Source organism: Chenopodium album, chromosome 7 (assembly GCF_948465745.1).
Source record: "Chenopodium album chromosome 7, dcCheAlbu1.1, whole genome shotgun sequence".
NCBI lineage: Eukaryota > Viridiplantae > Streptophyta > Magnoliopsida > Caryophyllales > Amaranthaceae > Chenopodium > Chenopodium album.
Genome location: NC_137840.1, coordinates 70,473,520 through 70,594,591, shown reverse-complemented (window position 1 = coordinate 70,594,591; position 121,072 = coordinate 70,473,520). Strand labels below are relative to the sequence as shown.

The 121,072-nt window shown below is 35.0% G+C and overlaps 13 protein-coding genes, 2 long non-coding RNA genes, 1 other non-coding gene and 1 pseudogene across 17 annotated transcripts; 8 read left to right on the top strand and 9 right to left on the bottom strand.

The window, feature by feature from the left end:
- Nucleotides 1-473: 473 nt before the first annotated feature.
- Nucleotides 474-7,085, bottom strand: LOC145640611 (transmembrane and coiled-coil domain-containing protein STS1-like). Its single transcript, XM_081691863.1, has 13 exons — nt 6,582-7,085; nt 6,289-6,445; nt 6,002-6,154; nt 5,761-5,858; nt 5,502-5,593; nt 4,432-4,502; nt 4,199-4,334; nt 3,387-3,446; nt 3,180-3,265; nt 2,921-2,997; nt 2,249-2,319; nt 1,185-1,242; nt 474-1,098 (listed from the first exon to the last, which is right to left on the bottom strand). Exons 1-13 carry the CDS (start codon nt 7,083-7,085, stop codon nt 946-948), a joined length of 1,716 nt encoding a protein of 571 aa, XP_081547989.1. The 3' UTR covers nt 474-945.
- A 4,377-nt stretch (nt 7,086-11,462) lies between these two features.
- On the bottom strand, nt 11,463-15,586 carry LOC145639368 (uncharacterized). Its single transcript, XM_081690597.1, has 4 exons — nt 15,466-15,586; nt 13,859-14,076; nt 12,563-12,655; nt 11,463-12,431 (listed from the first exon to the last, which is right to left on the bottom strand). The coding sequence occupies exons 2-4, from the start codon at nt 13,993-13,995 to the stop codon at nt 11,783-11,785; spliced, it is 879 nt and encodes a 292-aa protein (XP_081546723.1). The 5' UTR covers nt 13,996-14,076; nt 15,466-15,586; the 3' UTR covers nt 11,463-11,782.
- Nucleotides 15,587-16,357: 771 nt separating this feature from the next.
- LOC145639367 (uncharacterized) lies at nt 16,358-20,813 on the top strand. The gene is made up of 6 exons (XM_081690596.1): nt 16,358-16,496; nt 16,833-17,252; nt 18,098-18,469; nt 18,687-19,235; nt 19,502-19,633; nt 20,526-20,813. Exons 2-5 carry the CDS (start codon nt 16,842-16,844, stop codon nt 19,631-19,633), a joined length of 1,464 nt encoding a protein of 487 aa, XP_081546722.1. The 5' UTR covers nt 16,358-16,496; nt 16,833-16,841; the 3' UTR covers nt 20,526-20,813.
- A 1,400-nt stretch (nt 20,814-22,213) lies between these two features.
- Nucleotides 22,214-22,286, bottom strand: TRNAE-CUC (transfer RNA glutamic acid (anticodon CUC)). Its single transcript has one exon. It is a non-coding gene; the product is annotated as a tRNA-Glu (tRNA).
- Nucleotides 22,287-24,072: 1,786 nt separating this feature from the next.
- Nucleotides 24,073-27,009, bottom strand: LOC145639366 (putative TPR repeat-containing protein At1g05150). Its single transcript, XM_081690594.1, has one exon. The coding sequence runs from the start codon at nt 26,632-26,634 to the stop codon at nt 24,253-24,255; it is 2,382 nt and encodes a 793-aa protein (XP_081546720.1). The 5' UTR covers nt 26,635-27,009; the 3' UTR covers nt 24,073-24,252.
- Nucleotides 27,010-29,284: 2,275 nt separating this feature from the next.
- Nucleotides 29,285-32,676, top strand: LOC145638305 (pentatricopeptide repeat-containing protein At1g25360-like). Its single transcript, XM_081689271.1, has one exon. It carries the CDS (start codon nt 29,406-29,408, stop codon nt 31,845-31,847), a length of 2,442 nt encoding a protein of 813 aa, XP_081545397.1. The 5' UTR covers nt 29,285-29,405; the 3' UTR covers nt 31,848-32,676.
- Nucleotides 32,677-33,139: 463 nt separating this feature from the next.
- LOC145638304 (uncharacterized) lies at nt 33,140-37,970 on the top strand. The gene is made up of 3 exons (XR_014114645.1): nt 33,140-33,719; nt 35,580-35,685; nt 36,620-37,970. It is a non-coding gene; the product is annotated as an uncharacterized LOC145638304 (long non-coding RNA).
- A 2,350-nt stretch (nt 37,971-40,320) lies between these two features.
- On the top strand, nt 40,321-44,689 carry LOC145638303 (kinesin-like protein KIN-7F). Its single transcript, XM_081689270.1, has 11 exons — nt 40,321-40,389; nt 40,649-40,762; nt 40,842-40,923; nt 41,013-41,080; nt 41,166-41,228; nt 41,318-41,442; nt 41,541-41,877; nt 41,973-42,606; nt 42,706-43,238; nt 43,572-43,918; nt 44,158-44,689. The coding sequence occupies exons 1-11, from the start codon at nt 40,336-40,338 to the stop codon at nt 44,480-44,482; spliced, it is 2,682 nt and encodes an 893-aa protein (XP_081545396.1). The 5' UTR covers nt 40,321-40,335; the 3' UTR covers nt 44,483-44,689.
- A 3,573-nt stretch (nt 44,690-48,262) lies between these two features.
- On the bottom strand, nt 48,263-53,378 carry LOC145639365 (protein ACCUMULATION AND REPLICATION OF CHLOROPLASTS 6, chloroplastic-like). The gene is made up of 7 exons (XM_081690593.1): nt 52,980-53,378; nt 52,146-52,376; nt 51,487-51,711; nt 50,899-51,159; nt 49,167-50,136; nt 48,772-48,908; nt 48,263-48,677 (listed from the first exon to the last, which is right to left on the bottom strand). Exons 1-7 carry the CDS (start codon nt 53,298-53,300, stop codon nt 48,387-48,389), a joined length of 2,436 nt encoding a protein of 811 aa, XP_081546719.1. The 5' UTR covers nt 53,301-53,378; the 3' UTR covers nt 48,263-48,386.
- A 1,278-nt stretch (nt 53,379-54,656) lies between these two features.
- On the bottom strand, nt 54,657-57,900 carry LOC145640610 (agamous-like MADS-box protein AGL30). Its single transcript, XM_081691862.1, has 6 exons — nt 57,716-57,900; nt 56,490-56,549; nt 56,368-56,386; nt 55,193-55,254; nt 54,963-55,059; nt 54,657-54,728 (listed from the first exon to the last, which is right to left on the bottom strand). The coding sequence occupies exons 1-6, from the start codon at nt 57,898-57,900 to the stop codon at nt 54,657-54,659; spliced, it is 495 nt and encodes a 164-aa protein (XP_081547988.1).
- A 3,584-nt stretch (nt 57,901-61,484) lies between these two features.
- Nucleotides 61,485-65,481, top strand: LOC145638302 (tyrosine--tRNA ligase 1, cytoplasmic-like). Its single transcript, XM_081689269.1, has 10 exons — nt 61,485-61,680; nt 61,764-61,911; nt 62,959-63,248; nt 63,337-63,433; nt 64,213-64,318; nt 64,433-64,515; nt 64,621-64,766; nt 64,858-64,963; nt 65,051-65,110; nt 65,198-65,481. Exons 1-10 carry the CDS (start codon nt 61,580-61,582, stop codon nt 65,216-65,218), a joined length of 1,158 nt encoding a protein of 385 aa, XP_081545395.1. The 5' UTR covers nt 61,485-61,579; the 3' UTR covers nt 65,219-65,481.
- Nucleotides 65,482-66,767: 1,286 nt separating this feature from the next.
- LOC145638301 (uncharacterized) lies at nt 66,768-70,718 on the top strand. The gene has a single exon (XM_081689268.1). It carries the CDS (start codon nt 66,991-66,993, stop codon nt 70,366-70,368), a length of 3,378 nt encoding a protein of 1,125 aa, XP_081545394.1. The 5' UTR covers nt 66,768-66,990; the 3' UTR covers nt 70,369-70,718.
- Nucleotides 70,719-79,547: 8,829 nt separating this feature from the next.
- Nucleotides 79,548-83,374, top strand: LOC145638300 (uncharacterized). The gene has a single exon (XM_081689267.1). It carries the CDS (start codon nt 79,792-79,794, stop codon nt 83,188-83,190), a length of 3,399 nt encoding a protein of 1,132 aa, XP_081545393.1. The 5' UTR covers nt 79,548-79,791; the 3' UTR covers nt 83,191-83,374.
- Nucleotides 83,375-85,206: 1,832 nt separating this feature from the next.
- Nucleotides 85,207-89,671, bottom strand: LOC145638299 (putative 1-acylglycerol-3-phosphate O-acyltransferase). The gene is made up of 9 exons (XM_081689266.1): nt 89,279-89,671; nt 88,458-88,697; nt 87,751-87,797; nt 87,454-87,572; nt 87,196-87,353; nt 86,828-86,937; nt 86,619-86,718; nt 85,752-85,875; nt 85,207-85,593 (listed from the first exon to the last, which is right to left on the bottom strand). The coding sequence occupies exons 1-9, from the start codon at nt 89,506-89,508 to the stop codon at nt 85,468-85,470; spliced, it is 1,254 nt and encodes a 417-aa protein (XP_081545392.1). The 5' UTR covers nt 89,509-89,671; the 3' UTR covers nt 85,207-85,467.
- A 2,597-nt stretch (nt 89,672-92,268) lies between these two features.
- Nucleotides 92,269-95,149, bottom strand: LOC145638298 (uncharacterized). Of its 2 annotated transcripts, none has more exons than XR_014114643.1 (3): nt 94,983-95,149; nt 92,975-93,553; nt 92,269-92,840 (listed from the first exon to the last, which is right to left on the bottom strand). It is a non-coding gene; the product is annotated as an uncharacterized LOC145638298 (long non-coding RNA). The 2 variants fall into 2 exon arrangements; XR_014114644.1 differs by having other exon boundaries at nt 92,271-92,840; nt 92,975-93,515.
- Nucleotides 95,150-103,516: 8,367 nt separating this feature from the next.
- Nucleotides 103,517-105,116, bottom strand: LOC145640609 (F-box/LRR-repeat protein At4g14103-like). Its single transcript, XM_081691861.1, has 3 exons — nt 104,178-105,116; nt 103,946-104,077; nt 103,517-103,831 (listed from the first exon to the last, which is right to left on the bottom strand). Exons 1-3 carry the CDS (start codon nt 105,114-105,116, stop codon nt 103,517-103,519), a joined length of 1,386 nt encoding a protein of 461 aa, XP_081547987.1.
- Nucleotides 105,117-110,870: 5,754 nt separating this feature from the next.
- LOC145640608 (uncharacterized) lies at nt 110,871-120,074 on the top strand (annotated as a pseudogene).
- The last annotated feature ends 998 nt before the right edge of the window (nt 120,075-121,072 follow it).

The following is a 121,072-nucleotide window of genomic DNA, read 5'->3' as shown; positions in this document are numbered from 1 at the left end:
TTTTTTTTTTTCAAATATCTGATTAGAGTTGAGACAATCACAATATTCACGAGGTTCTACATCAACAATTTCTGGCTTTCAAAAAAAGAGCAATAATTTCTGATGTCTTAATCCGACAAGACGTTGACATTAATCTAGATATTTTTTGTTTATAAAGAAAATCCAGATTTTTCGAAATAATACTAATGACTCAATAGTATTATATATACTCCTAAAGTATAAAAAAGTATTGAAATTATGCATTGATAAACGTAAAAGTTAAAATATTACAACTAAAAGAAAATAAATGACGTATAAAACACCGACAATAGTGTCATTAAAAAAAAAAAAAAACACCAAACCTCCAACAATAGTCAAAGAACTGTATGTGAAATTGTAAATCATGCAAAGTCAAAGCAGTGTATTGCAAATACTCCGTATTAGGAGTAACAATAGCATTTTGAAACTCTACACAAGCAAATACCTGAGTAATTTAATTTGGGGATTTGATTTCGGACACTTGCAATTCAGTAATGCATGTATTGGAAAAGAGATCACATGGAGCAAATTTTGATTGACCGTCTGGTGCACATCCCACGTTTGTCCAGCAACAGAGCACGTCAGAAATGTGGGACGTGCACCAAAAAACGGGATTTTTATACGTACTATTATGCCTTCCGAAGATTCAACACTAAACAAGACCATGTTCATTATACAAAGACCATGCTCGTATCAATGATCAGTCGAGGTGTAATGGACATGCAAGTATGAACTATGAACTCTTCAGGGTTTATTACCGCAAATGGTTCAATAACTGAGCACAGCAACGAATATCCAAAACTTAATTACCACAGCGAGCTAGTACTTGTGAGTGTGATGAAAGCCTGAAAGGCGACCACTGTCCAACAATCAAGAACCGATTTCCTAGCAGGACGCCAAGAGGTTAGACAAGCAAATAAGCAAGAACTAAGGTTTAGTGGGTGCTCTCCTTGGGGATGATGGTTCTACTTTTCCATCTTTCCAAACAGGATAGTAAGTGTCTAGCTCAAGCTGTTTCAAAATGTGCTCAGTCATATTTACATATGATGCATGGCCTTCAATGATATGTGTCACATCGACCTGGCAGATGTCAGTTGTAGAATACATCAGTTACTTAGTGATAACTAGCGGCTGAAAATAAAGAGAAATGGATACCAAACACCAACATTTTCGATCCCAGGTTCATCCACGGGTTGAATTCCAGCTAACCCTTGAGATATTAGACTGCACATAAAAATTGGTTAGACCATTGTGAGAAACACAAGAAATTACACTACCATATGCAGTCAGCATATATAGATTGCATGCACCAGATGCTCCAACATAGAGAATCAAACACCTTATAAACCTTGCATGATACTATATAGAGCATAAAGCAAGGCTGTTGCTTTGTCTGGCCCTTATTTCTTTTTATTTTTTAAGAAAATTACATATTTCTCTATGATCTTCCAACAAAAAGCCACTTGTATCTATGAGATATTATGAAAGACTTGAGAGCTTCACAACTACTTGTTGGTCGCACCTGCATTCATGACTTGGGAAGCCTAGAGAAACCAAAACTGTACAGTAATGGAGTAAAATGACTGAAAGAAGTGCTACTCAAAGAAATCATGAATATTGGATGACTAAAATAAAAATAGAAAAAATTAGTAGAATCCCTCAACTTATAGTAGCCAGTTGTCAAATAGTCATCCCGCCTTTTGGTGATAGCCAAAAAAAGGGATCATGTCATACTGAAACTTTTTATACTAAAACATGACAGTCAATTCTAGCAAAGTAGCAATATCAAATGAAAAATCAATCATAACAACTAACAAAAGGTCAATAGCAAAACAAAGAAATATCCTAGTGGAAACCTGAACTGCAAAGCGTACTAAGTACTAACTGAACTGATATGGAAGTCCAAATTGGGTAATTATTAAATTGTAAAGAATCAATGTTGCATTTGTGGACTTTCAGATTTAAAAGAGCTTATGTTGAACCTATATTTGATCTATATTTCATGATATCAAAAAAAATTCAGTCCACAATTTCAGGTTTCAGCTGCTCTCATGTTGAGATCAGATGAGAATTTTTCCATGTCCAAACAAGTTGCCATGACCAGGGAATTTGAACAATTCAAACAACATAAAATCAGCAAATATGTTTGTTGAGCTCATTACAGTTAATTTCAGAAATTAAAATAATGAAGCAATCATGACAGTAAATAAGACTTCACATGTGTACATACTTGGAACGGAAAGCTACTCCAAGAGTCCAATCGTTTGTCGAATACACATTAATAAATCTCCCAGATACCATCTGCAAGTTGAAAGTGAAGTACATGCATAACTTCAATAGTAAATGACACATTAAGAAGCATTACTTATTTAGCAGGAAAAGATTATAAAACCTCACAAAACAATATCCACAAAATTTCCAGAGAGAGAGATTCTCTTAAAAAATGAATGCAACAACTACTACCCTGATTCCTCACTGCCCGCCCATCCCCTTCTTTCCCCAGGAATATAGGGATAACTCAAAATAAATAAGGTGTTGAACATCTTGTTTATACAACCAAAAAGCCAAGAATCTGAAGCTTGCTCACAAAGTAGAAATATGGAGGATAATCCTAACATTTTTTTGTAGCCAACCAATAAGTCAAAGAATCTGACATTTCTTCCTCTTACATTACCTCTTTTATTACTCCTATTATTTCGTGTAAAGCGTGAACTTTCCCCCGTTTTATATTTAATGTAAATAACACGGTAACATTATCCGAAGTTGAAGACCAAAATGCCAAATAGAAACATGGAAGGATAATCCTAACATTTCTCTCGACATGTTTTGACTGAACAATTATTATTTCCCTTCAGCTAAGAACAAACAAATGAACATTGCTTAGAGATGTTTCAGAAAGTACCTTTCTTGCAAGTATCCAATTCTCATCTTTCAATGAAATTGGTGCACCAAGAAGAACAATCCTCTCCACGAGCCCATCTAGCATGATCAAACATGTTATTGTTACTGCTAAATTGTAAATTTAAACAAATCTTGAGTTATACCAACCCCCACTACAGTCCTGCCTAGGAAAAGGTAATGGAAAGAAAAGCTAAATAAAGCATGCAGTACAATGCCAAGAACTAGAATCTAAGTTAACATTAAACTAACGCCTGACTTACCATGACCTCCTTCTGTTTCACCTAGATACTGGAGGCACTTGAAAATCACACGAGCCCCAACTGAGAAACCTATTAGTGTAATTGGTCTGCAGACATACATAATTAACGTTTAAGGAAGTTCAACCCCAATGGTCAAAGAATGTGATGAAGAAGGGGAAATAAGAGTAGATATCAAAAGTTGATTTAACAGATAGAAATAAGTCCTACCTATTTCCATGGTGTCCTTCCAGCAGCACCTCTGCAAGCAGCTTACCAGCTTTGTCTGATCTGTGGAAATATTCAAAAATGAATCTCAATAGAACTTTCTAGCTATTCTGCTCACTTTGATATTCCTTTTTCAAGTTAAACAAACTACTATCACTATCATCCCAATCCTTCTCAAAAAGTTGCTACCTAGAGCAACATAGGAGGGTTTAAGTCAATGCAATAAACCAGTAATCGCAAAAGGGCAGTTCCAAAAATCTATAATTGGGAAAGCATTGAATAATCTACAACTGACGGAGAATTTATAAAATCATATTAAGACAGAAAAGTTAATAGATAACAAGGCTGCCCAACAGAAAAAGTATCTTCTGTGCAATCATCTCCATCAGCATGAAAAGGTCTTTGCAAAAAATTAAAACCTGAAAACTCTCACATGCAGGACCGGATCAAAAAAAAGATTTATTTTTTAAGAAGGGTGTCCAAAACTTGGCTATTTAAGTCAAGAGAGGCTTAATTGATTAACAACAGGCTACAGACTCATGCCGCTTAACCATGCCTCCATTTGCAACAGGAATAGGGAGCAAATTATAGGTTTCATAGTTTCAGACATGTAAAAAGCTCAACGCATGAGACTCAATAACTCTCCGGAACCTCATAACAAACTGGATTAGGTAATGCAAGCTAAATACCAATACAAAAGAAGCTTACAAGGGTTGCTAGAAACAATAATCAAGGTCTTGTGAAAAAGTTAACAGCATGATAATGAACAGAAGCACACTGTACACTTCAACCAAACATAATGCTGATGAGACAACCTGTCTAATGCAACTGCCCACTTGCTGTCAATAACATCACTTGCAGCAATAAGTGATGCTGGAATAGTAAGGGCTGACATAACTGTGCCTATAACAGTCATCATGGCACCCAAACTCATCAAATGTGAAGTAAGTTCTGCGAGACAGCAATGGAAGAAATCAGTCAGAGCAAGCAGGCCACTGGTTGAAGTTTTAAAAACACTGCTTATGGAAGAAAGTCTAAGAAAATTCACCTGAAGCAATTAAGTCCTGCACCGCAGTAGCAAGTGCAGCCAAATTGCTGAATTCCCAGTGTAATGCATAACTGTAAAAGTCACGCAAGGAATTTAACATAACCAATACAAAAAGTAGAAGTTTTGCGGCGACACATAGTTTAGTCACCACCAAGACAAATAAGAAGCAATATCTTATAAGATAGCAAGTTTAAGGGAAAAAACAAATGAGCAATGAAACATCTAATGTGAATATGTATATGCTTGAAAACTCCTGAGACTGACTACCTTGAGATTAGGTACATCAGTGACAATGATTTGAAATAAACAAAGCTCTAATAATACAGAAGGAAGACTTTCATGGAATATAAGCTGTGCTGACAGCCTGGATTGGCTGGATAAGAGCAGCACTACAAATCTCTCCACCAGCCTAGCACTTTGTAAGATACCTCAAACAGTCTGCAACTTATTAACACTACCCTTAAAGCATCAAAAAAAAAAAAAAAAGAAGCAAAGAGAGCCATGTTGCTAATTAACAATCAATACATAAGAGGAGTACTGCCCAAAAAAGGGGGCATCCAAAGGGGTGAAATTCTCCCAAACTATGCCAAAAGAATTAACTTAGTGAGGTTGTTATCCATGGTGCTTTGTCAATGTACGGATATTATGTCAGCCGTGCAGTTATTATCTTTTAGAGAATTTAGCACTAGGTCAGATCCTTCAGCAAAAAAGTGCTTGCCAATTGCCATGCAGTCACCACTCAAAGAAGCCATAAAAGCCACACTCTTTATAAATAAAACTACAAAGAAATAAATAGTCAATACATTGAAAAAATCTGGATCCTGCTTGTAGTAAAGTAAGGTTAAGAACTTAGAAAGCCTACATACATCATGTACACTTTTTTTTTTAAAACCTGATGAGGTAAGCTATTGATGTGAATGCAGTATACAATCAAATGCAGAGGTTAAGGCGATTCTAATGCCAAAAAAGGGTACATATTGTGTTGCATGGCTTGGATCACAATTGCATCAAGCCATAAAGCTTAACACTATTCAAACCTTTCAAAGTAAACACTTAAAGAACATTTTTACCTCTCCAAGTTAATGTTTTGACTTTCCCAAGGTCTCACAAAGTCTACTTCTTCAAAAACAAGTCCAGATACCATTATTCCAACTGCAAGATGCTGCAGATTAATACTAATATAAATACTTTAAATTCAGTAGAAAAAATTGCAAAACTTATGATAATACTAATATTTTTCCTCAGTAGTTGCTATGTGATACCAGTTATCCTTTACATGCCAGAGGGAGATTCTGAGTGATACATAAGCAGTAATTCAGAGGAACCTACCCCCTTCTTGTGATTTTCACCAATTGCTATGAAGTCAAAGTCTTCAATATTTCCAATTCTATTAGCCATCTTGCTACCACAAAGTCCAGCTCCCGCCGCTGGAGTTTGAAATATAATGTAGCAAAAATGCAACCAAACAAATTTTCACACTGAGATTTACTCTGCAATGACTATGGAAAAAAAAAAAAGAGACTAAGGAATAATGTCAAGGAAGATATGAAAGAAGAAACCGAATAATTACCTCCAAAAGATGCAGCTATAGCAATCGAACCACCAACAGATCCAACAGCTGTAGCAGCTGCAGCAAATCCACTTGCACCAATGGCAGGCAAAAGGCTTCCCAATGTTGGAGCCACAGTGCTGAGCCCCTGAGCGATTGCAGGTGCAACTACTCCTGCAATATCAGAAGAGAAGTTGAGTAGTGAGAACTGGTTCCAACTTCCAAGTCCTTTCAACTTATTTGAGATTTATGATAGTTTTAACCACTATAGTCTACAACTCTACACTCTACAGACACAAGGCATATACCTCCAGATACAGCTAACACTGCTCCCCCAGCCAAAGCAGCTCCACCAATCATGCCACCTTGCTTCCATTTGACCCAAGGATCACTATCATCTCTCTTTTCGACTTCTCCTTTGATTATATCCATCAATGAACAAGCTAATATTATCTCCAATGCTTCCTATGAAAAAGAAAAAAATGAATTTAGCAAAAGTAATAGATAGCCCCTATATTGCAATATATGTTAAATATTAAGGATTCACATGAGAGTTCCTTAAAAGACGTATTAAATACATTACAATAACAGGTAAACTAACCACTTTAATCCATTTGACATCCAGCCAAGTTGCTAAAAGTCGTAGAGCAACACGATGCCGAGAATCATATCCCTTTACAGATTGAGAAGCCTTTTTGTTTTCTTCGTTGGTGCCAAGTAGGCATGCAGAAAGAAGCTCATACAAGACAGTCACTTTGCGAGGGCAACTAAGTGAGTCTGCACTTTCGACATGTTTTTCATAAGTATGGCTTTTACACGTATCTTTCATCTGTTCTTTCACAGATTTGTGAAGATTCACTCTCTCTGTGGCTTCTTCAGACAGAGATTCTGCAGAGTCAGAGTACCTTTCACTGCATAAAAGTTCATCTTCCAACTTTTCACCATAATTAACAATAGTTGCATCACGTGCCTCCATGCTAGATACCATGGTATCAACAAGCTTTGACAGAGCAAGTTCTTTAGCAGCAACCTCTGAAGTTAAGGCTCTTCCATCACAAAGTAACTTTAAAAACTGTTTATACCATGAAGACCGAGTGACTACCATAGTATATCATGCTATCTTAAATTAAAAAATGGTCAATGAGAAGCTCACAAAAGTAAAGGGGTATTTTCAGCTTCGATAATAATTTTCCACGTATCATATAACATCTTAAATTCTTAATCTGAATAACAGTGATTTAAAATGAACATAAATAAAAGAACTTAATGTGGTTGCCATTGTCCGTATATGATTCATTCTACTGTTTATGAGGAATAAAGAGGATGAAATGTCATGATAGAAGTTCTTACAAAGCAGCTATATAGATACTTATCATTTATAAAATGTTACTTCCTCCGTTTTCTTTTACTTGCAACACTTCCCTAAAAAGGAAATGTCACAATACTTGCAACACACTATAAAAGGAAAGTTACTTTAGGGAAAAACTACACTATTTCCCTTATTTAAAGCACATGGCCCACTAAATTACACTCCTAACAACCACTCATCTAATTTTAAAGTGTATTATATCATGTGAACCCCACATTTCTTAAATACCGTGAGAAAGTGTGTGTTGCATCTAAAAGAAAATGGAGGAAGTATATGGAATTTTTCCTCGTGACTACAGCTAAAGAGCTCAAAGCAGGAAATTAATCAGCAACAGAAAAGAACTCTACTTTTTTCCAGCAAACAAAAGAGAATAATTTTAGGTGATTTTTTATGCTACCAATGAGAATATGCTATTGTATATGACTACCAATGAGAAAAACCCAAAAACATATTAGCTCCACAAAGCAAATGTGTGACCAACAAAATATTTTTTTATTTTATGTCTACCTTAAGGACGGTGTACGGATGGAGCTGAAAGATGAGAAGCACTATGTACTTAATGCCATTCCCCCTCCCCCAAATCAATGTGGAAATCTGTAGTGGCAACAATGAGAACAAAACTCACTCCAGTCAGCATTCTTTTATGTAGGGTCCTACACAGACATTGTTGATTTCCTGTTCCTAAAAATTTCAACAATATTCTTTCACTTTTTTTGTTAATTAGCAACCACTTGGTCAATATCTCTTCACTCAAACATTCACTGACTTAATGGTTGGAAATTCTCTCTCAATCTAGTTTCACAATATCCTGATCAGAACCCTTTTTCACACCAAATTTACACTTCAAATAATTCAATTTACTTCGACCCAGCCTCACACCTCCAATGTGTAACTCTTGTCTACATAATTCTGTCTCATCATTAACTACTACTCTAAATTCATCAACTGAAACAATATCACCTGCAAATAAAATATACCATGGAAAATCATCTTGCACAAAATTTGCTAAATAACCGTGAATCTGCAACTAGTGCAGTTGTTTGTTACAATACAATCTTAAATGAAATATTCTCAAACACACTATTGCATCACCCCTAACATTAGTCCTCGTCACCACCACTCATCCTTGGTGGTGTCGGTATATATAGTGATACAACTCTCTTTATCAATGCCCAGCAAAGTACCACCCTGGGTACATTGCCATAACTATTCTCAATAGCAAAGTGTAAATTCTTGATCCTTACACATTATAACTCCATAAGTTTATCGCTTGATTGCTTTTATACCAAATGGCTCATGTATAAACCCAAAATGTTTCTCCAAAATGGACACCATCATGACTTCTCAAACCATTTAACACATTACACTCATCAATTCATCATCATTGTCCATCACTTCTGCTAACATTATAGACGAGCTTAGCATTTTGATGTCAGTATTATTAATGTACAATTGTAATTCACAAATGCAGAAAAATTCACAATAAAAGAGCAAATAAGCAGCCAAAAAAATTGTCATGATAGTAAGCATCATCAAATTTCGAGTTCAAATTTCAACTGCTATTCCACTCATAACTACTAATCATAGCAAAGAAATTACATTAATTTGTTTTAAAAGAAAATAAAAGAGTGATACATACAGAATCAACATGATGACTAATTTGTGAGGAAGTTCCAGCAGTCTCCTTCAAACCATCCCATGCTTTATCATCAACCTTCATAAACCTTCCAAAAATAGAAAGAAATCAACAACAATCACAAAACACAATCAAAACCCTAAAAAAAAATCAAATTATCAAAATTATAGGAGAGAGAATTACTTGAAAACAGGGAGAAGCAAGCCGGAATCCTCATGAATCCAAAGATAAGGACGATCGGAGACGGAGGAAGTAGCGGCGGCGCTCATTCCAGCGCCGATAGGCTCGTCGTCGGGAGAAGGAAGAGTAGAGGTAAGACGACATTGATGAAGCTGAGATTGATTTAGGGCAAGTGCGAACAATCCTGAAGCTGCGTATTTTTGAGTTGAATCCAGAATTGAGACCTCCATTGTTGGAAATTTGAGCAAAGTTCGAGGTTCTGAGTGAAGGAAGTTGATGAAACCGCCATTGAAGAAGCTTGAGAAGTGAGTTGAGGTCGGTTATGGAAGGTTTGAGGAAGTTGGAAATGCGCCATTTGTCGTTGTAAAGGGTTGGTTTTTGACACGGGTTGAGTTTAAACGCGGGAGATTGTGCCAAAGCATTACAATGCTGCATAAGTACGTATAGTATTAATGTATATTGTATAGTATTTGTATTGATGGCGAAATCGGCAATGTGTAAAAAAAATAGTCTTGGAACAAGGCGATAATGATTTTGGTCGGTGTAATTGGATCCAACATTACTAAACGATTTGCCTTTTCTGTATGTCGTATTTGAAAGGTTCCTCGTTTCTGGGTTGTCCCCGTTCATGGGTTGGCTGTAAGTGTTCATCGTTGTCAGTTTTTTTACTTTCAGTTTTAAGTTAGGCTATTATTGACGTTTTGTCCTTCATTCTACTTATATAAAAAAAAAAAAATTAAACAGTATATGTATATGTATTTCAATTAAGATATACATAAGACTTATTGATATACATACTATGGTCATGTGGATAAAAAAAAACTAAGTGATTCTATAATAGTTTCCAATTGACTTGCTTAAAGTTAGCATCATCTAGTTCAATTGCATGAAATTACATAATTAAAGCACAATAGCAATGAAAAATCAGTCCTCCAAGTTGTTGTAAAATAAGTACAAGCACTAGAAGAAAGTTAGCAAGCAAGGGCAAACTTGCAGGAATATGATTGCATAGTTTTGTACATCATAGAATATGTCATAGCTACTTCGTTCACTAAGGAAGACAAGTTGCTGAAACACTTTGGTATAGTACCTAAGAAATTATTCCAAGAAAGATAAAAGGAAACGAAGGTATTCAAGATAGTTCAACAGGGGTTTTCCCTAAGAATGAGTTGTTTTCATGCACTGAAGTAAGTAGAATTGACAGTGTTTCTTCCGATCCTTGCCGGTAGGCTTCCTGAAAACTTGTTTGCCCCAATACCTAACAGCATTGATGCTCGACAAAGTACGATACAGAATGTGGAATTTCCACATGCCCGAATCAAAATTTATTGTTTGCGAAATTTATAATCTGCAGTTTATTTGTTCTTACCCGACAATCTAATATCTCTCCGCAACTTTATGGTGGGATAATGCTACCAAAAAGAATCAAAGGAAGACCCATTTACCCCAAGCTAGGCATCAGTTCAAAAATGTCTTCAGCTAAAGGACCGGAAAATAGATTTTCTTGAAGATATATTTGTCCTGCGTTGGTAGACCAATTTGGTAACTGAATTTTAAAATCATTCCAGCTCAATTTGATGTATGAGAGGTTTGGAAAAACTAGTCCACGCGGCAACCTTCCCTAATTCGTTATTGGATGGTTCACATAAGTCAGCTGAGAAGCAACATCAGAGAACCGATAGCAGGGATTGGATATATTGAAGAACAAAGGCAAGAGAATATTGGCTCTGAAGCCATACAGGAAGCCAGGAACAGAACATACAAAAAAAAATGGCATAGGGTTTTGTTTTGTTTTTTTGATCAAATGAACTTCTGCTGGAATTCCCTACCACTTCAAGATGCAACTTGAATAACTCTGAGAGTTGGCCAGGCTATCTGGAATGGAGTTATTCAGCTTCTTTCAGAAAGGTATAATATTTCTAAGGACGACAAGTTTCCTACCAAATAAGGTATTGAACCCCACAGAGTTCTCGAACAATTGAGTTTTCTGTGACAAATTTCCTATGGAAAATGGGATAGAACCTCTCACAGAATGCTTTCAAGGACATGTCTATAGATGTAATGTTAATTTCAAAGGTAGGATGGAATTCTCAAGGCCATACAGGTTCGCTGGGCGCAGTCCAATCTCTAAGAATCTAATTGATGAGGTAGAGCATATTGGCATTGAGACCTTGTAAGCATCAATTTAGCTGGAAAAGATTGAATTTCTGAGGTCTGGTAGAATCTCATCAAAAGAGCCTAAAGCTTGTTAACAGAAAAAAAACGAACATCAATCACAATCAAGAGGGCAATAAAAATATTAAAATACAATCAGCCTTCTCTATAGTTTGCAGCACACACTTCTGTAGCACACAATAACTAAACGAGTAAATTCAAACTAGCCAATAACATAATAGCTATATCCAAAAAAAAAAAAAAAAAAAAACACAAAACTTAATAGCTCTATAAATTCTCAACAGGAAATTCAAAACCAAAACGGCAGCAACAAAGTCACCAAAAATTCTGTAATGACTGACTAAACAAAAAAAGCACGACAACATACAAGTTTTTATTCGGTCAACGAACTTCATGGAAATCAATTCCATCATCCAAAGTGTAATCAATAAGATATGCCATCTCAGTACCTCCTCGGTGGCATGCGATCCATCATTCTTCCTGAAGGGCATTCATAAGACATATGTCCTCGACCACCACAGGTGTGACAGATAACCATAGCTGGACCGCCCATGCAATCTCTGCTCATATGTCCCATCTGGCCACAACTCCTGCAGATGATATCACGATAACCCCCTCCTCCTCCCATGGGATATCCTCCACCGCCTCCTCCAAAACCACCATAACGACCTCCACCATGTCCACCACCACCTCCTCCAAAACCACCATAACGACCTCCACCACCACCACCACCACTGCCCCGGTCATTAAGAACATCAGCTTTCGGACATTGCCTGGCCACGTGGCCAGAGACATTGCACAAGTTACAAACGGGCTCATCAGAGCAGTCACGAGCAAGGTGTCCTGTCTTCCTGCAATTCTTGCATGCCTTATCATTTGTGCATTCCGCAGCAACATGGCCTTGCTTGAAGCAATTGTTACACAGTCTCAAGTCACCGGGTGGGAGTTCAGGATTCGGGCATTCTCTGGCACGGTGCCCAGCTTTGCCACATGCATGGCAGATGCCCTCATTTGAGCAGTTACTGGCCATATGCCCAGGCTCACGACAGTTCCAGCAAAGAGATTTTGTGGTACACTCAGCAGCAATATGCCTGCATTTATATAGGTATTCACATTATTAGTCTTTTCAGATCATCTATTCTGCTAATCAGTTTCACAAGTTAGGCATGCAGAAGGAAGCATAAAAAAGGCATAGATTCTAACTGAATAAAATAATTCATACCCAGGGAGGCCGCAGTTGTTGCAAACAGCAACGTTTGTACATTCTCTAGCAAAGTGACCAGGCTGTTTGCAGTTGTTACAGACATTGCTTTGGCTGCAATATATCCAATAGAAGTTAGCATCAAATGAAAAGATCCGACTAATTATAAACAGAAACTGCCAAACATATGCCACACATAGACTGCTAGTGTTAGGGGAGAGGCTATTCTATTGACGTGTAAGATATCTGAAAATTTAAAACAATAATTAACCTAACCCAAATGTATTGAAAACGAAGTTATCTGAAAGAAAATGAAAACTGCAGTTTGAATAATACAGATAATAAGATAAATCTAGCAGCTAAAAACCCCCAAATATAGGTCCCATCTTAACCGTAAGACATAAAACATTATCAGCTTATCACAACATAATTTCTCATGATACTTTAAATCATACACGACAGTTCCTTTTATAGTAACTAGCTTCATTATTCCCAGGTCCCAACTTAGCAAAACAACTGTGATCATTTCCAAAATTGACATATATTCTCAACCTTTATCTGTACAAATCAGAGAGTTGTGCAAGCTAGAAAGGAAAAGAAGACAATATATTGTACACCAACCGTAAATAATTTTCTCTCTCTCTTATTAATGATGGTTCTGAAGGTATATACAACATTGCCCGATAGGGCTTTAGGGCCTAATTAATATAGCTGAAGAATGAACTGATGGAGACTATAAAGAACAAAAAGAACTTACGAAAGTGACTCTCAACCACTAAAGCTAGCACGAAACCAGCACTAGTAAAATATTGAATAGAAAAGAAATTAGAAATGGGATAATATATTGTAGAGAAGCCAAAGTATGAAGCCATTGTGAACCATTAAAGGCAAGACACAACTTGCTCAGGTTCCCAGAACTCCAGTATACAAACTGTAAATTATCAGCAGTATGTCTCAAGAATTCATTATGCTGCTGAACAAATACCAAGTTTTGCCTACAAGTTCAGAGGAGCTTAATCGGACATTTCAAACCCTCAAGCACTGGCACTGGGTAATATAACCAGGAAAAGGATAGTACAAATTTTAAAACCACACACACATCATCTACCATACATGATAATTTCAGGAATACATGGTTCCTTTTGGCAATACAGCTTAGTGTAATTGCTCTTGAAACTCTGATCAGTTCATTAATCATCTCATTTAGCAACTACTTTCCTTTCTTTTCTCCCCCTCCCCCAAATTTATGCAACTTTTATTCTTTTCCAACTACACTACCCAACAAACAGTTGAAGAGCATTGTTAAAATCAAACCACCTGAAACCCCGACGTGCATCTCTCCTATATGGAGCATCACGAAAAGAAGGGCGTTGAGATCGCATTCTACGATCTCGAGGACTCCTGCTTCTGCTACGGCTACGGCTACGGCTTTGACTCCTGCTGCGCGAACTCATCTTCAATTCCTCTCTTCCCCTTTCTAAACAAACTGATCTTCAAACGCCAACACTCAACTCCAACCAGCACCTGAAGCTCCCCTGCCAAAAACCATCCCCATCAATCCACTAATTGTCCATAACCAAATTCCAATGCTACATATAAGTCCCTATCCAACAAAAACCAACTACAGCACACATAGAGTTCAACAATCCACACCACACCTTGTTAGTTATAACAAAAACCTCAACAACAACAACAACAACACACCCCAAAAAATTCAAGCGCCACAAGAAAAACTACAGAGTTTAGGAGAACTCCCCCACAAATCAGTGCTTTTTACCATCTTCCTTCCAAACTCAGATACAGAATAGACCCATTCAACTCACTGCATCTACAGAAGGCTGAGAGTTATCACTACGAAAAGGTGAAATAGAAGGATCATAGACTACACCGAAGATTAACAATATTGTTACAAGCAACTTAATTTGGACACTCCTCCCTCAGACATCTGGGTTCTCCACAGATAAAATTATACACCCATCCGCAAATACACCAGAGCCTCACTGAAGCTTAGTGTGACATACGTCCACAAGAAATACTCGAGAACACCAGATGGCAGATTGGCAGATATGTCTTCTATTTCAATTATCATTAAACTTTAAAAACATACCATTGATTTGCAAAACAGTAGAACAACATATGGCGTGACCGCATTAAAACACCAATACACGAGATTTTCAACAGAAAATAAGGAAATGAGACTACCAAGCAGCATTTTAAATACCATTACCATCAAGAACATAATTTTCAAATCCCACCACTGCTCTACATCATACAGTATCATTTAAAACTCATCAATACAAGCTCCGGAGGCAGCGGAATGTAACTAATTAGCCATGACGACAGAGATAATTAAAGATAAATAATGCAGAGCAGCACAAGATAATGCATTGCCCTTTTTTTTTTTTTTTTTTTTTTGTGTGTGTGTGAAACCAGATAATGCATTGCTTCATTGACATATATATTAGCTGAAAGAATGAGATTTTGTAGACTACACGCAAAAATTTAACATCACACATAAATTAGAAGATGAAAAATTTACCAATAACATTCATTTAAATAGCGAGAAACAAACCAACGAAAAACAGAATTTCTACCACAAATTTTGAGATAAATCCATAAAATTAGTTAAGTTCATAAAATTTTGAAGAAATTAGGAACAAAATTGGCAATACTATTCATAATCAATTGATCCAAAACCCTAAATCTAACCGCCAACCTATTACTAATAATCAAACACAGAAAAAAGGATGATAGCAATATAAATAAGTAAGGAAAATACTTGAATCTACAACAAATATAAACCCTAAATCCAGAAAATTAATGGATCTATGAATTATGAAAAACAAAAACATGAATATAATCAGAGCTTCGAATACTAATTCATCGAATCAAAATAGAGAGATAAAGAACGAGCGAGAGAATACCAATCGGAAAAAGTTCAGTACAATCGCGAGCTTCGAAGCTATGGCGGAAACAAATTTTCGATTGAGGATTTACGAAATCCGAAAAATGGAGAGAAAGTATGTGTTGGAGTCTTTTATGAGTTTTATCCGAACTCTTAACTAAAAATTAACGAATTTCCAATTTTATCCTTGAGTCGTGTCAAAAATAAAATAAAACAAAATTGTCTTTTTTTTATGTGCTCGATTCATTTTATCTGAACTTAACTTATTACACTTAATTTGGACCAACTAATCTTGTTTAACTGGGTTAAAAAAGTTATCAAACCATACTCAAAAATAAACTTTTGTAATTATTTACTTCATGTATCTAAGAATAATTGATTCTAATGCTATTAACGATGAGTATTCTACTAATAAAGGGCTAAACGAATAACTTGTTTAAAAATATATATATATATATATATATATATATATATATATATATATATATATATATATATATATATATATATATATATATATATATATAACTAAGCTTAACTTTGGTTTGTTTTTACTTTTACAGTATTAACCAAAAATTGAATGGAGTTTCTTTGTAGATCAAATTCTTCATTTTTCTCTTTTTTTTTTTTTTTTTTTTTTTTGTTCACACAATCGATTTGCCAAAAGATTTAATTTACTTTGTAAATCTCTATCTAGCTAATGATTAATGAACCACCAACACAATTAAAAAAAAAAAAAAAATCAATTTGTTCACAACGACATAGCGTTATTTTTTTTCTTCTTTTGTTCACTTAATAAAGCTGATAACTCGAGATATCATCCGAACCTAAAAGGTAAAGTAGTTTGGACTAATTCTCTATTAGGCTCAAATTGTTGGGCTAAATATTAAGCTTAAATTGTTGGGCTTCAAACTTCCCATATGATACATGCCCTACCCATCACTCTTTCTTCCTCTTTCTCCACTTCCCAAGCTCCTTTTACCCTAACAAAACCTTCTCCCTCTTTATCTCCATTTTCGCAAGCAGCAACAACAGAAGCAGCTTGAAAAGGTACAAACTCAAATTTCTAGTTCACTTTAATTTCACCTCTTTATATATTTACTTAATTTTTTGATTTAATTTAGCTAATTTCACCTTACTTAGGAAGAAACATAAGCTTAAAATCAAACATAGAGGATGAAATTTTTTAATTTTATTAATTTTTCAGCAAATTAAGCTCGATTAATCAATGGAAATATTAATTGGGTTATTCAAAGAAATTTAATTTCTGCAAAAATTTAGTCTTGCGATTTATATAATCGAAACTGAAGGACTATATAATTGATAAATATTACGAGTTCGTAATTTTTGAATAATATACTTATTTATTGAATTGTTTGTGGGTAGGGTATAAAGATGGGGAAGAAGAAGTTTTTTGATAAGAAAAAATCAGCAACCTTTCAGCTTCTTTCACGGGATTCTTCTGATCCTATATATGTTGAGGAGCCGGAAAATGACCGGGTTTTTGTTCGTGTCGATAATAATCGGGTTAAGATTAATGGGTTAGATGAGGAGAATGATGATGAGGATTACTCGGACGATCCGGAGTCGATTTATGCTGATGCCCCTGAGGATGGGGGTTATGAAGGGTTTAGGGGTTCAGGTACATTACCTGATCATGTAAGGAGGGAGATATTGGAGCTTGGATTCCCTGATGATGGTTATAATTATCTTAATCATTTGAGGGAGATTCGGAATACCGGTGGTGGCTCATCGTATTATGAAAATCCGAAGGCTGAACTTCATCAATTGCCTAATGATGTTAAGGTGATTCTTGCTATGTCTTTGTTAGATGATATTGTAGTCGTTTACTTTTGCAATATGGTTTGAAGTGTTACTTAAGGCCTGTTCTCATACGTTGAAATTCAGCTCCTAATTTTCTTCTCTTATAAAATATTCATTTTAGTTCAGGTGAGTTCAGTCAATGAGAACAGGCCCTTAGTTCATAATTAGTAAGTAAGTTTATTGTTTAACATGTGTTAAGAATTGTCATTTTTCTTAGAATAATAATGACCTATGTTTCTATTATGAAATTTGAGTACAATGTGATAATTACTTATGGAACTATGGAAGGATTGTACGAAGTATGTTTTAAGCAAGTTTATTATTTAACATGTTTTGAAAAATGGTCACATTTCTCAGAATAAAAATGACCTATGTTTGTTTTATGAAAGCTTAGAACTTTGTCATTTTAGAATTCCAACATGTTAACCTAGAAATTCTTAATTGTAAACAACTACTGCCTTGGTTCCTTTTTTATTGTGTTATTTGAAATCTTTATAGATTGCAAGATTTGCAACATACATGGAACTTAATACTCTCTTGATATATGTGTGGTCTTGCTTGTTTTATCTTAATGTATAGTTTCACAATATCAATATTTATAATTCTTTGTAATACACTAATACGTATTTGAAGATACTTATGTTTGAATGTGTACATTGGTTATTGTGCTAAAAGTGAAATAGGAGTCGGAGTATTGTTTTGGATATGAAGTAGTCATTTTTCTTGTTTTGTCATGGTCTTTTTAACTTATGTTTATTTTTTGGGACTTGCTGGTCAACACTTTGGGGATAAGTACTAATCTTAGCTAGTGATTACTATGATCTCAGGCATATGATGCTTCAAGAGTACGGATAAAGGAGGCAAGTGAAATTACAAGTCCTAAAACATTGTATAATGTCGCAGAGAAAACTGTTACTGTGAAAGTACAAAAAGCAGTAGATCCAGAAATTGCTAATTTACTTGAAGACAATGAATCAGAATTTGGTTCTGATATTGATGAATTGGAGGAGGATTTTGTTGTTCTTGCAAATCATTCAGAGGAAACAGGAGATGTGTATGAAGAGGAGAGTTTGTCTTCGATTAGTAATCTTCGCGCTGAAGTTCAAACTGGAGTAGCCAATAACTCCATGGTGGAGTTGGTTCGAAGTGTTAATGAAGATACTAGACCTCAGCGTTTGCTTGACCAACAGTTTGATATTGTAAGATCTTCTCTCTGAAGCTAGTGCTCTTTTGGTATCTACCTATTATTTCTGAGACACAATTCTGACTAATAGGGTGTTTAGTTCTCAAAATAATACTATGCTTCTGACAACAATACTTAATGGTTCTTTTAAAATTTATAGTGTACAAGGCTTGTTTATCTTGTACATCCTCTATAGCTTGCTAATAGTATTTTCCTTTGTGGTCTTTTGGCAGCTTGAACAACAAGAATATGGGTCAGATAGTGATGATGATTATAAAAATTATGTAGAAGACGAAGATATATCGCTTGCAGAAAAGCTCAATAGTGTTCTCAAAGATCGTGTGGATGATGATTTAGAATTTGATGGAAATTACACAGCTCCAGTTGAAATACTTCGCCGTTGTGCCGAATATGCCGAGAAATATGAGAATGAGGATGGAAATGATAAAGAAGTGGTAATTGTTGAAGAAAGTAGTGATGAGTCAGAAATTTGGGATTGTGAGACCATTGTCTCTACATACTCGAATCTTGACAATCACCCAGGGCGAATTGGAGCTCCTGGAAGAAATCGGAAGAAAATACTGGCTGAGACATTTTCCGGGGCGCTGAAAAGTGGTTCTGACAAGATTATTACTCTTGGAGGAAAGGCGAAACTTCCTGTTGATTACTTGCCTCATGGAAAGAAGGAACCTAAAGAGACAGCAAAAGTAGTTGCCAAACCAGAGGTGCCAAAAAGAAAACCACATGGTCAGGAGACCAAGGAGGAGAAAAAAGAAAGAAAGGTACTCATTTTGTAGAAAAATATATTCACTGTTAGACAGTTGTTAATTGTTTTGTACACACCCTTGTCGCGAGGTTTCCACATAGATGAAAATCCAATTTAGAATTTAGTGCATATGCTTATTAAGAATCCTGTCCTAATTAATTAAAGGTATTATGCCTTGTAGTCTGGTAAAGTTCAATCATGTTTTACTTTTATTCCCCTACCCTGAAAAAAAAGTACTAGATTTGTACTTAACAGGGCTAAACTGCAAATGTTTATGTGTAGGCTGCTGTTAAGGAGGAAAAGCGAGAGGCTAGACGTTTGAAGAAAGATTTGAAGGAACTGTACCGTGATGAAGCCAAACTTGCTCAGAAAGTTGCTGCTGTTACTGGCCCATCATCCATACATCTTATGTAGGTATGTTATTGGTTATCCTCTCACTTACTCCCAAGCACCTTTTTTTTAGCCACTTTTAAATGCTTTCTTTTCATAATCATCGTCCACCCCCTCCCCCTCCTTCACTCTCTCTCTCTCTCTCTCTCTCTCTCTCTCTCTCTCTTCCTAGAAGCATAAAACATGATTTTGCCTTTATGATGTAGAGAATTAGCATTTTGAAATTCCCCTTATAAGCTCCTCACATTAAAAATAAATAAGAAATGTTAAGGCAAGACAGAACTCTGGACAAAGGTTGTATTAGTTAGAAGAAACTTTAATTAGCGACTTTAATGCACTTGTCTTCCAAGAATGATTGGAAAATCAAGAGGGGTTTCCTTGGGATTTGATAGTGTAATGGAATAAATTTTAATTCACACCTACAGCCTACAGATTTATTGAGTAATAACTGCATATGGGTTTTAGCTGGGATAATACAAGCAATATATGGATCCACAATCTTGCTGTCAAGAATTTTGGACTTAATTTTTTTAGACTTGGCACAGAAATCTCTGGCTTGTTTTAAACAATCATGTTTCACATCACTAATTATGGCTATTAGAAAGGGTGTTTGCTTTTAAGGTCAATCATACTTGTGATAATTCCTTTTGATGACTAATTTTTGGCTTTATATTACACATCAATCCATCATGTCATTAGAATAAAATCCTATGACCGACTTATATGCTGAACTAATACTTGCTTAGTTGCTTATGCTTTTTCATACCACATGCTGCTTTCTCATTCAGTCATGCTATTTTATGAATTTATTTGTCTTTTTCAAATTTAATAGCATAGTTACAATATATCCCACTAATTGCCAAATGCTGGAAGCTTAAAACAATGTGGTTATCTAAAGCTGTAATATGTTCATCAGGTAACACGACATCCTTGTTCAAATATGTTTGAGGTATGCAGTTCCTTTGTTTCCTTGCCTCAAATGAACGTTTGGAAGAGTAATTCATACATTTTGGTGATACATGTTGGAGTGGAGAAGCTAAATTGTATCTGATTTGCTTCAGAGATTTTGTTAATCTAGGTCAAATACTTCAGACTTTAAGATATTGTTGTATGTGAATAGTTTATTGACACACTTAAATGACTTGATATATGTTTCATTATGGCTGACAAAAGGAATGAAATTTCTTGGAATTGGTTTGTTATAGTTTAAGCCTCCATTGAGATTTTAAGCTGAATCAGCCTGATTATATGATTATTTGCTTGCCGAAGACTGGTTGTCGCTGTAAGAAAAAGCTGATTTCTAGAATTTAGCACTCTGCTCTTTGATTATGCAGAACTAACAAAAATGACTGACCAATGCAACCCTGATCACTTGACCTAAATTGCATGATTCAGATCTAAACAAAGGGAATATTAGACCATATCCAAAATTGGCCAATCTTATCATCAATACTATCAAACATTCAAACTTCCTTGAATTTTTATTTCTATAAGGCTATAAGCTAACTGTCAATAATCTGAATCAACTTGACACTAAACCAACTACTTATACCACTTACGACGTACAGAGTATGTACTGACTAATAGCTACATTAATACAAAATCTGTAGAATCTGAAGAACAGTACATTAGAATTTGTAGGACTTGGTTACAACTTAGTCTAGGTTGCAAAGATTCATACGTGTACAGTTTTAGGATAGGTAAGGTTTAGATTATAGTGACCGACCAAGAAAATTGTTCATGGAGGCTTAATGGGGTAACTTAGAATGTGGAACAGGACCTGCATCTCCTCTGTCATAGTAAGGAACAGGATTCCAGTACCCGTAATCATCTTCATCTACGATACTCTCCTGCTGTGGTTGATGTCGATGTTGGATGCTCTCCTTAGTCTGTACTTCTCCTGAAGATGAAGCTGACGATATAATAGCTCCCTCATCAGAGTGCGAGTAGTCCATAGATGGTGGAGAGGCTAGCCTGAATAACATGTTTGGTGATTTTGGGGGAGGTGGGCGTGACTCAGCTGGCAGTGTAATGGTTATATGCAGGAAGATAAACAACACAATAACGCATGAAATCTGCATTGCTGACCTAAAAATGATGAAGTTTTTCTTTCGTTGTTAAGGTTGGGTGGTAGGTGATTTTCTTTCGCGTAGTTCTTAGGCGCCATTTGCATGGTAAGTGTTTAAGCTTTAAATATGAGGGGAGGTTGAAGGAGTTAGAGACAAAGAGGGAAGATTAAAAGAGGTGTTTGAATTAAATTGATCTTCTTATTGTCATACTTAGCGGATGAAATGTTCATGGTTCTTGCATGTAAGAGGAGATAAGGAAGAAAGAGAGTGAGTGATGGGAGTATTTTGTTTAGTTTGGTTGAAGGAAAAGCTGGCAACATTGTGTCCACGCGTAAAGATGTTGCTCCCTTCGTTTCATTATATACTACCCGTACGAATTTTCAAGCTTATATTGTTCGCTAATCTTTCTTATGGAATAATTCATATTGCTAGACATCTATTAAAAAATAAAAATAAGGAAGATGGACCAAAAAAAATTCAAAAAAGTTTCAACACAAAAATATGTATGGCTCAATAATAAAATGGACAAAAAAGTTTCCGTTGCCGGGACTTGAACCCGGGTCTCTCGGGTGAGAGCCGAGTATCCTGACCAACTAGACTACAACGGAATTATTAATATTAGTGTCCTACGAAACCATTATATTCTATTTTTATTTCATTGAGAAAAACAAAATCATGTTGCATATTTGATCATTATAACTTCCTCCAATTTTATTTTTTTAATTACAACGTTAAATTTATTATCATCGTATATCAAAAGGCACATACGTAGTAGAAAATTCATAAATACTCGTATATACATCGTACTTCGTATAAGTATTATTCTATAAAACTTAGCTAACTGCTTACCTTACCCTTGCTTGAAGATATAACTTGGTCACTTTATGTTCAATCACAATCAAAAACAACAATGGTCCAAAACAATGCAACAAATTAAAGAGTTATGCAACAATTACAGCCTATCCACATATACATCGTTGATAAAATATGCTTCATCATAATTAGTGACAGATGAAGAAACGGTCCACAAAGTGTCAATTATTTCGCTGGCATTGATTAATCAACGATTAGGACCATTCTAACTACCATAAATTGACTACTTTAATCATGTAATCAACTCGGATTTCATTCATACTAGTACTAGACTACTAGATAATTGGAAACATGCTAAAAATGATACAGCATGCCCCTCATCCCACGAGTAGTGCTTTTGTTTGGATTTAGTAACGTGATAACTAAATCCGAACAGAAACTGTAGAAAAATAGACAAAGGGCAACACGTAAATAGCACTCGAGTGCTTCATCAACTACTAATTATGATATTAAGTTGATAACGTCAATACGACTCAAAAGTAAACTAAATGTGATGAATTATTAGTAAGCCACCAACAGATATGATAAATTGATATCCTGTTAATGACGGTTTAAGTAATCATTGTCATCACATAATCTTCCAAATGGACATGATTTCCTACCTGCTAATGATATAATGAAAAGGGTGAATAAAAACAAGTTCAATTATTTAAGTATTAATAACAGATCTTCTAATCACCTCAATTAACTACAGGAAAAAGCAAGGAAAGCTTTAGTCCTTTGAAAAGGAATAAAGTGTAAAGTTTAGCACTTTTTTGAGAAAAAGATGTAAAATAAAAAAAGACCCAAACTCTGTTTACTTTAATTTAACAATTTATATGAGTTAATGACTAATGACTCAAGCTCTCTTCCTTATATTCCTATCTATTGGTAGACAAAGGAATCTTGCATTCTTACTAAGATATTTAGAATGTCTCCGTTCATTAAAGTCCGACTCGCTTTTTCATCCCGTAATGTTTCATAAATGATTCGAATTTTTGGGAATGATGAGAGTATATACACAAGGAAATAATGACTAATGGAGATGATAAATCCATCAATTAGTTTGGAATAAGAAAGAAAAATCAATTTCAAGGCAAATTTGGATATTCAGAACGTAAAATGAGTTTGCAAGTGTTGCGGCCGATTTTGCCTCAAAGATAAGGTCATCATATAGTCGATTTATACGCAGTTGCTGCAACAGAAAGCCTTGCTGCATTTAGTGATCTGAAAACCAGCAGCAGAGATTCTTGGAACAACAATGTTTTACATGTGCACATTTAAGTACTGGAGAGCAAGATGAGAAGACTGAGAACAGCTTGAGAAACACGAAAACAACGATTTAAACAACATAAGCTTTTACCAAGGGACTGTTTTGCATCATGAAATCAAGTGATGAGCAAATGACAGTCATGCTACCATCTCAACCACGTTTGCAGTTTGCACGAAGGCACACAAAGCGAAAATGAAAATTTTCCATCAACAATCAACGGAGCATGAACCAAGGCAGTAAACAGATTAAACAAGGATGCACATCCAAACTTGAACAGAAAGAATTAACATTTGAAGCAAGGGGGAAAATCACTGTACAAGGGCAACATTAATTTCTGCACACATCATCTAACCTAGATAATTCACACCAAACAGCTAGCCTTACAAGAAAAAAAATTAATACTAATACACAATTAACAAAATGCAACTAACTACAGAATTATTTCAGGGCTAGTTCTTCTTCGAACCAAAACATTTGAACTTATCTTTCGCTGCTTCTGCCTCCCTTTGGTACTCCTTGAATGAAAACTCCTCCTGCTTAACTGAAGAAGGCACTTTACATTCACTATAGCATTGATTACACAAGCTAAAGTGAGCTTTCACCTCCTTAAACCGGGAACCAATAATAGGGTAGCGACAAACTGCACAGATATAATGGCCATGTCGTACCCGATCACCACTCTCCAGTTTCATCAGAGTGGATAAGATACCAAAACCAAATTCAGGGTCATCAAACATTGCAATAAACTCTGTCATAGACACCATAGAAGCATCTGAATCGCCATGAATTTCTAAAATCTCACTAGACCCTTGTACAGGAAAGTAGATGGCTCTCAACGTCTTCATATATCTGGTAGCATCAGATTTTCTGAGCTGCCCATTACCCTCATTGACAGGCCGATACAGAAGAGCTTCGAATGCAACACGTTTCCGTTTTTCCAATGAACCACCACAAATGGGAGCGATTATTGCATAAAACATACCAATATCCACTCTAGACAGTCCAGAATCATCTAACACAGAAAGAATTCTCTCATTAATGGCTTTGATTGCTTCTTGAAATGTCTCAGGTTTCAAGAAACCAAGCAGCCTGCGGAGAATTCCCTCCAGGGCATTCTTGCGAATGGATTTCTCTGGAATACCGGTACCAGAGAATGACAAGGGCACATCACTATCACTAATTTCCCTCATCAAAAGATCTACATCACACCTATTCAATCTCGACAATCTCTGAAAAGCCCTGATCTCAAGGGCAATTGCCAACTCCTGTCTAGAGGTAGTCTTGCTACCGAGAGTCTTAAATTTCAAGGGTTCAACAATGGTGAAAGAATTCTCTCCATTGGAACCTCCATTAGCCTTCACCTTCTTCTTATGCAATTGCTTCATATGAGCAATTGCATCATGCACCTCAACCCTGTTTGTCATCTTCAAGGCTTCCTTCATTGCTTTCTTAGCCTCATCGGATTCACCAGCACCCAACAAGGAAACCGCCTTATTGAGCTGTGCCCGCCAATGGTTTGGCCACAATGTCAAAACCCTAGTATACATCTCAGAAGCTCTCTGATACCTCCCCATATCCATATAAAGCCCTCCCAAGTTATACAAGGCATCTACATGACCCGGGGTCAAGTCAATCGCCTTCTGAAACTCTACAATAGCTCTCTCATCATCCCCTAACGCGTGCAAGGCCGAAGCCAAATCACAATGTGCATCAGCATAATCAGGTTTCATAAATATAGCCTCTTCCAATGCTTTCACAGCTGCCCTATACTCCCCTACCCCAAATAAAGCACTACCCAAAAGCTTTAAAGCCCTATAATGAGTAGGATACAATATAGCAGCTTCTCTATAATGTTCACAAGCACTTAAAACCATACCTTCCGCCTCAAGGGTGATTCCCAAATTGACATGAATTTGAGGGAGCAAATAAGCCCATTGATTCCCACCAGTTTCAGCTGCCTCCAATGCCAATTGAAACTCTTCCTTCGCCTCCCCAAACTTCCCCAATGCATACGAACAATTCCCGGCTCGAAAATGTGGCCTAACATCAACTGGTTGCAGCTCACAAGCTCTCTTAAAACTCACTAAACCATCCTTAAACAACTGATGTTCATACAATACCCTGCCAATTGCCATGTGCCCATCAAATGCCTCCTCCCTCGACCTCGCCCCGTCTGCCTTAGCCCTTAACCCACCTAATTCCTTCACAAATGCTGCATAATCATGCCCTGATTCCACCCAATTCACCCTCTCCGAAACCTCGGAAGACGACGGCCCAAACTCCCTAGACCACCCAGCATCCGAATACATATCCGAATTATCATTCTTCATTTTCCCATCTTTCGCTTGTTTAGTTTTCAACCGCTTTACAAGTATCTCCAAGTCATCCACCAATTTCCACGTCTCATCAAAAACAATCCCATGATTCGGCGACGCCGCCCAAGCTGCAGTCCTCTGCTTCTTTTGAGGCTCCATTGCTCGATCATCCGCCACCGACGATGTCGAAGCTTCCGCAATCGAATCCTCGCCTTCTCCAGCAACCAAATCAAGATTCAATGCTTCAAAATCACGATCAACATCTCCAGCACCATCATCATAAGTTCTTAACAACCCATCAAAAGTTAAACCCTTATCTTCATCAATAAATTCTTTATAAGTCCGAAAAACTTCGTCGAGAATTGCATTAATTTGTTCGTCGGAAAACTTAACCCTAGGGTTTACAGCAACAACTAAAGCCGCCATTTCAGCTCTATTAAGCCCACCATCTTTATTCAAATCAAATTGCTGGAAAATCCGCTTAACTTTCTCCAATCTCGACCCTCTTGTCGCCATTGTCGAAAACTAGGGTTTGAGTGAGAGTTTAATTTTGATTTTTCTAGGGTTTCAAAAAAAAACCCCAAAAAAATTTTGATTCACAACTAAGGAATCATAAATAGGAGAGAGAAAAAGGGGTAAAATGGGGGGATAAATTTCTGGGTTTTGCTCATAAAAATGATGGGAAGATGATTTCAGCACTAGATCTGAAATGAAAGGTTTGAAATTTGAGGAGGAGAGAGAAAATTAAAGCTACCCTTTTTCTTTTTATTTTTCTTTTTGTTTTTTTGGGTATTTTTTCTTTCTTTTTCTCTCTCTTTTTGGGTGTGTCTTTTTCTTAGTCTGTGAATTTCTGGTGGAGAAATGATGATGGTGATGGAGATGGTGGTGGGGGAGTAAGAGTAACAATGGAGGAGAGAGAAAATGGTAAATTTGACAATTTACCCAGAAAAATAGAAAACAAATTAATTATTAAAAAAAAACTTTATTCATTTTTAATTTTTCAGTCAAAAAAAATTAATTTTTGGATTTTGGAAATTATCTGAATTTGTTAAGATACTACGTATTTAAATTTCTGAAATAAATAATAAATAAATATATTCAGCAGTGTTGTATTTTATTGGATTTTGGTGGGCTTAAAAATAAGTGATTAATAAATTGAGTTAATGTGAAATATAGACTTTTAATGATAATAATTAGTTGGTTGGTTGGGTTGTTAGTTTGTGGGTGGGTTGAAGAGTTCAAAAGTGGATTAATTAGTTCTAGCTGGCTAATAGTTTGGTGTCATGCACCAATTCATATTTATATTGATTGATTATTTTCCTTAGTATTATTATTTAAGATTGTAAAAGGGATGAGTAAGGCTTGTTCTCATTAACTGAACTCAGCTAAACTGAACTAAATTGAACTGAAATGAATATTTTATAAGAGAAGGAAATTAGGCGCTGAACTAAACTGAGCTGAGTTGAACTGAACTGAATATTTTATAAGAGAAGGAAATTAGGAGCTGAACTGAATTGAACTGAATTGAGCTGAGCTGAGCTGAACTAAACTGAATTTCAACGTAAGAGAATAGGCCGTAAGACACTTATAGTCTATTTGAAATAACAAACTTTGCATTGACAGATTTTTAGATGACATATGTCATCGAACTTGAGTTTATTGTTATAGGAAAGCTAATTGAGCTGCGGATTGGTTAACAAACCATGTAATAAATTCGGACCAAAAGTAAGTTAATGTTTATAAGGACAATCCTGAAAGACCTTCATGTCATTATATTGGAGGAATCAAGCGAGCGATTGACTTGGGCTCATGTTGTGATCAAGGGTAGGATTTAGTTGGTTGTGATGGACTGGGTGTCTTGGTTTTAGTTTTGCTTTTTTGTTTGTCTTTTTTCTTCTTTTGTGTTTTGCTCTTTGAGCTTATTTAGGTTACTGTATTTTTTTCCCAAAAAAAAAAAAAAGATAACTAGTGTTCATTGGCTTTGACCTTAAGACGACTCAAAGTTTTGCAGTGAAACAATAAGAGTTACCTTAGCATTGCCAAATTCGTTGATGAGTTCGTTGTTAGTTAATAACGGATTGACAATCAAGTGATTGTGGTTATAAATGGTGAAGGGACTAAAGAAATTATCCTAGTTGAGCTGATGTCAACGCCTCTTTCTCTTTCACCTTTCAAAAATTTGTTTGTCAAGTCCTAGTAGCAACTTACAAATTAGGGAACATATCATAAAATAAACATTTTATTAATTATTACTGTCCAAACTCTAAATAATAAAATAAAAAAAAAAAAAAAAATATTAGAAGTAGTTTCTTTCAAATTTTTAAGGGTTTTTTTTTTTTTTTTTTTTTTTTTTTTTTTTTTGGTAATGAGGAAACGAAAGCTATTACAAATGATATAGGAGAGCTAATTGTTACAAGAGTTAAACCAAAAAAAAAAAAACATGTAAATGGTAATACATCTTAATTTTTGTGAAATATGTTGTTGCATTTGCCTCCCATAAGCAGTGGAGGAAAGAGACTAACTTGAACTTATTAAGACGTTTCTCCACATCGATCATATAAAGCGATCTTCTATTGTCGTTTGACAAAGTTTATTCACATGGTCAGTATAGTTTGGTGTTTGATCCTAAAAAAGAACGCTTTTTTAATGCGCTCATCAAAGAGTGTAAAATTTTCACAATCATTATGCCATAGTTGGATTCAACAAATTTAGCACTTGTAAGTTTGAAGGTACTAAATGGTGATTGTTGATTATAATACCCAAATTTGAGCTTCCATTGAGCAAAAAGATCAATCGAAGTTTAATTTAAAGTGAAAACACATTCTTGTTGGAGATATTTTTTTTAAACAGAACCAACTTATATTACATATTCTCATTGGAGACATGTTTTTCATCGTATATATTCAACAAATTTATTGAACTGAAAAGTTAGTATGTTTTGACCATTAAAGTTATTAAGTACTCCGTAACTTATTAATCAAACACAAATGTATTATATGTATATATATTGATCAACTTTTTTGCTGTAAGTTTCTAAGTCGAAAAACTTAACTTTTATACAATTTCACACTAGAGTAAAATAACCCTAATAATAATTTTTTATTTTCCAATTTAATCCTCAAATAGAGATTGGTAACCATATTTTAACTTTCATATTTCCCTCCAAAAAATCTCAACTTTTCTCAATGGGTGCTATTCCTTTTTCCCTCTTCTTTCCATCTTCCAAAACCTCCATTGAAGAGAAGCAAGAAGAGAGAGAAAGACCATGATTTTTGACAAACCCAGAAATGAGAAATGCAGTTCAACACACTATCAATTTCACCCGCACCAATTTCCCGGATAAAATAGACGTCAAGGCATTAGCCAACCGCTACGCCGCCGCGCTCCAACGATGCTTCCCGCCAAGCCCCACCTCGCAGTCCCTTGCTCGGACCATCCATGCCCACATGATAACTTCTGGGTTCAACCCAAGAGGCCATATTATCGACCGCCTGATTGATATATACTGTAAATGCAAGAATCTAGGGTATGCACACCAAGTGTTTGATAAAATTCCCCAACCAGATATTGTAGCGAGAACCACTATAGTGTCTGCTTACTGCAATTTGGGGGAGATGAAGGAGGCAAGAAGGATTTTTGATGAAATCCCATTTCATATTCGTGATGTTGTGTGTTATAATGCTGTGATCACAGGGTATAATCATAACAGTGATGGTGTTTCTGCGATTCAATTGTTTGGGGATATGTTGAGGGATGGTGTTAGGCCTGATCATTTTACGTATAGTAGTGTTCTTAGTTCTTTAAGTTTGATTGCAGATGATGCAAGGCAGTGTTACCAGCTGCATTGTGCCGTGGTGAAGTCTGGAACGGGGTGCTCTACATCGGTGTTGAATGCACTTATATCGCTGTATGTGAAGTGTGCTTCTTCGCCTTTTGTTGCATCTAGTTCATTGTTGGGTGTGGCTCGGGAACTCTTTGATGAGATGCAAGGGAAGGATGAGCTGACATGGACAACAATGATTACTGGGTATGCAAGGAATGATGACCTTGATTCAGCACGAGAAGTTTTTGATTCAACCGGTGTTAAGGTTGTGGCTGTGTGGAATGCAATGATTTCGGGTTATGTGCACCATAGTTTGTATCCAGAGGCTTTGGACCTTTTTAGAAGGATGAATGCTGAAGAAATTCAGCACGATGAATATACATATACAAATGTTCTTGGTGCCTGTGCTGATTCTGGTATGTTTTGGCATGGAAAGGAGATACATGCTCGCATTTTGCGGAAGGAAGATAGAGTAAGACACAGAGTTGAAGTCCAATCTTCTATAAATAATGCATTGGTCACATTATACTCTAAATGTGGCAGAATTTGTGAAGCTCGGCATATTTTTGAAGAGATGCATGTAAGAGATATAGTTTCCTGGAATGCAGTATTGTCAGGCTATGTGACTGCTGGCCAGATTTTAGAAGTGAAAGAATTCTTCAACAAAATGCCAGAGAAGAACCTTTTGACCTGGGCTGTGATGATAGCAGCATATGCACAAAGTGGATTAGGAGAAGAAAGTATTAAGCTACTTAATAAGATGAGGATGGAAGGATTTCAGCCGTGTGATTATACATATGCTGGGGCATTGACGGCCTGTTCAAATCTTGGAGCACTAGATCAAGGGAGGCAGCTTCATGGTCAAGTAATTCGCTTTGGATATGAGTCGAGCCTTTCAGTGGCAAATGCTCTGATAACAATGTATGGAAGATGCGGTGTGGTTGAGGATGCTGACTTAATGTTTTCCACCATGCCTTCTATAGATTCTGTTTCTTGGAATGCCATGATTGCAGCTTTTGGGCAGCACGGAGATGGCGGTCAAGCATTGGAACTCTTTGAGCAGATGCTTAAAGCTAAGATACTACCTGATCGGATTACATATCTTACTATTATCACTGCATGTACTCACTCTGGGTTGGTCGATGAAGGGAGGCATTATTTTCATTCCATGCATAAATATCATATTTCTGCCGGAGAAGATCATTATGCGAGGATGATTGATTTGTTTTGTCGTTCAGGAAAATTCCAGGAAGCTGAGGAACTGATCAATAAAATGCCTTTTGAGCCAAAAGCACCTATCTGGGAAGCTCTGCTTGCTGGATGCCGGATTCATGGGAACTTAGACCTTGGTATAAAAGCTGCTGAAAAACTATTGGACTTAATTCCACAACATGATGGTACCTACATACTGTTATCAAATATGTATGCTGCAGCTGGCCAGTGGGTTGATGTGGCAAGGGTGAGGATGTTAATGAGAGAGCAAGGTGTGAAAAAAGAGCCTGCTTGTAGTTGGATAGATGTCGAAAATAAGGTTAATGTATTCTTGGTGGATGATACTTCACACCCAGACGTACAAGAAGTGTACGACTATCTTGAGCAATTGGGACCGAAATTAAGGGAACTGGGATATGTTCCTGATACTAAGTATGTGTTGCATGATATGGAGACAGAGCAGAAAGAGCACAGTTTGACTACTCACAGTGAAAAACTTGCAGTTGCTTATGGGCTCTTAAAGCTTCCTGTAGGAGCCACAGTTAGGGTATTTAAGAACCTCAGGATATGTGGGGACTGCCACAATGCAATCAAGTACATTTCGAAAATAGTACAGAGAGTAATAGTTGTGAGAGATGTCAAGAGATTTCATCATTTTAAAAATGGTAAATGCTCTTGTGGTGATTACTGGTAAAGTAGTTTTTGTGAGATTCAGCTATAGCCGCAAGAAGGAATGAATTTGAATTTGGAGCTCTACTTAATTGGGGTTTTCTTGAAAACGTTGAATTGTGATGTCGTCTACCTGGAAGCTCAGCAATATTAAGAAGAAACCCCCCATTGTGGTAACATGCAACAATTCTGTGTCGTGGCTCTGCTGCTCTGTTTTAACTTTTGCAGTGTTACTTGGATAATTTGATGTATATCAAAGCTTACAAACAGGGATCTTTTTCAATTTGATGGAGAAATACTCAAACTTACAAATTAGATACAATTAATGCAGCCTGGTCCTGGCCATACATAGGCTTTGTGAAGGCATGCTGCTTCTATTCACTGTAACAGCATAGTCTTGCATCACTTGTTAGTGTCTGCAAGCTCATGATTAGGTAGAGATGTTTCAACAAACCCCCCCTGAGCAGTATGATACTGATGTTGTTGGATTCTTTCCGAACATAACTTAATGGCCACTGCACTATACCAAAAAGCAGGTTACTTTTTTCTGTTGTCATACAAGATGAGCTGAATTTTATCAAGGCACTTTCAGGTTAAACTTCCCCTGAGATTAATTTTTTCCATTGTTGTTCTTTATTAAAGTGCATTTAATAATATCTTAGTACATTACATTGTCCACTTCAAGAAAAATTCTGGAGAAGGTTGCCACTGTATGTCTGATAGACACCCTTGTACATTTCTTTTTGGCAGTTAGGGATCATATTGAGCATTTTTTATGTCATTTGACAAATCAAGAGACTTTAGCAGCTGTATCAGTTTATTGATGTTCAGAATAACACAATTTGATAAGACATCGGAACTTCTGACATGTTCAAAATATTAATTTCTTTTCTCTTGGAGAAGTTTTTGGAAAACTCTAGTCCACTTTGTGTATTTTTAGAGGATTCCTGTTATTCAAGAGAAGCTAAAGAGGGTTTTGGTTTATCGTGACAATAACCTCGACAAGGACAAGCAGAAGGCATTTTGCACTCTAGGGTCTTCTCTTTGTAGTTATAGAGCTCATAGCGCCATTCTTGATTCAGATATCTCTTTACAAAAAAATTAATTCAGAAATTATTTGGATGGAGTGGACAATGAGGATGATGCTTAAAACCTTGCTTCTTATAATTTCTTTATGTTATTTTTTTATATCTATGTACAGGGTAAGAGACCCAATTATTCACATGTTAAAATTCAACCATACTATAAATACACTTATCATCTTTTCGACTTCTCTGTGCTGCGTGTAGGTTTTTCTGTAGGAATTCACAAGTCTCAAGGTCACCATCATGTCACGTTCTGACTAAACCAGCTCTTATCTGAATCTTCTTCCGAAATAGGGAGTTCCGTATATCTTTGGATATTCTAAATTAGTCTTTTTATCCAGATGTTTGGATTGTTGATCCTGAAAATCTTTCAGAATAAAAGTAGTGGCAATATCCTGTGTTGGCACCGTGCAAGATTTACTGATTTGGCTTTGTGGGCTTTCTGTTATTATATTCTTCTTGATACTTGGCAACTCAGTCCTGCCGATTATCTAACAGGGACTTAATTGATTCTATAGTCATGATGATAAATGAGGAATTGAAAGTTCTAGGAGAGGACTGGTATACATACTGCCATACTGTAGTGAGGTTCTTGGACGTAAAGTTATTACTCTTATTTGTGATTCCTTTGGACCGAGAATAGATGTTTTCTTTATTTGTTTCTCAGAAGGTGAATTCTGATGAATTTTTCAGCACTATTCATCTGTTGACACTTTGTAACTTGTATGCAGAATTTTGGTTTCTGATGGAAGAATTCTGGAAATTGCATAGCTGAGAAGTAAGGACATTATCTCAACATAATTAATCTCAAGGTGCATTCCTATCTTGCAAAAGTTTTTATTTTTATTTTTTCCTTTCTGTTTTTATAAGAAACTAAAACTGTTTGACTGAACTTAAAATCTTTCATAGTCTCATTGGACGATAGATAAACTATTAGTCTGAGAATCTGGTGCAATCTGAACTGGTAAATGTTTTTATTTAACAAATCAAACTGTTTGACAGAGCAAGAACTTCTGAATTAATCTCATTAGATCTTTTAAAGAATTCCATAGAGTGCCTGACTGTCAAAGTTTGAACATTCAGTAGAGGACTATCTTAGTAGATAAGTAGTCTTCAACTCTTCATGCTATGTGATCCACAGTCTATTAGAATTATGTACAGCTGTTGGAACATTCTAGATCATCAAAACTTATGTGGTAGAACTGTCCTTCAGAAATAATCCCACTGTACCATATTTTATTGCACACTTGATTTGGTTGTCTCTGCACTTTTCTTTTTCAGTCTCCATTAAGAAAAATGAAACGAGGGAATATTAATATAAATCAATAGACGACTAGACGAGTAGACAACATATTGTTTGAAGATGCTTGTGTAGAATATTAAGTAGCCTAAAATATACAGTATGTATTGCTCAGGGCAAACTTTAGAATCACATCTGCATAAAGGGTCTATCATTTTCTATTCCAAATCATATATTAGAAGAAACATGTGGGTAAACAACTTTGATTCCTGAACTAAATAAATTCTCTTAAAGCTATACACTACTGATATTTGATTGTAGTCTGATTTGCCACTCAGAAATTTTATTAAAAAAGTCCAACTTTACGCAATTCTAAGGATCATTGACCATATTTATTTGCATTTTTTTTAATTAAGCTATAATTTGCATTATCTTGCCCAATCATGTTTTTTTATTCTTTGCTCACTACTGGAATTCCCCTATATATAAGAGTTTTTTGTATAGCCCTTTGGCATCACATTCTCCTCCTAATTAGCTCTTGTAAATTAAAGACATTTAGCAAAAACTATGGCATGGGGGAAAATCCAAAAAGCTCTAAAATGGGTGGTGAAATCAAGAAAGAATCCTCTAAGTGAAGAGCAGTTGAGGAACACTTTCATGGCTCACGACAAGAATGGTGATGGCCACCTTGATAAGGAAGAGTTAAAGGAGGCATTTCGTGCGCTAGGAGCTCGTATACCTTGTTACAGGGCTGGTCGTGCTATATATTACTCAGATATAGATTTGGATGGAACTATCAATGAGGATGAGATTGACCACCTTGTTTCTTATGCTACCCATTATGGTTATAGTTTTAATTAGCTTTACTATTACACCCTATATATAGATTAATACGTACTAATATCAGCAAATTTTTCCTCTTTCACTACCATGATAAAAGATTAGATTGTGGCAAGCTGTATCGTTCCAGTGTAAGAGGTTGTAGTAAGGCTTTTATCTAGGCTCTGCAAAATCTTGTATTAGACAATCTCACAGTAACAGATTGTGAGACCCAGGTGACATTTGATGTAAATTTTAACCATTTGAGTGTTGCTTTTGATATGTGAATTTTTACCATTGAAACTTTTCAATGGTTTATTATTTTTTGTTTGGAAAGTGGTCATCGTTTCCTGTTGTTTCAAATTGTCTGTTTTTCAGATATCTGCAAATACTTAACAGGACCAGCAATCAGTATTAATCCTTCTCTAGACAGGAAGACTAGTTTGTACATAAAAAGACATAGATACAGTTATGCATGGGAAACACCGCAGTTCAAAGCTGTTTTTTTTTTTTTTTTCCCTAAAAAACTGTGTTTTTTCCCAGTATATTTGACATAAAAACGTTTCTGCTTAATTGATTTTCAGCATGTATTAAACAATTGACTTGTATGCAGAATTTTTGTTTCTGACGTGGAAAATCGTGTGATTCATGTGATCATATCACAAGAGGTCTAGAGATTACATTGCTGAGGAGACTATACCATGTAAATCAAATTGAAGGTGAATTTCTATCTTGTATTTAACATTTTTTTAAAACATTTTTTATTTATTTATATTTATATTTTTAACAGAGTACATACTTTGTATATATGTATCTGTTTGACAGAAGAAGTGACTAAGAAGTCTCTTAAGATGACTGATCAAACTAATCTATCAATACTGTTTGACAGAACAAGAAATCTGGAAAATTCTATTGTTATAATTCCTATAGAATTTCTTAGAGTGCCTAAAGATGACATACTAATATAAAGTTTGGAAATTTAATTGAGGAATATCTTAAAATATAAGTACTCGTCAATTATTCATGTTATGTGAAGGACAGCCTTCTAGATATGGCACAGCTGTTGGGAAATTCTGAGAGTATCAAAGAAATATGTGGTGTAGCTTATAGATTAACATAATATTCCCTCCGTACCATATTTCTTTGCTCATTAGCTTCGATCAGCCTTACGCCTTCACCAAGTTAATTGCACAGTTACATTCAAATTTGAAGTCGCCTTTTCTCCTTCCAATCTTTTACTTAACCATACTGTTTCTCTCACCGAACTTTTTCTTGGAATCTTCTATCTATCATCTATCCTTCCTCTGTGCCAAAGGCAAGTTTGTAAAACTACATGAGATAGAGGGAGTGTTAAAGTTTATTGATAGGATCGTTTGATGATGCATGTCGAATATGTACTCAAAAGCTTTGATACACGTCTGCTTTAAAGTATATCGTTTGCTTGTATAAACCATACAAGCGGATAAACAATATTGCTTACAGAAGGAAGTTCTGTATCTCAGACACGTAGTGATACCATTGATATTGATCGTATTCTGATCAATCACTACAAACTTTAATGGATTATGGACCATATATTTCATTTACATTATCTTCCACAATTGTGGTATATATTCTTTGCTAACGACTGGAAATTCCCTGATATATATATAGGAGCTTTCAGGTGGCCCTATGGCATCACATTCTCCTCATTGTTAGATCTTGTAAACTAACAAGACAGGGCCGGGGTGCATTGCTCGAAAACATGGCAAGTCAATGGGGGAAGTTACGAAACATTTTAAGATGTATGGCGAAATCAAAGAAGAGTCGTCTGAGTGAAGATCAGCTGAGGAGAATTTTCAAGGCTCATGACAAGAATGGTGATGGCTGCCTTGATAAGGAAGAGTTAAAGGAGGCATTTCGTGCACTTGGAGCTCGTGTTCCTGGTTACAGGGCTGATTGCGCTATTCATTATACAGATATAGATTTGGATGGAGTTATCAATGAGGATGAGATCGATCACCTTGTTTCGTATGCTATCCAATTTGGTTATACCCTTGATTAGCTTGACTTTCACACAATTGAGAGACATACCGAAATCAGCAAAGTATTTCCCTTCTACTACCATGAGAAGAGATTAAACTGTGGTAAGCTGTATTTTCCAAGAGATTGTAAGAAGGTTGCTACTTTCGTTCAGTCTTGTATTATCTCACATTAACATATTGTGTAACCAGTGAATGTCTATTTTTTTTTTTTTTTTTTGACAAAGGATACAAACAGATTACATATTAATAGAAAAGCTAATAAAGTTAACCGTCGCTTCTCTAACTATAAGATGAGCTCTTTGAACGCGCTGACGATCCACCTTATACACACTACAAAACTGAAAGGTTGAGCCAAGGTGCTGAATTTTGCGGATGACCCAAAGGTAACCAATGTTACCCTGACTATCCCCCCGTAGAAGGGAAACGAGTTTACATGAGCCAGTAAACACCGTGAGAGAATGAAACCCACTATCAAAAGCCCACTGTAACCCGTACAAGCATGACAGTGCCTCCACATGTAAAGCTGAAGAACAAACCCCGAAGTTACTTCCACCAATGATCCGATCATCCAACGGGTCATCATTATCCAAGCACCACCCCATCCCGGCTTGAATGTCTATTTAAGGGCTAAGATTTTACCGTATTTTTAGAGTTAACTTTAGACGAACCACAAGCATTAGTGTGAGACTATCTTTTCCAAGACTCGCACATTAGGTTCTTGGCTCCGGAGTGCCGAAATGTATTGTCATGTATATTGAATTGATATATACAATTTCATGGATGACTATTTGAAATTTCTACTCTAATACTACCTCCGTTATGGGTTATATACAACATTTAGACATTTTCCCTCTCTGCTTTATGTCAAATCGTTGTATATAATCTATAACAGAGGTAGTATATGGCCGGTTTGTTTGTTGGTCGGGAATCTAATCTATACCATTGTAAAAAGTTTGAAATATGCTTTAATATAAGATCCATTTATCATATTCGTGAATCTTATTCTTTTGGTAAACTTGATGGACCATTACTTATGATATATTTGGATAAGTACGAAGAAATTACAATAGTGATATGAATATCGTGTTACAAAGACAAATAAGTTGCGATTGGAATATGATTATAGTTTTTTACAATTATGAACATAAGAATCTATTTAAACGTTAAGTACCTGAAATAAAATAAATATACAGATTACAAAGTATAATCACATAAGAACACTACGATAATATAGCCCGGACAACACACGAGCTTAACAACAAATATAGAATATGTTTTTTAAAATTAATTTTTAATGTTTCGTATTACAATTAGCCTAATCTTGCAAAATAAAGAGTAAATACAAGTGGGTAGGTTGAAGAACACAAAAAACATAATGGCTTAGTAATCCCTTGTGGCCTTGTCCATAGTGGAGGACCAATACTACTGGTCCTATTTATTGTTATTATTTCTCTATTTTCTTTTGTCTGTGAATAATTCAAATTTTTTAACTCGATCTACATTGACACACACTCAAATGTACAACTCGCCTATACAAATAATACATCCGGTTAAAGAAAAACGTACTCTGATCTTTTCCTATACACTTAGATGTAATTATTTTTCAAAGTTATTTTTTTCTCAATTTGTATTTTAACCTCAAAAATTAGAAATAAAATGACTCCGAATTGGGTTCACCTATCTTGCTTTGAGAAAAATGGGCAAGTTTCAAGTGAAATAGCGGTTAGACTAGTTGTTTGATTGACCAATAGTGAGAAATAATGACAGTTATTTGTTCTGTTAACAAGTCTATATCTTTTAAAATACAAAATCCCATAAAAAACAACTGTAAAAACTACTCTTCTCCCGATTTTTTCGCCTTTCTTGCTCCTTCTATTTCCCTTCACGTTCTCATCTAATAAACAACCTTTGTTTAGGGATAAAAAATAATCAACGTCATTAAAGCTGTAAATTTTTTTTTTTTTTTTTTTTTGGTGGGGTTTTATCAATTTTTTACCCTGAAAAAAAAGTTGTACACTTTGGTTCTATATTTCATTTTCAACCCAGAAATTTTCACCTTAAACATTTGTTTCAAGGAGGTAACAAATTTTAACTGCACTTGAATTTTTCACCTTTTTTAATGTTAATTTCTCAATCTTTCATGTAATTTGTATAGGATAATTCCATTATATTAAGCATTGCAAATTAAGATTTGATTGAATTTATCAACTTTAAGTAAAAAAAAAATGTCAATTTTTTTTTTTTTTTTAATGGTCATGTTCTAAAAACTCCATTTGAAAATGATTTTTATCTTTTAATCTTTCAAGGAATCTACCTGTATTTTCTAAACATTCAAACAGCTGTGCAATGTATTGGATTGATTGGATTCCCATCATATAAAATTACAGTTATTTTAAAAAAAATAAATTCTTTTGACATGTTCAATTTTTTCTTTGTAATGCTACATTCTGGCAAAGAAAATAAAGTCAAAATTTTTTGACATCTTCATTGTGTTGGCTTCAGAGTTTGCTAAAAATAACAAAAACAAACAACCAAATAAAGATCTAAGTTATCTCCAACAAGCTGATTTCGACAACAAAGGAACCCGAGATTATGATCATTGTATGCTAAAGAGTTGAAAGGAGGAAGGTGCAAAGGGTGGAAAGATGGTGGCAGGTGGGGATCAGGACCTGCAGCAATGGAATGCACAAGGGTCTGATAATGCTCGCCACGAAAAAATATTTGTATCTGTTAGATTAAGGCCTCTTAATGAAAAGGAAATCCAAAGCAATGACTTTGCTGATTGGGAGAGCATCAATAGCACCACCATTTTGTTCAAGAATGGCCTTGGTGAACGGTCTATGAATCCGAATGCCTATAATTTTGGTAAGCAAATCGCCTTAAACTCTGAAGTTTCTGTTATAGATATCTGCTAGACCTGTTATAAGCAGGATTTATGCGTGTCTTGGTAAGTACATTGCCTTTCTTTTGCTGTTTAGTCATGTATTGAATTTCAAAGGTAGGCAAGAAAACAAAGTTATCATTTATGTTGATGTATCTTCATGTTTAGATTGAATTTTTGAATGAAGTTTTTCCTGCTGTTTTTGTGTTATACATTGACAGACAGAGTATTTGGTCATAACGACTCTACTAGGAAAGTTTACGAGGAAGCAGCCAAAGAAATCGCTCTCTCTGTTCTCAATGGCATTAACTGTGAGTAATGTTCTAAAATCTGAGACAATTTGGTTGTGTTTATGGTGCTTAATTTTCGTGTTATTGTTTCAAAGTGGGTTTACTTTTTTCGATTTGTCTGATCTAGCTAGCGTCTTTGCTTATGGACAAACAAGCAGTGGGAAGACCTTCACAATGAACGGAATTACACATTATGCTGTAGCAGATATATATGATTACATAGAACAGGTACGAGAAACTCCAAGTTTTTAGCTGTGATATGCGAATTCAGCACATCACAGCTATATATAACAGTAAATTCTCCCTCTATCCCAAGATGCCCCCTTATAAGTCCCCAAGATTGCTGAATATACCACTCTTATATAGTTATAACATACAGGCAGAAAATGAAAACATATCCGTGCATCTAAAAACTTTAAGAACCAGTAATTGCTGGCCACTGAGACATTTCTCACAAAATTATGTGTGTTTTTGGACAATGTAACAGCAAAAGGAGCGTGAATTTGTGTTGAAGTTCTCAGCCATTGAAATCTATAATGAACTTGTTAGGGACCTTCTAAGCACAGACACTAATCCTCTCCGACTTCTGGATGATCCTGAGGTTTGTATCAGATCAGTACTTTGAGATTTGTCATAAGAAATGAAACCACCTTAAATGTTGATCGATTTTGGTTTAACAGAGAGGCACAGTTGTTGAAAAACTAACTGAGGAGACTCTCCAAGATAAGAGCCATCTTCTAGAGCTCATTGCCGTATGTGAAGGTACAGACGTGTGCAGAGGCAAGAGCAAATTTAGAGTGTTTAGTTAAAGTCACAGAAACTAACTGATTTTTGGTTTGCATTACTTGTAGCTCAAAGACAAACGGGAGAGACTTCTCTGAATGAAGCCAGCTCTAGATCTCATCAAATCCTCAGACTGGTAAGCTTTTCAATTACCTTAAAGAACTGAATTAGCTCAAATTTTGGGGCATGATTTGCTAATAAACTAATTGGAACTTTTGTAGACGATTGAAAGCTCTGCTCGTAGATTTGGCGGTGGAAATTCAAGTATTCTTGCTGCAAATGTGGTATGTTGAAGTATTAGTTGATCTTTTCTCCCAACTCTTATGTGATACAAGGAAAAGCAGTAGTAAACTTGACAATGTTTGGCATGCAGAACTTTGTGGACCTTGCAGGAAGCGAGCGTACTTCTCAGACATTAGCAACTGGTGCAAGATTGAAAGAAGGTTCCCACATAAATCGAAGTTTGTTAACTCTTGGAAAAGTTATTCGCACATTAAGGTTTGTTTGTTTGTTAACCTCCTTCAAGTCTTGGAAAAAATATTACAGTATTTTTCAGATCATGAAGCCTTAAGGCATTACTATAAACTTGAATACAGCAAGGGAAAGAATGGGCACATTCCTTATCGAGACTCCAAGTTAACACGTATACTACAAAACTCTTTAGGAGGAAATGCGAGGACTGCCATTATATGTACCATGAGCCCTGCTCACAGTCATCTAGAACAATCAAGAAACACCCTATTATTTGCTAGTTGTGCGAAAGAAGTTAGCACCAATGCACAGGTTAATGTGGTAATGTCTGACAAAGCATTGGTGAAGCAGCTAAGGAAAGAATTGGCCAAATTAGAGAGCGATTTGAAGAATATGCCCATGGTTTCTTCCAAGGGCGATGTTGCAGCTGCTCTGAGAGAAAAAGAGATTCAGATAGAAAAGGTGAAAACATTTTTTCAATTGTATTCAAGTTGTGTTTATGTTTCTGGTATTTGCATAGGTTGATCTTTAAGTTTGTTAAAATCTGTGTAACACAGATGGACAAAGAAATAAAAGAACTAAGTAGACAACGCGACCTTGCTCAAACAAAGGTGGAAGAGCTGCTACAGTCAACCAAAAAGGAGGTTTCAAAACCACAGGATGATGAATATGACCATCATAGAATTGATTCACGGGATAAATTATCATGGTTCGACGATACATCAGAAATATCTGACGGATCAGATTACAGGCGTCTTGATGCAGACCTGGCAACTTCTGAATCCTTTCAGTATCTTGACCAACAGGGCAATTTTGACCTTAGCACTCAACAGTCTGATCTTCTAGAAAACATTGACCTTCTGCCAAATGAGCCCTCACTGCAACCACTGGACGACACCATACTAGATTTCACTCCTGATGATCTATCACTAAGATGGGGGGAAATGGGCAGCTCTGGCAATATCAGAAGAAGAATCGATGAAGACGATGAAGATAACTGCAAGGAGGTTCGTTGTATTGAAGTTGAAGAAAGAAGCATTAGCAAGAAAACCGAAGCATCAGATGCTGTAATGAATTCTCCTCGAGAGAAAGAAATTCAGGAAGAGGATATCTTAAAAGATGTGCACGAAAGAGAGTATACTATATCAGATGATGAAACAGAAAGTGAAGAGGAGAAAGAAAATGAAAATGAAAAAGACAGATTTAATGTCAAAGAAAAGAAGTATGCCTTATCAGCTGGAAAGAATGAAGATAATGAGACACCACATTCTGCTGCTGAGTATAAAGCACCAATGACTGAAAAGAATGAAGAGAGGGAGTCGCATCACCGTGATTCTGAACACGATCAGTTGGTAAAAAGGATCAAGGAACTCCAAAGGACTATTGACATGCTTGTTAACCACAATCCTTTGGGAAATTTCTCTCCTTGTTCTTTCGACTCAGAGAGATTGAGCAACAAAGGGTCGAGCTTTAGCAGAAGCAGAAGCTGCAAGGCAATTCTAACATCAAACCCTGCCTCATCTATCACTTTTGATAAGGTCGTGCTCCATTCTAGGGACTTCTCATTTGCTGGATTTGGTGAAGAGATGAGCTCGGAAAGACCAAAGGGCTTGCCTCGGGGTTCAGATCACATTCCTACGGGTAATGGAAAGCCTACGAGATTTGGCCTCCCTATACCTTCTATAAGGAATGCAATAATGAACGAAATGGAACAGGAAGTTAAGAACTCAGATGTCAGTGATGCTTCCAGCTTTTACAGCTCTGCTGTAGAAACAAATGGAAATGCCGAACATGAGTCTGGCAAGCAAATGGGATATGAAATGGTCAGTAAATTAGTATGTCCTGTTTTGCATTGATTTTGGTTATGATTCACATTAAGAGGGTAGGACATGATTTTCACACCCAAAAATTTTGTTATCGCGAATTTCCATTTCCACGAATCAGTAAACTGAAGTTCTTTAAATACTATCCCTTTTCCCAATCTTCAAATATACAGTTAGTGTTCAGGAGTTGCATCATTTGTAAAACTATTAGTAGATGTAAAATTCTCAAGTGTAACAGATAAAAATGTAGGACATGAAAAGAGAAATATGAACACACAAGGGAATTGAATCAATTGATATACTTGCTTTTTGCAGGATGGTAACAAAGTTGAGGAGGAAAATGAACCAAAGGACAGTGAATCAAGTGAAAGTGCAAGAGATGTTGCTTCATACGTGATGAGGGTAAGGGATTCCATGTCAGAAGGAGCGATGAGCACTGTGCAATCCCCATCGAATTGGTTCGAGGAATTTGAGAGTCTGCGGTTAAAGATAATCGAACTTTGGCATGCTTGCCATATACCATTAGTCCACAGAACCTATTTTTACTTGCTGTTCAAGGGTGATACATCTGACAAGATCTACTTAGAGGTAGAACTCCGAAGGCTGTCTTTCATCAAAAACAGGTTTGATCAAGGCCAGAAGATTGTTGTGGATGGTGAAGTTTCTACACCATCTTCAAGGTATATCTTATAACTTGTACACTAGCAAGAATTTACTAATGCCTTTTTTTAGCCAAGACCATATTTTATATTTAGATGTTTTACGAAATTATCTGCAAAACTCATTTTTTCGGTTGGTTATAAACTGTATTATGAGTATAGTTGAAATTTCCAGCTTTTGATCAGTTATGCATTGTGTACATTAGAATGTGTCATTACCCTTAAAGCCTAATCTTGCTACTCTTTATTTCATTTCACAGCATGAGGGCATTGAATCAAGAAAGGGAGATGTTAATGAGGCAAATGTACAAGAAAATTCCTGTACAAGAGAGGGAGTCAATCTTCGAGAAGTGGGGGATCACAATGAACAGCAAGCAGAGGAGACTGCAACTAGCTCGCTGCCTTTGGACAGATACCAAAGACATGCAACACATCAGAGAAAGTGCAACACTAGTGGCTAGGCTGGTTGGTTTCGTAGATGAAGGTCAAGTGCCTAAGGAGATGTTTGTTGGTCCGAGTATAGCTACAAAAAGCATCAACCGAAGATCCTATAGCTGGAAATCAAGCATGTCAAGGGTATCCTAATGCTTTTGACAAGTAAATGTATAGATTATAATATCATTCTTTTACAAAAACAAACTTGGGTATTAATTAAAAATACTAATCTAATTTTTTTCCTTCTGATTGTTAAACTTTCTGGTGTTGGAAAACAGCAACGTTAACTTCTGACTTCTGTGTTTATTCCACATGACAAAATGTGTATCTCTCATCTTATTGACTCATAAATAGCTTATGGATTGCCTTAAGCATTATCCCCCTAATTTTGGGGTACCATAGTTTTTTTTTATTATTATTTTTTTATATTTTCGTGGGGGCGTTCCCTACTCAGCGACGCGCTGCACTTCCTAGACCCGGGTGTAGTGATAAGTATGCAAGGGTTGCTAGGTCGTCGCCCAGAAGCGACGCGCCACATTGCCCGAGTGTGGTGTCAAATGAGCAAGGGCGTGCCATTGGGGCGTTCCCTACTGAGCGACGCGCTGCACTTCCCAGACCCGGGTGCAGTGATAAGTATGTAAGGGTTGCTAGGTCGTCGCCCAGAAGCGACGCGCCATATTGCCCAATTGTGGTGTCAAATAATCAAGGACTTGGAGTTGGGATCAGGAGGGAGCGTGGGAGAAAAGAATTTAGTTTGCGGATTGGTTCTTGGAATGTGGGGTCTCTTACGGGAAAATCAGCAGAATTGGTAGAAGTAATGAAAAGACGACGCGTGAACATCATGTGCCTCCAAGAGACAAGATGGACAGGAGAAGGAGCTCGAGGCTTGGTTTTGGGGTATAAGGTATGGTATGTTGGGCAAGAAACGAGCCACAGAACAAGGAATGGTGGAGCTAGGAACGGAGTTGGTGTGGTTCTCGATGAGAGGTTGGCAAAAGAGGTGATCGAGGTCTATCGGAAGAACGATAGGTTGATAAGGCTGAAGTTGCTATGTGGCAAGGAGATTGTGAATGTTATCAGTGCTTATGCTCCCCAAGTGGGTTTAGATGCAGAAGAGAAACGACAATTTTGGGAGGACCTAGACGAGGTGGTGCAGGGTGTCCACCACTCAGAGAAGTTATATATTGGAGGGGATCTAAATGGGCACGTTGGGGCGAGCCGAGATGGCTATGACAGTGTCCATGGAGGCTTTGGGTATGGGCAGAGGGACGCCGGTGGTGAAGCTATTATGGATTTTGCCCAATCATATGATTTAATTTTGGCTAATACTTGGTTTAAGAAGAGGGATTCACACTTGATAACTTTTCGGAATGGAGCAAATGCAACTCAAATAGACTTCCTGCTCACAAGGAGCATAGATAGACAAAGTTGCATAAACTGTAAGGTTATCCCAGGGGAGAGTGTGGTCACCCAACACCGGCTATTGGTAATGACTATTCGTCTGAAAGAGAAGGCGAAGAAAAAAGTTAGACAAGAAGAACCAAGGATAAGATGGTGGACCCTAAGGGATGCAAAAGCTAAGGTTTTTACAGAAAAGGTAATTGAAGAAGCGGATTGGGATGGAGAGGTGGATCCGGACATGACCTGGTTACGAATGAAGAACTGTTTCCTAAGAGTGGCCAAAGAGGTCTTAGGGGAAGTAAGGGGAAGAACTTCGGTACAGAGAGATACTTCGAGGTGGAATGAAGAGGTGAAAGCAGTAATTAAGCAAAAAAGGGAATGCTATCAAGCCTTAGGAAAATGTAGGAGTGATGAAACCTTTGCAGCGTATAAGGAGGCTAAGAGTAAGGCAAAGGCAGCTGTTCGCCAAGCAAAAGAAAAGGCATATCAGGAGGTTTATGAAAAGCTTGATTCCAAGGAGGGAGAAAGGATCATTTATAAGATGGCAAAGAGAAGACAAGAGGCAAGGAAGGATATTGGCATGGTGAAGTGTGTCAAAGATAAGAACCAAATGGTCCTAGTGCAAGAGGAGGGCATCAAGGACAGGTGGAAGGGGTACTTCGATGAATTATTTAATGGAAGTAATGGAGTTGTGATAGGAGATACCTCTATGAGTGATGAAGAAATCAACATGGAGTATGTGCGAAGGATTAGGAGAGTAGAGGTGGAGATTGCACTGAGGAAGATGAAACCTAAGAAGGCGGTTGGCCCTGATGGGGTACCGATAGAGGTGTGGAGGTGTTTGGGTAAGATTGGTATTGATTGGTTAACAAACCTTTTCAACAAGATATGGACGGCTACAAGGATCCCACAAGATTGGAGGAAGAGCACCTTGGTCCCGGTTTATAAAAACAAAGGAGACGCTCAAGATTGTTCTAACTATCGAGGAATTAAGCTTATGAGCCATACTATGAAGTTGTGGGAAAGGGTGATTGAACAAAGGTTGAGGGCATGCACAAGCATTTCAGATAACCAATTTGGTTTTATGCCTGGGAGATCTACTATGGAGGCAATCCATTTGATAAGACAAATGATGGAGTTTTATAGGGTAAAGAAGAAAGATCTTCATATGGTCTTTATTGATTTAGAGAAGGCATATGACAAGGTGCCAAGAGAGATACTTTGGTGGGCAATGTTGAAGAAAGGTATCCCACGAAGGTATGTAGACCTAGTTAAGGATATGTATCGGGATGTGTCAACAAATGTGAGGACATGCGGAGGGTTGACAAAAGATTTCCCTATTACAATCGGATTGCATCAAGGGTCTGCATTAAGCCCTTTTCTTTTTGCAACGGTTCTAGATGAATTAACTAGACCAATTCAAGATGAGGTTCCATGGTGTATGCTGTTCGCAGATGATATCGTTTTGGTGGATGAGACTAAGGATGGGGTTAATGTCAAGTTGGAGCAATGGAGGCAAAGGTTGGAATCTAGAGGGTTTAAGCTAAGTCGGAGTAAGACTGAATATTTGGTATGTCGTTTTGGCACTCAGAGGGGGACAAGCAATGAAGTGGTGAGTTTGGATGGAAAGGATTTGACCATGAGTGAATGTTTTAAGTACCTAGGGTCGATCATCCAGAAGAATGGTGACATTGATCAAGACGTGACCCACAGGATTAAGTCAGGGTGGCTTAAATGGAGAGCGGCCACGGGAGTGTTATGCGACCGCAGCATTCCCTTAAAGTTGAAGGGAAAATTCCACAGGACTGCCATAAGACCAGTGTTGCTCTATGGTACAGAATGTTGGGCTTCTAAGAAAGAGCATATTAAAAAGATGGAGGTTACGGAAATGCGCATGTTAAGGTGGATGTGTGGAAACACTTTAAGAGATAGAATCAGAAATGAGGTTATTCGCAAGAAAGTAGGTGTGGCGGGCATTGTAGATAAATTAAGGGAAAATCGTCTGCGTTGGTTTGGACATGTAAGACGGAGACCCGAGGGTGCACCGGTGCGAAGAGTGGAAGAGTGGGACCATGGAGGGATTAAACGAGGAAGAGGGAGACCAAAGATGACTTGGTTGGAAGGAGTGAGGAAGGATATGAAGTGCATGGATTTACGTGAGGATGAAGTTTTGGATCGTAAGGGATGGAGGAGAAAGATTTATGTTGATGACTACACGGAATAATCAAATTTGGTTCATGTTAGCCGACCCCACTTTTGGGATTAAGGCTTTGATTGATTGATTGATTATTTTTTTATTTTTTTACTAAATTATTTTAATTTAAAAATTTTATTCCTATGTAAAATCATTATTTTGAGATTTTTTTTCTTACAATTATTATATTGATGGTCCTAAAAGAGAATGAGATAATACAATTTACAAAGGCCAACATGAAAGGATACAAGAGTTGATCACAAAATTTCAACCAAACAGTTGAACTTTATAATGTTTGAAAAATCAAACTACTTTGCATCACAACCAGAAGCGGATTTTACTATGAAAATGACCCAAGCTGGTTAGGCAACAAATTGACATAGCATCATCAAGTACTGCCAACAAAATTATACGTGCAAAGACAATCAAAAGAGGAGATATTTACAGATAAACTGAAATTTAAGATTGGAGGACAGCACCTTCAGTGATCTTCCACCCAGAATCAGAATGGGACAGTTCATATCTTGTTGTGTACGTTCTGCTGTAAGAATCATTGTGCTCAGGTTGGGTAGCATCAGTTAAATTTGCCGTCTCTTCAAGAGTAGCTTCTACTGTAGCACGTTTACCATCAAGGGATACTGTCACACTATCAATAATCACATTCAATAGGGAGTATTCCCAAAACCAACCACGCTCTGCAACTTCCTTTGCACGATCAGACCAAATTTTAAGCATGTTGCCATCCAAAACCTGACAGTTGTTCCTTGGTGTTAGTAGTTAGAGAATAATTACTAAATAATTCTCATAGTGTTATCCACAAAATCAATGGAAGGCTTAGACTAACCTCTGGCAACGTCTCAAGGCTATGATTTGGTCCCAAAGCCTGCGATTTAACACTCTGCCATCTTCTCACCAGAACCTCTGCAAGTCTTGCATCCATTTTTGGTATTTTCTTTTCACTATTTTCATTTAATGAGAGGCCTGCAAATATTTTAATGAATAGTAATTACAGAATAAACATATATGTGCAACCCGATGCTGGGACTATAATTAATAAACATTGCACTCCACATTTATCAGAGTCACAGTAATAACCTATGAATTTGACATGTAACTTTGCGAATTGACAAACATGAGTACGACATTAATTCTGTGATGATGCATCCATACCGGAATGGTTGGAGTATATTAAAGGTACTCAAATGAGGTGAAGAACAGAGGTTTTTAAAGAGGTCATACCCACATTGGACACATCAGAATCCACCGATGAAGTTGCTGAGCCAACATGCTTCTGCAGAATAGCAGAACCAGTTTTAGCAGGCCAAAGTTTCATGCCAGCCAAAGTCGTCAACCCAATCACCACACCAGCGCACAAAACCTTCACACCAACATCTTTTATCTTCTCGGTAATCAATTCTTGCTCATGATATTCTTCAGCAAAATGTTTACTGGCCAACTCAGAGTAATTTGAATTATTATCAAAACCAAGCCCCGCCTCCGCCAATGTATCCTCATATCCAAAGCCATTCACAGCAACATCCTCTTGTCGGGTTATGTGTTCTTCTCCAGAACTAGGAGGAAATACTTTCTGCAATGCCTGTATGACACTAGTGGTAACGTTACCAATCACCGCACTAGCTCCAGCTCCTATCTTCACTATTGCTGCTGCAGCAGCTAATGAGGAGCCACTCCCTCCTTCCAGCCGCTCTAAATACCTCAAAACAATAGGGTCATCATAATAATCCCCCAATCTGAATTGCACATCTTTTGTCTCCCTAAATCTGGTGAAAACCACCTCCATGAGCCAGGTTTCCAATAGTTTACAGAGTCCTCGGAGCATGTCACTGTCCTCATCATTCCTTGAATTTTCCAGCACAAATTCCACAATTGATGGATCTCTAAAGGTCGAATTTTCAATGTCCAGACCCAACCATGTCCGACAATGATCAAGGTCTCCAACCAAAAGAGAACAAAGACCCCTCTCCAATGCAAAATCTTTCTCACGATTTTCTTGAGTAGCATATAAAGAAATGGAATCTCCTATGGGCACCAACTTGGTTTGCTGAAGTTGTCGAAACAAGTCATCAGCATCTTGAATGAGATGAGGCTTCTTGCTAATGAAAGCTTGAGCAACAAGTGCAAGAGCTACTCCATAAGCTTCAAAGCTTTCAGCTGGAATATTTTTTGGCGTGGCAGTGAAAAGATCAACCTGACACAAAAGACAGCAAATAAATTTATTTCTAGATTGGAATGAGGAGGAGAGGGGGCATCCTCCTAAATTTCATATTGGGAAGAGATTCCATGCAAGGATGTCTAATGGTGGAGAGTCCCGGCTTCAGAGAGGGAATGATGTGCGTGTCGCCCTTATTCTTATAACCAAAGTTTCTTCTATCTAAGTACTGTCCAACAGTATTCAACTGTATTTTTCTGAAACTATTAAAATGTAATTGAGGTTTTGCTAAACTTGTAAGAGTAATTTTACTTTATCTGAATTAATTTGAACATATCTGATTCATAAATAAGAACAATGTCAGGTGAACAGGGCCTAAGTCAACTTTGCAAGAACAGTGCTTGATTAACCAATCAACCTGTCTAAAGATGGGGGTGGAAGGTAATCTATGGAGGTCATATATATGGACTTGACCAAGGAAGAGCTATTGCAACCAGTTCAATACAGCCACTATTTCAGCTTTATTCCAACATGGAACTTGAATTTACCTAACTCTCAATTATACTTAATTCAAAAGGTCAGACGGTCAGACCAGTCAACTGCATGCTGATTGGCTTTCTACGTTCTTTCTGTGAAGGTCTAGTGAACATTACTCGCGTATAAACCATTCTCCAATCCCTTTTCTGCTTACACTTCCAAAATAAGCACTAAGGAAAATATAGAAAGAAAAATTACAATTTACAATATGAACGCAATGAATTACACAATACACACTGAAAAACAGGCAAAGTTTGAACTGACCTGCTCAGCTGCTGTCATATGCAAAAAGGCTTCATTCATGAAATCCTCACGAGTGAAACCTCCAGCTATAGCTGCAGCACCACCTCCTCCAACAGACCATAATATATTACGAACACCGTGCAGGCCTTCGTCTCTTTTCTTCCGATATTCATCAGTGAGAGGCAAAGCCAAGAGCTCCAAAACATAACGGGGTTTAAGCTCCTCCAATGTCTCATCAATCTGTGCTTGTAAATCTGGTGCAAGACTACTTGAACCTTCCTCCTACACAACAAAAATATCAGAGTTCCAGGTAGGGCCTCAGCGTTCTGGCATATTTATAATTAAATACACAGTAGGGCAATGCTTTATTATTACCCAAACTCAGGTAATTAGTGGAGAAATGAATAACACCCATATATACTCTATCATAGGAAAAGATTATAATAATAATCCTAGGATTAGCTTTTCTTTCTAAGTGAGTTCCTTGAGCCGCTTCATTATGCATTTACTAAAAATACTTCGTATAATCAGAAGGAATATGTGATTCTGGAGTCTTACAGAAAATATTTAATTCTCTTACATCATAACCAACGAATTCCTGAGTGTTACCTGCAAGAGTTTTAGAGCACGCTCCAGGGCCTCGCAGCCAAAGACATAATCAGGAGGAGATAATGACATTGCATCCCTTGAGAAGTCAACAAAAGCAAGGGCCATTGCCAACACAATATCATGCTTGAAGGGTTTGGGTAGTCTCTCTTTTAGCAACGCATCTCCAATTCTAAGGACTAGTTCGGACTCCCCGGCCTCTTGCAGAATACACAATGCACCTGGCACCTAAAGCACCAAAACCCACAAATCAAATGAGATAATCACAAATGTAATGCCCTTTAATATGAGTATTCTTTCAACATGTTGGCATGTACATATGATAATAGCATATACTAATTCCATTATGGCATCATCAATTCCCTATACGGACAAGTGCCAATGTGTTAACAAAAATTAATGTGTTTTCAAGGAATCTTCAAGCTACCCAAGACCATGTGTAATGTGACATCCTTTCCCCAAATACAGTGTTGCCCTCATATCAACATTGTTAACTACAAATCTATATAGTCAAAACCTTATGAAGCTCGTGACATAGAATCATAGATAGCACACAGTACATCATCTACTAATAACTATCCATTTCAATAAGCAAAAAAACTTCAACCACAAAAGCTACAGAAATCAAAATGGGGGCACTTTATATAGAAATACAATCTTGCCTTGTCAAAAGGGACATCAAAGAGGGTAGTCTCTTCAAATGCATCAGAAAGACCTGAATTATATTCCCTTCTAGCACTGGGGTTAGAAAGAGTGTCACAAGCAGCTTGCAGGATTTGTCTTCGGGCAATAAGAGTATCTTGGGTGAACCCATATTGCGGCGGCTTCGAAACCTTTCCTTCATAAGCCCTCCTTATCCCATCACCCAGAAAATGGGTCTCCGCTCCCAGCACCTGAAAGGAAAGAAGAATGATAAAGTTCAAATGCCAAAATATAAAGTTGGGTATTCTGAATTTCAGCTCAAAATTAATAATTACACTCTAAAATGTGTCAAAATCAAGAAATGTGCAAATTGCATTGCTGGATAATGTCATATTCAATCCAAAAATAAGAACAATACAATAATTAGTTAATCACATTTTCAATTAAAAATGAAGAATTTCTATTAAAAAAAATTAAAAATGAAGAATTTCAACCAAATTAATCAGTGGGTATTCTGAATTTTAACCCAAAATCAAAAATTACAAATGTGTATAATCTCAATTCAAGCTCAAATTTCTTTAATTTTCAGCTCAAAAACTAGTAATCACAAAGTAGGTTATCACAATTTCAACCCAAAACTAAAAATCACAAAGTTAGGCAAATCACATTATCAACTCAAAATCAAAAATTACAAAGCTGGGTAAATCTCATGATAAACCCAAAATCATAAATCCACACAAAATGGGTAATCACAATTTCAACCCAAAATCACAAAATCATCATTAAAAAACCTGGGCATACATCCATAAATTCATTCATAATGCAAACACAAATATCATAATTTCGTACAATACCTGGTAAAAATTGAGGGGAATGGAGATATTGCGGTCAGGAGGAGAGAGAGAAGGAGGAATAGAAGTAGGGGTAGAAGAAGAAGAAGAAGATGAAGTGGAAGTATCAGAAATTGAAGTGGGTAAGAATTGGAAGTCGGAGAGTAAGCGGTCAGCCCATTTACTGCCGGGAAATGACGTCGATGCGCCGGAGTTAGTGGCGGCGCTGGTGGCGGTGACGGTGGTGGGGCGGTGGAGGAAGTCTTTTCTTGAAGAGGAAGAGGAAAGTGGTGGTCGGAGAGTGGGGTAGCAGAGATTGTAGCCCAAATGTGTGAGGGCTTCCATTGTTGTTTGTTTGTTGAATTGTGATTGTGAAGTGAAGATTGTCTAGTGTTTTTAAATGTGTGTGTTTTTTGTTTGTTAAACCCTCTCCAAAATCTCTTCTTTTAACACTCCATAATTCTCTAGAGATGACTATATGAGTTTCTTTTCTCTAATTGAGGCTTGTTTGGTAAAGCTAATGGTTACGAGTAGATTTTAGTGGTTGAGTAGCGAGTATCTGTCTTATTAGCGCGAAATGACATTAATTAATTAAACTAATTTGTGCGTAATTTTGACATGAATTTATAAATTAATACAAAGTACCAAATAAGGAAATATATTACTCCGTAAATGTTTAAACCCCTCCGTAAATATATGCCCTGTTCTGATACGATTATTTTCAGTTCAGTTTAGCTCTAATAAGTTCAGTTCAGTTCAGCTCCTAATTTCCTTCTCTTATAAAATATTCAGTTCAGTTTAGCTATAATCATTTCAATTTAGTTCAGTTCAGCTCTAATAACTTCAGTTCAGATTAGTTCAGTCAATGAGAACATGCCCTAAGCCCTAAGGGCTACGTATAGCATTACTTTAAAAAAAATCAGCCAAAAACGTATACTAACTATAATTGGTCAAACATTACTTTACAACGTTAATACATTTAACATTTGAAAAAGGCTACCTCTACCACTATCCACTACCTAAATAGTTGCTTTCGTTCATTAACTGCTGCCTAAAACGCTATCATCAAATATGGCCTAATTTGAGAAGATTTAGAGCAAATTAAAGGGTCATGTTGGACCAATTTTTTAGGTTTTTTATAGGGTTGGATGCTTAGCTTGCCTGATTGGGCATAGTTTGATATTTGGACCAAAAGGGAAATTAAATTGAAATATAATGGTTTTGGTCTATTGCAAGAGATATGTTTGCTACCTTAAAAGACCTAATAGATAATTTAAGCAAATTTATTACTAAGTAGTACGAGTATTTCTCATATAACATTACGAAAAGTTTGTAACATTCATGAATTTCTAAATAAGTGTTTATATGACTTACATGCGTTCACAAATAACTCTCAACTTCACTAACTTTAAATACACCAAATTTAAAAGTCTATTGGTCGTTCTCAACTATTTATTTATAAGTCTTAAATAGGTAAATATATATATTATTACGAGTATAAAGTTTTTAATATATGAGTACTTCTCATGCTATTGAATCCGACGATGATATTAATTTGAACATGCACCAAAGTCATCATTTCTGCAATAAGAATGAAATGATATGTGTTAGAAATAATTGATTTTAATTAGATCAAATAATAAGATAAAATAGACGTTTAAATAATAAAAGAGTGAGGATTACACTTTAAATTAATATATATTAGTCACACTTGAATTCGAAGGGCTCAGCAGCAGTTTGAGATATCATCAATTGTTGTTCATATAATTCTTTCTGTGATACAAGAAAAATACAAACAAGTACGGAGTAACACGTTACGTATATGATTTGACCTACATGTATTTAGTAAATACTTTAATCCATCGTCGTTTATAAATACATGTCATTTTAAAATTAGTCACGACTGATGAGTTTACAGACTTACAGTAAATACAAATTAAAATAACTTTAGAAGATTAAAGGAGGGTACGTAACAGTTAATAAGTTGACTTCTAGGTACATATATACCTTGTGTTGGCGAATGTCTTGAAGGGTTTTCTGTAAACTTTGTTCCATCTCTGCAATTTTTTCAATGCTAGTCACAATTTTTGGATTCTCCCAGTAACTGCATTTAAAGTTTGACTCAAAACAGATAAATCTTTGAAAATTCTGACTAATTATATGCTTGATATAAGTAGTATACACTAGAATAAATTTATAAATTGACAATATATATACACATAGTAACTATATAATACCTCTTCTTCAGTTTGAGATCAGCTAGTTTCTTTTTTTTCTCAATTAATTTTTGTCCCAAATCCTATTTCATGACATCAGAATATAATTAAGTTAATTAAAGATTTAATTGATTAAAAGATTAGAGAAGTAAATTAAATTAAACAAGAAAGGAAGATGTACTAACCTCCACTGTCTTGACTTTCCTGAAATTAGGTAAAAATAAAAAAAAAATATTATCATCAATAAAAATTTTAAAATTTTGTCATTGTCATTCTTGTGTGTTGTGTATGTGCTCTAAAGCTGAAATTACTATCAATATGTATAATTGTGTATGTGTGTGTTTTGTTAGTAAGGTATCTTATAAAACATTTTACACGTACAATTTAATCATACATGTTTTGTTATATAATTACTGTAATGTTCATTCTTTATTTTATCTGTAAACAAGTACTTAATGAATTGAACAAGAATCGAACCCTAAGATAGGCTCACAATCAAGGGGAATTGAACCTAAGATTGAAGCAATAACAATCAATGCTCCATTTTTGTTGATTCTTTTTACATGTGTTGGGCTTTGAATATGGTATATATGACAATAGTAATATACTACATTTGCAAGAGGGCAATGCATTATGTTTCTTATTTGTTTAAAAAGAAAAACTAAGGTACACAAGAAAGTAGGGAGCTTTTCTCTCACACTCATGCATTATAAAAGTTATAACGTAGAAAAAGATACATATGTATAAAGTATGAAGTGTATCATTTGAATCTACAACAAATTAAAGAATCATACCATGCCTCATAAAGGGTTTGGACATCTACAGTGTATCCATCCTTTTGATAAGTACTCTTGATTGTCTGGTTACCACAAATAATAATAATAATAATAATAATAATAATAATAATAATAATAATAATAATAATAATAATAATAATAATAATAATAATAATAATAATAATAATAATAATAATAATAATAATAATAATAATAATAATAATAATATATAACTCTCTCATAAAGATTAAAGAAAAAGAAAATCAGTAATTATTTAATACCCTATAAAAAAAAACAGTGAATTAAATCATCTTAGTTAGAAAAGTGAGTAAAGGTTCTTGATAAATTAATTTTACAATAATAATGTAAATAGAAGTTGAATTATCATTTGGCCTGGGCTTATTCATCAATGAAATTTACCTGAAGATTGTCCAGTCTCCTGAAAAATATAATAAACAAATTTACGTAAGTGTATAACAAATTAATGGAAAGATGTAAAACAAAAGATATAGAGGAATTACAGTGCAAATTAAAACACTAACCTCTTTTCTCTATCACCATAGGGAACCATAGAAAACCTTCTCATCATTTTCACAAAATTACTGAAAATCAAATACCAAAATAAAAGTTATTGCAATACAAACGATATAGAGATTTTTTTTATTTTTTTTAATATGCCGTAGATTCAAATAGAATTCAATAAATTTTATATCTGAATATAATATATTTTCTAATTGAAAAATGAATGGCTATCGTTCAAAGAACTATCCAATGAATTCACAAAACTTTCCTTTATACGAAAAATTATCAACTTTTTGCTTAGTTGAATGTCTATAGACATAAATCTTGCTTCTTGTGTTAATTACGCTATAATATTCTTCGGCTTTGTGCACTTCACCTTATTTTTGCTACACTTACATTATTTTTACTGAACTGAAATTATTTTTGCTGAACTTAAATTAATTTTAGTGAACTGCAATTATTTTTTCTAAACTGAAATTATTTTTACTAATTTTCTATTATATTTCTTCTTTAAAAGTACTGATTTTTCTAAACTGAACTGAACTGAACTTATTTTTGCTGAACTGGAATTATTTTTACTGAACTGAAATTATTATTATTTTTTAAGCTGAAGTGAACAGGGCCTTAAAGGCAAATAAGGAACAAAACTAATCTCCTAAAAGCTTAAGTTGTAATAATCTAGCTAATTTTCATTTTGTTTTTTTTTCATGTATGTCATTTTTCAAGTATTAGTGTTTTCTACAGCGCGCCTACTACACGACTCATCATTTAATTAAATCTTATAAAATCGAAATCTAAGAACATGAATGGCGTCAAAAAATAAATATCGGATCAATTCATTTTATTATTGTTTCAAAAATCCACAATTATATCTAATTGTATATGAATTTTTTTTTTTAAGTATGTAACGGTGATAAATTTTATGACATGATACAAAAAAAAAAATGATTGCATCTTAATCAAATGTATAGCGTGTTTCATGAATTGATGAACGACTTTGATTCCAAGAACTATTCAAATCCCTAAGACTTTCCTCAATAAATTAAAATACTTTATGCTTGGTGGAGTTTTTTCCCGAGTCATATAGGATTTAATTTTTTCAGCGCGCCTTTAGTGGTAGTCAATTAAATACGAGATTATTAATTTCTTTTAAAATTAAATAATTTAAATGACACGTAAATTAATTACATATAAAATATTATATTTATATATATATATATATATAGATAGATAAATATTTGCTTGCCTATTTTTTCCCGTATGAAGACTAGGGATGCCGTTAGGAGAAAATCCAAGGAAATACACATCTGTTCCAGTAAGAACACTCATTTCTTCAACTTTCTTTTCCACAGTTGATTTATTCTGCAAGTAGTATTGTTCTCTTGATAGCTCGTCATTCAACTTTTTCAACTGCATCTTTGGTCTCACCATTTTTCTCTAAACTTTTTAATCACGCTTTTTTCTGTGGTAAAAAGAATTTATTATGAATTTAATCAATAGTAAGGATTTGTATAGAGATTTCAAAACTTAATATTAGATTAAAATGTAATTATGGAAGTAATATCAAATCACAGTGATGTGGATCAATTCAAGATTTTGGACATATGTAAATTGTAATTAAATTTTGGTAGAAAACCCAAACTGATACATATTACTTTTTGTGTTTTGGATATGTAATTCTTTTACTAATACACTATATATTCATATACACCAGTTTGACTAATTTAATTATTTGTGATAAACTTAAATATAATCATGTAAAATCTTATTAGATTTGATTCGAATTATCATTTCATATTATCACTTTTTTTTTATAAGAATCAAAGATATCATTGCTTGAAATAATTAATTACTATTGTGAAATGAGAAATTAGCAAGTTAAAAAAAAAAAAACAAAAGAAGTGTTTCAATAGGTTTTTTATTTTTTATTTTTTTTTATAATTAGCAATGGTGTTCAATGACAATAAAAAAAATAGATTGTATCTCGGCTCCCACTAAATTTTTGTAAATCGATTGATTTTTGTCGGTTTTTGTTATTTTCTATAATAATAATAATAATAATAATAATAATAATAATAATAATAATAATAATAATAATAATAATAATAATAATAATAATAATAATAATAATAATAATAATAATAAGGTTGTTGTTTTGCTGAAGCGGATTCAAAGGTTCTCAACGACGCACGACATTGGGGCTCGTGCTGCAGCTCATATATTCACTAGGGTAGGCTTTGCTATAGCTAGAGGAGTGGGGGCCCAGATTGTATCTCGGCTTCCCACTAATTTATTGTAGGTTGTATGACTTTTGTTTTTGAGATATAACAACAACAACAATAGAAACAACAACAACAACAATAATAATAATAAGGAAAATTTCACATTTGCTACCAGCAAAAGGACTCTTTTCACATTTGCTACCCCTTTTATTTTTTATTTTATATTACTAGCACCCAAACACACTAACTGTTATAATCACTACCACTTGACTTACACCGTTAGTATTTCCGTTACCACCACCCAACCACCGTCCAGCCACCACTCCTTCTCACCCACCAGCTGCCAATCCGCCGCAACCACCACTCACCGTCCAGCCCAACCACCAAGCCACTGCCATAGTCGCCTGAGCCCAATCCCCTGCTGCCCGCGACTCTGACCACCCTGATTGTCGGCACCGGCGTCGCATTCCCAGCCCCTCGAAAACCCGATCAGCCCCTCTCTCCCCTCGAAACCCACCTCAATCTCAGCCCCTCGATCTCCCCTCGAAAACCTCCGTCGATCCCAGCCCCTCTCTCCCCTACCCCCGTCAATCCCAGCCCCTCTCTCCCCTCGAAACCCCCGTCGATCCCAGCCCCTCTCCCCTCGAAACCCCCGTCGATCCCAGCCTCTCTCCCCTCGAAACCCCTGTCGATCCCAACCCCTCTCCCCTCAAAACCCGATCCAGCCCCTCCTTGTCCCCCGTTCCCTATTCTGGCCGCGACGAAGGATTTCCCTGCCACCAAAAACCACCCTAAGCGAAACCCTAAACTCGTTTAGGGTGGTTTCGGGCAGGGGGAATAGGGTTAGGATTGTCGGTTTTGGGTGGGGAAGGGGAGGGATCCGATTCTGACCCGAATCGCCGGCGCCAGCCGCAGGTTTGGGCGCTGGCCGCCGGCAGGGGGAGGGGGGAGGGTGGATGACGGGGAGGGCTAGGGTTTTTTGGGTGGTTTTTTCATTTTATATTTATTTATTTATTATTTTTATTTGTTTATTTAATTTTTTAATTTTTTAAAAATAAACTTAACGGAAATCTAACGGATTTCGTTAAGTGGTAGTGATTATGAAAGTTAGTGTGTTTCGGTGGTAGTAAAATAAAATAAAATTTTAAAGGGGTAGCAAATGTGAAACAGGGTGCTTTCCTTGGTAGTAAATGTGAAATTTTCCTAATAATAATAATAATTCATGCATCCATATATTCTCCGAGAATAGAAAACCATAAAAAGTTCATCAAAAAAAACTACAAGACAATATTAAGCTTAGGAAATAATACAAAATTGAGGAGTAAATTGGATCAATAAATAACTCAAAGAGTAAAAAGGGATAGGTTGTTTAGAAGGTTGTGCATGTTCATCTATGTGCTAAAAACGAACATGAAAGAAAACATAATAAACACAAGTATCAATCAAAATTCAAAATTATCAAGGTTAAGATAAATAAATTTGAACAATAATAATTATTGAATAACTATCAACCAAATTCTAATTTATCTGAAATTTTCTATTGAAATTTTAGAAGGTTATTGTTTAGAACTTTTATAATTATTGTTTTGAACTTTTACAAGACAATATTCAGGCTCTTGTTTATAACTTTTATTAGTCACATTTCATAGTCAAAAATGAACATTTATAAGAACAAAATGAACATAGTGCTCGATTCTTAATCATGACCATGAAGTTAAATAGATATGAACTGTTTCCCGAGACATCTATCATTTATTATCTATCTAGGTGGCTAACGCGCGCGATGCACGCATCATATCTCGCAATATTTGAGAAGTTCTTTCGATTTGATCTTACATCAAAATTTAGATGTTAGTAGCATTAATGAGGGGAAAAAATGTAAAAAGAGATTTGTTTTTAGAGGTATAAATGTCTTCACATTATTTTTAAGAGTTTAAAAAAAAGCTAACTAATATTAATGGGGCCAATTAAGTAAATAAATTTTTGAAAAAATTGCTAAAAATAATACAACTTTTGGCCCATTATTTTTTAATAATACAACCTTTGGATTATTTTGTAATAATACAACCTTTATGGGGTGTTCATTTTAAACAAGATAAAATCAAATTTTCGGTGGACTTTGAGGTTAAGAAAGGGGACGGATGAGTTTTTGGTGGTGGGGATGAGGAAGGATGGAATATCCCCTCCCCTTTTCTCACCTCAAAACTCACCGAAAATTCGATTTTATCTTGTTTAGAATGAACACCCCCTTAAGGTTGTATTATTACAAAATAATCAAAAGGTTGTATTATTAAAAAAGAATGGGACAAAGGTTGTATTATTTTTAGCAATTTTTCCTAAATTTTTTTGAAGGTATAATTGTCCAAGCACTATTTATAAAAGATATCTTATATTTTTTGTTAAGGATTTATTTATTTTGGAGAGAACCATCCTTCATTTTTTTTAGGAAATCCTTCATTATTAGATTATGCATAATTGATTTTTTTTTTCTCTTCCTAACTATAAATCCCAAATTGACTTTTTTTACATAGGCCTGTTCACGTTCAATTTAGTTTCGCTCCAATCAGTTCAGTTCAGTTTATTTCAGCTTCTAATTTCCTTCTCTAATAAAATATTTATTTCAGCTCATTTCAGTTCGATTCAGCTCCAATCAGTTCACTTTACTTCAATAAATGAGAATAAACTCTTAATTTCACCTAAAAATCCAATCTATCAAAGCCATCGATTAAAAAACGAACGGTTAAGATCCCTTCTAAACCTCATATATAAACAACTTCTTAATTTCCCCATTTTTTTTCCCAAAAAAAACACAATTAAACAAGTAAAACTTCTGAATTTCGACAACCCTAATTCATCTTTCTCTCTCATCTCTTCACTCACCAACTTCAATGGAGGTCGACAAAGCTCAGGACCAACAATGTCCGCCGGAGGAAAAACTCGATTCTCTCTCCATTACCCTCGCCGCCGAAGAATCATCCTCTGCCACCGGGTAATCCACCGTAATTTTGGTTCACTTTCTCTCTCCTCATTTGAATTCATTTTAATGGGGTTTTCTTGATTTGTATGATGTAGGATGACATTGGAGGAACGATTTGAGATCATTAAGAGTGTTGGGGAAGAATGTATTCAAGAATCTGAGCTGATGTTGCTGCTTTCGAAGAAACCTGAGCCTATTTGCTATGATGGGTTTGAACCTTCTGGTCATATGCATATTGCCCAGGTTTGATTCTAATTTTTTATTGATTTGTTTTATAAATTTAGTGTTTTTATTTTGTTTTGTAGCTGGGATTTCTGGGAATCAGTTTATATGTGTTGGGGTGGGGGTTAAAATGGATTAATTTATGTTATATGAATGGTTAGTGATTTGTATCGGATGTTGGTACGGGTACGTGTTCAAGTGTTACGACTAGTGTTGGAGTGTCGAGGATGTAACACGGGTATGTAAGGGGTGAAATGAGGAGTAAGAGTAACATAGACTACATTTAATACATAGAGTGGTTGTATTGTTTATGCTGTCAATTTGATGGATTGATAATAACATTTCAAATGATAATGGCAAGCTATTGTAAAACTTGCAAGGGGAAATTAGTTAAGCAGAAGTTGTAATTTTGCGCTGAGATTTCTTAAACTTTAGTCACTAGGTCTAAAATATTTACCTAGTTAAATAACATAAGCATTCTTTACAATACACTCGAACAAGCTTGTTGTTGGTAATTGTTCTGGTATAGAATATGGAGGTGATAGTCGAGGTTGATCCCTGTTCTGGGCAACAAATGTTGGCTACCTTAGAGGTTTTAGTCGAGGGAAACCTTCCGATGATGATAAACAGCTAAAGTTAAAATGATGTTCTAGAGTAAGGTGTGAGATTGTGGCTTCCAGTTTTAAAGCAGGGTAACATGATCTGGCCCATAATCATGGGAGGGTTGCTCCTGTTTCTCTGGACGGTCTGAGTAAGTGAGTTGTGAGGGTGCTCCACTATCTTCCTGGGAGGTGTCAACATTGGTCTAGGAGGTCCAACTTTAGGTTGGGAGGGTACATGGATATTGGTTCCGTCCCCTGCAGTAATGATGTGATTACCGAGGGTTTTGTTCATTTACTGGCCTTCGTTATGTTCAATCTATACATTCACTTGATGTAATATTGTGTGACCGGTCTGTAGAGTGTTCTAACCTTTACCTTTATAGTTGGGCTTGCGAGCTATCAAGGTTTGTGATTGTGACTTATTTTAATGTTGGATTTCTGGTCTTGTTACCATTTTAATGTTCAGGGGGCTATGAAGATAATAAATGTGAACAAGTTATTATCTGCCGGTTGTAGAGTAAGAATGTGGATTGCAGACTGGTTTGCCCAACTTAATAATAAAATGGGTGGTGATATCAAGAAAATACAAGAAGTTGGGAACTATTTCATTGAAGTCTGGAAGGCTGCTGGAATGGATATTGATTCAGGAAAGGTTGAGTTTTTGTGGGCCTCCAAAGAAATCAATGAGCGTGCACACGAGTACTGGCCTCTTGTGATGGATATAGCCGCCAAGAACAAGCTGCCAAGGCTTCAGAGGTGATCGGGGTTTCCATAAGATTTAGTTTTTATCAAGTTCACTTTCGTACTTAAGCTTATGGATGGCCCATGCAACTTTTGCTTGTAGGTGCTGTCAAATTATGGGTCGTGAAGACCCAGAAGATTTAACTGGCGCTCAGATCTTTTATCCATGCATGCAATGCGCTGATATCTTTTTCCTGAAGGTACACTATATTACGCTGTTAAGAGTATTCACTCACTTTTATTCAGCTGTACTGTTAACTGGGATATTATTGGAGCTAAGTTAATGTAAAATGTACCAAAGCTCTTGAAATTGTTCCATATATATTACGCCTTAAAGTGTACTATAGGGAATGGAGTTAAAAGAACTTGTGCACACACTGGCACTCAAATACAAGGTAGGATAAAAAGCATATATTTTGAGAAATTGTGATCATGTGAAGATGATGCTTGTTTGAGCTGATCTTACTCATATATGCTACATGATTCACTTTCCTTCATTGCTCTTTTCAAATTCAGGGTGCTCAATAGATGTTATTTTGCAATATTATAAACAATGAACCTCTTTGTCATATGTTTAGCTTATGTGGTGACCATTTTATAACCTGGTGGCCTGTTGGCTGTTGCTTGGTTTATGCTCTTTCTTTCTGTTGACATCTTTGTCATACTTATTTAGGTCGTGTTTGCGTTATAGCTGGCTGATATATTGGCATAATGAGTACAACTTTAGTAACTTTGCCCTATAATCTGTCGTGGCACCAGGCTTTGTAATCAAGAGTTGAATTGTTTATTATAGTTGAGTTCTTTCCCTGTCTTTGCATGTGTTAAAATGTCAAATTCATGTTAATTATTTTTCCTATTTTTCTAAATTTGTTTTGTTATTATGATAAGAATTGCCCTTCTTAACATTCCTTTTGTTCATTGCTTTATACTGAAAACTATTTTTTTCTACTGTGATATTTAAATACAATTTTGTAAATAGGCGGACATTTGCCAGCTCGGCATGGACCAACGCAAGGTCAATGTGCTTGCTCGGGAGTACTGTGACGATATCAAAAGAAAGCATAAGCCTATCATTTTATCACACCGTATGCATTTCTGCTTTGTATTCTTTTAAGTTGTGTCAGCTAGGTTGTGTCAATTATGATCATAAATTGGTTGCGCTGATGACTTATTTTAGTTTGTTTGATGGTGGCTCACAGATATGCTTCCAGGCTTGCTCCAAGGGCAAGAAAAGATGTCAAAGTCTGATCCGTCATCTGCAATTTTTATGGATGATTCGGAGGTATGATACTAGAGAGATCTTTGATCTGTCAACTGACTGTTACATAGTCAAAAGAACAGCACTTTTTATTGATCAGCATTGTATTTTGTTGTCTGTATTTCTTAGGCTGATGTTAATTTGAAGATCAAGAAAGCTTACTGTCCACCAAAGATAGTTGAGAAAAATCCATGTTTAGAATATGTGAAATACATTGTATTGCCATGGTTCAAGGAATTTACTATTGATCGCGAAGTTGCATATGGTGGACCTAAGTAAGCCCTGCACCATTACTGGGTCTTGATTATGAAATACTTTGCTATTCTTATATTTGACCTATCTTTGCCATTCTACTGTCAATATCAGAACATACCTTACCTTTGAAGAAGTAGTTGCTGATTATGAAGCAGAGGCATTGCACCCTAAGGACTTGAAATTTGCATTAGCAAAGTCACTGAACAAAATTCTGCAGGTATATTTTTGATCTTGCAGAACTCCATTGGTTTTTATTGGTCAAGTATAGTAGAGTTTTAAACATCTTCATTCTTATTTCTATCAGCCTGTTCGAGATCATTTTGTCAACAATGAGTATGCCCGAAATCTATTAAAGAAGATCAAGGTTTGTACATCTTTGTTAGCTTTTGTATAATTTACAGATTCTTTTAAATCATTGGGTTTTTAACTTGTTCTTTTTCTATTTTTCCAGAAGTACAAGGTCACCAAGTAGTTAACCACCAGGCCACCATTGATATCATCTATCATACCAACAAGGGAAAATTGTCAAAAACTACCTTGTTTTTTTGTTAAGTTTGTGTATTGAATGTTTTTTGTCAAATAGTAACTTGATTTAACAAAAATATAAAAACGAAACACTTTTCGGGTGAAAAAGTCAAGATTCCGTACATTGACTTTGTTTTATGGCTGGAATCTGCTTTTCACATTGTAACTCTCTTTTATAAAGTGATTTTCAAATTTTCTCCGTTATTTTCCCATCATGTCTCTTGCATCTCCCTTCATTCACCGATTGTTGTTTTTTATGTTATTATTTCGTCCGTGCCAATCAGTATCTTAAAATTAAGATCACTATGAAACATGTTTGTGAGAACTCATATCTTATTCAAAACCCTAAATTCATGGCTTATATAACAATCCTATGATTTCATATACGGAGTATTTCATCCTAGCTAAATTGTACAAATGAAATATGTTTGTGAGAACTATGTCTTATTCAAAACAACTCCATTTTAATATGCTAACTTTTGTGAGTAAAATTACCCAACAACCTCAAAACTTTATCAGTTATTCAAAACAACTCCATTTTTTGTGAGTATCAAATACGAAGTATATCTTACACGACACATAAATAAAACTATGGTTGGTTGTGTGTTTGTGTTTTTGATCTCGTTGTTTTTTCTTTTTCTTGGATGTAAGCATCTTCATTTGAATAAAAAAAAGATAAAATAAATAAATAAATAAACTATTATAGTTGAATCCAACTTTTATTTAAAAAAAAAAATCTAAAAAATGAGTACTCCGTACTAATTAAGTCCATAATTAATACACTAATTTTGATTTATTTCCTACAATAACCCAAAATCAACAACAATTAGACTCACCCAACTGATTTATTGATCGACATACAACAACAATTGTAACACATATTGCTACGTGTGCAAGGGTGTATACTTGTATATATAAGATCCAGTTTGACTATATTATATACTCCGTATGATAAATAGAGAGATTAATTTAGAAAATTCTCTTACCTTATAATTAGTGTCAATATTTCAAATGAAAAGAGCAAGATAGATAGAAGATAGTATTAATTTAGAAATTATTTTTCAACACTTATAACCTTAAATAAGGGTTGCTTGCTAGTAGTCTAAGAAAATAATAAATAGATACTCATACTTCGTATCCAGCAGTGTAAAAATTTTGTGTTTGTAACCTCATAATAGATAAATCCCGAACCAACCACACCAAAACAAGAGGTTGTTATATACACTCGGCCACTCGGTTGTACCGCACACTCATAAGTATTTGTTCTTATTTTGATGATTGTTTTTCATTTTATCATCAAATGAAAAACAAAAACTAATAGTTGAGTTTACAATACGCCCGGATATATATAACAAATTCTACACCAAAAGTTATTTACTGTAATTCAGTAGATAAAATAATCGAAACACGTACATACTCCGTAGAAAGTACTCCGTATAACAACGGGTATAATAATAATATACGGAACATTATTGGGAAATAGATTGCGACAGTCCGTCTACGCTACTGCACATACTTGATTACATTACTAAAATAAAAAACCACACTTCACACTTAACACTCCACTACTCCACTCTAAACAACTCAAGTCTTGCCCTAAATTGCGTTCTCCAAAACATAAACAAAAACAATAAACTATGAACATCTTCAATCTTCTTCTTCTTCCTTCTTATATCTAATCATTATTTTTCCCACTTTCTTCTTCCTTCAACTTTTTTTATGGCAACGGCTATTTTTCTTGTCTCCCTCTTATTCACCACCTTCATTTCCTCCGTCGTTTCGGCTCCGGCGACGGAGGTTGACTCACTGCTAGCCTTCAAGAACAATCTCAATGACCCACTTGGCGCTTTAGACGGCTGGGATGCGTCCACGTCACTTGCTCCCTGTGACTGGCGTGGTGTTACCTGTTCTTTGAGCAAAGTTCAGGACCTTCGTCTTCCACGGCTTCAGCTTTCCGGCGTTATTTCGCCGGAGCTTGGGGAGTTAAAGCAGTTGCAGGGGTTGAGCCTTCACTCTAATTATTTTCATGGGTCGATTCCGCGTTCGCTTTCGTCTTTGCCTCTGCTTCGAGCTCTTTACCTTCATAATAATACCCTTTCCGGAGATGTTCCGCCGGGGATTCTTCAGATGAAGAATGTCCAGGTTGTTAATCTCTCCGGTAACAACCTGTCGGGCAGAATTCCCGGCGGGATTGCTGGTAGTGTCCGGGTGCTGGACCTTTCATATAATGGGCTGTCCGGGCAAATCCCGGCGAATTTCTCAAAGGGGTCGCAGCTCAGACTGATTAATCTGTCGTCGAATAGATTCTCCGGGGAGATTCCGGCGAGCATTGGTGGGCTTCAGTGGCTGCAGTACTTATGGCTCGACTCGAACCTTCTCGTGGGAACGCTGCCTTCGGCGATCCTCAGCTGTACATCGCTTGTTCATATCTCGGCAGAGAACAATTTCATCTCCGGCAATGTTCCGGCGACGATTGGAGCAATGCCTTTGCTGGAGGTACTTTCTCTCTCCTCTAATAATCTCTCCGGCATGGTCCCTGCCTCTGTGTTCTGTAATGTATCCAGCCCTAGGTCGCTTCGATTTGTTTTTCTTAGCAACAATGCGCTCACAGGAGTCGCAAAGCCGGGTTCAGACTGTACTTTTAAGAGTGGTTTGGAGATTCTAGATTTTCACGGGAATCGCATTGTTGGCGAATTTCCGAGTTGGGTGGCGGATATCCCAACGTTGAGGATTCTAGATCTTTCTGGAAACATCTTCACGGGTTCACTAATTGCGAACTTTGGGAATTTGACGAGATTAGAGGAGCTTAGAGTGGCTAATAATTCTCTAACTGGTCAAATTCCTGGTCAATTAGGACAATGTAGGGTGTTGAGGGTTCTGGATCTTGAGGGAAATCAATTTTCTGGGAAAATTCCTCGGGTTTTCGAAAATTTGAATAGATTGAGGGTTTTGTCATTAGGGAGGAACAGATTTGTGGGATCAATTGACATTGATGTGGGTAGTATTCAGAGTTTGGAAGTATTGAATTTGAGTGAAAATGAATTGACTGGAGTGGTCCCAGATGAAGTGCTTCAACTCAGTAATTTGACTACTTTGAACCTCAGTTTTAATAAATTTTCTGGGCAGATTCCTGTGAGAATTGGGGATATGAAGAATTTAGTGGTGTTGAATATGAGTCATTGTGGGTTTTCGGGTTCGATTCCGGCTAGCATTGGGAGTTTGATGATGCTAAGAGTTTTAGATTTGAGCAAGCAGAATATTTCAGAGAATTTGCCTGCTGAGTTATTTGGGCTGCCTAATTTAGAGGTTGTTGCATTACAGGAGAATAATTTACAGGGGAATGGTATTGAGGGATTTAGTAGTTTAGCTGGTTTGAGATACTTGAATCTTAGCTCTAATTCACTCTCTGGTGACATTCCGGTAACTTTCGGCTTCCTCCGGTCCTTGGATGTCCTTTCCCTATCAGATAATCGATTATCAGGGAACATTCAACCACAACTTGGCAATTGTTCAGAGTTAGAAGTTCTTGAACTTGCCTGGAATCGTATAGCAGGCAATATTCCGAATTCTTTATCAAGGTTATCTCATTTGAAGGTACTTAATTTGGGTCATAATAATTTGAATGGTAGTATTCAGGATGAGATATTCAATTACTCTAATTTGCAGTATTTGGCCTTGGATTCGAATCATTTATCAGGTTCGATACCAAGTTCAATATCAAATTTGCTACACCTTAGAACGCTGGACCTCTCATCAAACAATCTGAGTGGCTCCATTCCAGAAAATATCACCCATATTCCCACCTTGCAAAACTTAAATTTGTCTTCAAATCATCTTGAAGGAGAAATCCCGAAAACCCTAGGTTCTCACTTCAATGATCCTTCATTATTTGCAAACAACAGCAACCTATGTGGGTCTCCATTGAAGAAAGTGTGTCCATCTGTGGGAAAGAAAAAAAGGTCGATATTGCTTATTGCTGTAGCCCTAGCTGGTATTCTCGTCCTAACACTATGTTGTTGTGGCTATGTCATAAGCCTCCTTCGTTGGCGCAAGAAGCTCAAAGAAAAGGCAACCTGGGGGGAGAAGAAACCTAGCACACCGAGAAGAAGTTCTAAAAGTAGAAGCAGCAGTGAAAGTGGTGTCCCGAAGCTAGTCATGTTCAATAACAAGATAACATTGCCTGAAGCCTTAGAGGCAACAAGGCAATTTGATGAGGAAAATGTTTTAAGCAGAGGAAAGTATGGGATGGTATTCAAGGCCTCATTTAATGACGGGATGGTCCTGGCTATCCGAAGATTACCTGATGGACTCCTTGAAAATCGAGTCTTCAAGAAGGAGGCTGAGATGCTCGGGAAAGTGAAGCACAGAAACCTCACTGTTTTAAGGGGGTATTATGCAGGTCCACCAGATATAAGGCTCCTAGTCTACGACTACATGCCTAATGGAAACTTGGCTACTCTCCTTCAAGAAGCATCACACCATGATGGGCATGTTCTAAATTGGCCGATGAGGCATTTGATTGCCCTTGGGATTGCTCGAGGGATCACATTTTTGCACACCTCAGAAATGGTTCACGGTGATATCAAGCCTCAAAATGTGTTATTTGACGCTGATTTTGAAGCACATTTGTCAGAATTTGGACTAGATAGGCTGACATTTGCAACACCAATTGAAGCCTCGACATCAACTCCATCAATAGGAACACTTGGTTATGTAGCCCCGGAAGTAATGTCAACAGGTCAAGTTACCAAAGAAGGGGATGTGTATAGTTTTGGGATTGTTTTGTTAGAGATATTGACAGGAAAAAAGCCAATTATGTTTGAGCAGGATGAGGATATTGTGAAGTGGGTCAAGAAACAGCTGCAAAAGGGTCAAATTTCCGAGTTACTAGCCCTGGGTTATCTCGAACTTGACCCTGAATCATCCGAGTGGGAGGAGTTTTTACTTGGTATCAAAGTTGGTCTCCTCTGCACTGCAGTCGACCCAAGTGATAGACCGCTAATGGGAGATATTGTCTTTATGCTTGAGGGTTGTCGGGTGGGGCCTGATATTCCTTCCTCAGCGGATCCGACTCGTCTCCCTTCGCCGGCTGGGTAAGATTGCAAGAGAGTAGACACCCTGCTGCCAACCAGTTTAGTTTTCTTAAACATGTTAATTTTTTTCAGTTTTAACACAATGTATTGGTGCTATTGATTTGTTTGTTAGGTTGTGCCTCGAATTCTAAGTAGTTTAGTTCAGCTCATTTTAGTGTCGAATCCGGGTTCGATTTGAAAATCCCGTGTTTGCGTTGCAACAGATTACAGTTGTTAATTTTATTGAGTCATTGTAGCATGCGCAAGACTTTTGTGTTCATTTGCTGGGGTTGCAATGCTCCTTTTTTTAAAGTCAATGTTTGCATTCACAAGCAAGATAATATTCATTGGATTCAAATCAAAACTTTATATCAACTTCAATTCAAATTCAAATCCAAATCAATCATAGGCCCCAAAGTGAATTATTAATTGATAATTATCTTCTAAAAAGACATAATAGTTAAGTCTAGAATTAGTGGAAATTTTGCCTTTTTTCTTTCTCCCACTAATTTATTATTTAGAATATTTGTCTATATATTTAGAGAATATTTAGAATTAGTTAGAATATTTGTCTATATATTTAGAGAATATTTAGAATTAGTTAGAATATTTGTCTATATATTTATCAAACTCTTCTTTGTTATATTTGGCAGCATTAAATTCTAAAAATGTGCCTAATTTATGAGAATTTGGTGGGAAATTTAAAGGCCCATAGTATAGAATGAGTATATGTTTTGAAAGCAACGAAATTGTTACCAGAAAGCTGCAGCTGAGTGCATAAATAAATAAGCAGTACTTCTGTTGTCCTCATAATTGGTTTGGTAGCAACTTGTCCTGCCCTCATAAAATCATAAGTTGTCCTCTTCTAAATAATAATGCAACATTGATTCAAAACAAATTATTGGCATGCACCTAATACTACCTACGCTTTTTAAAAAAAGTTCAGAATTCTTTTGTTTTTTTAGATTGTGACAAGCTTATGGTTGTGACTGTGTTTGGTAACTAGTTTATTCGAGCAAAATTAGCTTATTTGACTAACATTAGTTTATTGACTACTAAATAGTAAATAAGCTAATTCAATATGTTCGGTGGAAAGCTTATTTAAAGAGCTTATTCCACTAAATAAGCTCTTTTTCAAAAAGCTTCTTTTATGAGCCTTTTCAATTAGTTTATTTAATTCTTATGGTGAAATGACACTTATACCCCCATTTAAATAAAAATCCTATATGAACTACATACCCCAGTACCCCACAATTAGCTTTTTGGTCATTTCAAATAATCAATCAGCTTTAAACGATCAGCTATTTACCAAACACTTTTGTACAATAAGCAAGGAAAATAGGTTAGTCAAATGAGTTAATACAATCGGCTACCACAATCATCTTTCACCTTTCATCTTTTCCCTATAATTTTACCAATGGTGGTTCTGAACATGTGCAAGATGATCGATTACACAAGTCTCTAAATGAAAAGGGCCCCAAAATTTGATATTTACTTATATAAAATAGAGAGAATACTTATATCATTACAAAAATGATTTTAGGGCCCAACTTTACAAAGTTATGCTTGATCAATTTCACAATTAGCATTTGTAGCCCCGGCTTTGAACTTTACTCTTTTATTTCACAATGTGTACATTTTTCGCTTACTTTATTTAAATGTATTCAACTCTTAAAAAAACACTTATAAACATAGAGCACATTAAACTCGTCTCCATCCCTAGCCCTAAAAGATTACCCTATTTGTTCCTGTCCTAATAAACTAATTGCCCTTCTTTAATACTCTTTATCTCATACACTAACTAACATACTATTACCTTTGTTAATGGTTATATGTAACTTTAAAATTTTTTATATCTCACAATTAATACCCCAAAGTTGCAGATAACCATTAACGGAGATAGTAATTACTAAACTACGAACAAATCTAGCTACCCACTCAATACAGATACAACGATTGTAAAAGTAAAAATTAGGGACGGAGGTGGTATACGCAAGATAGTTAAATGGGGAACACTTGGTGGGTACTTGGTCTGAGACTGTGAACTATGGTGATATAAACCAAGTGGACCATAACTACATTAAATGATGCGTGGATTATTAAGAGATGCACGTTACTATATTTCTGGGCCGATAATTAGCGACAAGTGCTGAAAATGCAGAGGACCAACTTCGTTGCATTGTGCCAATGAAATGGGCTTGGACTACACAGTCTATATACCATGTGTTTTGAACCATCTTGGTCCGTACAACTGTACAATTCTGCCAACATGCCTGTATTTACAAGGCCACCTGAAATTACAACTCATGTGGGCTTTGGTGAGTTATGATTATTGTCCAAGGCTAGTCAAAGTATATGACAAGTTTATGGTCTCATGGCTAATTTTTTATTTTATATTTTTTTTTATTTAAATTTTTTTTTTTGAAGGGGTCTTAATGTCTTATGGCTAATTTGCTTGTTAAATAAAAGCAGGTTAAAATCCCGTGTATTGCACAATTATTAAATATATCATTCTCTTAAATGATATCTACGGAAAATATATCACACATATTATTTTCCGAAATCTTATATGTAGAAACGAAAAAGGGTGAAAGTTTTTTCATAATAAGTGTCATTGGTTATTTGCTTTTAGTATAGGTTAATAGATTAACGATTTTATTACATTTATACTCCAACTCTCCGAGCGTAAAAGTCAAAACATTGCAAATACTTGTATTAGGAAAAAAAAATACAGACGGGAGTAATTCATAAGATTCAATCAAAGACGAGAAAAGAAATTCATAAATATTATTTAGACGAATAATGTTTTAATACGAAACTAAGCATACTAACAGAGGCTTAGAATTTTGGATGAATTAATCTTTACCATTTTTCTATCTATCAATAAAAAAAAAAAAAAATTTAACGAAAGAGTATTACTTGGGTAAAAAATAACCAAATTGTCGCTAAAGTAAGTTTTTTTTAGCAAATTGTCGTTAAGGGTCTATTTTATTTACCAACCTGGTCAATTAATCCTTGAAAAATTTTAAATATTACGCATTGCCATAGCATGGAGTGCTTTAAAAAGAGGCACGTAAGCTGGTTTAGTTAGCATGCAATCGCACAATTTCTCTTCAAACTCCACGCACTTTTCTACATCTTCCTCACTTTTGGCCGCTTTTATACATTTGAAATAAGGAGTCGCTTCTTTCTTGCACCCGCCTGCTTTGATCAACAAGCAAAGCCCACAGTCCGTCTTGTCGTCGTTGAGGTTGTCATCGTTATCGTTATTGTTGTCGTCCTCACTTAATTTTATGTCTAGCAGGGCATCAAAACAACTTTTTCTTGTGGGTTTTTGAGTTTTGGGATCTTCTGGCTGCTTTTCATCATCTTTAACATTTTTTGACTCGGAGTTTTGAGAATCGGACACGGTTGATGATGATGATGACATGGTTGTTGAGTGACAAGATTAGGGTTTTAGTTTTGGTTAATACTTTGTATACAACTACAGATTAATTTATATATAGGGTAATGATGTACGAAAATATCACGAGTATTTTTAATTTGAAGTTAATTTAAGAATGTATGACAAAATCACGCATATGAATAAATGTTATAAAGATTACTTAAATATTTTATTTTTATGTACTTGTATTTTTTTTTTCTTTCCATTATTTCCTTAATTATAAAGTTTCCTACAAGCAAAATTCCCATTTATTTTATTTTTTGGCTTAAATATGGAAGCTACTTTTATTGTTCATCATGCGATAATATCTTGATATTATTCTGTAATTACATTCCGTAATTACATACATGCAAGAGTATATCGTTTCTTGTTTAACAATTCATCAATTTTTCGGAAGTTTAGTATGGATAGATTTTGGTACATACATGCATATTATGGTGATGATTTGATATTGGACTTGGTGTGCCAACATTTTCAAAAAAAATTATACAATAGCTAGACAAGCAAAACATTAACTAAATTTTTTTTGGTGTTTAGAAAGTCATAAGGGTGGGGTGAGAGAATCGATCTCAAGATCACCTAGAACCATTGTTAAAAATATTATTGACATTTTATATGAACATACATGATATTTACATCGATCATATCCACACCTTGCTCTTAGCTTCATTTTTACTTTCACCATACCAAGAATGTGCCAAAGTCAGTTTCCAACAATAAGTAAAATATAAAAATAAAAAACTATTAGATCAAAGACGGCGTGTGTGCATATATAGTAAATGTGCACATCATGTACGTGATGAACTAACGCAGCCACGCAGCCATACATGTACATTCATATATGTAGTGCAGAAGTTATTGATGAGGTATAACTTTATATGTGTGCTAACATTATTACTAGTACATATCACAATTCAGCAGCATATATATATGCCTTCTCTTAAATATGGTCAAGTTGAAACTCTAGAAAAAATTCATGATTTCTTTAAATATCATCCAAAAATAAATACATACATCAATACATGTACTACCATAATAATAATGTACAACCATCTCGTATGTATATTCAATTCCCTTGTGCACAAGCAATAGGGAATATTTTGTATCTTGCCAATCACGCAATTCTTCCTCTACAATTAGTTGGGACTTGAGAGGGTTCAGATAATGTGCAATAGAATAGAGCTATGTTTTTTTTTTTTTATTATTATTTTTTTTATTTTTTTAAATCCTAGTAAATTTTTATTTACATTCAATGTGGTTTTAGCTGTTGTGATCATTTGTTAATAGTTTAACGTAGTACATGTATGGTTAAAGTTGAGACTTAATTAGGTCTCATTCATTATTTCTACTTAATTTTAAGATAAATAAGGTTTAATAAGATTAGTTCAAGGGTTACGGAATACTTAATTAAGTTAATTATATTAAGATATATAAATGAAAATCAAGTGAATAAGCACATCAATAATGTTCAAATTAAAGCATGTCAAAGTTTATAGAGAGGCGATCCAATAATGATAGAAAAAATTAAAGCATGTTAAAATCTATATAGATATCATAATCAAGTTCCTAATAATTTTTTTTTTTAGAAATTTGTAAGTTATTAAGCTAAAGTTAGATCTATGTTCTTTAATGTGTTTTTTTTTTTTTTTTTTTTTTTTTTTTTTTTTTTTTTAAATGTGCTTTAATTTGTCAATTTCTCTTGGTGCTTGTTTCAAGACAACAATGATGTTAGTAATTTAGATGATCATTTTTCTTAATTAAGCTCATTACTAGAAAATTATTTGCACCATTGGCTAATGATGGAAGGCTGTGGATTAGTACAAATTAAGTAAACAATAAATGAGAAAAATAAATGGAAAACTAATTAACTACCAAGCTAAGGGCAAGGCCATATGCATCGCCCTAAAAAACTTAAAACGTACAAAAAGGGTTCTCTCTTAAAAAAAATAAAAGAGCTCTCTCTTAAAAAAAAAAAAATATTATGTTATTCATACAAATATAATATCCAATCACACTAGTAGAAAAGTTAATGCAATACATAACAATCATATGCATTTGCATTGTTAAATACTTTGAAGCGGCTGAATACTTGATAAAAGATTAAAGTTCACTTGAAATTATTAAGACAAATGATATTGATGATAAAATAGATTGATTTCATCATTAAGCTTCTTATACCCATCATTAAAATCATCACCATTGTTATCTAGGAGTCTCATCAGTTCATATAATATTATTCATCGGTTCATATAATATTATTAAGATTGCATATACATAAAGAATAAGTCGATAGAAAATGTATTCTCCATGGTTCGTTTGATGGTAACATATTTGCAACCTATGCTAAGAAAGTTGCTCGACAAAAAATATACATGCCGGTGTATATAATTATCAACAAGTTCAACATATCTAAGCAAAAAATGTCGTACTTGATCAAATTTTGTTTGGCGATTAATAGATTACATAGTAAAATGGTTATCGGTCAAAGTCGTACTTGTATGAAAACACCAAGATAAATAATTGAATGTACAACCTTAAAATGCTATAAATTTGGCCTAAACTGATTTACGAAGTATAACTAGTACGAAGTACTATACATATTCATGAAATATTCATCATGTCAACTATTAAGGATTGTACATCATGATCTGACTTCCTTTCTTTTTTTTTTTTTTTTTGGGGTGCACAAAGATACTATTATTTCCACAAGGCTAATCATCATTATTTATTAATCAAATATAAAGCACGCATTATTGAACATAAATAAATAGTCCATCACCTACCCTATTTACATTACTTTGGAGCAAAAAAAATTAACAAAGAAATGAATACCCAACAACAAGATAAGCTCCAATGCTCCATCATACATCATACGATCCAATAATTAATGAGACATATTGCTGAATTTGAGAGGTTTTTATTCTTTACCTATATTAAAAGAGGTTAAAGATCAATATTCAATAGAAATTAATTGAAAAAAATAGTGAGTAGTCAATTCTATAATTAACAAACAACAATAAATTAGTCGTTGGGACGTACTTTACTTTTACAGATTTGTTATAAACCACCACGATCAACATATCAATTTACCATTAGATCTCGAAATATCGTCAATCCATCACAACTTTTACAACTACTTTAAGTTTTCTACTTCGTATGTATCAAGATTGAAATCAATAATATAAAACATGGTCCTCCACGCGATGAAACCTAAGAAATAAATTAAAGCATAACTTAGAAATTTGACATAATGATAATTCACATTAGTTTTCATATGCTTTGAGGATTCTCTAAAGTAGTCTCCAATTCTTAGATCTTTAAGCAACACATTTTTCTATTGGTTAATCTTAAGCTAGAATCCAAGAAAAAGAAAGAAAAATAACAACTTTTATATAATAGCTACATAGAATAACTTTATGAGTCACTTTTGGCTAAACTTACCCACATTGCTCCCATAAAAGCATCCTTCTTTGGACCACCATATAGTGTAACATGCTCCAATGCCTAGAAATTTATCATCATTAATTATACTAATCCAATAATCCATTGACAATTCACTACACCTACCTATACCTTAACTTTCAGGTGATACCATCAAATACAAAAACCTCTAAAGAGTGTTATAATTTCTTGCAATGCATAGAGGTTGATAGAGACTACTCCCTCCATCCCTATTTTACGTTAAAAAATAAAAATTATGAGAGAAAATTATTAAAGTGTAACCAATAAAAACAAATAGATGTAATAGTGTTAATTAGTAAATTTTTTTTATGTGCAATTATTAGTAGTATGAGGTTCGATTTATTTTGTTTTTTGAATTTTGCAATTTTCAATGTATATAACTTAACTCAATTGAGTTTGTGACACTCATTTCAATTAATTGGATTCGTTATTCTATTGGTATATACAACAATTAGTTATTGATTCCAATTAAATTGGATTATCAAGGATTAGTGTTTCTAATATGTTGTAATTTGTTTTAATAAAGATTCCATCTTTTTTTCCAATTCATTTTGATGTACAATTTGAGGAAGGGGGTTATAGTAGATGACGAAGATATGTTGGTTTTTGATGGTGCTTCAACTAACTTTACTATGTCCAAGTCACAACTTATTGGTTTTATATTCTATATATGTTCTTTGCCTTTCTTTTTCTCGTGGTTGACGATGACAAAAAGGTCAAGGTGTATGTATAAATTAATGCATCTAATTTATAAGCTGTTAGAGTGGAGTTTATGAATTCGAATTCCGATTAATGCATGAAAATTTTAAAATTTACCGTGATTGATCAACATATTAGATAGGTAACTAAAAATATAAATTTAAAGGCGAGTTAAAATCAAGTAATAATGGGAACTCTGGTGTAGCTCATTTGGAAGATTAATGCTAGCTAAATGCCTCAATTGATATGTATTTATTAGCTTTACAATTGAAGAATTGGGTGACCTTTTACATTAATAATCAAAGACCAGATAACACTCAAATGCAGACATGCTTTTGTATGTTTTAAAAAAGAACTCATTCAAGTCAAATATCTTTGCCATAATATAGGGAGAAATGTTGGGATGTGATAGAACGAAAAAGACTTCAACTTGTTATAGTCAAGCTAATAGAAATACGAGTACTTAAGAAACTTAATCATAAGCTCTTTTCCTTAAGTTGGTAGCGTTAGTGTCAGAGGGGCACCTTCTACCGGGGCCATTTGGCACTTGGCCCTGGTAGATTAATTAGTTTATAAACTTAAAAAACTAATTTCACTTTTCAAATATTAGGACATGGTGATTAGTTTTAAGCAAGAGGTAAAAGAGATTCAAATCCCGGCCCCTCTAATGTTTCGGGCAAAGATCCGCCAATGAGTGCCTTGCTAGGTAAATTAACTTATCAAAATGTGTTTCCAAAACCTTTTTTTTTAACCTTTTAACCTTAAGATGACATTTTACGCATTTTACTTAATCATAAGATGTTTGTTTAATTTTCAAGTTTATTTTCTAATATAATTTTTGTTAACAGTGTTTCTAAAATTACATAATGATTAATTTTTTTACTTGTTTTGTAAAATAAAAATTATGTCTTGAATCTCTTGATCTGACCAAATGAAATGTATCAGACGGCTCAAACCATATCACTACGCTTAGAAGAGGTAATAATACTCATAATGCATATCTCATCAAGTCATAGCACCTACCACACAATAGCAACATGAAACAAATTGTTTGACAGCCTCATACTCAAGATTAAAGAAGGTTGTTGCCAAATTAAAAGAGTAATTACTAGTAGTTTGGAATTTAGATGGGTAGGATTCTAGGTTGGTTTTTAAAATTGGTTTAAGTAAAATTTGACCAATAAGTCTCTCAATCAATACTCCACATTAATCATCCTTATTACTTTTGGACCATTTTAGCTAAATTCTAGGTCTCAACAACATTAATACATGCAAAAAACTTAAAAACCCATTTTCAAACAAACTTGGACTAAAACAATCCAATTCAATCACAAAATACGAGTCAACCTTGTCAAATCTATCCATACAATAACAAACCCGAAAAATCAAGAATTCCATCCTTAATAGTATCCCTCCCTCATAGGATATGTCAATATGGCACACCATTCATCTACTCGTAGTTTCTAATACGTTGTATTATTTTTTTTATTTTTTATTTTTTTTTGAGGAAACATAATTTACTGTATATATTTATTGCCTCTTACATAATTTTTTTGGGGGGGAAAAAATGAAGAGTGAATAATTAATAAGAAAAAGCATGTACGATTAAAAAAACAGGCAAAAATTTGACAGTCCACTTATACTCTACTAAAAAGCAACATACGCTCCATTCTCCCAACTTCGCATCCCCCAAAACCCACAAAAAAACACCATCAACAATTTACAATAACAACAACTATGAAATGAAAAACCATCAATTATTATTCTCCTTCTATAATTCCATAATACTATAATTCATTCCTTACATTTTCATCCCACCATTTTTCTTTATGCTTCATTTTTATGGCAACGGCTATTTTTCTTCTTCTCTCCCTCACCCTCACCTTTGGTTTTGCCACCATTTTTTCCGGCGCTACGGTGACGGAGGTTGACTCACTGCTCGCCTTCAAGCGCAATCTTAATGACCCACTTGGCGTATTAGACGGCTGGGATGCGTCCACCCCATTAGCCCCTTGTGACTGGCGTGGAGTTGGCTGTTACTTTAGCAGAGTCAATCAGCTCCGCCTTCCACGGTTGCAGCTCACCGGTGTTATTTCGCCGGAGATTGGGAAGTTAAGGCAGTTGCGGCGGTTAAGTCTCCACTCAAACCACTTTCATGGGTCTATTCCGAGGTCTTTTGCCGAACTTTCTCTTATTCGTGCTCTTTACCTTCATAATAACTCCCTTTCCGGCGATGTTCCGCCGGGGATTCTCTCGCTTAGTAATCTCCAGGTCGTTAATCTCGCCGGTAACGACCTGTCGGGCAGAATCCCCAGCGGAATCTCACCCAGTCTCCGGGTGCTGGACCTGTCGTACAACAACTTCTCCGGGCGGGTCCCAGCGAATTTCTCGGACAGCCTGCAGCTGACGCTGATTAACCTCTCGTCGAATAGGTTCTCCGGAGAGATACCCACCAGCATTGGCGCGCTAAAACGGCTGCAATACTTGTGGTTGGATTCGAATCTTTTAGTGGGTACTCTTCCTTCGGCGATATTGAATTGTACATCGCTTGTTCATATTTCTGCTGAGGATAATTTCATCTCCGGCAATATTCCGGCGACGATTGGTGCAATGCCGGAGTTGGAGGTACTTTCTCTTACCTCCAATAAACTTTCTGGTGTAGTCCCTGCCTCTGTGTTTTGTAATGTGTCCTACCCTCGGTCGCTTCGATTCGTTTTCTTGGGGTTTAATGCCCTCACGGGAATTGCAAAGCCGCCAAATGGGTGTACATTTAGGAGTGGATTAGAGGTCCTAGACCTTCACGGGAACCGCATTGTTGGCGAGTTTCCGAATTGGGTGGCGGATATTCCAACATTGAGGGTTTTAGATCTTTCTGGGAACCTCTTCACTGGTTCACTTTTTGCGAATTTTGGAAATATGACGAATTTAGAGGAGTTTAGGGTGGCTAATAATTCATTAATTGGTCAAGTTCCTAAGGAATTAGGACAATGTAGTATGTTGAGGGTTCTTGATCTTGAAGGGAATCAATTTTCTGGGAAAATTCCAGAAAATTTTCAGAATTTGAGTAATTTGAGGGTTTTGTCATTAGGAAGAAACAGATTTTTGGGTTTCATTGACTTTGATGTTGGGAGTATTCAGAGTTTGGAAGTGTTGAATTTGAGTGAAAATGAATTGACTGGAGTGGTCCCAAATGAGGTGCTTCAACTCACTAATTTGACCACTTTGAACCTCAGTTTTAACAATTTTTCTGGGCATGTTCCAGTAGAAGTTGGTGATTTGAAGAGTTTAGTGGTGTTGAATTTGAGTCATTGTGGGTTTTCGGGTTCGATTCCGAGTAGCATTGGGGGTTTGATGAGGCTAAGAGTTTTAGATTTGAGCAAACAGAGATTATCTGGGAATTTTCCTGCTGAATTGTTTGGGTTGCCCAATTTGGTGGCTGTTGCATTGCAGGAGAATGATTTACATGGGGATATTATTGAGGGTTTTAGTAGTTTAGTTGGTTTGAGGTACTTGAATCTTAGCTCCAATTCTTTATCTGGTGATATCCCGGCGACTTTTGGCTTCCTCCGGTCCCTGAATGTCCTCTCTCTATCAGATAACCGAGTCTCGGGTGAAATTCCACCTGAGCTTGGCAATTGTTCAGAGTTACAAGTACTTGAACTTGCAAGGAATCGTTTGGTGGGCAATATTCCGAATTCTTTGTCAAGGTTATCTCATTTGAAGGAGCTTGATTTGGGTCATAATAATTTGGATGGTAATATACCAAAGGATATTTCCAAATGCTCTGATTTGCAAAAGTTGGTCTTGGATTTTAACCATTTATCAGGGCCTATTCCAGGCTCAATGTCAAAAATGCTATACCTTAGAATGCTTGATCTTTCATCAAACAATTTGAGTGGCTCCATCCCCGAAAATCTAACCCATATATCAAGCTTGCAGAGCCTTAATTTATCCTCGAATCATTTTGAAGGAGAAATCCCTAAAACTCTAGGTTCTCACTTCAGTGATCCTTCAGTGTTTGCAGACAATGGAAAGCTGTGTGGGTATCCATTGAAGAAGGAATGCTCTTATGTGAGACGGAGAAAAATGAAGAAGTTGATATTGATTATTGGTGTTGCACTTGCTGGGGTTATTTTCCTAGCATTATGCTGTTGTGGTTACATCATTAGCCTCCTGCGTTTGCGTGAGAAGCTCAAAGGCAAGGCAGCCGGGGCAGAGAAGAAACCTAGCCCACCGAGAAAAAGCTCTGGAGCAGAAAGAAGTAGAAGCAGCAGCGAAAATGGAGTCCCAAAACTTGTCATGTTCACTAGTAAGATTACATTGGCAGAGGCCTTAGAAGCAACAAGGCAATTTGATGAAGAAAATGTTCTAAGCAGAGGAAAGTATGGGATGGTGTTCAAGGCCTCCTTTGCTGATGGAATGGTCCTCGCAATCAGACGATTACCTGATGGATTCCTTGATGATAGAGGCTTCAAGAAGGAGGCTGAGATGCTCGGGAAAGTGAAGCACCGGAACATCACCGTGTTGAGAGGGTATTATGCCGGTCCACCTGACATAAGACTCCTAGTTTATGACTACATGCCTAATGGCAACTTGGCTACTCTTCTGCAAGAAGCATCACACCATGATGGACATGTCCTGAATTGGCCAATGAGGCACTTAATCGCGCTTGGGATTGCTCGTGGGATCACATTCTTGCACTCCTTAGATATGGTTCATGGTGATATCAAGCCTCAAAATGTGTTATTTGATGCTGATTTTGAAGCACATTTATCAGAATTTGGTCTAGACAGATTGACAATTGCAACTCCAATCGAAGCCTCAACATCAACACCGCCAATCGGAACACTTGGATATGTTGCTCCAGAAGTGGTGTTAACAGGTCAGGTATCAAGAGAAGGGGATGTGTTCAGTTTTGGGATTGTTTTGCTAGAGATATTGACAGGAAAAAAACCCATTATGTTTGAGCAAGATGAAGATATTGTAAAATGGGTCAAGAAACAGTTGCAAACAGGTCAAATATCCGAGCTAATCGACCCGGGTTTGCTCGAACTAGACCCTGAATCATCCGAGTGGGAAGAATTTTTACTTGGGATCAAAGTAGGCCTCCTTTGCACAGCACCCGACCCGAGTGAAAGACCGTCTATGGGTGATATCGTATTCATGCTCGAGGGTTGTCGGGTAGGACCCGATATCCCGTCTTCCGCGGATCCGACCTCACTTCCTTCCCCTGCCGGGTAACCTATGAAAGAAAAAAGTTGATCACCCAACCAACTTTGTTTTGGTAAAAAAAAAAAAATTCAGATGATGTGATTTTGTTTCAATTTTAACAAAATGTAATGGTGATTTTTTATGTGTGTATATAGAGTATTTAATTAAGTTGATTAAATTTTATTATGTTGCAAGTTGAGGTAAATTAATTGGTAAAAAAAAAAAAAAAAAAAAAAAAAAAAAAAAAAAAAAAAAAAAAAAAAAAGTTGAGTAATTCATTAAATAGTCTTCTGCATCACAGCATCAGTCAAAGGAATTGAACCGGGGAATTCAGAAAATCCGGAAAATTTGTTGGGTATAAAAAGAAAATATATATAATTCCCGCCAAAAGTGGAAAAGCCACGTGGAATATAAAAGAAAAGTAGCCGTTAATACAGCAACTTTTTTATACTTAAATTTAATAATTTTATTTTATTTTATTGAGAAAGAGAGAGGATAGTTTTTAGGGACCCGTGAAGTCGTCAGAGCATAAAAAAATACTTGTATAAGATGACAAATAAAGGGGTCCGTCTTTATTTTGTTCGTCTTCTTTCTATCCAAAATTCCATGAAATTTTAACAAAATATATTCTGTATATTGTAAGAAATTACAGTTGAAAAAAAAAAAAAATTCTACCTCAATCTTGTTTTTGAGATCCTTTTAAGCTTCACTTTTTACCATAAATCCAACACTAAAAATTTATCCTCAATTCCTCATAAATATAACAAAATTTATGCAACACGCTATAATTTTAATTAATTGCATTCATATAAGGTTATCATAAATCAACAACATATAAAAAGACATTAATATAATACAATTAATAAAATGGGGTAACCATTAACTCATCAATGTACTTCAAAAAAACAAAACTCATCAATGGATAAGTTTTAAAAAGGTTATGGGGGTTACAAACAATAAACAAGGATATAGTACATTTTTAGTTGAGCATCTACCATCTAGCACATCACACATAAATCGAGTTGTTTTAATATAACATGATAAAACCATATTACTTCAATGTATTGAAGTATAAAGTGTCCGTTTGATTGATATAAGAATGATAAATCGATAAAACCTAATGTCGCATGGAAATAGACTTTCAATTTACTCCCTCCGTTCAACAAAATGCTTCTCCCTAACCCATCTCACCACCATTACAGAATTCAAACAAAGCCATTTGTGGTGAAAATAACAGTTGCACAGTAAAAAACATAAAAGAGAAAAGCATGTGACAAATGCAAGAAAAAAGCAGTGGTACAACATTCATAAATAAACGCAATATTTTCACTGACAACATTTTAGTCAAGAATGTAAAGATGACAACAATTGCAGGAACCTAGCTATATATACACAAGTATAGTCTTATAGACAGGGTCAGGTACAATATTACAGCAATTAACCATGCATGTCGTTTTCTTTGAAGAAGACGTTCAAAACGACATTAACTCTTTAAACCAAAGTAGGGTTCATTATTTCAGTATATACACATGTACATACAGTTTCTACTTGATACAGATCCATTATCATCTTATTCATCTACTGTGTTGCCAAATGGACTTTGACATGTACGGTTAGAAGGAGGTGGGTTTGACTGTAAGGGACTTCGACTACCAACTACGGTTTTGTTCTTTTCACCTGAATGTGTATTGAGTTGCGAAGGTAATAAGTTAAGGGCTAGATTAGGATCGATAAGTTCATATAAGGGTTCGTAAGTTCAATTCAAAACCTAGCATACAATGAGGTGTGGAAGGTTTTGACCCTGTTCTACTTATGGATAAATGAAATTGTTGCTTATTTGCTTCTAAAAAGTGATTCTTTGCATAGAATTGCAATTAATTTTCGACATTTCAATTCATATAAAAGTAACATAAATTCTAGCAAGTAGCAACACTTAAGAAAAATGCTATCGGACTGCACAGAGGAAAGGATCACTAAGTTCTTAGAACGAGAATCAAGGGGGATAACCTCCTTAAGTACTAAGACACGCCACTCTCAAGAAGTAAATAAACATAAGTGGTAAGTAAACCATGCTTTATTAAACAATATTCACAAATACATGAGAGAACCACCAAAGTTGAAACGTAGTGAAAGAATTGTTCGTATTCTATACTATATAGCATCACTCTGTAAGAGAGCCAAAAAAAATACACGGTAGTAAATTCACTACCATGAACGAGTAAGTTTTTACAGGTAAACAAATTACATGGTAGTAAATAACTACAAGCAAGACACAGAAAAGATAAAGCTACAACATACAGTTCAAAATTAAGCAGAAGTTAAGCCTTCTGGAAGAGATTCGTTATCAGGGTCTGGTGACAGAAATCTGCGACAAGCATGAAAAACAGCTGAATGGAATCCGCTCGCGTTGTCTATGAAAACAAAATGCCCACCCTGCAATGGCCAAATAATAAAAAATGAGGTTACAAAGATCCCAGGCCAACAAATTTTGCAGCCATGTATGCTTGCAAATTTGCATAAATATCACCGCTTTCAATATATAAACAACGCCAGGGGCTCAGAAGGGGGAAGAAACAAAGAGAGTGACATACCTCCGGAACCCTAATGATTTCACAGGGGACTTTCATATGCTTACGGGCTTCTTGAGCCCCTTGGTAGCTCATCCAATCATGATAACCATAGATAAAAGTAGTTGGCACTTTCCATTCTGATGCACTGCAATGAAAGAAGAAAAGGTGTTCATATACTTTTATAATTCAATCAAGAAGCTCTTTTGAGCAGCTGAAAGTCTAGGAACCAGTATAGAGCTTTTGTTTATTTCTTCTCTTTTTTTTTTTCAGCCAGTAAGCTATCACAATATAGTTAGCCCATTTCCACGGTTTAGAAGGCAAAGCAAACTTTTAAATAAAACGGATGTTCAGTCAATTACTGAACATCCATTATAAAGTGACTATAAAAGGCGCAAAAGTTACACTAAAACGCATAAAGGTTACTGTGACATATATAAGAGTTATTTATGCTTCATTGATAAATTTGACAAAAGTGATACTAAATTTGACAAAAGTGACACTAAATTTGACAAAAGTGAACTCGATGTACAGTAAATTACAGAAAACCGGGTGTATACAAAAGTAATTGTACATTATATGCCTAGCACTTCTTATGTACTCTATCATATTCATGACCGTCTGCACTAAGGATAATAATAACAAACACTTTATTTTGTACTTCTACAAAGAGGATTGTATCTATGCTGTCATCAATGAAAGAAATCAGTAATCAGTGGTATACTGGTATGTTCACTACAACAGAGTGGAGGGAACGGGTGGAGTAAATATTTTACTGAATAATGGCCTAATGTGAGAAGTAAATCTTTAAGTTGGACATCTACTATTATCAACTTTTGAACAATGAGTAGAAATTGAGAGTGAAGAAGGGGAACACAGAAAGTCACCAACCTGTGAAGAAGCGGTTTCCGAGCAAATGCTCCAAATGAGAATATGTATTTAAGGCACAGCTCTCCACTACCTTTGGCTGCTAGTGTGTGGTATATATAATCTAAAAAGAAAGAGACATTAAATTAGAATCAGCTAATAGATTTTGTCAAAAAAAAAGAATAAGCTAATAGATACTTTACTTGGTCAATGCAAATCTTATGTGAAATTACCTGTCAACAATTTTGATTCTTCTTCATTCAACAATTCACCAGTTCCATATGAACCAAACCTAGCACTTGTATATTTATGGACAAGATTTGGCCCCCACGGACCTAATCCCCTGCATGACCACACCAAGCATATTAAGAAACTCAACATCATAGTTTAGATAGAGATATCATATGTGTACCAACTCCTCATGTTTCTTTTTCTCTAAAGGTTCACCCTCAAAATAAGTTGCATAAAGAGATCATACTTTACAATTTGCAGGATTATTCTTTGTCAATGACTTAAGAGAGAATTAATAAACATGGTTGATGCCCTGTAATTACTAGTTAGATATCAACAGATTCAATAAGAAAACTATAAATAAAATCACCTCACAAGCTTCTGAGGAGTAAAATTGGATTCCCAGAGATGGTTCAAGACAGCTCCTTTCCACGTTGATCTAAACTGGGTCAAACGCTCTGACATATCTGTTTCCGCAGAAAATCCTGCTGATCCTACCAAAATCAAATGCTGAACATGCTCAGGATGCTACACCAACACAAAAAATAAGAATTCATTAGATAAGAAAAAATAATCCTGAAGTTCTCTGCAAATTCCAAGTTGAAGATTGGAAAAAATAAATTCTTACCTTAAGAGCATATTTAGCAGCAACATAACCCCCAAAAGAATGGCCAAGAAGAATGAAACTATCAAGATTCTTGGCTTTTCGCCATGCCTCAAAAGAATCAATGAACCATGCTTCAGTTTCTGCAAAGCAAGAGAAATGAATTGCATTAAAAAAAGAGTAGCATAGCGGCTGCAATCAGCTAAGAGAAAATGCAATGACGTTTAAACTGCTTCTATTACCACCAACATAGGGACTGTGCATTTAATAATAAACGCAATTAAATTTTTCAAGTATCGACAGTCAAGAAACATGACTAACCTTCAGTGCTTTTGCAAGTAAAGTCAGGCCTGCTTGATCCACCCCAACTGCAAGGCAAGAAATCAAACAATGAAGCAAAATAATATACAGAATGAAAATTAATCCGGCTTCACAATCATCTCATGAAAAATGATGGGGTGCAGAAAGGGCAAATGAAATAGCCACTTATATTTTTCTGTCCAATTTTTAACCTTCCAGTTAATTGCTGATCCTTTTTAGCAACATCTCGGGTAGGTTTCCACCTACTCACCCAATTCTAAAATTTTCATTTACATTAAGCCACAATTTAATAGACAACACAGCACAAGGATACTCGTCGCTTTCATGGACACCGTGACTTATGTATGTTTAAGATCAACAAAAGTAACCAACTTTAACAAGAATATCTCTGCACTCATTACAGAAAATTCAGCACACAAAATAATGGAAGGGGAAATTCACATAGATTGGTATGTATGATTTTCATTTCATGACCATGCTTCCTTTGACATAACAAATGAAATCTTTCTCACTGTCAAAAATATGAATGGAAAGGAAAGACAACTGATCTGATATCACTCACATCTCTTAGAAAAATTGTTATGTAGACCAGAATGTTCAGAAGCCCAAAAGGCAACAGTGATGCTTTTACAACTACCACAGAATTAAGCTAAAACAAGATTGATGTGATCAATAACAAACATATAAACAAATAATTAAATACTTACCCAAGCTGATCAATAGCAATAACCCTAAATCGACGGGCCAAGGCATCAAAATTCCGGAAGAAGAAGCCTTGTGAAGCACCATATCCATGAACCATAACAATTGTCGGGGAGTTTTCATCTTTGTTGTCAAAGGTAACGGTATTTATAAACCTAGGTTCATCACTTGCAGATCGAAACCACCTAATCTTAGAACCAGGTGGACCGGAGCCTATATTCACTTGTTCCACCACAAAAGGTGTCCTGAAATAGAACAAATGATCAAACCCCATAAGGCAAATTTCCAAAAACATACATTAATACACACGATTCCAAACTCATTAAAAGCCGAGATGGCATATCATCTCACAGAATGAACTGAACATCAAATTGCAAAACGCATTCTTAAGTTATACCTCTCTTCCTACACAATTAAGAAGAATAACATGATCACTCCCAGACACCAATTCATTTCACTCTACCTTGAACTTCATAAAATTACAGTTATAATCATCAGATTATATGAACCAAAGCTATATATAAGTGATCATCCAAATTTCACGAAAAAAAAAAAGCCTAAAAAACCCAGATGCTTTTTCCAAATTGGGAAATAAATGATCATTATAAATTCATGAAATTCCAAACTTTTCCAATCCAAAACAATCACAAAGCAAAATTTCCAATCAATTACTAAAAACCCTAACAACCCATCATCAAAAAAACACAATTAAACCCATTTTAATCAAATTCAACAAATGGGGTCAACTAAAATCATAAAATCAAATCATAAAAACGTCAAAAACCCAAAAAAAAAAAAATCGAATGAGAGAGAAAGTGGCAATTACTTGACCAAAGAAAGAAGGCGTTTTTCAGAAGCGATGATATGATCGGTAGAGGTAGGAATCCAACGGAGGAGAGAAGGCCACGTCCACTTCTTCCGACCATTAGAATCCACCGTCGTTTGAGCCGCCGTAGCAGCGCCGGTTGCGGTGGCAGTAGCAGCAGCCGCCGTTCTGAGTTCTTCCGCCATTACAATTTTCGCCGACGATTTACGCCACCGCCTAATTAAGCTCATACAATGAATAAAGAATGAAATAAAATAACACGTTAATTTCCCTCCAAATTGGGCAAATTCTACGCGATATTAAGGAGAGAATATTAGAATAATATAAAAAAGGAAGAATCTTTTAATTTTTCATTTATTTTGGGGAGTTAGGAGGAAGAGTAGAAGTGTCTAATTTGGGGGGTTTGATTAATTGACGAGTACAACTTTCTTTATCTGAATTGAAAATGGCACGACTGTTTGTGGTAAACGTAGGCCGTGACGTAGATCCGTCTCGAAAGTGACTGAATCGGGTACCTTCTAATTTCGGATCTAGAAAAATCCGATTCGAAAAAAAATAAAATCAGATTCCAATGTGAATTATTCGAGCACCATGGCCGGATTGGAGGTACGAACTACGAAGTACACTTTTTTTAAAGGAAAAAATTCACATTTATTACCAGCAAAAGTACCACATATCAGATTTACTACCTGTTTAAAAAAAATATTTTATATTACTACCACCATAATTCTCTAACTGTAGAAATTACTACCAGTGACTAACCCCGTTACTGTTTCCGTTTGAGGGGCCCATAACAATGGCAGCCACCCCTCCACTTCATTGCCACCCCCTCCCCCTGTCGGCGCCAGCGCGACCCCACCACATCCCCCTGCCAGCGCGACCCCACTCCCTCCCTTTCCCCCACCTACGCAGACAACCCCCCTCCCTCCCTTTCCCCCACCTACGCAGACAACCCCCCTCCCTTTTCCCGTTGTTGCTGCCCCGACCCCCACCCCGTATCGGAAACCACTCCCTTTCCCTTTCCCCTACCAGAAATCCCCCCCTCTCCCTATTCCCCACACTGAAAATCGCCCCTCTCCCTATGACCCACACCGAAAATCACCCCCCTCCCTAATTCTAAACCACCAGCCCCAAACCACCCTAAACGAGGGTTTTGATTTCGGTGGTTTGGGGTTGGTGGTTTAGGATTTTGAATTCGATTTCGATTTCGAATTTTAGGGTTTCGATTGGCCGGTGGTCGGGGCAACAAGAAGGAGAAAGGGGTTCGTTGGCTGCGTAGGGGTGAGGGGAAGGTCGGGGCGCCGCCGATGAAGAATTTGGTGGAGTTTCGCGACGGAGGTGACGGTTTAGTAGGGGGCAGGTGACGATTTCGGTGCACCGACCACGAGGTTAGGGGAGGTTAGGGGTGGTTGGCAGGTGGGGAAATGGAGGAGGCGGGGCTTGCCGGTTTCGGGGAAACATTTGGCCGCCAACAAGGGGAGGGGGGAGGGTGGCTGACGTCGGGAAGGGGAGGGGAGGTGTTTGAGAATTTTTTTTTTTAAAGTTTTTTTTTTATATAATTTAAATTATTATTTAATGAAATATGGGGCCCATTTAACATAATCTTAACGGATTCTGTTAAGTGGTAGACTGGTAGCAATATATATAGTTAGGGAATTTGTGTGGTAGTAATTTAAATATTTTTTTAAACATGTAGTAAATGTGACACGGGGTGTTTTCGCTGGTAGTAAATGTCAACTTTTCCTTTTTTTAAATAAGGTGATTTGAATTCAATCCCAAGTATTTTGAAGCATAAAATCGATCAAATTAGGTTGACCGGGTTAGATTTTTTTTTTCGCCCACTTCTATTCACACGGGGTCATTTGGTACTAAATAAGTGGTTAGTCTAGAATGGTTAGTCTATTCAGTTAGTGATTGAACCAATTCTTATGGAAGTGGTAGTTTGTTATACCTTTAGGTGAGATATAAATGAAGGAACTAAAGCTCTATTCAATAAAATTAATGTACGTAGTAGTTATAAACTTATAATGGTGACTATTAGCTATTGTAATATTGGTTCGTTGTGGCAATAATTGTTAGATGTCAATAAGTTGTTATTTGTGAATTTACATGATTAAGTATGAGCGTTTGATTAAGTACGGGCGTTTGATAAAGTAATGATCAACTAGTTGTAGTCCAAGTAATCCAACGCATGAAGTCTGATGCTGCTCTAATTTTTCTGATTTTTTATGATGTATCGCCTATGTGTAATGGTTTTTCTTATTTCTCATGTTCTCATATTAGGCACTCCGCAAACACGGTTGTCCATTTTATTACACAATGGGATACTAGTGCCTCTCCGGATCAAATTTGTACGAACTCTTTCCCCCAAAGTCTTCATACTTTGGCGGACCTTGATTTAGCCTAGTACATTTCCCCTCTCGGGTTTCCCAAAAAAAAAAAAAAGTTGTTACTCTCACTGTCTTTTTTGTTTGCCCCAATTTCCTTTTAAATTGTCCTTTAAAAATTGCTCCATACTATCAATGTACATAACGACAGACTACCACTTAACACCACACTCCTCTAGTTAGCCATGAGAATCATGGGATGATCATCTCATTGTATACTATGATAAATCGTTGCAAATAATATAAAATGGAGGTAGTATTAAAATTTTGGGTTGTATGATTTGTAAAATATTCACTATGTTTGGATAGGAAGGGATATAATCTTCCTTATTTTGTGATAAAACATGAAGGGAAAACAAATTAAGAGCTTAATTTTTCAAATAGATGGTTAGGGGTTAAATGTAATGAAGATTACATCCGTAAAATGCATCAATGCTGAAAAGCTGAAATAAGAATAGATTTTTAAGGAACATAAAAACTAAAGTTGTAGCAAGCAGATGTACAGAGTATATTGTCTTCAATCATATTCATAAACATTAACACTTTGTTTGGATAGGAAGAAATGGAAGGAAAGAGAAGAGAAATGGAGGGGGACAAAATCTCTTGTTTGGGTAAAAGATTGGGGGAAGGAGAGGGAGAGATCCATTTTCCCTTTCTCTATAATAACCATTATCTCTCCAAAATTGGAGAGATTTGGAGGGAAAATGGAGCTCACCTCTCCCTCCCTTTCTTTTCCCTTCCCTTCCTCCATTTTCCCTTCCCTTCTTTTCCTTCCTTCTTTGCTATCCAAACAAAGCGTAAAGTTCCCTCCAAAATGAGTACATTCGAGTTAACTATTCTACATACTGAGATTATTCATAAGAGTAAGGGATCATAGGGAAGTCAAGGGGCAATGTTTCTGGTTCACAAGATGAACAAATAATAACTTCGCAAAAGGAGACCCTGGGAAAACTTAGTAGCTTCTTGAATGCATCCCTTTCACGTTTCAAACTCACACGATGCATGTGTATTTTCAACTCCTTTAACACCATTGCATTTTTCAAAATGTACATTACCAGTTTTGTGTCATTTTCGAAACCACAGAAGCTTCGAATCTCAATATTTGGAATGGATGAAATACACAGAGGCACTATTTCAGACGGAAATGGGAGAGCGTTATCCTTTAATGAGCGATTCTGACGATCAATACACAAAATCACACAAGGTAATGTCAATAAAATGAAAGGCATGTACTCATAGACAATTACACAGATCCTGTAAATAGACAATCACATAAGGGAATAATATTATATAAACACAACGTGCTTACCACATCCACAGTTAATTGTGTTAGCTTAGGAGCACAATTCAGCATCTGGAACATACTATGTTCAATTTGAATCTCCAAACGGGTCAAGTTCGGAAACATGGGGAGCTTATTTTCACTAAGACCAAACAACTGCAAAGAGAAGGATAATCATTATAAAACAGAGTGTAAATTTTTAAATGTAACTAAAAACTAGCACCATTATTCAGATGATTAAGGGTTTGGAGACATACTTCAACAGTAGACTGTGATAGCCACAGAGTCTGCACATCAGAGATTTTTCTGATGAGTTCAAGTTGCCAAGGTAGTTTACTAGGTTCATAATCACCTAAGTGGACCCTGGCTTCAACAAGTGAACTAAAGTTGCTTGCTTCGTATCTTGCCCCCTTAACATCTAGATCAAGGTATCTAACATTTGGTGCTTTAACAGCAATAATTTGGCTCTCATTATGTATTTTCAGCTTATTCAAGGTCAGAGAATCTATAGATAACTCTTTTATTCCTTCACAATATTCAATCAACAGCTCTTTAAGAACAGGGCAACCTGAAGTGAGAATCTTTATCACATCTTTACCTACACACCTCGATTCAAAAAGGTATAGAGTCTCAAGTTTTGGCAGATGCAAGCTCAAACAAACATTGAATTCGAAATTACCCCTTAGCTTCAACACCCTAAGTGTCTCACGAGAAAATAAGTCCATAGGCAGGCGCAAAATTTTATTATGTACCCATTCTTTATTCAGATAAAGCTCCCAAATTTCACGTCTCAATGCAAAATTGATCAATGCTTGGGCATGGATGGTCTCAAAATCACTAAATATTTCAAAGTGAAAACGCTGCACACATGGAATGTCATTCTTACGCAGGACGTTCCTTATGAAATCCATGCATTTTTTTCTTTCACAATCCTTATAAGTCAGTCATAGGAAGCTTGGTAAAGTCTAGCACAGGAACTTTAGTCCAAATAGAGACCCATCTTCTAGACAATACACTAGTTGCAACAACAAGTTTTGTAGGCACAAAAGTTAAGATATGGCAAAGCAGTGCATCTGGTAGCTTACTAATACGATCCATCTCGTAGTCACTTTCAAGGCACTTTTGTTTCTTTGAGCACCACATTGGAACCGTACAAGCACCTGATCAAACCAAATGAATCCAATGTAGATACAATTTTGTTCACGAAACCTTTACAATACTTCAAAAGCATAAAATGAAAACTCGAATAGCTACACTAAAGCAAGAGGAATACCTAATGTAAAAACAATGGGAAATTCACTGTTTCTCATGGTGAGAAACGAAATTTGTTTCTCATGGGGGTATTTTTGTGAATAAATCAACAACTTTTTCAATATTGTGGGCTCCACAATTGAATAAAGTTGAAAAAGTAGTTGATTTATTCACAAAAATGCCCCCATGAAATTCGTTTCTCATCGTGAGAAATTGGGGCATCCTCAAAAACAATTAACTCAAGAAAATTCACTCTATACTCCACACATATATCTTCCTGAAGTGAACAATTTTAGCATAACCAATCGAAATATGCTGGTAACAATCCTAGGAGCAAAAATAAAGCCATAATCAACCAAACTTATTGAGACGAAAGGCGGCATTGTTTTAAATTTGATCAATTATAATTACTAAAAAAAAAAAATGTTTTCTTAATTACTTATTAAAGTTTATATACCAATTTGGTATTGATTTTTAACATCAAATTGAGCTTAATTCCATTTCCTTGAGCTACATGAAATCAATAACAACAATTCCATAAATTAGCAACGACGCAAAAACAAGCACACTCACATATGGTAGAAAATTCAAGCAAATACCCATAATACCCCGTGAAAAACCCATTTAATTTTTCCTGGAACTTGAATAAACACTTGATGAAATTCTAATTCATACAATAACATAATTTGAATTCTAAATACACTGAGCCAACTAAATTTCAATATATGGTACTGTTGAATCATGATGAATTTCTAGAAACTAATGCAAAGATGAGATTTCATACCTTAAATTTGGGACAGAAATGAGAAATCCACGAAATGCCGATCTCCGGCGAACTAAAATGGGATTTTTGAAATAATTGGAAGCACCAATTTTAGGGTTTTGAAATCCTATGAAATGTCGTCCCGCCACTGAATTTAGGGTGTTTGCCACTTTCTATTTTTCTAAGATCACTTAGGGCCTTTTCCAATTGACTGAACTTAGCTGAACTGAACTAAACTGAACTGAACTGAACTGAGCTGAACTGAACTGAACTTATTAATTAGTGATTTCTAACTACGGATTAGTGATCTTTGATTATTTATTACTATACATATGTGTATATACAAATGTACATAATATTATTATTATTATTATTATTATTATTATTATTATTATTATTAATTTTGATTATTATTTATTGATTATTATTATTATTATTATTATTATGATTATTATTATGATTATTATCTCAAAAACAAAATCATACAACCTACAATAAATTAGTGGGAAGCCGAGATACAATCTGGGCCCCCACTCCTCTAGCTATAGCAAATCCTACCCTAGTGAAGATATGAGCTGCAGCACGAGCCCCAATGTCTTGCGTCGACGAGAACCTCTGAATCCGCTTCAGTAACGCAACATCCTCCTTCTCTAATTCCCCAAGCGAAGAAAAGGAGAAGGGAATGAAACCATATCCAATCACCTGACATCGAGCTTCATACTTAACCCGCTTCCGATGAGCAGCATCAGCCACAACGCGCCCAGGATTAAAGTCAGATAGCCCCGACTGTGTCAAAAGAGAAGACCCTGTCAAATCAACACAGACATCGCGACCACGATCCCATGAATAAAGTAACACATCCGCAGGTCTGAGGGCCTCGTCGTGCCCTCCAGCCAACCCAATGTCAACCTCCTTTCTCGCCGAAATCCCAGAACGATAGCAAACATCAACAAGGGTATCCCGAACGACATTATGCCGATGTTTAATACCCACAATACCAGCACAAGACACCGCGTGATCACCGAAAATATCTCCAGCAAAAACCCTCGAACAAGCAGAGCACGACATCGAGACAGAGAATAAAGGAACACCCAACCGATAGGACAACACACAGCGATAAGTCTTAGCGTTCATCGTCTGACCCAACCCCGAAATAGGAACCGCCCGAAGCCAAGCTGAGGTATGATCACCCTGCTGTGATTTCCATAATGCTGATTGTCGAGGAGTTAAAGAATAAGCAGATTCTGCAGAAGCGGTAATCTTTGTGAAATACATATCTGCCAATTTCTTCATGAGTTTAGGGGCAGCGACCTCACTAGGATTACTCAAAATGTCAGACTCCACTGTTCCATTAAACAAACACAACGCATCCTTAAAGGCTCGTCCAAGACCAACAATGCCAGCATGCCGAAGAAGTTGTGTCTGCAACCTAGCAGACTGCAACCGAGAAGCAAGAAAAGCATAGTGACGAACATCACCTGCAGAATAAACACCAAGCCCTCCAAACGCAAATGGTAAGGTGGCAAGCCGCCACTGCCAATCACCAAACCCAAGCCCCGAAGCGGTAACAATACGCTCCAAGGAAGATCGAAGAGCTCCATCAAAAGTGCGCTGAGCTACCTCAAAAGTACTAGGAGGACAAGTACGTAATGCAAAGTAGAGTTTTGAAACTCCAGTACATGCCCTAAGTAACAACAGTTCACACTGAGGATCATCAAGCATAGCGACCTTATCCATAAGGGCAATTGTCTTGGTCACCCTCTGCATCATAGGGTCACCATTGAAACCAGAATCGGAACTAGCGGGACCTCCAAGCAACCTAACACCACGCAAAGGTCGAGCAATATTATTATTATTATTATTATTATTTATTACTTATTGATTCTTATTATTATTATTATTATTATTATTGTTGTTGTTAATATTATTATTATTATTATTATTATTATTATTATTATTATTATTATTATTATTATTATTTGGCTTTATATCATTAGCAATATCATTAGACGTAAATTAAGAGCTGAACTGAACTGAACTGAACTGAACTGAACTGAGCTGAGCTGAACTGAACTGAACTGAACTGAACTGAATTTCAACGGAAGAGAACAGGCCCTTACTATGGAGTATCTCTTCTTTAAATTTGATACTTCGTATTAGATTACATTGCCTCATCAAATATCTATATCTATATCTATATCTATCTATACTTAGTATTTAAAAACACAAACCACACATTACTCATATGCCACATGTCAACACAAATCACTCATATGCCACATACCACCTTCTTTACCAAAAAATAAAGTTCATATCTTTATACATTCTGTAACTTGCAAATTGAAGTAAGGAAATTAAGTGTTTCAACTACACCAAAATAAATTCATAGTCTTATACTCTTATCATCTCCTAAACTTAAAATAAAGTAATAGTAAAAAAAAAAAAGTTGAGCTAATTAGTCCACATTATATAAACATATATATAAAGTACAATAAAACAATGCTGACTCATATAACACAAATAAGCAACACATTACAAGGAAAATATTCTAAGTAATAACCCGTGCATGAAACGGGCCAGAAGGCTAGTTCAAGCTAATATATTTTGTAGCTACCAAGTGCTCCAATTAGAGCCGTCAAAACTCACTCAAAAGTAGACCCGATCAGAAATACCGACACAAACCCGATTATTAACCGACCCATTGAACCTAAAAAAAATGGTGACCTAAACCCGACCTAAAACCAACCCAAGATCCGAGTTGAACCGAGTATGTGAGACCCGAACTCGAACATGAACTGACCTGGAGATGACCCGACTCGAATGTAACCCATAAATTATTGACCTAAACCGAACTCAACTTGAACCAAAATTGACCTAAACCCGTTTTAACCCGTCAAAACCCGAATTTAACTCGACTTGTTACTAACCTTATCTGAATTCAACCCGACTTGTTCCTAACCCGACCCGAATTTAACCCAACCTGTTACAAACCCGACCCGAAATCAACCCGACTTGTTATTGACCCGACCCAAATTTTACCAGACCTATTACTAACCCGACCAAAAAATTCAACCCGATCTGTTACTAACCCGACTCGAAATCAACACGACTTGTTATTGACCCGACCTAAATTCAACCCAAATTGTTCCTGACCCGATTTCAAATCACCTTAAATGCTATTTAGACCACCTTATTATTGTTGATCAAAGCATTTTGTCTAGGGTGACCAAGTCGGTCCAGTCCAGCAAAAGAAAGGAGCATTATCCTCAAATTTAAGAGTTAAATATAGTATATATTTGTTGTATGGTCAATGGAGATAATTATCTTCCTAAATTATAGACTATAGTTCCCTACTATATTGCCATATATATTATAGTCAATGGAAATAATTAGCTTGATAAAAATGATAATTATCTATTTATAGTTAGTAGAACCCGAATATGACCTGACTTGGAAATGAACCGGCATATTGTAACCTGCAAATTATTGACTTGAACATAACCCGACTTGAATCCGTGAATGACCGGACTTGGAAATGACCCAACCTGATTATAACCCGCAAATTATTGACTTGAACAGAACCCGACTTGGAAATAAAAATTTTCAAAATGTTTACCATGCTCATTAATATCCTCCGGGAATCCAATTGGCCTGGTGGAACCATCCAATTTGCTTCTAAACGATCAATTTACCAGTTTACAAGTTGCACCGATTTCATTAACCTAGGCTTACCACGAACATTTATGACAACATATAATGATCATATATGGATCCAAACGGCATTATATGACCCCTAGATGTATTCCCTAACCCCCTAAGATCTCAATGTTTTTCGCACCGGGCCCCGAAACATTCGAAATTTCTCAAAAAACGTGGATATAAGCCTTCAATTTGGAATTTTTTGACTTTTTTCGCCCGAATATAAAAATTACCAAAATATTTACCATGGTCCCAAATACTCTTCGAGAGTCCAATTGGGATGGTGGAACCATCCAATTTGCCTTTAAACGACCAATTTAATTACCTGTTTACAACTTACACTTATTTCATTAATTCAAGCCTACCACGAACATTTATGACAACAAATAATGATCATATATAGTTCCAAACGACATGTTATAACTCCGAGATGTATTCCATAGAATTTCAAGACTTTTCGACACCGGACCCCAAAGACTCGAAAAATTCTCAAAAAGCGTGGATATAGCCTTCAATTTTGGAATTTTTTAAATTTTTTCGCTCGGAAATAAAAAGTGTCGAAATGTTTACCATGGTCTCTAATACACTCCGGGAGGCCAATTGGGTGGGTGGAACCATCCATTTTGCCTTTAAACGACCAATTTACAAGTTTACAACTTGCGTCGATTTCATTAACTCAAGCCTCACACAAACATTTGTGACAAAAAATAGTGATCATATATGGTTCCAAACGACATTATATGACCTCGATATGTAGTCCCTAGAATCTCAAAGCTTTTCGATACCAGGCCCCGAAACCTCCAAAATTTCTCAAAAAGCGTGGATATTAGCCTTTAATTAATTTTTTAATTGTTTGACTTTTTTTCCCCAAAATAATAATTGCCGAAATGTTTACCATGGTCCTTAATACCCTTTGAAAGTCCAATTGGGTGGGTGGAACCATCCAATTTGTCTTTCAACGACCTATTTACCGGTTTATAACTTGCACCGATTTCATTAACTCAAGCCTACCACGAACATTTATGACAACAAATAATGATCATATATGGTTCCAAACGGCATTAAATGACCCAGAGATGTATCCCCTAAAACTTCAAGACTTTTCGACATCGGGCCCCGAATCCTCTTAAATTTCTCAAAAAGCGTGGATATTAGCCTTCAATTTTGAAAATTTTGATTTTTTCGCTCGAAAATAAAAATTGCCGAAATGTTTACCATGGTCCCTAATACCGTCCGGGAGTCCCATTGGGTGGCTGGAACCATCCTAATTGCCTTTAAACGACCAATTTACCAGTTTACAACTTGCATCGATTTCATTAACTCAAGCCTACCACGAACATTTATGACAATAAATAATGATCATATATGGTTCCAAATAGCATTATAGAACCCCGAGATGTATCCCTTGAAATTTCAAGACTTTTCGAAACCGGGCTCCGAATCCTCAGAAATTTCTCAAAAAGCGTGGATATTAGCCTTCAATTTTGAAAATTTTGACTTTTTTTTCGCCCGAAAATAAAAATTGCCTGAATGTTTACCATGGTCCCTAATACCTTCCGGGAGTCCCATTGGGTGGGTGGAACCATCCAATTTGCCTTTAAACGCCCAATTTACCGGTTTACAACTTGCACCAATTTCATTAACTCAAGCCTACCACGAACATTTATGACAACAAATAATGATCATTTATGGTTCCAAACAGCATTATATGACCCCGAGATGTATCCCCTAAAATTTCACGACTTTTCGACACCGAGCCCCGAAACCTCCATAATTTCTCAAAAAGTGTGGATATTAGTCTTTAATTTTGGGATTTTTTTGACTTTTTTTCGCCTGGAAATAAAAATTCTCGAAATGTTTACTATGGCCCCTAATACCCTCCGGGAGTCCAATTGGGTTGTTGGAACCATCCAATTTGCCTTTAAACGGCCAATTTAAATATTTAATTACCGGTTTACAAATTGTATGGATTTCATTAGCTCAAGCCTCTTATGAACATTTATGACAACATATAATGATCATATATGGTTTCAAACGACATTATATGACCCCGAGTGTATCCCCTAAAATATTAATACATTTCTACACTAGGCCCCGAAACCTCCAAAATATCTCAAAAAGCCTGGATATTAGCCTTCAATTTTGAAATTTTTTGATTTTTTAATTTTTCGCCCGGAAATAAAAATTGCCAAAATATTAACCATGGTCCCTAATACCCTACAGGAGTCCAATTGGGTGGGTGGAACCATCCAATTTGTATTAAACGACTAATTTACTGGTTTACAACTTGTACCGATTTCGTTAATTCAAGCCTACCACGAACATTTATGACAACAAATAATGATCATATATGGTTCCAAACGGCATTATATGACCCCGATATGTATTCCATAGAATTTCAAGACTTTTTGACACCGGGTCCCGAAACCTCCAAAATTTCTAAAAAAGCGTGGATATTAGTCTTCAATTTTGGATTTTTTTTGACTTTTTTTCGCCCGCAAATAAAAATTGCCGAAATGTTTACCATGATCCCTAATACCCTCTGGGAGTCCATGAAACCATTCAATTTGCTTTTAAACAACCAATTTACCAGTTTACAACTTGCACCGATTTACCGGTTTACAACGATCAATTTAATTAACTTGGACCAAACCCGACTTGAACCGAAATTGACCCAAACCCAGTTTAACCTGTCAAAACCCAAATTTAACCCGACTTGTTACTTATCTGACCTGAATTCAACCCGACTTGTTCCTAACCTGACCCGAATTTAACCCAACCTATTACAAACCCGACCCGAAATCAACCCGACTTGTTATTGACCTGACCCAAATTCAACCCGATTTGTTATTGACCCGACCCGAATTTTATCATACCTATTACTTACCCAACCCAAAAATTCAACCCGATTTGTTACTAACCCAACTCGAAATTAACACGACTTGTTATTAACTCGACATAAATTCAACCCAAATTGTTCCTGACCCGATTTCAAATCACTTTAAATGCAATTTAAACCACCTTATTATTGTTGATCAAAGCATTTTTTTCTTGGGAGACCAAGTCGGTCGAGGCTAGCAAAAGAAAGGAGCATCATCCTCAAATTTAAAAATTTAAGAGTTAAATATAGTATATATTTGTTGTATGGTCAATGGAGATAATTATTTTCCTAAATTATAGACTATAGTTTCCTAGTATATTGCCATATATATTATAGTCAAAGGAAATAATTAGCTTGATAAAAATGATAATTATCTATTTATAGTTAGTTGAACCCGAATATGACCTGACTTAGAAATGACCCGACCTGATTGTAACCTACAAATTATTGACTTGAATCCGAGAATGACCCGACTTGAAAATGACCCAACCTGATTATAACCCGCAAATTATTGACTTGAACCGAACCCGACTTGAACCCGAGAATGACCCGACTTGAAAATGACTCGACTTGATTATAATCCGCAAATTATTGACTTGAACCGAACTCGACTCAAACCCGAGAATGACCCGACCTGATTCTAACCCGCAAATTATTGACTTGAACCGAACCCGACTCGAACCCGAGAATTACCCTAAACCGTTTTAACCTATGAAAACCCGAATTAAACCCGACCTATTGTTCACCCGACCCGAATGTAACCCCGACCTGTTATTAACCCGACCTAAACCCGACCCAAACCCGATAAGAAGTATGACCCGACTTGACCCGACTCAAGCATGGCCCAACCCAAACCCGACCCGCATATGTTATGGAATTAATCTAAATTGACCCAATCCGAGTTGACCCGACCCAAACCCGACCCTTTTACCCGAATTGACAGCTCTAGCTCCAATGGTTAATCGTAGCAGGAGCTTTGAAGAAACATAAATAATTAAAATAGTTTTTATCATACACATGTCATATGTTTAATGGGTGATATTATCTTTGAAAAATCAAGCAATGTAGCTTGTTTGAGCAACGTTTCTTAATCTAGCTACATCAATTTCCACTCCAATGGTAAACTACATGCTTGTAATTTTAATTAATTTGCAAGAAGTCCCTATTTGTATACCATTGGAGATGCTCGTAATTTGGTAACCGATTCAATGGGATACAAATACAAGTATACAACATTATAAGTTTGCAACACACTATTGTGTTTGGTTTTGAGTCAATTTTAGAGTTTATAATTTAGAGATTCACTTTGCATATTAGGTCATATTTAGTTCACCTCATTTCAAGATTTTATTACTTGTTTATTTCAAATCAAACTAAAAAAATAAATAAATTTTAAACATATTTTATTATTTATGTGTGATTTTTTATTGTTATATACTTATATATCTAAATTCGTAATAACTTTTTTAAAAAAAAAAATAATAATAATAACTTCCCACCATCCCCTTTTGATATGCTTATTTCTCAAAAAACACAGTAATTAAGGTAAATAGATGGAGTGGGGGATTATTTTATAAGTAGTAGAAAAGATAAAAAAAAGTATTACCTTCTTCCTCTTTTGTCTTTCCTTTGTTTTTTTACGTTTTCATTTTAGATGTTCTTTTTTATTCTTTACATTTTTTTTAATCATAAGTTTTGGACAAAATTACCTTGCTTTACAATTTAAATACTCAAATATCCTTACTTTTCAACCAGTAATGAATCTACGCTAAAAAGCTGATTTAAGAATAATTTATTTAATTTTTTTAAAAAAATCAACAAGTTGCAACAAGCAGATGTGCAGAGTGCATATTGTCTTCAATCACATTAAAAACATTAAAGTTTCCTCCAAAATGAGGACATTGGAGTTAATTATTCCACATACTGAGGTTATTGATAAGATATGGAAAGTCAATTGTCCCTGTGACACTTCCTTTCAAAAAAAAGGAATTGGGAAATCAAGGGGCAATGCTTCTGATTCACATAAAGAACAAATAATGAATTCGCAAAAGGAGATCCTAGGAAAGCTTAGTAGCTGCTTGAATGCATCCCTTTCACGTTTCATGCTTGCGCGATGCATGTGTATTTTCAACTCCTTTAACACCATTGCATTCTTTAAGATGTACATTACTAGTTTTGTGTCAATTTCCAAACAAGAGAATCTTCGAATCTCAAAATATGAAATAGATGAAATACATGGAGGTATGATTTCAGATGGAAATGGGAGATTGTTAACTGTTAATGACCGCTTCTGCCAATCAATACACAAAATCATATAAGGTACTGTCAATAAAATGAAAGACATGCATTCATATACATAGATTCTGTAGGTGGAAAACAATGCATAGCGAAATAGCGTGCTTACCACATCCACAGTTAAATGTGTTAGCTTAGGAGCACATTTTAGCATCTGGAACATACTATGTTCAAATTCAATCTCCAGATGAGTCAAGTTCGGAAACATGGGGAGCTCATTCTCACTAACATGACCAAACAACTGCAAAATGAAAGATGATCAATGTAAAACATAGTGTAAATTATAGAATGTAACAAGAAATAGCGCTATCATTCAGATGATTAAGGGTTAAGAGACGTACTTCAACAGAAGACTGTGATAGCCACAGAGTCTGCACATTACAGATTCTTCTGATAAGTTGAAGTTTCCAAGGTTCGTATTCATAATCACCTAAGCAAATCCTGGCTTCAACAAGTGAACTAAATTTGCTTACTTCATATTTCGACCCATCAACAGCTATATCAAGGTATTTAAGATTTGGTGCTTTGACAGCAATAAATTGGCTCTCATTACTTATTTTCAGTTTATTCAAGGTCAAAGAATCTATATATAGCTCTTTTATGCCTTCACAATAATTAATCATCAGCTCTTTAAGAACAGGGCAACCTGAAGTAAGAATCTTCATCACATCTTTACCTACAAAACTCGATCCATGAAGATATAGAGTCTCAAGTTTTGGTAGATGCAAGCTCAACCAAACATAATTGATTTCGAAAGTACCCCTTAGCTTCAACACCTTAAGTGTCTGACGAGCAAATAAGTCCACTGGCAGGCGCATAAGTTTATTTGGTAAACCCCAATCATCTTTAATCAGATAAAGCTCCCAAATTTCACGTCTCAGTACAGAATTGATCAATGTGTTGACATGGACGGTTCCAAAATCTTTAAATATCTCAAAGTGAAAACGTTGCAGACATGGTACGTCGTTGTTAAGCAGAACACTATCTATGAAACTCATGAACTTATATCTCTCACAGTCGTTATCAAACACGGTCCTAGGAAGCTTGGTAATGTCTAGCACAGGAACTTTAGTCCAAATAGAGACCCATCTTCTAGACAATACACTAGTTGCAACAGCAAGTTTTGTAGGCACAAAAGTTAAGATATGGCAAAGCAGTGCATCTGGTAGCTTACTAATACAATCCATCTCGTAGTCACTTGTGTTTCTTTGAGCACGAAATTGAAACCGTACAAGCACCTGATCAAACCAAATGAACCCAAAGATTGAAACTAGATACATTTTTGTTCACAAAATTTTTACATAAATATAAAAGAATATAATGGAATCTCTAACACTACCTCTGTTTATTTTTATGTACAACTTTGAGGTATTATTTGTGAGATATAAAATATTCCAAAGTTGCACATGAAAATTAACGGAGGTAGTATTAATTGTAATGCAAGAGTAATATACCATGTAAAAATAATTAGCTCAAGAAATCACTCTATACTCTACACATATACCTTCCTCAAGAGAACAATCTTAGCATAATCAATCAAACATACAGATAACATTCCTAGGAGCAAAAATATGAGTTATATGACCAAATCAACCAAACTTATCGAGATTAAATGGGGTTTCCTCTTTCTGAGAAAATACAAGTTGATCTTCGTGATGAAAAAAAATGTTTACCAGTAGCATTTCTCTGAATGTAAATAATTCCTAAGTAAACAACTATTATTAAATACGAGTTTCACAAATGTTGATTTATTTACGAAAATATCATGTTGACTGGAATATTGTGTTGATTTATTTACATAATTATTACTGGGTAAATGATCGAATTGTCTTGAAGATTAACGGGGGTCCTGGTGAAATAACACTATTCAATCATGATACGCATTGATTTGGTATATTACTCTTGTATTAACGGGGGTCCTGGTGAAATAACTATATACTAAAAGACACACCAGCAATGACACGTGTCATCTCCTGGTGTGTCCTTAGTATACATTTTTTTTAAAATAAAAATAATAATTCCAAAAAGCACATCAATAAATCTTTAATTTCAAACACTAATTTCCTAGAAAAGCAGCAAATCAAACGAATATAATTCCAAAAAGCACATCAATCAATCTTTAATTTCAAACACTAATTTCCTAGAAAAGCAACAAATCAAACGAAATAATCATGCATATATAATAATATATACTTTTGGTAACAAAACATTCTTTCAATTTCGATCTGCAAGATCACTAAGATGCAACTCATGCAAGTAATAATATCAGCTTTTCCAAATTTTGCTCCAAAAAGGAGATATTTTGCATATATATATGTAAATAATAATCAATAACAAATATAATCTTACGGTAATCTGAAAAAAAAAATATATTAAAAAGATACAATATATTTAAATAATCACCATAAATCTTATTATAACTGTCCTAACATATATACTACGGTTGATATTAATCTTCCCTTAAAAAAACAAAATCCAAGCTACTCATATATATTAAGGTTGATTTGCAAACTTCCCTTTAAAAAATTCAAATCTTAGCAAATCATATTATTATTGTTAATTGATATGCAATCTTCCCTTAAAAAAATAAAAAAACAAAATCCAAGCTACTCATATATATAAGGTTGATTTGCAAACTTCCCTTTAATGAACATTGACAAATGCAATCACCTACGTGAATGTTAACATACATGAAGAATCTCATAATGTGAACTAATAATTCAAGCACATCAATCAATCTTTAATTTCAAACACTAATCTCCTAGAAAAGCAGCAAATCAAACGAAATAATCATGCATATATAATAATATAATATACTTTTGGTAACAAAACATTCTTTCAACAAAACATTGTATGTTGATATGTAATATTCCCTTAAAAACATCTTAGCTAATCATGACTATATTCTTACTATAATATATACTTCGTATTACATACGGTTGATATTCATTCCTTATATGATTAAATCATGCAATATTCTCTAATTCTTTTTACCTTTTTATTTTTATCCCAAATTTTCCAAAAACATCTTACCTAATAGGCCATTATAAAAAAGCATTAATGTGAATTTTTGAATCACAACCACTAAATAACTTTAAACGTTATTTTTTCTAATGGCACAAAGTTTAAAGCTTATACAAAATATCAATCCGTCGAATGAAAATATTACTATACAGGCTAGGGTTATCTACTTATGGACTATTCCATCTTTTAATAATGCAAACGATGTACATTCTCTAGAGATGGTTTTACTAGATGAACAGGTATGTAATCTAATGTTTGTCATCATTTTTTATATATGTGTATAAGTTGTGCTAGAATCTTGCGGAGTTTCAATATTTATGTTTTTTTTTTTAATTTAATTTTTTTTTTTTATCTAAATTAGGGAGGAAAGATCCAGGCTTCCGTAAAGAAGTCCTTGCTTGTGATATTTCAAACTAAACTAGCAGAGGGACAAGTTTATAACATTTCAAATTTTGGAGTTGGATTTAATAATGGGTCGTATAAACCCACGGGACATGAATACAAAATTCTTTTTAAACACTTAACTACAGTCAATCAAGTGGAAGGAGCAAGCATTCCCATTTGTGGTTTTGATTTGAAACCTTACAATTCAATAGTTTCAAACAAGCTGGACACCAATATTTTAGTTGGTATGATTAATTAAGTTTTTAATATATGTTTGTCTTACTTTATTTTTACACATAATTGATTTATTTATTTTAATCGTGAAAAAAGATTACATTGGATATCTTTACGGAATTTCATCAACCAATACATTTTTAAGAGATGGTAATCAACAAAAGATGATCAACATCCAATTGGAGGATTTGCAGTAAGTAGAATATAATTTTTTTCCATTAATAAATACATTGTTTTTAGTCATATCTTATCATGCAGTATTAAGATTTTTATTTAATTCATGACACACCTAATTTTTTTTATTTTTATTTTTTTGTTATAGAAAAAATGTCTTGGATTGCACATTGTGGAATACATATGCTGACCAACTAAGAGACTATTTAGCCGAGCATCCAAATCAACAAGTTTTTATTGTCATTCAATTTGCAAAAATCAAGACTTTTCAAGGTATATTTACTTTTTAAATTTTTTATTCATTATAGTGATTTATTTTCACTTTATATGTGTGTGTTTTGAATTCTTTCTATACAATATAGGTGTTGTTAGAATATCGAGTTCACAGTTTGTCACTAAACTTCATATAAATTCCAACATTACTGAGATAGAAGATTTCAAACAGAGGTATGTAATTTTTCTACGTCAAAATTAAATAATAATATTCTTATACAATTATAAAATGGCTTACGTGAATAATATGAATAAATTATCATTCAGTTTTGATGGTGGTGGAAAGACTTCTTCAGAAATGGTGGCACAAATAAGTAGTCATATCTCTCAAGGACAAGAAAGCGAGTTTTTGAACAAGTCAGAGAGGAAACTTATTGATGAGATACATGAAATACAAGAAGTAAGCAAATACTTCAATTACATGCTTATATATTATATATATCTAATCATATATCGCTTAAATACCTACGGTATTTAATTTTTTTTTAATTTGCTCATAGGTTTGTAACTGTGTGACATTGGCTACAATTAACTCTATTGATCTCGAAAATGGTTGGTTCTACCTCGCATGTAAGAAGGACTATAAGAAAGTTCAGAGTTCGGTTATTAATGAACTTACAAAATTTTGGTGTGATAAGTGCAATAATCATGTAGAGTCTGTTCCAAGGTTTAAACTACAAGTAAGAGTTGTTGATGAATCGGGAAGTGCTTCGTTTGTTATGTTTGATTGAGAGGTGGTGCAAGTTTTAGGAAAATCCGCTTTATACATAAGAGAAAGTCAATTAAAGGTATACATAATTCGTACATAATTATTACTATATTTCATATAAAAATAAATGGGTATGAACCTCATAAAACTAACAAAATATAACTTGATCTAATTTTTATCAAATAAAATTTCTGAAAAGTACGAATGAAACATGCATGCATTATCATAACTCTAATAATCTAATTTTTTTTTCATGATACAGGATGGAGATAGTTATTCAATACCTAAAGATTTAGAAGAACTCTTGAAAAGAAAGTTTTTGTTTAAGGTTAAAATTACAAATTATAATCTTAAGCAAAATTCTCCTTTATTCACAGTGACTAAATAGTCTGATGATATGAACCTCATAAAACTATTCGAAGATGCAGACAATTTGAATAAGGTACTTATTAATTGCACAAAAACTTTATTCATTTACAATATATATACTATATACGGAGTATGTATTTACCATATTCTATTGAATGACATAGTTTGTGGAGCATGAAGAAATAGATGTGACTTCAAAGTCTATCAATATTTGCAAGGATCCCATCCAAAGTGAAATGGTATTGATATTATAGACTATATACAAAGATTTTCTTATGTTTTTCAACAAGATATCCATTATATATGTTTTTTAAACGTACTTTATTAATTATTATTTCAATTATGTAGGATAATTCTCTCAGTGACAAAGAGAAGACGGATGATAATTGTTCACCTATCTATATTACTCCGAACAAAAAGAGAAGCTTTAAAGAGATTGAGGACACATGTTCAGAACTATCAGAAGGACATCTCACATCATCTGAGTTTTCAACTAATAAAACTCAACAAAAGATTGTTATCAAGACAGAGAAGGAATAAAGGAATAACTCATGAATTACTTAAAACCTAATTGAATAATGTTATTAAGATAGATGATAATTAAGTGATTTTGTTTTGAAGTAGTTTTTATGTAAGGTTTTTGAATTATTTTTTAATAATACATCAACTGTGATTTTTGCTGGTTTGATGATGTTTTAATTTTCTTATTGGTTAATTTAAGGCTTTGGTTTAGCTATATTTGTTTTATATACTAATTTTATAGAGTTGAGTTGAATTGAGTGTTGTATTTGGAAGATAATTGATTTCGTATCTTTCAAATATTCTAATGTGTTAATGTCTTATGAATCAAGAATGTTGAAATATTTATTCCCTTGATACATATATGATACATATGTATTTTATTTTCTCATCAAAAGCATTTGAGCAATTTTATTATATATCATAGTCTAACTTAGTTCGTTGAGATTTTATCATAAAAAAACCTCTTTTTCAATCTATTAAGTTAAATATCAACTAAAATTATATTGTAGTACATTAATTATATTTTTTTATGAAATTTAATAAATGAGATTTTCATGTGGGGAAATTCCCTGTTTCTCATATTGAGAAACGAAATCTGTTTCTCATGGGAGTATTTTCAATAATAAATCAACAACTTTTTTTATTATTATGGGTTCCACAATTGAAGAAAGTTGTTGGTTTATTTACAAAACTTTGTTTCTCGCTAATGGAAACCGGGGCATCCTCATGTATGTGATTTGATCAATCTAAGTCTTCCTCTTAATTTGGTTGTATTGTTGATGACATTTTGCTTCTACTCATGAGTGTCAGATTGTTTCCTTCTCTTTTGTTAAGGGGGAAGGTGGTTCAATAGAGTTGCCCATAGTCTAAAATTGAAATGTACTTTTGATAGTTGATGTGTGTGGCTGGAGGAATATTCTCAAGACGACTTGGAAGCCCTTGAATCTGAATAAAATACTAAATAAAGGTTCAGTATATATCACTACTATATTTTATTATATCAACTATTATATATAATACTTTTATTTACTATAAATTTAATTATATATCATAATTATATTTTATTTTGAAAGAATTATATGTTATAATTGTCTGTAACAAAGAATCCTAATTTATCTTTCAATATATATACAGATCATATATAATGTATGCATAAATATAATTGACTCACTTTTTGGTAATTTGCAGTGCAATTTTAGCATATTGTGGATAGTGCATATATTATTGATTGATTTCGTATCTTTTAAAGTTTTAAAATGTTCATGTGTTACTAATTCAGAATATATATATATATATATATATATTATTAAAAGCATTTGAACTGTTCTATAGAGACACCAAAAAAATGGATCAATTGCTTACAAAAAGTGCAAGAATGAACCGATTAACAATCTTAAGAGAAAAGCGAGCGCGACTATCATATGAAACACGAACACCAAGCCATTCAAGAAGACCACTAAATGATATATCAAATGGTAGGTCTTATCACTTTTTTTTTTTTTGTCAGTAGCCATCATTTGTTTCAGAAAATGATATACTCCATAATAATAATACTATTGTACTGTGTGTCATGGTAATCAAACCTCAATTTTGTAGTTTACCAAGATTATGGTGAATCATCTACAAGGAAAACTCAAGTTCGGGCTCCCAACGCAATAGCAACATCATTTGGATATAATATCAATGGCCATATGAATATTGATGGTGAAAATAACTCAAATTTTGACTTAGAAGGTATAGGCCAAGCATTAATTCTTATTGACATCATATATATTTTTATAGTTTGTTAATGTACTATTTTCACAATAGGATATGGGATCATTGATGATAATGATGAACTTAATGAGGATGACATAAATAATGACATAGAAGGTGACGATGAACTTGGAGATGTTATTGGGTTTAAAGGTATGTATTTCATAAAACTTAAACTAATTGCATTTTTTTTTTATTAAATACAAGTATATATTTGTGTCCTTATAATTCAACAAATTTGTAGACTATTGGGACATTGGAGATCCAATGTATACTTGCGAATATTGTAATGCAATCATGTGGTTTGAAGAAAGAGCAAGAAAAGATCGAAAAACAAACCCAAAATTTTTTCAGTGTTGCATGCAAGGAAAGGTTCAAATTCCTAAGCTTCAAGATCCACCTCAAATACTTTGAGACCTATATACAAATCACGATGCTAGGAGCAAGAATTTTCAAGATAATACTCGACCATATAATATGATGTATGCTTTTACTTCAATGGGTGGCAAAATTGATTCATCTGTGAACAGAGGACGAGGTCCATTTACCTTTAGATTGTATGGTCAGAATTACCATCGAATAGGGAGTTTATTGCCAATGACGGGGTCGTCTCCAAAGTTTTCACAATTATATATTTATGATACAGAAAATGAAGTATCTAATAGAATGCATGCTTTCAGGTATGTATCTTATGATGATAATCGTGGATTATATTAAACATGCATTTATATGTATAAATTATAGTAAAATATTTTCCTTTAAATTAATATAGTAGTAGCACTTTTTATTACAATATCATAAAGACATGAATCATAAAGTAAATGATGAAAAGTATATACAATAATGTACCACCTAAAATCTATAAGCATAAATAACGCTTATCCCTTTTTTTTTTTTTTATGCAGTTCAAATAGTACTAGAAATAATGCATTGGATGATACAATTGTTGAAGATTTGCGACAAATGTTTGATGAATATAATCCACTAGCTCAAGCATTTAGAGTGGCTAGAGATCGATTTGAGTCGAACAATCAGGAGGCTGTTAAGCTTAGACTCATTGGAGGAAGGGAGACTGATGGAAGGACTTATAATCTGCCTACTGCATCCGAAGTAGCAGCTCTAATTGTTGGAGATGTTGGAAGTTTAGTTGGAGAAAGAGATATAATAGTTGAGACAAAAAGCGGTCAATTACAACGTATAAATGAGCTACATCCATCTTATCTTCCACTACAATATCCCTTACTGTTTCCATATGGAGAGGATGGCTATAGACTTGGTATTCAATTAAGGGACTCAACTAGCATCAATCGAAAAAGAAAGAAATTGACCATGAGAGAATTCTTTGCTTTTAGAATACACGAGAGAGAAGATGAGGCTTTCACTATTTTATGGTCTCGGAAATTATTCCAACAATTTTGTGTTGATGGTTTCACGATGATAGAATCTGAAAGGATGTGTTACATTCGAACTCATCAAAAACAGCTCAGAGTAGACAAGTATAAGAATCTCAAAGAAGTGCCACGACAAAACACTAATTCTTCTTCGACAGGAAAACCTATGATATTACCTTCATCTTTTACTGGTTGTGCTAGATATAATGCTAAAAATTACAAATATGCCATGGCTATTTGCAAATGGTATGGATATCCTGATTTGTTCATCACTTTCACTTGCAATCCAAAATGGCCCGAAATCCTAAGATATGTACAAAAGAGAGGTCTTAAACCTGAAGATCGACCAGACATTCTTTGCAGAATTTTCAAAATCAAACTAGATCAGTTGATTCGTGATTTGAAGGAAGGGAAAATATTTGGAAAAGCACAAGCTTGTGAGTATTAACATCATTGTTTAAACTTTAAAGTCAAATTTATATATATATATATATATATTGTTGTCATTATTACAGTATCTTATGCTATTTTTTGCATTATTGTTACCATAAAAATATTATATACGACAAAAAATAGTATTAGACATACATATTCCTACAAGCTGTAAATGCAAAATTGGAAAAAAGCAATAAGATTTTTTATTATCTACTATTATGTATTACTACTATATTTTAGTGTGTATAACTATACAATTAGCTTAGAGAAAAGAAAGTGAATTATTATTATATTGAATGAATGGAAACATGCATGAAATCGATCACATATAGTATTAATTGAATCAAAGATTTTTAGTATTAAATTATTATATATAAGTAGATAAAATGATGAATAATATTTTTTATAGTATATATTATAATGATCACGCTTATATGACACCATTATGTATACCAACCCAAACCACTATAAGAATATATACTTCAATTAATATTATAATTATATAATGCTATACATTTCACTTATCTTAACTTTAAGGTATATTAATTAGTTTAATAATTAAATTGATAATGAAGTTCATTACATGTGCAGTGGTCTACACAATTGAATTTCAGAAACGTGGTCTACCTCATGCTCATATCGTATTGTTTTTGCGCGAAGAAGACAAGTTTCCTAATGCCGATGACATTGATAAGGTTATATCTGCAGAAATACCTGATCAGGAAACATACCCAGATTTATATATCTTAGTTAGAGACTCTATGTTTCATGGTCCATGTAGTGCACATAATATCCGCTCACCATGTATGAAAGATGGAAAGTGCTCAAAACATTTTCCCAAAAAATTCATTGATAGAACCACAGTGGATGATCAAGGATATCCTATGTATAGAAGAAGGAATAATGGTAGAACAGTTGAAAAGAATGGAGTTTTGTTGGATAATCGATATGTCGTCCCTTATAATCCTTCACTACTCATGAAATATGGAGCTCATATAAATGTTGAGTGGTGCAATCAATCCCGTGCTATTAAATATTTGTTTAAATATATTAGCAAAGGACATGATCGAGTAACCGCATCTCTAAGTCATACAAGAGGAGACGATGGAAATAATAATGACAAAGATGAGATAAAAGCATACTATGATTGCAGGTAAATTCACTATAATTTATTACAAGGCTTTTGTACTTATAATTCATACTTGATATTTATTTCTTTATTTTTTTTTCCAATTTTATATCTATTTTAGTATTTTACTTTCACTATAATTATAATCACTAAATAAATGGGAAAAATAAAAACAGGTACATTTCTCCATGTGAGGCGGTTTGGAGAATTCTAGGTTATGATATTCATTATAGAACTCCATCAGTTGAAAGATTGAGTTTTCATCTCCCTGATGAACAAAGTATTGTATTTGAGGATGACGAGCCACTTGAAGACGTCATGAACAAGTCGGGGATCAATAGTTCAATGTTTTTAAAATGGATGGATTGCAATAAAAAGTCTCATAAAGCAAGAAATTTAACTTATTGTGAGTTCCCTACAAAATTTGTGTGGCACAAAAAGGGAAGGAAGGAATGGAGGGAAAGGGATCAAAGATATTCTATTGGAAGAATTTATTATGTTCCTCCCGGGAGTGGAGAGCTATACTACCTCAGTTCTTTATTGAATATAGTTAAAGGTCCAACATGTTATGAAGATATTATAACTGTCAATGGTGTATTGTACTCAACATTCAAAGAAGCTTGCTATGCTCTTGGACTACTAGAGGATGACAAAGAATACATTGATGGTATAACTTGTAATCCCCCGTATTTTTAAATATATTAGTAATGAAATTATGTTTTATTCATAATTTTTATTTGTATTTTTTTTCGGATTTAATTTCAAAAGTTTCAAATTATTTTTGGGTTTGATGAACGATTTTATTACAAATAACTTTTTATGAACCTTTCTTCAATAATTTATGTCCAACAAACCAAACCCATTTTCCTTTCTTAATTGGCCCATTAATTTTATGAGGCCCAACCTTAAAACTAACCCTACACCACTCTCTCTCTTATAAATACCCCATACATCCCCAAAATTTCCCCACACAAAAGGTTAGTTTTATTTCCTTTCTCTTTTGTTTTATTAATTTGTGTAATTATAATTATTTATGGGTTTTGATTTTATTGTTTGAATCAATTTAATTGGTATCAAATTGTATTTTGATGATTCAACTTTATAATTTCAGATTTTATAAATGTTATAATTTTCAGATTTTGTAAATTTAATAACCTAGGGTTTTTAATTATTGAAAATCATGATTTTAGGGTTTTTATGAACAATTGATTTAGGGCTTTTATAGTAATGATGTTTTGAAATTTTGGTGATTATACTACTAATTAGTTTCCAGATTATTTTGAACACGTAAATTCGTATTTTAATGTTTAGATTTCGGTTCGTTAATATTAATCCCGTTTTAATCCCGATCAGGTTCTGAACTCATCCGATTTTGACAAAAAAGTAGTGTTTTCCATGTGGAAACGATGTTTTAAGAAAGACTCACTACCTTTGGTAGTGAGCACCACCCTCTCGTGGCCAAATTCTGCCTCTAAATATGATTTTCGGGCAGTTTTTCATTTTTAACGAAGTTTTTTATTTTTAAAATTTTATCCTTGAGTTTGATTAATAAAATTAATTATGTTTAAAGTTAATTAAGCATATAAATATGTGTTTTTTTATTTTAATAAGTTTTTCATCATATTATATTGTTGGAAATTACTTGGGATAGTAATATTAATTGTTGGTTGTTTTCTAGGAAGTGATGATTATTCCCTAGGAGAATTTTAAGTGATTAAAAGTGGCTCAAAGGATTGTTTGTACGAGGTACGTACATGTCTACTTCGTTATAAGTAGTATCGTGTTAGGTACCAAAAGGAAAGAACTTAGTTTCATGATTAGGGAACACTTGGATGAAAATTGTTTGGTTACGCATTGATTTAATTCATGTGCTTATGTTTATGAAACATGTTTTGGTGAATTGATTATGTTTGTATGGAATCATGGATGCAAACATGTTGAATTATATTGGATAAAATGTTTGTATGGAATGTTGATACAAGCATAATTTTATTGGATTGGTTTGTCAACCACATTTGATTTATTAAAGGATTGGAATTGAATGATTTAAGTGGAATGAATTTATTAATTATTCCACAAGGTTATTATTATTTATTTATTACTCAATCATAACTTGTTAGTATGTTGAGTAAAGGTGGATTAAGCCGAAATGGCTAGGTGAGTTGAGTATGTTCAACAATTTTGGATAATTTGGAAGTTTAATAGAATTAAAGATCAATTTGTGATGTGATCACCATTTCCTAAATAAGATTAATAATAAATTGATGTATGATTGTTATGTATGGTCTTCTTGATTGAGTCGGCTATTAATTAAAATTGTAATCACGTAAAGTGAAACATGGATGAGCAATAAAACTCTGGAAAGCGTGCACTTCTAGAGTATTGACAATTATGGGTTGGGGTACACGGTGGTAGCCCGTGGCTTTTCGAGGCTTGTTTGATCAACATGTCCTCTTCTCTTTTGGTATTTACATTTTATTTTATAATGAAAGTTAGATGGGATCCTAGACTAACTTTGTGAGAATGGAGTCGCGCCCATTCTTGCATCGCGCTAAACTTTTATTTCAAATGGTCATTTGGGACCTGGATTGGACAACCTGGTCTATTGCTTACTCCAAACTAAATTAATTAAATTGAATATAATGAGTCAAGTGTTTGGAATTAGTTAGTAAGTATGTTGAGATAGTTGAATTGTTTAAGTGTGGAGTCTTGATTAATGAATTCGTGTTGTATGTTTATTTATTATAATTAATTGAGCATGCTAGGTTTGTACGTTGTAGCTTGTATGTACTCAGCTTTGCTGATTGCGTGCTTTTGTGTGTGTTATCTTTGGTCATGGCCTTCGCCTTTCAATGACCCTGTGATGATCCAATTATTACACTTGTATTATTGGGGAGCAGTATTGCACATGTTAGCTTGATGATGTGCATTTCGGGATTTGACAATCGCATTGTCAAGGGATGGTGTGATTGAGTGTATTCGTTCTTTGTGTTGAAATTATTTATGCTTTGCAATTTCATTTATGTTTTGGATTTTTAATATTGGTTTGGTTTTAAATAAGGGCCTTATATGGTTCCAATTTGTAAGCTTTGACTTATTCGTTTTCTAAACTGTGTTATTTTAAATACTTAAGTTTGATTTTTCCGCTGCGATACTTTGATAAAGCCTTAACGTTTTAACACGTGGCGGTAACATGTCAATGGTTCTCCACTATTTTATTTAAAGTAAGTGGTTTGGAAAAGGGAGAATTATTGGGATGTTACATAACTGAAGCAAGCTTTTGGGGATCAGCACAATATTTAAGAACCCTATTTGTGACTTTATTAATATCAGGAAGTATGTCAAGACCCGAATTTGTGTACGAGCAAATATGGAAATTCCTTGCAGATGATGTACTTTTCAGACAAAGAAGTATTCTTCAAATTACTGGTACGGCATTAGTCCAATATATATTTTTAAGTTGTTTGGTTTTGTTAAATAATGTTATTAAATTTTTCTTATTTCAATAGTCTAATAACCGTGTTTTAATATATATTCTCTTAACTAGGTTAGATACCGTGCCATGCACGGTTATTTTCATTACTTCATATGTTTCAAACTTATAAGATAATCTATATCAATGTAATATAAAAATATAAACTAATTTATTTGAAACCGTAAGATAAGAATTCATTATAGGAAAATATGTAAAATATTAGAATTTATTATGAGAAGATATGTAAAACATGTTTACAATTCATTTCTTAAAAAAACCATAGGATTAAAAAAATATAGTGGTTTCTTAAAGAGAAGATAAATCTGTATTAATAGCTATTGTCAATCAGTCAATGTGTAATCAAGATTATAATCGTTATAAATATTTCACCAAGATCATGACCATTCTAAAAAAGATATTATAGCATCACTAGGCTACTGTAATAAAAGTTTCGTGTAAGCAAATATGTTTACTTTTTAAAACTTCAATTATATTATGCATGCAAATAAAGTCAACCATTTTTGTGCTAATATTATAAATTACTTTTGTTAGACTTGATGTTAAGTGAAGAGCAATTAAAGGACCACACTTTGGCACTTATAGACAATATATTGCAAAGTAATGGTCGTAGTCTTTCACAATTTCCTCCGATGCCATTACCAGATCATGATTTGGTTTCTCATGGGCTAAATAAGCTTATTCAAGGAGAACTTTGTTACGATAGAACGTCCATGGATTTAGAGCATAAAAGACTATCTTCATGTCTAACTGATGAGCAAAAAGGGGTATATGATGAAATAATGAATGCTCTTGCTGGAGATGAAGGAGGTGTTTTCTTTCTTTACGGCTATGGTGGCACAGGAAAAACCTACATGTGGAAAACACTTTCGGCTGCTATACGATCTCAGGGTGAAATTGTACTTAATGTTGCATCAAGTGGAATTGCATCTCTTCTTCTTCCAGGAGGTAGAACTGCTCATTCTAGATTTGCTATTCCAATAAATGTAACTGAAAATACAACTTGTGAAATTAAACAGAGATCCCCGTTGGCCGATCTTTTAATCAAGACAAAACTTATTATTTGGGATGAAGCTCCAATGGTTCATCGATTTTGTTTTGAAGCTCTAGATAGAAGTCTGAGGGATATTATGAGGTTCTATAATCCAAAAAGCATGGACCAACCATTTGGTGGCAAGGTAGTTGTTTTTGGTGGAGACTTTCGACAAATTTTACCGGTTATTCCCAAAGGAAGTCGACAAGATATTGTATTTTCATCCATCAACTCTTCATACATATGGGATTATTGTCGTGTACTATCATTAACTCAAAATATGAGACTACAAGTGGGAAGTTCACATTTGAATTTAAATGAGATCAAAGAATTTTCAGAGTGGATATTGAGAATTGGAGATGGTAAAGAAGGAGAACCTAATGATGGGGAGGCAATTATAAAAATTCCTGATGAGTTATTGATTAAAGATGAAGTTAATAGTCCGGTTGCATCTATTGTTGAAAGTGTGTATCCATTCATATCACATAATTTGGATGACGCAAAATACTTTCAAGAGAGAGCTATTCTTGTGCCAACAAATGAGTGTGTAGAGGTGGTTAATGAGCATCTATTGTCTATTATTCCCGGGGAAGAGAAAATTTATCTTAGCTCAGATAATATTTGTGCATCAGATAGAAATGTGAGGGGTAATCAAGAGTTGTATACATCGGATTTCTTAAATACCATCAAATGTTCAGGACTTCCGAATCATACCTTGAAACTAAAGATTGGGGTTCCAGTTATGTTACTTAGAAATATTGACCAACCTAATGGTCTATGTAATGACACTAGATTAGTGATTACTCAACTGGGTAACCATATAATTGAGGCTAAAATCATATCAGGAAACAACATTGGACATAAGGTATTTATTCCTCGCATGCTTTTAACCCCAACTGACATAAAATTGCCTTTTAAATTTCAACGAAGGCAATATCCATTAGTTGTCTGTTTTGCAATGACTATTAACAAAAGTCAAGGTCAATCTCTTTCCCATGTCGGCCTATATCTCCCAAGACCAGTATTTAGTCATGGTCAACTATATGTTGCGGTTTCAAGAGTCACAAAGAAGAGTGGACTAAAAGTTTTGATATGTGACAAAGAAGGAAAAATATATCATACTACACACAATGTAGTATACAAAGAGGTGTTTCAAAATTTGCATAATGAGGTACGTAATTTATCTTTGTGTAAATTTAAAGTTTACTTTATTTATTTCTTAAATTTACTTCCTCTTATTTCATGGTCAACTTAAATATGGAAAATTTATTATACAATAATCATATCATGGAGATATTTTTACTATGATTTTATTATATATCATAATTATATTTTTTTTTTTTGAAAGAATCATATATCATTATTATCTTTAACAAGGAATATTTATTCCCTTAAAAGTGATGCGTGATGCGTGCATATAGATCATGAAATTATTTGGTATCTTTTGAAGTGTAAAAGTATTTATGTCTCACTAATTTAGAATATTTTTATTCCCTTGATACATATATGATATAGATGTGTATTTTATTCTAAAGCATTTGAACATTTCTATAGAGACACCCAAAAATTGTTCAATTACTTACAAACAATGCAAGAATAAATATATTCTATATAATCTTGACATATCATTTTTAAATAAATTTCTCAATCATATATTTTATCATTATTTTATTAATTTTACATAAGATATACTGATCCTTACCCTTTTTATGCAGTGATTGTATGTAGAAGGACGACGACCTCATTCAATTGTTATCTTCCTCGATTAAATAATAATTGATCAAGTTTCTAGAACAACTACCGGAGATGATAGAAATAAAAGGCAACGCAAATGATAACACATGATGTGCAATTCAAACATTAATCTTTATCTCTAATTTTTTGTATTTTAATTTATTTCTTTAATGATTTTTTCTTGACAAATACTTTATTATTAACAATAATAAAATGGTCATTGCAACATTATATTACGTCAATTGTTTGTTTGTTTACGCTTTATATTATGTGTATGTTTTGTCAATTTTTAAATTTTTTTTAATAGACCGTGCATGGCACGGGTCCTAAACTAGTTTCAACAAATTGATACAAAGATGAGACTACATACCTTAAATTTGGAGGCAGAATTCCACGAAATGACGATCTCCAGGAACTAAAATGAGAATTTGAAAAATAAAATTATAACCCACTTATAAGTCAACCTTTGTAATTATGTATTTCAGATAAGTTCGAGTTTCCAATCATGATTTGGAGTACTTCTTAAATTTAAATACGGTGAAAAACCACAAATCATCGCTATATTATGACACGGAGG

Excerpts from the sequence above, each read along its gene's own strand:
- LOC145640611 (XM_081691863.1), bottom strand. The coding sequence starts at position 7,085 with ATGGTAGTCACTCGGTCTTCATGGTATAAACAGTTTTTAAAGTTACTT. Across the intron at positions 4,335-4,431 it reads GCAGGACTTAATTGCTTCAG|AACTTACTTCACATTTGATG; the intron begins GTGAATTTTCTT and ends GCTGTCTCGCAG. Across the intron at positions 3,447-4,198 it reads TGGGCAGTTGCATTAGACAG|ATCAGACAAAGCTGGTAAGC; the intron begins GTTGTCTCATCA and ends ATATTTCCACAG.
- LOC145639368 (XM_081690597.1), bottom strand. The coding sequence starts at position 13,995 with ATGAGTTCGCGCAGCAGGAGTCAAAGCCGTAGCCGTAGCCGTAGCAGA. Across the intron at positions 12,656-13,858 it reads GATGCACGTCGGGGTTTCAG|CCAAAGCAATGTCTGTAACA; the intron begins GTGGTTTGATTT and ends GATATATTGCAG. Across the intron at positions 12,432-12,562 it reads AACAACTGCGGCCTCCCTGG|GCATATTGCTGCTGAGTGTA; the intron begins GTATGAATTATT and ends ATATAAATGCAG.
- LOC145639367 (XM_081690596.1), top strand. The coding sequence starts at position 16,842 with ATGGGGAAGAAGAAGTTTTTTGATAAGAAAAAATCAGCAACCTTTCAG. Across the intron at positions 17,253-18,097 it reads AATTGCCTAATGATGTTAAG|GCATATGATGCTTCAAGAGT; the intron begins GTGATTCTTGCT and ends CTATGATCTCAG. Across the intron at positions 18,470-18,686 it reads TTGACCAACAGTTTGATATT|CTTGAACAACAAGAATATGG; the intron begins GTAAGATCTTCT and ends GTCTTTTGGCAG.
- LOC145639366 (XM_081690594.1), bottom strand. The coding sequence starts at position 26,634 with ATGGCGACAAGAGGGTCGAGATTGGAGAAAGTTAAGCGGATTTTCCAG.
- LOC145638305 (XM_081689271.1), top strand. The coding sequence starts at position 29,406 with ATGAGAAATGCAGTTCAACACACTATCAATTTCACCCGCACCAATTTC.
- LOC145638303 (XM_081689270.1), top strand. The coding sequence starts at position 40,336 with ATGAACGGAATTACACATTATGCTGTAGCAGATATATATGATTACATA. Across the intron at positions 40,390-40,648 it reads TATATGATTACATAGAACAG|CAAAAGGAGCGTGAATTTGT; the intron begins GTACGAGAAACT and ends ACAATGTAACAG. Across the intron at positions 43,919-44,157 it reads GTTTCTACACCATCTTCAAG|CATGAGGGCATTGAATCAAG; the intron begins GTATATCTTATA and ends TTCATTTCACAG.
- LOC145639365 (XM_081690593.1), bottom strand. The coding sequence starts at position 53,300 with ATGGAAGCCCTCACACATTTGGGCTACAATCTCTGCTACCCCACTCTC. Across the intron at positions 50,137-50,898 it reads ATATGACAGCAGCTGAGCAG|GTTGATCTTTTCACTGCCAC; the intron begins GTCAGTTCAAAC and ends CTTTTGTGTCAG. Across the intron at positions 48,678-48,771 it reads GCCTTGAGACGTTGCCAGAG|GTTTTGGATGGCAACATGCT; the intron begins GTTAGTCTAAGC and ends AACAACTGTCAG.
- LOC145640610 (XM_081691862.1), bottom strand. The coding sequence starts at position 57,900 with ATGGTGAGACCAAAGATGCAGTTGAAAAAGTTGAATGACGAGCTATCA. Across the intron at positions 56,550-57,715 it reads CTTCATACGGGAAAAAATAG|TAATTTTGTGAAAATGATGA; the intron begins GCAAGCAAATAT and ends TTTGATTTTCAG. Across the intron at positions 55,060-55,192 it reads GATCTCAAACTGAAGAAGAG|TTACTGGGAGAATCCAAAAA; the intron begins GTATTATATAGT and ends CTTTAAATGCAG.
- LOC145638302 (XM_081689269.1), top strand. The coding sequence starts at position 61,580 with ATGGAGGTCGACAAAGCTCAGGACCAACAATGTCCGCCGGAGGAAAAA. Across the intron at positions 64,319-64,432 it reads GCCTATCATTTTATCACACC|ATATGCTTCCAGGCTTGCTC; the intron begins GTATGCATTTCT and ends GGTGGCTCACAG. Across the intron at positions 64,964-65,050 it reads CACTGAACAAAATTCTGCAG|CCTGTTCGAGATCATTTTGT; the intron begins GTATATTTTTGA and ends TATTTCTATCAG.
- LOC145638301 (XM_081689268.1), top strand. The coding sequence starts at position 66,991 with ATGGCAACGGCTATTTTTCTTGTCTCCCTCTTATTCACCACCTTCATT.
- LOC145638300 (XM_081689267.1), top strand. The coding sequence starts at position 79,792 with ATGGCAACGGCTATTTTTCTTCTTCTCTCCCTCACCCTCACCTTTGGT.
- LOC145638299 (XM_081689266.1), bottom strand. The coding sequence starts at position 89,508 with ATGAGCTTAATTAGGCGGTGGCGTAAATCGTCGGCGAAAATTGTAATG. Across the intron at positions 87,798-88,457 it reads ATTGCTATTGATCAGCTTGG|TTGGGGTGGATCAAGCAGGC; the intron begins GTAAGTATTTAA and ends CTTGCCTTGCAG. Across the intron at positions 85,594-85,751 it reads AAATCATTAGGGTTCCGGAG|GGTGGGCATTTTGTTTTCAT; the intron begins GTATGTCACTCT and ends TGGCCATTGCAG.
- LOC145640609 (XM_081691861.1), bottom strand. The coding sequence starts at position 105,116 with ATGTATCTAGTTTCAATCTTTGGGTTCATTTGGTTTGATCAGGTGCTT. Across the intron at positions 104,078-104,177 it reads TATCACAGTCTTCTGTTGAA|TTGTTTGGTCATGTTAGTGA; the intron begins GTACGTCTCTTA and ends TTCATTTTGCAG. Across the intron at positions 103,832-103,945 it reads CACATTTAACTGTGGATGTG|AAGCGGTCATTAACAGTTAA; the intron begins GTAAGCACGCTA and ends ATTGATTGGCAG.